Source organism: Ranitomeya imitator, chromosome 2 (genome assembly GCF_032444005.1).
Source record: "Ranitomeya imitator isolate aRanImi1 chromosome 2, aRanImi1.pri, whole genome shotgun sequence".
Classification (NCBI taxonomy): Eukaryota; Metazoa; Chordata; class Amphibia; order Anura; family Dendrobatidae; genus Ranitomeya; species Ranitomeya imitator.
In genome coordinates this window covers 717,232,120-717,376,298 of record NC_091283.1, presented here as the reverse complement: position 1 = coordinate 717,376,298, position 144,179 = coordinate 717,232,120, and the positions used below count along the sequence as shown (strand labels likewise).

At 45.7% G+C, this 144,179-nt stretch overlaps 2 protein-coding genes and 2 non-coding genes across 10 annotated transcripts in view; 1 reads left to right on the top strand and 3 right to left on the bottom strand.

Annotated features, from left to right (window-relative positions):
* The first annotated feature begins 34,760 nt into the window (after positions 1–34,760).
* On the top strand, positions 34,761–113,077 carry NCOA4 (nuclear receptor coactivator 4). 6 transcript variants are annotated; one of them, XM_069753156.1, is made up of 11 exons: positions 34,825–34,946; positions 62,068–62,138; positions 101,347–101,495; positions 102,946–103,086; positions 103,926–104,014; positions 105,505–105,613; positions 105,740–105,841; positions 106,817–106,966; positions 107,076–108,071; positions 109,687–109,779; positions 111,049–113,077. In XM_069753156.1, the coding sequence occupies exons 3-11, from the start codon at positions 101,349–101,351 to the stop codon at positions 111,052–111,054; spliced, it is 1,833 nt and encodes a 610-aa protein (XP_069609257.1). In that variant the 5' UTR covers positions 34,825–34,946; positions 62,068–62,138; positions 101,347–101,348; the 3' UTR covers positions 111,055–113,077. The 6 variants fall into 6 exon arrangements, with proteins under 6 accessions (XP_069609254.1, XP_069609257.1, XP_069609259.1 ...); XM_069753153.1 differs by lacking the exon at positions 62,068–62,138 and having other exon boundaries at positions 34,761–34,946; XM_069753158.1 differs by lacking the exons at positions 34,825–34,946; positions 62,068–62,138 and adding an exon at positions 98,460–98,479.
* A 21,683-nt stretch (positions 113,078–134,760) lies between these two features.
* Positions 134,761–144,179, bottom strand: part of LOC138665560 (mitochondrial import inner membrane translocase subunit Tim23) — a 24,707-nt gene continuing 15,288 nt past the window's right edge. Inside the window, exons 5-8 of one of the 2 annotated variants that reach the window (XM_069753152.1) lie at positions 140,307–140,365; positions 139,691–139,801; positions 138,834–138,887; positions 134,761–135,248 (exon numbers count right to left, since the gene is read on the bottom strand). In XM_069753152.1, coding sequence (XP_069609253.1) covers positions 138,865–138,887; positions 139,691–139,801; positions 140,307–140,365 — 193 coding nt within the window. In that variant the 3' untranslated portion in view covers positions 134,761–135,248; positions 138,834–138,864. The remainder of the gene's footprint in view (positions 135,249–138,833; positions 138,888–139,690; positions 139,802–140,306; positions 140,366–144,179) is intronic. The other variant, XM_069753151.1, reaches the window with a different exon arrangement.
* Positions 140,081–140,278, bottom strand: LOC138668312 (small nucleolar RNA SNORA74). The gene has a single exon (XR_011319138.1). It is a non-coding gene; the product is annotated as a small nucleolar RNA SNORA74 (small nucleolar RNA).
* On the bottom strand, positions 140,497–140,694 carry LOC138668313 (small nucleolar RNA SNORA74). Its single transcript, XR_011319139.1, has one exon. It is a non-coding gene; the product is annotated as a small nucleolar RNA SNORA74 (small nucleolar RNA).

Sequence of the window (144,179 nt, the reverse complement as noted above, 5' to 3'; positions counted from 1 at the left end):
TTCTGTTTTTCACTGAACATTGGGAGCATTAGGGAGAGGAGCTCGTCGGTACATGACTGAGTGTGCAAATCGCATATGTCCTGGGGGTGGGGGTGGGGGGGCGCCAAAATGAATTCTTGCCCCGGGTGCCAGAAAACCTAGATACACCTCTGGACGGCAGCCTTACAGTCGAGACCAGAAATTGGCTTTCCAGTGTTACATGAATGATGGACAGGATGTCATGACTGCCACACAACCAAGGACTACTGGAACGGTGGGGCATTTATTTTGTAAGTCAAGCTTTTTTTTCTTTTAAACAATGGAGCTAGACACGGAGCCTCTGCAACCAGAAGAGATCATTCTGGCCCTGAGCTGCTTGGCGGATAGGAAATATTCTCAGACACTATCACATATTGTTACAATGGGCACTACTCCTAACAGGATACTAACAGGACAATATGAAGAAGTATAAGGGTATGTGCACACATTGCAGATTTGCCTGTGGAATTTTCTGTGCAGATTCTTCCTCTCGTCAGAAAACACAGGTGCGAATTTGATGCGTTTTTGATGTGTTTTTTTTCATGCGGATTTGTATGCCTTTTTAAAAGCTAAATAAAGATATCTATTATTGAACAAAAAAAAGAATTGTGATGTCATTTCATGTCCAACCTCTTCATTTACATGCTCCACTGAAGAATAATATTTACACAGATAGATAGATAATCTATTTACACCTAAAAGATAATCTGGTGAGGAGCCATTATATAGCTAAAAGTAAGGCTAGTAATTTCCTAGATGCGGTTAGTCCAAGAATGGGATGTTACCCCTGTGGCTCATGTGTCGCGTGTCCGAATATCCTTAGATGTGGGACCTTCAAGACTTCAGATGGGAGCAGGGAATTTAAAATAAGAGATTTTATCTCATGCAATACATCTTTTGTCATTTATTATGCCACATGTCCCTGCTCCCTTATCTATGTCGGTCTCACGTCTAGGGAACTTAAAATTCGGACGCGCGAACATGTACGTGACATTCTGGCCGCAGGGGAGGCGGTAGATGTGTCAGGTCTAAAGACCCTACCAAGACATTTCCGGATGTGTCATGGATCTGACCCCAGAGGCCTGAAAATAAGAGGCATTGAGAGAATACGGGGTGGGATCAGGGGTGGCAACATGGCCAAAATACTTGCACAACGTGAGTGCAGGTGGATTGTCACCCTTGGTACCCTAGCTCCGAAAGGATTGAATGAGAAACTGAGTTTCACCCCGTTTCTCTGAATGCCTTGACCTTATGGACCCATGTGTAATGTTATAGTGGGGTACCACCCGTCACCTTGTTGTGCCTGTGCGGCTATGGATATTTTATACATGGGTGGATTCATCCAGTTTAGTCTCTCTCTGAGTCAATGCACCACTCTATTTTAATCCTTGTATTAATTTGTCTTGTGTTGTTTTTTTATCCTTAGTCTATTTTGTATATAGGACCGCAGCCTTAGATGATTTTTGGGCTGTATTGTACCCCTTCTCCCATGCACGTATATCATCACAGATTTTGGTGAAAATGAAGAGCTACATAAAATAAGAAAAGAAAAAAGAAAAAAAGAAAGGAAAAAAAGAAAAAGAAAAAAGTACAAAAGAAGAGTGGAGCCTTTGTTTATGTGTATTTTTTCATGTATATTTTTTTGGTTGTATATTTCCATGCACATTTGCCACCTGTTTCTTTGTAACACTGTTGGTATACTTTGTATTTAGGTATGCATTGGTATAAGTTTAAATTGGGTATGCGCTATTACCGCAGTGTTAGCGCTGCAATGTGCTATTCCCCTTGTGCACTTTAAGTATCGCACTATATTAGTGCTACTAACTCACTGGCACCGTCACTACTTGTAGGGGTTTGATGATGCAGCTCCATGATCTTCACTGTAATGTCTGCGGCCGCGGACTTCTTAAAAATGGCCGCCGGGTGTGCGCATGCCCGCTGCCGTCTGGGGTGCTCGTCTGTAGCTGCAGCCGTCTCTCTCTAGCAGGGCGCGCGTCACATGACGTCGATGGGCGGACTTCCGCCTCACGCCCGCCCTACTATGACGGCCTAGGCGATGACGTGCCTCAGGCGCCACCGCGCATGTGCCGCCAACCCGGTTCCACTTCCGCTTTTAAACATATTTAAATCGCATGACTGGCCACACAGAAACCCTGCTGAGAAAGCGATATACACGAAACGCGCGTCCAGGGGAGCCACACTAGGAGGAGACACCCTTGCTAGCAACCACTATGGGTAAGCCGGATACAATATTTTGATGCATTATAGGCACCACGCTGTTGTGCTATTCATACTAAGGAGAGACTGGTGGGACCCTATACCTAATAATAAGTGGTGTTAAAGTGCTAGTGTTAGGGATGATATGAAGATATATGTGATATATGACTTAACGTCTATCCCTCTTTGTGTTTTGGCTATCACCATGTTTCCTCTCTATCTCCGTCCTGTGTGTGCGGAGTGCTTACAGCACTCATTGCACTGCCAGCATTAGTTGGTATTTTCTGATGATAATGTTGGTATTATTTTGATGTATTTTTGATAGAACAATTTAATAAACGTTATACCTTTTTAATAATTATGGTGTTATGGATGTCTATGCTCCGTTTTTCCGTACTAATTTTCAAACTTTGTATTTTTATGCCCTTAAATCAGAGAGATATGTCACGAATAATAGTTAATAACATTTCCCACATGTCTACTTTACATCAGCACAATTTTGGAAACAAAATTTTTTTTTGTTAGGGAGTTATAAGGGTTAAAAGTTGACCAGCAATTTCTAATTTTTACAACACCATTTTTTTTTAGGGACCACATCACATTTGAAGTTATTTTGAGGGGTCTATATGATAGAAAATAACGAAGTGTGACACCTTTCTAAAAACTACACCCCTCAAGGTTCTCAAAACCACATTCAAGAAGTTTATTAACCCTTTACGTGCTTCACAGGAACTGAAACAATGTGGAAGGAAAAAATGAACATTTAACTTTTTTTTGCAAACATTTTAATTCAGAACCATTTTTGTTATTTTCACAAGTGTAAAAACAGAAATGTAACCATAAATTTTTTTATGCAATTTCTCCTGAATACGCCAATACCCCATATGTGGGGGTAAACCACTGTTTGGGTGCACCGCAGAACTTGGAAGTGAAGGAGCGCCGTTTGACTTTTTCAATACAGAATTGGCTGGAATTGAGATCGAACGCCACGTTTAGAGAGCCCCTGATGTGCCTAAACAGTGGAAACCCCCCACAATTGACACCATTTTGTAAACTAGACCCCTTAAGGAACTTATCTAGATGTGTGGTGAGCACTTTGAACCCCCAAGAGCTTCACAGAAGTTTATAACGTAGAGCCGTGAAAATAAAAAATCGCATTTGTTTACACAAAAATGATCTTTTCGCCCACAAATTCTTATTTTCACAAGGGTAACAGGAGAAATTAGACCACAAAAGTTGTTGTGTGATTTCTCCTGAATACGCTAATACCCCATATGTGGGGGTAAACCACTGTTTGGGTGCACGGCAGGGCTTGGAAGAGAAGGAGCGCCGTTTGACTTTTTCTATGTAGAATTGGCAGGAATTGAGATTGGACGCCATGTCGCGTTTGGAGAGCCCCTCATGTGCCTAAACAGTGGAAACCCCCCACAAGTGACACCATTTTGGAAACTAGACTCTTTAAGGAACTTATCTAGATGTGTGGTGAGCACTTTGAACCCCCATGTGCTTCACAGAAGTTTATAAACGTTGAGCCGTGAAAATAAAAAAAATCGCATTTTTTCTACAAAAATGATAATTTTACCCCCAAATTTTTATTTTCACAAGGGTAACAGGAGAAATTAGACCACAAAAGTTGTAGTGCAATTTCTCCTGAATACGTCGATACCCAATATGTGGGGGTAAACCACTGTTTGGGCGCACCGCAGAGCTTGGAAGAGGAGGAGAGCCGTTTTACTTTTTCAATGTAGAATTGTCTCGAATTGAGATCGGACGCCATGTCGCGTTTGGAGAGCCCCTGATGTGCCTAAACAGTGGAAACCCCCCACAAGTGACCCCATTTTGGAAACTAGACCCCCCATGGAACTTATCTAGATGTGTGGTGAGAACTTTGAATGCCAAAGTGCTTCACAGAAGTTTAGAATGCAGAGTCGTGAAAATAAAAAATATTTTTTTTCCACAAAAAAGATATTGTAGCCCCCAAGTTTTTATTTTCACAAGGGTAACAAGAGAAATCGGACCCCAAAAGTTGTTGTCCAATTTGTCCTGAGTATGCTGGTACCCTATATGTGGGGGTAAACCACTGTTTGGGCACACAGCAGAGCTCGGAAGGGAAGGAGCGCCGTTTTGGAATGCAGACTTTGATAGAATGGTCTGTGGGCATTATGTTGCGATTGCAGAGCCCCTGATGTACCTAAACAGTAGTAACCCCCCACAAGTGACCCCATTTTGGAAACTAGACCCCCCAAGGAACTTATCTAGATGTGTGGTGAGAACTTTGAATGCCCAAGTGCTTCACAGAAGTTTAGAATGCAGAGTCGTGAAAATAAAAAAAAAAAATTTTTCCACCAAAAAATTTTTGTAGCCCCCAAGTTTTTATTTTCACAAGGGTAACAGGAGAAATTGGACCCCAAAAGTTGTTGTCCAATTTATCCCGAGTACGTTGATGCCCCATATGTGGGGGTAACCCACTGTTTGGGTGCAAGGCAGAGCTCAGAAGGGAGGGAGCACCATTTGACTTTTTGAGCGCAAAATTGGCTGTCGTGTTTGGAGACCCCCTGATGTACCTAAACAGTGGAAACCCCCCAATTCTAGCTCCAACCCTAAGCCAAACACACCCCTAACCCTAATCCCAACCCGATCCATGATCCTAATCACTAACCCTAACGATAATCACAACCCTTACCCCAAAACAACCCTAATGTCAACCCTAACCATAACCCTAATCAAAACCCTAAATCCAACACACCCCTAATCCTAATCTCAACCCTAACCTCAAACCTAACCCTAATCCCAATACACCCCTAATCACAACCCTAACCTTAACCCTAATCCCAAACCTAACCTGTTATGAACAGGTGATTCAGAACCACAATGGACCTAGTGGTTAAGAGCACACAAAGTGACCTGATAGTTACTAACATAGGACGAGCTCTGAGACGTGGGAACTCTGCTGACCGCAATCCCTAATCCTATCATACCACACTAGAGGTAGCCGTGGATTGCGCCTAACGCTCCCTATGCAACTCGGCACAGCCTGAGAAACTAACTAGCCCTGAAGATAGAAAAATAAGCCTACCTTGCCTCAGAGAAATTCCCCAAAGGAAAAGGCAGCCCCCCACATATAATGACTGTGAGTTAAGATGAAAATACAAACACAGAGATGAAATAGATTTTAGCAAAGTGAGGCCCGACTTACTGAATAGACTGAGGATAGGAAAGATAGCTTTGCGGTCAGCACAAAAACCTACAAACAACCACGCAGAGGGGCAAAAAGACCCTCCGCACCGACTAACGGTACGGAGGTGCTCCCTCTGCGTCTCAGAGCTTCCAGCAAGCAAGAAAAATCAATATAGCAAGCTGGACAGAAAATATAGCAAACAAAAGTAACACAAGCAAAACTTAGCTTATGCAGGGCAGACAGGCCACAAGAACGATCCAGGAGAGAGCCAGACCAACACTGGAACATTGACTGGAGGCCAGGAACAAAGAACTAGGTGGAGTTAAATAGAGCAGCACCTAACGACTTAACCTCGTCACCTGAGGAAGGAAACTCAGAAGCCGCAGCCCCACTCACATCCACCAGCGGAAGCTCATAGACAGAACCAGCCGAAGTACCACTCATGACCACAGGAGGGAGCTTGACCACAGAATTCACAACAGTACCCCCCCCTTGAGGAGGGGTCACCAAACCCTCACCAGAGCCCCCAGGCCGACCAGGATGGGCTAAATGAAAGGCACGAACCAGATCGGCAGCATGAACATCAGAGGCAAAGACCCAGGAATTATCTTCCTGACCATAACCCTTCCACTTAACCAGGTACTGAAGTTTCCGTCTCGAAATACGAGAATCCAAAATCTTCTCCACTATATACTCCAACTCCCCCTCAACCAAAACCGGGGCAGGAGGATCAACGGATGGAACCACAGGTGCCACGTATCTCCGCAACAATGACCTATGGAATACGTTATGGATGGAAAAAGAAGCTGGAAGGGTCAAACGAAAAGACACAGGATTAAGAACCTCAGAAATCCTATACGGACCAATGAAACAAGGCTTAAACTTAGGAGAAGAAACTTTCATAGGAATATAACGAGATGACAACCAAACCAAATCCCCAACACGAAGTCGGGGACCCACACAGCGCCTGCGGTTAGCGAAACGTTGAGCCTTCTCCTGACTGAGACAATGTCAAATTGTCCACCACGAGTCCAAATCTGCTGCAACCTATCCACCACAGTATCCACACCAGGACAGTCAGAAGACTCAACCTGCCCTGAAGAGAAACGAGGATGGAAACCAGAATTGCAGAAAAACGGCGAAACCAAAGTAGCCGAGCTGGCCCGATTATTAAGGGCGAACTCAGCCAAAGGCAAAAAAGACACCCAATCATCCTGATCGGCAGAAACAAAACATCTCAGATATGTTTCCAAGGTCTGATTGGTTCGTTCAGTCTGGCCATTTGTCTGAGGATGGAAAGCCGAGGAAAAAGACAAATCAATGCCCATCCTAGCACAAAGGGCTCGCCAAAACCTCGAAACAAACTGGGAACCTCTGTCAGAAACGATGTTCTCCGGAATGCCATGTAAACGAACCACATGCTGGAAGAACAATGGTACCAAATCAGAGGAGGAAGGCAATTTAGACAAGGGTACCAAATGGACCATCTTCGAGAAGCGATCACAAACAACCCAAATGACCGACATTTTTTGAGAGACGGGGAGATCCGAAATAAAATCCATAGAGATATGTGTCCAGGGCCTCTTCGGGACTGGCAAGGGCAAAAGCAACCCACTGGCACGAGAACAGCAGGGCTTAGCCCGAGCACAAATCCCACAGGACTGCACAAATGAACGCACATCCCGCGACAGAGACGGCCACCAAAAGGATCTAGCCACCAAATCTCTGGTACCAAAGATTCCAGGATGACCAGTCAACACCGAACCATGAACCTCAGAGATAACTCTACTCGTCCATTTATCAGGGACAAACAGTTTCTCCGCTGGGCAACGGTCAGGTCTATTAGCCTGAAATTTTTGCAGCACCCGCCGCAAATCAGGGGAGATGGCAGACAAAATTACCCCCTCCTTGAGAACAGTGTAGGACTGGGGTGCCTAGGGCCCACCAGTGGAACCGACTCCAGGGGCCCACTCTAAATTTCAGCACCCAGTTTTTGTGTTGTAGTAGCACCTTTGTGTTGTAGTATTTTTCAGGAGGCTCAGCAGTAAGTTTCATCATATTCACTAGAACAGGTACAACATGCTGCACATTTGTTTCTGCTAAAAAGATGGACACTCTAAGGCCGGTTTCACACGTCAGTGGCTCCGGTACGTGAGGTGACAGTTTCCTCACGTACCGGAGACACTGACTCACGTAGACACATTAAAATCAATGTGTCTCTGCACATGTCAGCGTGTTTCACGGACCGTGTGTCCGTTTGGAAAACACGGAGACATGTCAGTGTTCGTGGGAGCTCACGGATCACACAGACCCGTTAAAGTCAATGGGTCCGTGTGAAACACGTACCGCACACGGATGCTGTCCGTGTGTAGTGCAGGAGACAGCGCTACTGTAAGCGCCGTCCCCCCCGCGTGTGGTGCTAAAGCCGGTATTTATCCCTTCTTCCCAGCAGCGTTCGCTGGAAAGAAGGAATGAATAATAATTTTTTTATTTTCCCCTTAAAAATAAAGTTTGTGCGCCCCCAACCTCCCCCTTCCCCCCCCCCCGGCTTGCCAGGAAATACTCACCCAGCTCCAGCGATGTCTCCTCTCAGCGGCTGCAGCCTGTGCTGTGTGAGCGGTCACGTGGTCCCGCTCATTACAGCGAGGAATATGCGCATATTCCTCACTGTAATGAGCGGGACCACGTGACCGCTCACACAGGGCATGCTGCAGCCGCTGAGAGGAGACATCGCTGGAGCTGGGTGTCGGTGAGTATTTACTGGCAACCGGGAGAGGGGGAGTGGGGGGGGGGCACACAGGGGATGGGAGGCGGGAGGGGACGCACAAACTTTATTTTTAAGGGGAAAGAAAAAAAAAAGATTATTCATTCCTTCTTTCCAGCGAACGCTGCTGGGAAGAAAGGATGAATACCAACTTCAGCACCGTACGCAGGGGACAGCGCTTAACTGTAGCGCTGTTTCCTGCACGGTCCGCGTGGTCCTCAGTCGGCACACGGCTGCCGCACGTGTCTCACACTGATGTGCTCCGTAAGCACACGGACACAGATAATTCCGGTACCAATTTTTCCGGTACAGGAATTATCTGGACGTGTGGGACAGGCCTAAGGGTGTGTTTCCACGGTCAGGAAATGCTGCATGTTTGACGCTGCGTAGAGCCGCAGCGTCAAACACGCAGCGTTCAGATGTAACAACATAGTGGAGGGGATTTCCTGAAATCCAGTCTCCACTATGCGGTAAAACACGCAGGCGGCAGACCTGCGTAAACGGACATTTTTCAGAGCGCAGCATGTCTGTTTACAACGCTCCAAGAAAGAAAAAGAAGACTGACAGCACTCACTTATTGGGGCGCCCGGTCCACATCCAGGGAACCTTCCTGGATCATCCACATAGTCCAAAAAGAAACAAAAGACCAGCGCTCCATCCGGGTGTAGTATTCCAAAATTCAAACTTTATTGGGCCATGTAGCAGCAACGTTTCGACCCGGAGGTCTTTGTCAAGCATACCTAAACATGCCGCTACCCTGCATGTTTAGGTATGCTTGACAAAGACCTCCGGGTCGAAACGTTGCTGCTACATGGCCCAATAAAGTTTGAATTTTGGAATACTACACCCGGATGGAGCGCTGGTCTTTTGTTTCTTTTTGGACTATGTTTACAACGCTCCGTCGCCGCACCGTAAATTTACCATAGACTATCATTAGATGCAGTAAAACCGCATCTAATGATTAGTCACATGCGTAGTAACTGCGTAAACGCAGCTTACTACCCATGTCTACTAATTTAAGTAAGGTCTTACCTGTCCCGCCACCGAAAGTCCCTCGTCCACTGCAGTTCTCGCGATAACTTAGCTTACCGCGAGAACTACCGTGCAAGTGACCAGGGGTTATCTCCGGTCACTAGTCTGGTTCTCACGGTCAGTTGATTGTGAGAACGATGCAGTGTAGGTTACCGCTGGAGAGTTATCTCCGGTGATCATCTACAAGCTCTGTCCATTGTGGGCGTGCGCTAGCGATGCGTCCGACATTGCAGTCTATGGCGGCGTTAACGGACTACGTTACACCGCGTTATGCCGCGGTGTAACGTAGTCCGTTAAACGTAGAGCCATAACGCAGTGTGAACCCACCCTAACCCTACTGGGGAAAAAAAATAAATATTTTCTTTATTTTATTTTTGTCCCTACCTATAGGGGTGATAAAGGGGGGGTTTATTATTTTTTTTATTTTGATCACTGTGATAGAACCTATCACAGCGATCAAAATGTACTTGTAACGAATCTGCCGGACGATTTTGCAAGATGGCGGCGCCCATGGAGCAGACGGACGGACGGACACCGGGAGGGACACGGGAGGTCGGGGGAGAGATCGGACTGCGGGGGGAGCGGACCGGAGGACGGAGGGGAGCGGAGGACAGCTAATGACCGGACGGAGGGGAGGAGATAGGTGGCTGTGGGGGGGCAGATCGCAATCCCCAGCCATGTCTGATGCTATTGCAGCATCGACCATGGCTGGATTGTAATATTTCACCAATTTTCATTGGAGAAATATTACTATCAGTCTGATTGAAAGTGAAACGTCACTTTCAATAGCCAATCCTAGAAAGCTCCCTTGCTCGAGATCATAAGAGGGCGCCCTCTGCTGGCTGTCCTCATATGAACTCGAGCCAGGGAGCTTTCTAGTAAAGTTCCCACGATCTAGGAACAGCCAGCAAAGGGCGCCTCACCGCAAATGAAGCTAAATATAGATCATTGACCTATATTTAGCTTCATTCGCCGGGGTTTTGCAGAAATGAGCATCCTGCATTAGCGGAGCTCGTGTCTGCAAAATATTTTAACCCCTTCAGATGGATCTACATCGTTGGACATGCCAGATCCTTGGAAGGTATGTATATTGTTGGTTTATTATTTTTTTTATTTACAGATCGAGGGTCTTCAGTGAGTGGATTGAGAGTAGAATAAATTAATACAACAACCTTTGTGTTTATTTCATTAAATTAATTTTTAATAATGTGTTTGTGTATTTTTTTTAACCCTTTACTAGTATTGGATTAATAATGGATAGGTGTCATAATTGACGCCTCTCCATTATTAATTAGGCTTAATGTCACCTTACAATAGCAAGGTGGCATTAACCCTTCATTACCCCATATCCCACCGCTACACGGGAATGGGAAGAGAGTGGCCAAGTGCCAGAATAGGCGCATCTTCCAGATGTGCCTTTTCTGGGGTGGCTGGGGGCAGGTGTTTTTAGCTAGGGGGGGGGGGGGGGGGCAATAACCATGGACCCTCTCCAGGCTATTAATATCTGCCCTCAGTCACTGGCTTTACTACTCTGGCGGAGAAAATTGTGCGGGAGCCCACGCCAATTTTTTCCGCCATTTAACCCCTTAATTTACTAGCTAGAACGGCCAAATTTTGCATATACACACTACTGACATTAGTAGTGTGGAATATGCAAAAAAAATGGTGATATGAGATGGTTTACTGTATGTAAACCAGGTCTCATATCATGTCGGGTTTTAGGAAGGAGAAAGCAGAAGCCGGTAATTGAATTACTGGCTTTCTGCTATATCGCGCTGGATGAAATATTAATATATATACATATATGTGTCTACTGACATATATATATATATATAGACAGTATATATGTTTTTTTTTTTTGTCACATGGATTCCTTGGATTGCCGTATGTCGGTTTTGCAAGCCTGCGATAAAAACACGCAGTACGGATGCCATACGGATGCCACATGGATCATTTGATGCGAGAAAATCGCATCCTCGCACTGCACACGGATCAATGTTTTGGTAACATTTGTGAGATTCTCGTCCATCAAAAACGGTCCGTTTTTTTATACGTTGTGTGTGTCCCCGGCCTAAACCAGTGTTTCCCTAACTCCAGTCCTCACGGATCCCACAGGTCATGTTCTCAGGATTTCCTTAGTATTGCACAGGTGGTGGAAGTTTCATCAAGCCCTCAGGAATTCTCTCACCTGTGCAACACTATGGAAATCCTGAAAACATGATCTATGGGGTCCGTGAGGACTGGAGTTTGGGAAACACTGGTTTAAACCTTTAGCAACTGCCGATACTCATTAAGCTAAGTGTACTTATTTCCTCATTGCCGTTATAAAATGGCAATCAGGAATAGGGCTGTAGTGCCTCCGCCCCCTAGAGTTGGAAAATCTCGGGGGCCTCGGCTACCAGGGGTGGCCGAGATCCCGGAGAGCATGATCAGGGCCGGATTTTCCACTCTCTGATCATGTGATTGCCATTATCGCCCGCCAAGATCTGCCAGCCGATACCCGGCAACAATAGGAACCTTTTTCCTATTGTTTCCTTTTGATCACGGTTATAGAGCACCCGATGCAAACTGGAGAGATGGCATTTTTTTTAATATTATCTTTTTCCTATAAATAACATTATCAATATATTAATTGTTCATTCTGCATAAAAAAAATGCCAGGTATCTTTTTAAAAGGATAGGTAGGATTTCGGGCAGCAAGTGCCATGAAGAAGATGGGGGCCCACTGTCAGCATCACAGAACAGCAGTGGGGGAAGGTAAAGTGATATGAACAACTAGAAGGCAGAAAGGGTAGAGGGGGCAGAAAGGGTAGAGAGGGCAGGGAGAGCACAGCTGTGTGGGGCAAATAAGAAAGCAGCTTTTCTTGGGATGGAGGACAGGAGAGAGTCAGGACAGAGACATAAACAGGAAGCTCCAGTACTCTTTTCAGGCCACTGTGTTCCTCTGGAGCCTCCCCTCCCCCTCCTGACAGTGCCGACCACAGAGCTAAGCGCTTGGCTTGGAGCAGTGCAGGAGCCAGAGGACACCACTTCCAGTAGCAATTTCTTCACTGCCAGCAGTAGCTTGAGCAGTGACTGCACAGCTCTCCTGGCCACATGCTGCAGCAGCTAGACCCGTCTGTGCTGGTGGGCGGGGCTTACTGCGGTCAGGCTCCAGGAGCAGCGTCAGTGAAATGTCTGTGCTCAGCCTCCCTCCTCCTCAGCCACCAGAGACTCTGGGGAGGGAAGCGATCCAGCCCGCACCCTGCTCTCATGCTGCAGTCTGAGCCAATGATCCCCACCATTATACCAGGCAATGCAGGAGCTCAGATTTTCTCTCTTCTTCTGATGGGTGGGGAGAGGCGGAGCTTAAATCGGGCATGCAGGATGCTCAGAAGAGAGAGACTTTCTGAGTCAGGGGCCCATCGGGGGATCCTCCGGTACCCCGGTGGGCCAGTCCGAGCCTGCTTGAGAACACCCGCCGGCTCAGACAAATTCGGAGAGTCGGGCACAAAACTCCTAGACAGGGCATCCGCCTTCACATTTTTAGAGCCCGGAAGCCAGCCAACACCGAACAATGAACCTCAGAGATAACTTTATTCATCCACCTATCAGGGACAAACAGTTTCTCCGCTGGGCAACGATCAGGTTTATTAGCCTGAAATTTTTGCAGCACCCGCCGCAAATCAGGAGAGATGGCAGACACAATTACTCCCTCTTTGAGAATACCCGCCGGCTCAGATAAACCCGGAGAGTCGGGCACAAAACTCCTAGACAGGGCATCCGCCTTCACATTTTTAGAGCCCGGAAGGTACGAAACCACAAAGTCAAAACGGGCAAAAAACAGCGACCAACGAGCCTGTCTAGGATTAAACCGCTTGGCAGACTCGAGATAAGTCAAGTTCTTATGATCAGTCAAGACCACCACGCGATGCTTAGCTCCTTCAAGCCAATGACGCCACTCCTTGAATGCCCACTTCATGGCCAGCAACTCTCGATTGCCAACATCATAATTACGCTCAGCAGGCGAAAACTTCCTGGAAAAGAAGGCGCATGGTTTCATCACCGAGCCATCAGAACTTCTTTGCGACAAAACAGCCCCTGCTCCAATCTCAGAAGCATCAACCTCGACCTGGAACGGGAGCGAAACATCTGGTTGACACAACACAGGGGCAGAAGAAAAACGACGCTTCAACTCTTGAAAAGCTTCCACAGCAGCAGAAGACCAATTGACCACATCAGCACCCTTCTTGGTTAAATCATTCAACGGTTTAGCAATACTAGAAAAATTATTGATGAAGCGACGATAAAAATTAGCAAAGCCCAGGAACTTTTGCAGACTCTTCAGAGATGTCGGCTGTGTCCAATCATAAATGGCCTGAACTTTAACAGGGTCCATCTCGATAGCAGAAGGGGAAAAAATGAAACCCAAAAATGAAACCTTCTGAACACCAAAGAGACACTTTGACCCCTTCACAAACAAAGAATTCGCACGCAGGACCTGGAACACCATTCTGACCTGCTTCACGTGAGACTCCCAATCATCCGAGAAGACCAAAATATCATCCAAGTATACAATCAGGAATTTATCCAGGTACTCTCGGAAGATGTCATGCATAAAGGACTGAAACACTGATGGAGCATTAGAAAGCCCGAATGGCATAACCAGGTACTCAAAATGGCCCTCGGGCGTATTAAATACTGTTTTCCATTCATCGCCCTGTTTAATGCGCACAAGATTATACGCACCACGAAGATCTATCTTGGTGAACCAACTAGCCCCCTTAATCCGAGCAAACAAATCAGACAGCAGCAGCAAGGGGTACTGAAATTTGACCGTGATTTTATTTAGAAGGCGGTAATCAATACAAGGTCTCAGCGAACCATCCTTCTTGGCCACAAAAAAGAACCCTGCTCCCAATGGCGACGACGACGGGCGAATATGACCCTTCTCCAAGGATTCCTTTACGTAACTCCGCATAGCGGCGTGCTCAGGCACAGACAAATTAAACAGTCGACCTTTAGGAAACTTACTACCAGGAATCAAATCGATAGCGCAATCATAATCCCTATGCGGAGGTAGGGCACTGGACTTGGGCTCATCAAATACATCCCGGTAATCCGACAAGAACTCTGGAACCTCAGAAGGGGTGGATGACGAAATAGACAGAAATGGAACATCACCATGTACCCCCTGACAACCCCAGCTGGACACAGACATTGATTTCCAATCCAATACTGGGTTATGGACTTGTAGCCATGGCAACCCCAACACGACCACATCATGCAGATTATGCAACACCAAAAAGCGAATATCCTCCTGATGCGCAGGAGCCATGCACATGGTCAGCTGGGTCCAGTACTGAGGCTTATTCTTGGCCAAAGGCGTAGCATCAATTCCTCTCAATGGAATAGGATACTGCAAGGGCTCCAAGAAAAACCCACAGCGCCTAGCATACTCCAAGTCCATCAAATTCAGGGCAGCGCCTGAATCCACAAATGCCATGACAGAATAGGATGACAAAGAGCAGATCAAAGTAACGGACAAAAGAAATTTCAACTGTACCGTACCAATGGTGGCAGAGCTAGCGAACCGCTTAGTGCGCTTAGGACAATCGGAGATAGCATGAGTGGAATCACCACAGTAAAAACACAGCCCATTCCGTCGTCTGTGTTCTTGCCGTTCAGCTCTGGTCAAAGTCCTATTGCATTGCATAGGCTCAGGTTTATGCTCAGATAATACCGCCAAATGGTGCACAGTTTTACGCTCACGTAAGCGTCGATCGATCTGAATGGCCAAAGACATAGACTCATTCAGACCAGCAGGCATAGGAAATCCCACCATGACATCCTTAAGGGCTTCAGAGAGACCCTTTCTGAAAATTGCTGCCAGAGCACATTCATTCCATTGAGTGAGCACAGACCACTTCCTAAATTTCTGACAATATATCTCTACCTCATCCTGACCCTGACACAGAGCCAGCAAGATTTTCTCTGCCTGATCCCCTGAATTAGGTTCATCATAAAGCAACCCGAGCGCCAGAAAAAACGCATCAATATCACATAATGCAGGATCTCCTGGCGCAAGGGAAAATGCCCAGTCTTGAGGGTCGCCACGTAATAAAGAAATAATGATCTTTACTTGTTGAACTGGGTCACCAGAGGAGCGGGGTTTCAAAGCCAGAAATAGTTTACAATTATTTTTGAAATTCAGAAACTTAGCTCTATCTCCAGAAAATAACTCAGGAATAGGAATTTTAGGTTCTAACATAGGATTCTGAACCACTAAATCTTGAATGTTCTGAACACTTATAGCGAGATTATCCATCAAAGAGGACAGACCTTGAATGTCCATGTCTACACCTGTGTTCTGAACCACCCTGATGTAAAGGGGAAAAGAAAGACAAAACACAGTGCAAAGAAAAAAAAATGGTCTCAGAACTTCTCTTTTCCCTCTATTGAGAAGCATTAGTACTTTGTGCCTCCAGTACTGTTATGAACAGGTGATTCAGAACCACAATGGACCTAGTGGTTAAGAGCACACAAAGTGACCTGATAGTTACTAACATAGGACGAGCTTTGAGACGTGGGAACTCCATACAGGCCACAAGAACGATCCAGGAGAGAGCCAGACCAATACTGGAACATTGACTGGAGGCCAGGAACAAAGAACTAGGTGGAGTTAAATAGAGCAGCACCTAACGACTTAACCTCGTCACCTGAGGAAGGAAACTCAGAAGCCGCAGCCCCACTCACATCCACCAGCGGAAGCTCATAGACAGAACCAGCCGAAGTACCACTCATGACCACAGGAGGGAGCTTGACCACAGAATTCACAACACTAACCCTAATCCCAAGCGTAACCCTAATGCCAACCCTAACCCTAATACCAACTCTAATCCAAACTCTAACCCTAATCCCAACTCTAACCCTAACTTTAGCCCCAACCCTAGCCCTAACTTTAGCCCCAACCCTAACCCTAGCTCTAAGGCTACTTTCACACTTGCGTCTTTTGGCATCCGTCGCAATCCGTCGTTTTGGACAAAAAACGGATCCTGCAAATGTGCCCGCAGGATGCGTTTTTTGCCCATTGACTTGTATTGATGACGGATCGTGACGGATGGCCACACGTCGCGTCTGTCGTGCACTGGATCAGTTGTGTTTTGGCGGACCGTCGGCACAAAAAACATTCAATGTAATGTTTTTTTGTTTGTCGCGTCTGCCATTTCTGACCGCGCATGCGTGGCCGTAACTCCGCCCCCTCCTCCCCAGGACATAGATTGGGCAGCGGATGCGTTGAAAAACTACATCCGCTGCCCACGTTGTGCACAATTTTCACAACGTGCGTCGGTATGTCGGGCCGACGCATTGCGACGGCCCCGTACCGACGTAAGTGTGAAAGAAGCCTAACCCTAAATTTAGCCCCAACCCTAACTCTAAATTTAGCTCCAACACTTACCCTAAATTTAGCCCCAACCCTAACCCTAAATTTAGCCCCAACCCTAACCCTAAATTTAGCCCCAACCCTAACCCTAGCCATAACCCCAACCCTAGCCCTAAACCTAATTTTAGCCCCAACTGCTCTTCTCCTGCCGGCCGGCAGATGGCGACAGATGGCGGGCGCACTGCGCATGCGCCTGCCATTTTCTTTTGCCAAGAAGATGCCGGCAGCCAGGAGTAGCAGCAGGAGGACCCAGGGACACTGGTGAGTATAATAGGGTCCCTGAATCCCCCTATTTCTCTGTCCTCTGATGTGCGATCACATCAGAGGACAGAGAATTACACTTTGCTTTTTTTTTTTTGCGGTCGCCGGTAAACAGTTAATTACTGGCGATCGCAAAACAGGGGTCGGTAAAACCGACCCCGATCATGTTCTTTGGGGTCTCGGCTACCCCCGGCAGCCGAGACCCCAAAGATTCTCCTGGTGCCGGCCGGCGAGCGCACTGCGCATGCGCCCGCCATTTTGAAGATGGCGGCGCCCAACGGGAGCCACAAGGAGCACCAGGGGAGACAGGTAAGTATTGGGGGGCTACCTGGGACCCCATTTCATTTCTCTGTCCTCTGATGTGCGATCACATCGGAGGACAGAGAAATTAAAAAGAAATCACGTTTTTTTTTTGCGATCGCCGGTAAACGGTTAATTACCGGCGATCGTAAATGCGGGGTCAGTAAAAAAAACCCCGAATAATGTTCTCTGGGGTCTCGGCTACCCCCGGCAGCCGAGACCCCAGAGAAAATCCGACTCTGGGGGGCGCTATTTACTTTTTCCACAGCGCCGTTAATTAACGGCGCTGTGGTTTTAGTACCCTTAGCGGCCGCCGTTAAAAGGCGTATCGGCGGTCGTTAAGGGGTTAAATTGAGTAGGGCACTTGTAGTGATCATATTAAGTGATAAACTGGTCACCCAAAGCACACATACCAATGGCTACGCCACATGCACCCTAGAGGATAGAGGCAGAGTACCAGCACACAGACAGCAACCACAGAGGGGATTAACCCCCTCCGTCATCACTATGCACTATGGGCCAATGCACATGCCAACAAACATTCACCATATAAACCAGGTGTCAGATGCCACTCACAAAATACAGGCCTTGGGATTAAATTTATCTCATAAACTTTATATGGTAAACAAAAGGACATACAACAATTATTGGGAAGCGTTTCTATCCAGGGATTTAACTTTTAAAAACAAAAAAACTGTATTTAGCAATAAAAAAAAAATAATGAACCAAAATTGGCTCAAATAAATACAAATAAACTCATATCCGAGTACAATACAAGAAGAGAGATCTATAAGGGTTTATAGAGAAATTTTTTTTTACAAGGATAACGTTTTCAAAAAATCCATCAATATCTATTAACACGTGTACTGCATATTAAGACAAAATGAATCTTAAAATCAACATTAAGGCCATCATTAAGGTTTTTAATCGGTATATCCATTGCATCTACCCTATTACGACCTCGTCTCAGGGGGGTACATGATCTATGATATGAAACTTTAGATCTTTATCCTGATGGCCCTTTTCAACAAAATGCTTGGACACTGGTAAATCCATTCTTTTCTCACGTATGGAGTATTTGTGTTGGCTAAACTGTGTTTTTAAGTGGCATGTTGTTTCGCCAACGTACCACATATGACACGGACACTCTAAAAGGTGTACAATAAAGTCAGCCTCAGAGGTCAAAAATGAATTTATTTTGTAACTAATCTGAGTATGTCTATCAATAAAAAATGACCCTTTAAGCATAGCAGAACAATTGATGCAGTTCAGACATGGGAAACCTCCAACTCTGTACCCCTGAAAGAGAGGTCTGCTTTTGTTTTGATGAGTGAGCCCATATTTGAACGCACCAATTGGTCTTTTTGTGTAAATCATTTTATTAATCAGTTGTATAGAAGTATTCATTCAGTACATAGTAAATCATCAATAGACAGAAAAACGGTAATATATTGTTTTCAAGGTAAAAATTTGAATAATAAAGTATATTAGGTTATAAAATAAACCTCGGTAGCAACATTCTTCAGTATCGTCTACATGAGAGAGGGGTATCCCTCCTCTATCCAATCGGAGAGCAGTTTAAGATTGATACTTGTATTCTATGATTCGATCTCGAAAATATATTACTCGTTAATTAAGAGGGCAGTCAATCAGTATTGCGCCGGAGGTTTGTAGAATGAAAAAAAATAAAAAAGAAAGATAGAGAAAAAGAGGAAAGAAAGTGGAGAGGGGGGGGGGGGATATTCGGATCCTGGTTTCCCATCTACCTTCTTCTATTTCTGGTATGCTCACCGTTGAGACTCAGCAACCCGTCGGCAAAATTATGAATACACACATCCATAGGTCGAAAATAAAATCAGTTATCCAACCAAGTCGGCAGATCCGTAGTTTCTCTAAACATAATCCAAGGGGACCATGTGTTTAGGACTTTGTCCAAGGTTCCAGTATCCTGTCCTATTAGCTGCTCCATCCTGAAAATATGGTTCAACTCCGAAACAAGTTCAGAACGTGAGGGAGATTTTGATTGTTTCCAGTAACGGGGGATAAGGTTACGTGCGGCTGTAAGAAAGTGTCTAAGGCCGGGTTCACACTAGACCGTAATACGGACGAGTGCAATGCGCTAAAAAAATCGCATTGCGCTCGTCCCAATGTTAATCTATGGTGCAACTCCCATCATCCGATTTTTTTTCTCGGCCGTATTCCGGATCCGAGTGAAATCGCAGCATGCTGCGATTGTCAGCGTATCTCGGCCGAGAATCGCCAATGCAAGTCTATGGGTGCGATAAAAAATCGGATTACATACGGACCATGCGTGTGCATTGCGAGAAATACGGAAGACTTCTCCAGGTGACAGGAAATTGAATCATCCATTATCAGGAAGCTTTGGCATGCTAATTTCTGGCCCACGCTGGATTGAAAAGCAGGAAGCACGCCTCCACGGAGTGTACTGTGTAGCAGCATGTCCAGGCATATAAATGTGGAGATGCTGATTGCTCTGGTCCATGATAGACCAGAATTATGGGACCAACGCGACGCACATTATGCAGACCGTGCACGTAAAGATGCAGCATGGAGGTCAATCTGTCGCCACATGTTCCCCGATTTTGATGAGCGACCTCAAGAGGTTCAGCAAGAAATTTGTAAGTACCATCCTTTAACAAAAAATGGGGTTTTATATTGGGTTCCTGATAAAAATAAGCATGAACACATCATATGTGGTGTGTTTAAGAGTGAAGTAAATGATCGAAGCTCTTGGTTGAGGATGCAAAAACATTACCAAGACACACAAATATGGATGAAATGTAGTAGCTATAGTCCTTTAATATAGGCCCAAAGGAATTTTAGGTCCCCCTAGGCTCCAGGGCCCGTGTGTGATTGCAAACCCTGTAACGGTTTGAGTTATGTGCTTGATATTTAATAAAAAAAAATTGTGATCTTTGCAGTCAATGATGTCACTAGACGCTGGCGGAGTTGCCGGGACCAATACCGGCGTTAACGTCAAGTTTCTGGGCGGAGTGGTGATGCAGCAACCAAAAAAAGAAAATATCTTTATTTTGATCGGCTTAATTTTCTTGCATCGGTGATGGAGCTCAGACCGTAAGTGCATGCATGTCTCAAAATATTGAACACATCTTATTACGTGAATATGTATCTAATTTTTTTTTTTAAAATTCATTTGTGAAATACAGAACAGAGTCCAATCTGACAGAAAGGGAGACTGCATCTGACTCTGAGTTGGTGATTGACCCCGTTGGTGAAGGTGCCGAAATGGCTGGGCCATCTGGCCAAGCAACAGACAGCAACCAACCACCACAACCAGCAGCAGCGTCTTCTGCCACACAGGAGGCAAATCCAGAGATGGAGGAAGGAGCCCAGAGCAGCAGTCCAACCTTGGCTCTGGATACATCACCACAGCTCACTAAAAGACCAAACCGTGGTCGACGCAGAAGGGTGGCTTCTAACATTGGCACCAGGAGGCAAGTGGATACAGGGGTGTTGGACTATTTGTCCAGGGCTGCCCATGACGATGGGGAGGAAGCGTACTTCCGCAGTCTTGCCCACTATTTACGGCCCATTCCACGCTCGCTCAGGCTGCGGACCAGAGGTTGTATCCAACTTGTTCTAGATGCGGCCATACCCCCAAACAACCCGACTCATGTTTTTAATTACCTCGAACGGTGGCAAATGTCAGCTACCAACCTTCTGGTGGTGCAAGACCTTCCACAGGACCAAACCCAAACAGTCGCAGCACCACCCCCGCCACGTATAGCTCCACAACAACAGCCTGCCCAAAGCACCCAACAACCCCAAAACAGGCCAATTTATGATTATCCTGCAACTGCCCAATATGACCACTTGAACAGACACATGTTTGGAGGCTGGTCCCAACATGTGTCTGCTCGACATGGCCATATTGGGGGGTCTGACTAAATGGGACAATCCAGTACCCAGGACTTGATGCCCTTCTACCCTCAACATCAAGTGTTACCTCATACACAGGATAGAAACTTGCCACAACACCCTCCATATATATCTGCAATACCACAGGTTGACAGTCTGGTTGGTCAACCACCTAGGCAAAGTTCCGCACATGCTGGACACCCGCCATCACCATCACCACCCCCAACCTACCAGAACCTTTGTTTGGACATTTTTTTGGCCTGTCATTTAGGCTTTTGTATGGGCTAAGTTATTTGTGACCTTGGCATGTTCATCTGTCTGGTTTCCTCTGGTTTATATGGCTCAAATTACATATGCTGAGAATATGTTTTTTGAAAATATATATATGCTTTGAGCAGTAAAAATTGGTTAACAAATCTGAGTGTTATGTATTGGTCCAACTACATACATGATGTGACAACTTTACACACTTAGCTAATTTCAGAAGGAGAAACATACTACACAATTCAAACAGGAAAATTATGGTAAAAAAGAAGAGCTATCTGCGCTGGAGTCCAGATTTAACCCCTTGTGAGGACCAAAACTAATGGCTGCTCAAAAAAAAAAAAATAGTAAAAGTTCAGATAACAAATGGGAGTTGCAGTTAACTGGAGATAGTACAACCACCGTGAGAAATTTTAAAATTATATATTAAAAAGGCATTAGTGAATGAAATATACCTGGTGAGGCTACCGCTGTGAAGTGCAAACTTCCGTAGTTAAGTCCACTTGCATTGCCAAAGAGGGGTGAAATCCAGTGAATGCCGCGTGTTGCCTTCAGGATTGCGGGCTGCAGGCACTGTCCCCGGCCGGCGGCAGAAGATCCTGCGCTCGTTTCTTCTGTGGAGTGTGTCAGCGCTACTGGGCTGAGCCGCTAGGTACTCTGCTGTTGCAGGACCTTACGTGACGTCACGGTCATGTGATTGCTCACATGACAGGCTAAGGAAAGCGTAATGGACCAAATCCTATGCGTTTCGGAGACAAACGTGTTCCTTCATCAGGGATGATGATCAGTTCCCTGTTTTAGGGCCATTAAATAATGTTCTTGTTGATGAGTTAAATTTTTTCAGGTGAAAAAACCGTTATATGTCCATTTTGCAAGCCTGTGAGAAAATCTCGCCATACGGATGCCATGCGGATGTCACACGGATGTCAAACGGATCATTTGATGCGAGAAAATCGCATCCTCGCACTGCACACGGATCACTGTTTTGGTAACATTTGTGCGATTCTCGTCCGTCAAAAACGGACCTTTTTTTATACGTTGTGTGTGTCCCCGGCCTCAGGAGGCTTCTCTTAAACCCGGCAATGGAGAGATCACAGATAGACAGTAAGGCTAATTCCATTGTAGGCTGAATCTTATTAAATGCTAGCTTATTGTGGAGGTCAAAGACTGCTCTCCAGAAGTCACGGATGCGTGGGCAAGACCACCAAATATGTGAATATGTCCCTTTTTCCGCCCAGCACCTCCAGCATAAATCCGGGGTGGTGGGGAACATGTTGTGTATACTGTCTGGGCACCTATACCACCGAGTCAGCAGTCTGTAACCCCTCTCCTGGTAGTCTGCAGATAGTGAGGATCTAAATGTGTAGAGGAGACTCTTACTTCTATCTTCTGGTGTTAGCGGTTTACTCAAATAATTTTCCCATCTCAAGAAAAATATGGGAGAATCAGATTTAGCAACTTGGGTGTCCTGAAACATTTTGTATAGGAATGATATTGTATGTGATGGGGGACTCCCACCCAAGCAAGCTAATTAGAAGGGAGTGAGTGGTCTAAATACATCAGTCTGCTTAGATATCTTGATAATATAGCTTTTAATTTGTTTATATAAAAACCAAGTAGTGGAGGTGGGATCTGAGTCAATAAAGAAGGACCCTAAAGGCTTTATTGAGGATTGAGTGATATAATCGTAAATTACAGGATAACTATCCTTGTGTTTATGTAGGAAGGTAATTTTGTCTAGGCCTGCGGGGAAATCTGGGTTATCAATAATCGGAGTTAAGGGGCCAGGTATAGTGGAGATATAAGTTTTTGGTTGCCATTCCTAAGAAAAAGATTTAAATTTCTCGTGAGAAAGGGAAGGTCATCTCTCTCTCTCTGTAAGCCCTTCTTCTGCCAAATGTTAGCTATGGGATTGGTCAGGGAAAGTTTTGATTCTAAGCTTACCCATTTTTTGCTATGTTTGTGGTGAAATAGGTCTAGTATACATGTCCCCAGTGATGTGTAGTTATAAAGTTGGCAATTTGGGAGGTTCAGTCCTCCCGTCCGCTTAGACCTGCTTAGCAGTTGATATGAAAGACGTGGACGTCTGCCAGACCATACAAATTTTGTAATTGTAGCCTTGAGTCTGGAGAAGAAGGAAGGCGGGAGAGCCATTGGAATAGTTTGGAAGAAATAGAGGAGACGAGGCAGTAAGTCCATTTTAATGGCATTAATCCTGCCAAGCCAGGACAAATGTAATTTATTCCACTTCTCCAAATCCATCTCGACTCAACGGAGGGCTATTTTGTAATTGGCCTCGTATAATTGTGATGTTTTTGAGGTCAATGTAATACCCAGATATCTGAGAGAGTCCGTCGGCCATCTAAACGGAAAGGAGGAGCGCAACTGTGGGATCAGAGAGGGCGGAAGGGAAACGTTCAGCATTTCTGATTTATGGGAGTTTATTTTGAAATTGCTCAGGGATCCAAATTTCTGCAGCTCTGATAAAATGTTGGGAATACTGGTGATAGGGGAGGTAACGTATATGAGTACATCATCTGCGAATAGGGCTAACTTATGTTCTTCTGATTGAATCTTAATCCCCTTTATGGATGGATTAGAATTAGTTTTAGGGGTCTTTTAGGTAGAAAAACTGAGGAGCTCGTGTCAGATGCGACTGCTCCGTTCAGGATCCAGGCCATGGCCCATTGCACCAATTGGTCTTTAATGTTTTTATTACGCCTATATGACATTAGAGGGGGTTCTTTAAATTCAGCAACCTCAGGCAAGCAATTAGAGTTTTCCAATGTTTTTTAATGATATGTGATAAAGCACCGCTCTCTTCGCTAAAATTAGAGACAAAGGGAATTCTATTCAAACTCTGCCTTTCCTATACCTCAAATAAGGAATCACGCTTAACTTCCTGTAGCCTAGATCTTTGATCCTTCAAAAGTCTTTTGGGGTATCCCCTCTGACTGAACTTCTCTGTCATTTTATTCAACGTTTCCTCCAAGTGTACTTCATCACTTTCACCGTTTAGCTCTTAAAAATTGGCCATATGGGATGGCCTTAATCATATTTATAGGGTGGCGACTTGAATATAACAGAGTATTGTTCCTGTCTGTTGGTTTCACAAACATTTTTTTAACAAGCTCACAACCCCTCTTTTCTACCAAAACATCCAGAAACTGTATACTCGTTTTTTGGGTAATACATATATAATTGGCCCAGGTAGCAAAAGAAAAAAAAAAAAAAAAAGAAAAGAAAAAAGCAGGATGCACTCACCAATCTTCAAAGTAGCAAATTTTATTGAGTCTTCACAATTAAAACTTCATGGCCGGGAGAGAAGAAAAGGAGCTCGTGCGAGCAGGGGAGACGACGGCCGTTTCGCGCGGTCCTTGCGCTTCAACGGGTCTGCAGACCCTCCATGCAGACCCGTTGAAGCGCAAGGACCGCGCGAAACGGCCGTCGTCTCCCCTGCTCGCACGAGCTCCTTTTCTTCCCCCCCGGCCATGAAGTTTTAATTGTGAAGACTCAATAAAATTTGCTACTTTGAAGATTGGTGAGTGCATCCTGCTTTTTTCTTTTGCTACCTGGGACACATATGTTATTTCATGGTTTTGCACCCGATATCTTTTTTGCCATGGCTGTTGCTGACATGATATAGCTTTCTAGTACCGGCTTTCCTGAAGATTATGGATTTAGTTGGGGCAGTGCCGTCCATATGCTATTTTCTCTCTTTTATACATATATAATTGGTGTAGTTGGTAAATTCACTATTAAATAATCAAAAAGATCTTGATCTATTATCCGATTATTCAAAGCAGAACCCAATAGGTCTTTCAATATCCTACTTATATCAAATTTGGGATCAACAAAAAGATTTTTATAGTCTTGTGAATCAAGAACCTTCCGCTTCAATTCGTTCAAATGCATAATCTTGTCCATGATGACACAGCGCCACCCTTATCAGCACCTTTATAACAATGTCGTCATCATCAAGTTCTTTAAGAGCCTTAAATTCAGCGCTAGTCAAATTTGGGTTGGCAAATTGTTTTTCAATAGTTCCTTTGAGTTTTTCTACGTCCCTATTTACACCCTCTATAAAGGCCGTAATAGCAGCCGGACAATCTGTAGGTGTAAACTCACTTATGTTTGGTGAAGACAAATTCACTATTAATCAGCCTAGGACGAGTTTTATTTCTACTGAGCCACTCCTTCAGTTTTATTCTTCTGAAGAAGCGGTTTAAGTCAACCAGGAGCTGAAACCAGTCCGTATGAGTACTCGGACTGAAATTCAACCTTTTATTCAATAATTGCAATTGGGCTTGTGTGAGTACCTTGTTGGAGATGTTGACTATTAATTCTAATCTTTGCTCCAAGTGCCCATCGGTTTCTGCAGAGCAAGTGCTTTTAATTTGTTCTTTTTGTTCCGCAGAGACCGATGGGCACTCGGAGCAAAGATTAGAATTAATAGTCAACATCTCCAACTTAAACCGCCTTAAAGCATGAACTCAAATGAATTCTTCAGCCTGGGAAAATGCCAGCTGATTTTCCCACGCTGAAGAGTTCATTTGATTTCGTGCTGCCAGAGGGTACAGCTTTGGTGATGGGACAGCTAGTCACCAAAGCTAAACTCCCTGCATTTCATTCATTCCCCAGTTTACAGCCAGGAGCGGCCACATTAGCAGTGCTCCCGGTTGTAAAATGTAAATGCCCCCAGATATGGAATACTGCGTGGGACTTGACTGTACAGCGGACAGGTATGGGATATTGTTGCTTTTTTATTTTGGAATTTTTTACAGGAGAATGAGGGCTTTGCTTGGATTGAGCATGCAATAAAGATGTTAAAACCTGTGTGTTGCATTAATTCATTAAAATACTTTATTCTTAATGTGTGTGTATTTTTAACCCTTTCATACTATTGGATTAATAATGGATAGGTGTCTTATTGACACTTCCCCATTATTAACCAGGCTTAATGTCACCTTACAATAGCAAGGTGACATTAACTCCTTATTACCACATATGCCACCACTACAGGACAGTGGGAAGACAGAGGCTAAGTGCCGGAATAGGCACATCTTAGGCTACGTTCAGATTTGCGTTTTGATGCATGCGCCATGCTCCCCTATATTTAACATGGGGGCGCATGGACATGCGTTTGCATGCGTTTTGCGATGCATGCGTCTTTTTTGCCGCAAGCGTTAGGGCGCAGAGGACGCAGCAAGATGCATTTTTTTGAGTCCAAAATCCGGCAAAAAAAGGACACATGCGTCGCAAAACTATGCGTTTTGCATGCGTTCTTGTTTGCGTTGTGTCGCCGACGCAGCAGCGTCCGAGCCTGCTTGAAACCATATTTTTTTCATGGTTTTTTTTGTGTTTCTTTTTTTTTAGATCCACAACAGAACTGCAATTACAGCACAAACTGAAACAAAACATGGTTACGCGTAACAAATATAAACCAAAAAAACTTTGTGTTACAGATTCCTGTAAGTTGGTGGAGGTGATGGCAGCAGACCAGGGTCCTGCTCAGGTGTCCTTTGTTGGTCCAATTGTCCTTCACCCTGTGTGGATGCTGAGTGTGGCGGATCAAAATACAGGCCTTGCTCATATTGGCCAGTTTGCTATTGGCCATAAGGGAATTGTCTCTGGCCCTCATGCTGCGGAACATATTGGCTGGATTCATAGCCACCCCCAATATGGCCATGTCGTCCCAACCCAGGTTGGGACCAGCCTCCAGCACTGGGTCTGGAAAAGTGGCCATATTGGGAAGGTTGGTTGTAGGCTGCCATATGGTATGGTGCTGGCCTCGGTTGATTTTGTGTGGGGAGGGTTGAGGTGTAGGCACACGTGGAGGAGGTGCTTCAAATCCTGATTGACCATGCACCTGTTGAGGTCGTGGAAGGCGCAAGAGTTTATGTGGTGAAAGCTGCCTTCTTTCAATAAATTCCAAAACATCATAGGGGTCATTTGGGGAGGTGCATAAATCAATCAGGATTTGAATACACCCTCTCATACGTAGCCTCACCTCACGGGGAAGGGGACGAAGGTACCGGGCAAGGCTACGAGCAAAGGCCTCCTCTCCATCATCTGTGGCTGCCCATGCCGAATAATTGAGGACACCAGCGTCCACATCCCTCCTACTGGCTTGCAGCTCTCTCCTTCTGCGGCCTCTGCGTAAAGGCCCAGCTGCCTGTGGGGAGGACACCAGTGGGACAGTAGGGCTGCTGCTGTGACCATGCTCTTCCTGGCTTCCAGGATCAGGTGCTGATGAGGGTGGTGGTGCTGCATCTTCCACACTTGCTGCTGTCTCTTGTGATGCAGAAGCCGATGGTCCAGGAAGGATGGAGGTAGAAGAGGCCAAAGATGGGCCTGCCACCTCTTCTTTAACACCAACGGGATCGATCACAGCCTCCAAGTCCGACCCGGTCTCCCTCTCAGTGAGGTTGGACTGTGTTCTGGTATTAAAAAAAGTTCTAAATAAAAAAATTTTTTTTGAGTAATTTGCTAACATAAGTTTATTTTACATCTGTGACCTCGTCTCCCGGTAATTACCTACACGCAACCTCCGATACTCACAAGATCTCCTTCTCTACTCCCCTCTTATCTCCTCTTCCCACAATCGTATACAAGATTTATCTTGTGTATGACCCCTACTCTGGAACCCTACCACAACACATCAGACTCTCGCCTACCATTGAAACTTTCTAAAAGAGGCTGAAGACCCACCTCTTCCGACAACCATATAACCTGCAGAAACCACCTATCAACCAAACCACTGCATGACCAGCTATACACTCGCCTACTGTATTCTCACCCACCCCTTGTAGATTGTGAGGCTTCGCAGGCAGGGTCCTCTCCTCCTGTACCAGTTCTGACTTGTATTGTTTAAGATTTTTTTACTTGTTTTTATTATGTTTATTCCTCCTTACATGTAAAGCTCCATCGAATAAATGGCACTCTAACATTCAAAAATAACAATAACAATAATAATATTAATAATAATTGTGTTGTGATGTTTTTACTTACGGTCTAATATCCATACTGGTATCCAAAAAGGAAAGTCTATCGTAATACAGTGGGGCAAAAAAGTATTTAGTCAGTCAGCAATAGTGCAAGTTCCACCACTTAAAAAGATGAGAAGCGTCTGTAATTTACATCATAGGTAGACCTCAACTATGGGAGACAAACTGAGAAAAAAAAATCCAGAAAATCACATCGTCTGTTTTTTTAACAATTTATTTGCATATTATGGTGGAAAATAAGTATTTGGTCAGAAACAAAATTTCATCTCAATACTTTGTAATATATCCTTTGTTGGCAATGACAGAGGTCAAACGTTTTCTGTAAGTCTTCACAAGGTTGCCACACACTGTTGTTGGTATGTTGGCCCATTCCTCCATGCAAATCTCCTCTAGAGCAGTGATGTTTTTGGCTTTTCGCTTGGCAACACGGACTTTCAACTCCCTCCAAAGGTTTTCTATAGGGTTGAGATCTGGAGACTGGCTAGGCCACTCCAGGACCTTGAAATGCTTCTTACGAAGCCACTCCTTCGTTGCCCTGGCGGTGTGGTTTGGATCATTGTCATGTTGAAAGACCCAGCCACGTTTCATCTTCAATGCCTTTGCTGATGGAAGGAGGTTTGCACTCAAAATCTCACGATACATGGCCCCATTCATTCCTTCATGTACCCGGATCAGTCGTCCTGGCCCCTTTGCAGAGAAACAGCCCCAAAGCATGATGTTTCCACCACCATGCTTTACAGTAGGTATGGTGTTTGATGGATGCAACTCAGTATTCTTTTTCCTCCAAACACGACAAGTTGTGTTTCTACCAAACAGTTCCAGTTTGGTTTCATCAGACCATAGGACATTCTCCCAAAACTCCTCTGGATCATCCAAATGCTCTCTAGCAAACTTCAGACGGGCCCGGACATGTACTGGCTTAAGCAGTGGGACACGTCTGGCACTGCAGGATCTGAGTCCATGGTGGCATAGTGTGTTACTTATGGTAGGCCTTGTTACATTGGTCCCAGCTCTCTGCAGTTCATTCACTAGGTCCCCCCGCGTGGTTCTGGGATTTTTGCTCACCGTTCTTGTGATCATTCTGACCCCACGGGGTGGGATTTTGCGTGGAGCCCCAGATCGAGGGAGATTATCAGTGGTCTTGTATGTCTTCCATTTTCTAATTATTGCTCCCACTGTTGATTTCTTCACTCCAAGCTGGTTGGCTATTGCAGATTCAGTCTTCCCAGCCTGGTGCAGGGCTACAATTTTGTTTCTGGTGTCCTTTGACAGCTCTTTGGTCTTCACCATAGTGGAGTTTGGAGTCAGACTGTTTGAGGGTGTGCACAGGTGTCTTTTTATACTGATAACAAGTTTAAACAGGTGCCATTACTACAGGTAATGAGTGGAGGAAAGAGGAGACTCTTAAAGAAGAAGTTACAGGTCTGTGAGAGCCAGAAATCTTGATTGTTTGTTTCTGACCAAATACTTATTTTCCACCATAATATGCAAATAAATTGTTAAAAAAACAGACAATGTGATTTTCTGGATTTTTTTTTCTCAGTTTGTCTCCCATAGTTGAGGTCTACCTATGATGTAAATTACAGACGCCTCTCATCTTTTTAAGTGGTGGAACTTGCACTATTGCTGACTGACTAAATACTTTTTTGCCCCACTGTATATGTATTTGCGCTTTTTTGGTGGAGCTGCTGACCCACTTCTTGCCCGCTGCTGCCTCTCCCAGCGGTATTGGTCCCTGATGCTGCGCCATCGTGTCATAATATCTTCCACTGCAATGACATGGTAAAAAATATTCTATAAGCTCATTCTGCACATTGCTTAAAACAGTTGGCATTGATTGATCATATTTTAACGATGCAAAAAAAATGCCTTTATAAAGGAATTTCCTAAAGTTTAAATTGCTTAAACCAAAAAAAACATTATACACAATAAAATAAACAACACAAGGACAGGGTCCACTCCCCTCTGTACCAGTCTGGCGTTTACAAAAATAGGACCCAACGCAACATCTAGATTATGTATGTACGTAAACCCTTTCTCATGTTCAGCATCTTTGTTTTTGGACAAAAATCAAAGAAAAACATACCTGAATAAGCCAAAAAAAAAAAGGAAATCATGTAGGTAAAGCATTTTTCAATGTTAATTAATGTCGCTACATGAGTGTACTTACAAAGTTGTGTCTGCTCCGCACGTGGCCGTTAGGGATAATCTGGGAATAGGATCCCACAGATGGTCCTCCAAGCTGCATCTTTCCTGGCCCGGTTGGAATAATTTGGATACCGCTGGTCCCATATTTCTGGCCTTTCTTGGACCAGGATGAGGAGCATATCCACGTTATTGATGCTTGCCATGCTGCTTGCAACTCTGTTGAGGCGAGCACCAGACTTCCGGGATGTCTGTCTGGCTTTTTGAGCTAATTAGCATGTCTGACCTTCCTGATTGAGGGCTTGGCACATTTTCTGGCACCTGGAGATGTCTGGCATATTTCTCGCAAGTCACACTGCTGGTCCGTGTGTAATCCGTATTTTTCTCGCCCCCCATTGACTTTCATTGGCGGATTTTTTTGCGCAATACGGTGACAAACGCAGCATGCTGCGATTTTCTACGGCCGTACAAGACCGTATAATACGGATCAGTAAAATACGGCTGATAGGAGCTGGGCCATAGAGAATCATTGTACCGTATGCAATCAGTATTTTCAGCGCCTCTCATACGTCCGTAAAACTCACTAGTGTAACGTCGGCCTCATTCGCATGCCTTTTTCCTGGACACGCCTAGCTACTTATTCACAAGAATTAAATGCACTCCTCCCGACACCTGGAACGCACTGGATTAGCCCTTGATACACACAGCCATGTTCTCCTGCCTTAGAGCACTTCCGGTCCGCACTGATAGGCTCACGGCCACAGGAACTTCCGCCCCCCGCTCTTATCTAGCACTTCCTGGTAGCACTTACTTGTGGTGGATACCGTGTCCTCCACTGACCAGGACATGCAGGCTCTATTCCACAGAAGGTTAGTACCAGGGAGCTATTCCCCACTATCAACGGCTGCCCTCAGTTATTTATAACTGTCGTTATACGGACTTTACCTATAGGCATCACCGCTGGATTTGGCCATCCCCCTGAGACTGGCTGTGTCTATATATATATATATATATATATATATATATATATATGGTACGCTCCAGCACATTCAGCTCTATTTGTCCTTTCACATGTACAGCGCTGCTTTACGGCTATATCACTCGATCTCCGTTTACCTCTAGACCTTAATGAAAACCCACAATTCTTCGGGTCCGCTAACTTCCGTTCACGATCAAATATTGGTATGTTACTTGCCTCTCTTTTTCCCGATGTGTGTCCTCCTGCCATATACTCTGTCCTCAATATTTGTGACTATCAGTTATTCATATTTATCACTAACTTCTAATCTGTTGACCTTGATGCTTTGTATATACTTTATTTTTGTTATTTTTGCTTTATATGCGGTGAGAAAATCCACCATTATGTTCATTATGATTTATTGTTAATTATGGATTATTTATTTTAACACTGTACTGACTGATGAAGGTCCGGCTATAGGACCGAAATGTTTCTACTGTTACTTGCCGTGGACCCCATTAAATCACTGTATCTCATTAAGTTAAGTCTGAGTGCCGAGTTTTTTGCTATTATTCATGGTATTGGAACCTACTCTGGCACCTCTCCAATGGCTGTGCACCCGTCTGTTCTGATATAACAACAAATAATAAGCATCACAATAATAACCTACAATGCAGCGAGGAGCCCTGATGTGAATACACTTAACAGCTACAAAAATTATAAAACTTTCACCGAAGGGCATTAATGAAAGGGTTAAAGTATTATTATTTATATAGCAGCATTAATTCCATGGTGCTGTACATGAGAAAGGGGTTACATACAGGGTTATAGATATCATTTACAGTAAACAAATTTACAATGACAGACTGGTACAGAGGGGAGAGGACCCTGTCCTTGTGGGCTTACATTCTATGGCATAATAGGGAAGAGACAGAAGGTCGTGGGTGCGGCAGCTCGGGTGGTTGGTGAGGCGGCAGCTCTGGTCGTGGGTGCGGCAGCTCGGGTGGTTGGTGAGGCGGCAGCTCTGGTCGTGGGTGCGGCAGCTCGGGTGGTTGATGAGGCGGCAGAATGGTTATTGCAGGCTGTAGGCTTTCCTGAAGAGATGGGTTTTCGGGTTCCGTCTAAAGGATCTGAGCGTGGTGGATAATCGGACGTGTTGAGGCATGGAATTCCAGAGGATGGGGATATTCGGGAGAAATCTTGGAGGCGGTTGTGTGAGGAACGAATAAGTGTGGAGGAGAGTAGGAGGTCTTGGGAGGATCGAAGATTACGTGAGTGAAGAGGGGGGTGTTAAATGACTTTGGGCCACTGCTATCACACTGCAGACATATAGAACAGGGAGCCGCACATCAAATTTAGGACCCTCCAGCCTGGCCCAAATGGGTTCTGGGCATCAGAACTGGCATCAAAGTGGGCAAACAGACAATTTTTACAGATTTGAATAAGTAACTGATGTTTTTAATGTGTTAATTGACTTTGGACCACTGATCTCACACTAACAAACAAAACACAGATAGTGATGCCCTGCATCAAACCCAGGTCTGTGAAAATGGGGTGTTTGCCCACTTTGATGCCCAGAACCCATTTGGGCCGGGTTGTAGTGACCTGGTTTTGATGCAGGGCTCCCTGGTCTATATCTACTTTATAATTGTCTAAGGGGTACTTCCGTCTGTCCTTCTGTCTGTCTGTCACGGATATTCATTGGTCGTGGCCTCTGTCTATCATGGAAATCCAAGTCGCTGATTGGTCGCTAAAAAACAGCCACGACAAATCAGCGACTGGCACAGTCCGGAAGAAAATGGCAGCTCCTTACTCCCCGCAGTCAGTGGCCGCCGCCCGCTCCATACTCCCCGCAGTGTCCCCAGTACCCGCTCCATACTCCCCGCAGTGTCCCCGGCGCTCCGCTATATACTTCCCGCAGTGTCCCTGGCGCTCCACTCCATACTCCCCGCAGTCAGTGTCCCCGGCGCTCCGCTCCAGGCTCCCCACAGTCACTGTCCCTGGCGCCCACTCCATACTCCCCTCCAGTCACCGCTAACACAGGGTTAATGCCGGCGGTAACGGACCATGTTATGCCGCGGTAACGCACTCCGTTAACGCCGCTATTAACCCTGTGTGTCCCCAATCTTTTACTATTGATGCTGCCTATGCGGCATCAATAGTAAAAAAAAATGTTAAAAAAACAAAAAACCTGCTATACTCGCCTCCGTTGTCCGCTGAGGCGCTCGCGCCTGCCGCCATCTTCCTTTCCCAGCGATGCTTTGCGAAATTACCCAGAAGACCTAACGGTCTCGCGAGTCATCTGGGTAATTTCGCAAAGCATCCTGGGAACGGAAGATGGCGGCAGCTGCACGCCCATCGGCACAGCGCCCTTGGATCCCAGGAGGCAGAGAGACAGGACGCTGAGGAGCAGCGACCAGAATGGTGAGTATGTTAAACTACAAGGGGCCCTTGGATCGTTAAGTGAGTATGTTTATTTTTTAACCTGTGACATACGTGGCTGGGAAATATACTACGTCACTGGGCAATATACTACGTGGCTCTGTGCTGTATACTACGTCACTGGGCAATATACTACGTGGCTCTGTGCTGTATACTACGTCACTGGGCAATATACTAGGTGGCTGTGCAATATACTACGTGGCTGTGCAATATACTACGTGGCTGGGCAATATACTACGTGGCTGTGCAATATACTACGTGGCTGGGCAATATACTACGTGACTGGGCAATATACTACGTGGCTGTGCAATATACTACGTGGCTGGGCAATATACTACGTGGCTGGGCAATATACTACGTGACTGGGCAATATACTACGTGCCTGGGCAATATACTACGTCACTGGGCAATATACTACGTGGACATGCATATTCTAGAATACCCGATGCGTTACAATCGGGCCACCATCTAGTGTTCTATATGTCTGCAGTGTGAGATCAGTGGCCAAGTCATGTAACCCTTTCATTAACACCCTTCGGTGCCCATTTTTGTGCCAGTTTGATCATTTTTGTAGCTGTTAAGTGTATTCACATCAGGGCATCCCGCTGCATTGTAGGTTCTTATTGAGATGCCGGTCTCCTAACCGCCCTCGGCTCCGTGAACCCATCCTCCCCGGCTGTACGGTCCACAGACACGCCGGTCCCTCTCATCTCCCGCCGTCAGCTCCGTGTGCTGTGCACCCACCCACCACACCTACAAGTGAAAAAGCACAGTGCACATCCCACCTCACTAGCTGTGCTCACACTACAGGAACCAACACCCTGCAATACTGTTTTCAACCACGAGGTGGCAGTACAGAGTGTACCGGCCATCTCTAAGCAAGCTAAGGATTTGGAATATTCTCGCGAGATTTCCGCCCTCTTTCTTTTCTCCACCGGAGTGAACAAGCAGCACATACGGGTAACGGGACTCCCGGTCTCTGCCCCGGGCGGATTGTTATCAGTATTGGGAGACCGGTGTGTTGCTGAAACCAAGCGGTGAGTGAGAACCTAACCCTGCTAGCTCCAAGTATGACCCTAATACCGCCCCGGTGTCGCCGATCTGGGACACTGTCCGCCTTCCGCGCATGGGTGCTGGGTGCGGGGGTCCCTGAGGGGGTTAGTGAGCGGCGGTGGACGCGGCTCCGCATTACATGGCATGTATGGGAAGTGTGAGCAGCCGGGGGTTTCTGGTCCACGGCGGCGCCGTCCCCTCGCCTCCTCTAGGCCTGAGGTCACACAACACTTCCTCAGTTTAGAGCCGCATGGAGCATTTTCTTTGTCTTTTTGTGCAGGCGAATTATATGCCATAGTCACCCAGGTGGGCGCACGACTAATGAAAGGTGCAGATGGCGCACATTTGTCTTCGCCGTGGAAAAAAAAAGATGCTTGTGCTGCGGTGAAGTGCTAATATAGAGAGGGAGAGCGGCGAGGCGCTAATATATAGAGGGAGAGTGCTAATATAGAGAGGGAGAGCGGCGAGGCGCTAATATATAGAGGGAGAGTGCTAATATAGAGAGGCGAGGCGCTAATATAGAGAGGGAGAGCGGCGAGGCGCTAATATATAGAGGGAGAGTGCTAATATAGAGAGGGAGAGCGGCGAGGCGCTAATATATAGAGGGAGAGTGCTAATATAGAGCGGCGAGGCGCTAATATATAGAGAGGCGAGGCGCTAATATAGAGAGGCGAGGCGCTAATATAGAGAGGCGAGGCGCTAATATAGAGAGGGAGAGCGGCGAGGCGCTAATATATAGAGGGAGAGTGCTAATATAGAGCGGCGAGGCGCTAATATATAGAGAGGCGAGGCGCTAATATAGAGAGGCGAGGCGCTAATATAGAGAGGCGAGGCGCTAATATAGAGAGGGAGAGCGGCGAGGCGCTAATATATAGAGAGGGAGAGTGCTAATATAGAGAGGCGAGGCGCTAATATAGAGAGGGAGAGCGGCGAGGCGCTAATATATAGAGAGGGAGAGTGCTAATATAGAGAGGCGAGGCGCTAATATAGAGAGGGAGAGCGGCGAGGCGCTAATATAGAGAGGGAGAGCGCTAATATAGAGCGGCGAGGCGCTAATATAGAGAGGGAGAGCGGCGAGGCGCTAATATAGAGAGGGAGAGCGGCGAGGCGCTAATATAGAGAGGGAGAGCGCTAATATAGAGAGGGAGAGCGGCGAGGCGCTAATATATAGAGGGAGAGTGCTAATATAGAGAGGCGAGGCGCTAATATAGAGAGGGAGAGCGGCGAGGCGCTAATATAGAGAGGGAGAGTGCTAATATAGAGCGGCGAGGCGCTAATATATAGAGGGAGAGTGCTAATATAGAGAGGCGAGGCGCTAATATAGAGAGGCGAGGCGCTAATATAGAGAGGCGAGGCGCTAATATAGAGAGGGAGAGCGGCGAGGCGCTAATATATAGAGAGGGAGAGTGCTAATATAGAGAGGCGAGGCGCTAATATAGAGAGGGAGAGCGGCGAGGCGCTAATATATAGAGAGGGAGAGTGCTAATATAGAGAGGCGAGGCGCTAATATAGAGAGGGAGAGCGGCGAGGCGCTAATATAGAGAGGGAGAGCGCTAATATAGAGCGGCGAGGCGCTAATATAGAGAGGGAGAGCGGCGAGGCGCTAATATAGAGAGGGAGAGCGGCGAGGCGCTAATATAGAGAGGGAGAGCGCTAATATAGAGAGGGAGAGCGGCGAGGCGCTAATATATAGAGGGAGAGTGCTAATATAGAGAGGCGAGGCGCTAATATAGAGAGGGAGAGCGGCGAGGCGCTAATATATAGAGAGGGAGAGTGCTAATATAGAGAGGCGAGGCGCTAATATAGAGAGGGAGAGCGGCGAGGCGCTAATATAGAGAGGGAGAGCGGCGAGGCGCTAATATATAGAGGGAGAGTGCTAATATAGAGAGGGAGAGCGGCGAGGCGCTAATATATAGAGGGAGAGTGCTAATATAGAGCGGCGAGGCGCTAATATATAGAGGGAGAGTGCTAATATAGAGAGGCGAGGCGCTAATATAGAGAGGGAGAGCGGCGAGGTGCTAATATAGAGAGGCGAGGCGCTAATATAGAGAGGGAGAGCGGCGAGGCGCTAATATATAGAGAGGGAGAGTGCTAATATAGAGAGGCGAGGCGCTAATATAGAGAGGGAGAGCGGCGAGGCGCTAATATAGAGAGGGAGAGCGCTAATATAGAGCGGCGAGGCGCTAATATAGAGAGGGAGAGCGGCGAGGCGCTAATATAGAGAGGGAGAGCGGCGAGGCGCTAATATATAGAGAGGGAGAGCGCTAATATAGAGAGGCGAGGCGCTAATATAGAGAGGGAGAGCGGCGAGGCGCTAATATAGAGAGGGAGAGCGCTAATATAGAGAGGGAGAGCGGCGAGGCGCTAATATATAGAGGGAGAGTGCTAATATAGAGAGGCGAGGCGCTAATATAGAGAGGGAGAGCGGCGAGGCGCTAATATATAGAGAGGGAGAGTGCTAATATAGAGAGGCGAGGCGCTAATATAGAGAGGGAGAGCGGCGAGGCGCTAATATAGAGAGGGAGAGCGGCGAGGCGCTAATATAGAGAGGGAGAGAGGGAGAGCGCTAATATAGAGGGAGAGCGCTAATATAGAGAGGCGAGGCGCTAATATAGAGAGGGAGAGCGCTAATATAGAGAGGGAGAGCGGCGAGGCGCTAATATATAGAGAGGGAGAGCGCTAATATAGAGAGGCGAGGCGCTAATATAGAGAGGGAGAGCGGTGAGGCGCTAATATAGAGAGGGAGAGCGCTAATATAGAGAGGGAGAGCGCTAATATAGAGAGGGAGAGCGCTAATATAGAGAGGGAGAGCGCTAATATAGAGAGGGAGAGCGCTAATATATAGAGGGAGAGCGCTAATATATAGAGAGGGAGAGCGCTAATATATAGAGAGGGAGAGCGCTAATATATAGAGAGGGAGAGCGCTAATATATAGAGAGGGAGAGCGCTAATATATAGAGAGGCGAGGCGCTAATATAGAGAGGGAGAGCGCTAATATAGAGAGGGAGAGCGGTGAGGCGCTAATATAGAGAGGGAGAGCGCTAATATAGAGAGGGAGAGCGCTAATATAGAGAGGGAGAGCGGCGAGGCGCTAATATATATAGAGAGAGAGTGCTAATATAGAGAGGTGAGGCGCTAATATAGAGAGGGAGAGCGGTGAGGCGCTAATATAGAGAGGGAGAGCGCTAATATAGAGAGGGAGAGCGCTAATATAGAGAGGGAGAGCGCTAATATAGAGAGGGAGAGCGCTAATATAGAGAGGGAGAGCGCTAATATAGAGAGGGAGAGCGCTAATATATAGAGGGAGAGCGCTAATATATAGAGAGGGAGAGCGCTAATATATAGAGAGGGAGAGCGCTAATATATAGAGAGGGAGAGCGCTAATATATAGAGAGGGAGAGCGCTAATATATAGAGAGGCGAGGCGCTAATATAGAGAGGGAGAGCGCTAATATAGAGAGGGAGAGCGGTGAGGCGCTAATATAGAGAGGGAGAGCGCTAATATAGAGAGGGAGAGCGCTAATATAGAGAGGGAGAGCGGCGAGGCGCTAATATATAGAGAGAGAGAGTGCTAATATAGAGAGGTGAGGCGCTAATATAGAGAGGGAGAGCGGTGAGGCGCTAATATAGAGAGGGAGAGCGCTAATATAGAGAGGGAGAGCGGCGAGGCGCTAATATATAGAGAGGGAGAGTGCTAATAGGTGCATACTAAAACCCTATGTGGCAAATTTACCTATGCCTATGGTAGATATTTTAGTCGTATTCATCTCTGCCTATTTTAGATTTTTTTTTACCGTTTCATTTTCTTAATTTAGTTTTCCTTTCCACTTCACTCCATTTGAAGCAGAGTAACCAATTTATTTACATATGTATTTATTTGACATAAAGTTGCAATACATGAATGTAGGGGTCAAATTTTTTGGAAACGGAATAACGGTTTTGAGCTCCGTTTTTTTTATTGGAATATGTTCATATTAGTACAACAACGTTATCTTCCAAGTTTCATTAGGTTCTTTTTAGGGATTCAGTCGTTATGCGCCATTTTCTGCCATACCTATGCCTAGTGTGTTATCATAGTTGGAAACGGAATAACGGTTTTGAGCTCCGTTTTTTTTATTGGAATTAGTTCATATTAGTACAACAACGTTATCTTCCAAGTTTCATTAGGATCTTTTTAGGGATTCAGTCGTTATGCGCCATTTTCTGCCATACCTATGCCTACAGTGTTATCATGGTTGGAGACGGAAAAACGGTTTTGAGCTCCGTTTTTTTTATTGGAATTAGTTCATATTAGTACAACAACGTTATCTTCCAAGTTTCATTACGATCTTTTTAGGGATTCAGTCTTTATGCGCCATTTTCTGCCATACCTATGCCTATGGTAGTTTTTTTTCTAAAGTTGAATTTTTTTAATCTTTTTTTCCTTTCCACTTCACTCTATTTAAAAATAAATTAGCGGAGGTTAAACTTTAATTGCGTTTTCAACAAGGCAAACCCATACATTTCTATATAGTAACTTAAAATTTGAAATAAACACTGAATCCCTAAGAAGATCTTGATGAAACTTTGAAAATAAGTTTGTCATTAATATGAACTTTTTCCAGCAAGAAAAACAGAGCTTAAAAATGTAATTCTGTTTTCAACAATGTTAATTCATACATTCCTATATAATAACTTTGAATTTCAAATAAACAGTGAATCCCTAAGTATATCTTTATCGAAAATGTTTGCCTTAAGGTACCTTCACACATAACGATATCGTTGCAACGTCACGCTTTTTGTGACGTAACAACGATCCCGCTAACGATCTCGTTATGTGTGACAGCGACCAACGATCAGGCCTCTGCTGGGAGATCGTTGGTCGTTGGGGAATGATCAGGACCTTTTTTGGTCGCTGATCACCCGCTGTCATCGCTGGATCGGCGTGAGTGACGCCGATCTAGCGATGTGTTCACCTGTAACCAGGGTAAATATCGGGTTACTAAGCGCAGGGCTGCTATGGGGGCCAGAAAAATACGGATTACACACGGACCAGCAGTGTGACTTGCGAGAAATACTCAGCGGTGTTCTATAGAAAAGCCGGCAATTCAGTGCGGTGTACAGTAAAATCACAGTGACAGGTTAGAATAGAATAGCTATGATAAATGTCTACACATAGTATGTGTGTGTATATGTATATATATATATATATATATATATATATATATATATATATATATATATTAATAGATATAGATATATACACACACACACACACACACACACACACACACACACACTAGATGGTGGCCCGATTCTAACGCATCGGGTATTCTAGAATATGCATGTCCACGTAGTATATTGCCCAGCCACGTAGTATATTGCCCAGCCACGTAGTATATTGCCCAGCCACGTAGTATATTGCCCAGCCAGGTTTGTCACATTTTAAAAAATAAAAATATACTCACCTTTCTGAGGGCCCCTTGTAGTCCACGGCAGCTTCCGGTCCCAGGGTTGGTATGAGCGCAGGACCTGTGATGACGTTGCGGTCACAGGCAATATACTACGTGGGCTGGGCAATATAGTACGTGGCTGGGCAATATAGTACGTGGGCTGGGCAATATAGTACGTGGGCTGGGCAATATAGTACGTGGGCTGGGCAATATACTACGTGGCTGGGCAATATACTACGTGGCTGGGCAATATACTACGTGGCTGGGCAATATACTACGTGGCTGGGCAATATACTACGTGGCTGGGCAATATACTACGTGGCTGGGCAATATACTACGTGGCTGGGCAATATACTACGTGGCTGGGCAATATACTACGTGGGCTGGGCAATATACTACGCGGCTGGGCAGTATACTACGTGGGCTGGGCAATATACTACGTGGACATGCATATTCTAGAATACCTGATGCGTTAGAATCGGGCCACCATCTAGTATATCTACATCTATATATATCTATTCTATGTGTACACATTTATTCTACCTATTCTACTGTAAGCTGTCAGTGTGATTTTACTGTACACCGCACTGAATTTCCGGCTTTTCTCTCTAACACCGCTGCGTATTTCTCGCAAGTCACACTGTTGGTCCGTGTGTAATCCGTATTTTTCTGGCCCCCATAGACTTTCATTGGCGTATTTTTTGCGCAATACGGTGACAAACGCAGCATGCTGCGATTTTCTATGGCCGTAGAAGACCGTATAATACGGATCAGTAAAATACGGCTGATAGGAGCTTGGCCATAGAGAAGCATTGTACCGTATGCAATCCGTATTTTATGAACCGCTCATACGTCCGTAAAACTCGCTAGTGTGAGGTCGGCCTAAGGCAAAAATTTTCGATAAAGATATACTTAGGGATTCAGTGTTTATTTCAAATGTAAAGTTACTATATAGAAATGTATGGGTTTGCCTTGTTGAAAACGCAATTAAAGTTTAACCTCCGCTAATTTATTTTTAAATAGAGTGAAGTGGAAAGGAAAAATAGATTAAAAACATTCAACTTTAGAAAAAAAACTACCATAGACATAGGTATGGCAGAATATGGCGCATAAAGACTGAATCCCTAAAAAGCTCCTAATGAAACTTGGAAGATAACGTTGTTGTACTAATATGAACTAATTCCAATAAAAAAAACGGAGCTCAAAACCGTTTTTCCGTTTTCAACCATGATAACACTGTACGCATAGGTATGGCAGAAAATGGCGCATAACTACTGAATCCCTAAAAAGATCATAATGGAACTTGGAAGATAACGTTGTTGTACTAATATGAACTAATTCCAATAAAAAAAAACGGAGCTTAAAACCGTTTTTCCGTTTCCAACCATGATAACACTGTAGGCATAGGTATGGTAGAAAATGGCGCATAAAGACTGAATCCCTAAAAAGATCTTAATGAAACTTGGAAGATAACGTCGTTGTACTAATATGAACATATTCCAATAAAAAAAACGGAGCTCAAAACCGTTTTTCCGTTTCCAACCATGATAACACACTAGGCATAGGTATGGCAGAAAATGGCGCATAACGACTGAATCCCTAAAAAGATCCTAATGAAACTTGGAAGATAACGTTGTTGTACTAATATGAACATATTCCAATAAAAAAAACGGAGCTCAAAACCGTTTTTCCGTTTCCAACCATGATAACACTGTAGGCATAGGTATGGCAGAAAATGGCGCATAACGACTGAATCCCTAAAAAGATCCTAATGAAACTTGGAAGATAACGTTGTTGTACTAATATGAACATATTCCAATAAAAAAAACGGAGCTTAAAACCGATTTTCCGTTTCCAACCATGATAACACTGTAGGCATAGGTATGGCAGAATATGGCGCTTACAGACTGAATCCCTAAAAAGATCTTAATGAAACTTGGAAGATAACGTTGTTGTACTAATATGAACTAATTCCAATAAAAAAAACGGAGCTCAAAACCGTTTTTCCGTTTCCAACCATGATAACACACTAGGCATAGGTATGGCAGAATATGGCGCATAACGACTGAATCCCTAAAAAGATCCTAATGAAACTTGGAAGATAACGTCGTTGTACTAATATGAACATATTCCAATAAAAAAAATGGAGCTCAAAACCGTTATTCCGTTTCCAACCGTGATAACCCATTAGGCATAGGTATGGAAGAATATGGCGCATAAAGACTGAATCCCTAAAAAGATCCTAATGGAACTTGGAAGATAACGTTGTTGTACTAATATGAACATATTCCAATAAAAAAAAACTGAGCTCAAAACCGTTTTTCCGTTTCCAACCGTGATAAAACACTAGGCATAGGTATGGAAGAATATGGCGCATAAAGACTGAATCCCTAAAAAGATCCTAATGAAACTTGGAAGATAACATTGTTGTACTAATATGAACTTATTCCAATAAAAAAAACGGAGCTTAAAACCGTTATTCGTAATTCTTACCAAAGTGATGATGGGAGAGCCTGGTGTTGCAGCTTGACTTCAGTAAGGTACAGTCACACATAGCGACGCTGCAGCGATATAGACAACGAGCCGATCACTGGAGCGTCGCTGTTTATGTCGCTGTAGAGACGTCAAACAGAACGATGCAGGAGCGATCCAGTGACGTAACGGCGACTCGCTTATTGTTCTCGCTCCATGTAAAACATTGCTGGCGTAGTTGTTTTTGATGTCAAACATGACGATACACGCCGATCTAGCGACCAAATAAAGTTCTGGACTTCTAGCTCCGACCAGCGATGGCACAGCGGGATCCAGATCGCTGCTGCGTGTCAAACACAACGAGATCGCTAACCAGGACGCTGCAACGTCACAGATTGTTGTCGTTCTCGTTGCAAAGTTGCTGAGTGTGACGGTACCTTAAGATATGCCCCAGCTAGCATGTCCACTTACTCTGCATTCTGTGGTTGCTAGGGTACTGGATGTGAGAGGAGGGTTTATAAACTATCTCAAGGTAGACAATATTAGGCGGATAGGTTCTCATTGCGTTACAGCAATCCGTTTAGCGCTAAGCGCTAGCGGATTGCGCTAACGCAATGTCTTTTTAGGGGTCGCGTTAAATGTCCCCGCTAGCGCTAGCTGCAAGCAGCGTCCGAGGCGCGCAACAAAAGAACGGCACATCGCTAGCACGTGCCGAAAATGGCACGCACTAGCAATGCGCTTTAACATTGCTGGCAAAGGGAGCGCTAACGGACACGTTGCACGGCATTAATTTCGCCGTGCAACGCTGTCTGTTAGCGCTCACCCGAAAACGAAATGAGAACCTAGCCTTAATATTATCTCACTCAAAACATCCCCCTCCCTCTCTCAATTCAGGTACACAGAGAAGGGAGTTGTAAGGCTATGTGCACACGGTTTTTTTCTATAAAAATGCGATAAAAACGTGACAAAAACGCTTACATATGGTTCCCAATCATTTCAATGTAATCCGCAAAACTTGTGCAAATGTTGCGATTTTTTTCCGCGAAAAAAAACAAATCGCGGAAAAAAAAAGCAACATGTTCATTAATTCTGCGGAATCGCTGATTTCCCGCACACTGTAAAAAATCTACCATAGGTAGAGACAAATATGACTAAAAAAATCTACTATAGGCAAAATCTACCATAGGCATAGGTATAGACAAATATGACACATAGGGTTTTAGTATTTTCCGTGCTAATATAGAGAGGCGAGGCGCTAATATAGAGAGGGAGAGCGGCGAGGCGCTAATATAGAGAGGGAGAGCGCTAATATAGAGAGGGAGAGCGGCGAGGCGCTAATATAGAGAGAGGCAAGGCGCTAATATAGAGAGGGAGAGCGGTGAGGCGCTAATATATAGAGAGGCAAGGCGCAAATAGAGGGAGAGCGGCGAGGCGCTAATATAGAGATAAATAGAAGCTCAAGGCAAGGGATGCGTAAATACCTAATATTTTAATGTAGTAGTCAAAATAAATAAAATATTCAATTGAAATATATGGTTTATACGTAATCCCATAATGGACGAAAATAAAGGACAAATCGGGAGAAAATATACAAAAGAAAAGAGAACACAAAAAAACGAACAAATGTCCAGATAATGATATTAACAATAAATTTATTATGTAAGTAAATACACCAAATGGTAGGGGGGGAAAGAAAGTAAAAAAAAAAAAAGGCACAATACCAAGAGGACGGAGCAAATGAACAGTCCTGCTATAATGTGATAATGGAGTGATACAAAATTAAAAAAATATATATAACCCCACAGGACTGAAAATTATAAATGCACATAAAAAAGAAATAAATTGCACAAAAGAAATAAAGTGCAATGTATCATAAATGGCAGTGCACCATTAAGAAATGGCCTGAAATACTGAAAGAGCTAAAATGCATAAAAAAGTTACAACTGCCATATAAGTGTCATAAAAATATGTGTAATTTAAAATACATCGGCATAAGGTGCAACCAGTGCTGAAAGAGTGCGGCCAGGATACAAATGTATATAGATATAAGGTGCAAATGTGCGGCCACCAACAATTACGCTGGTAACAAGAAAGTAAATGCAGGTACCTGCTGAGTGAATACAGGCCACAATTGGTAACACATGAAATTAACAATAAATAAGAGAAAGTAATGGGCCTGGAGCAGGTATTACCTCTAGTTCTGCCGTCTCTTGGATGTGCCACTCCTCGACACGCGTTTCGGCGTCAGCATTCGTCAGGGGGCTAATATAGAGAGGGAGAGTGCTAATATAGAGAGGGAGTGCGGCGAGGCGCTAATATAGAGAGGGAGAGCGGTGAGGCGCTAATATAGAGAGGGAGAGCGGCGAGGTGCTAATATATAGAGAGGCAAGGCGCAAATAGAGGGAGAGCGGCGAGGCGCTAATATAAAGAGGGAGAGCGCTAATATAAAGAGGGAGAGCGGCGAGGCGCTAATAGAGAGGGAGAGCGCTAATATAGAGATGGAGAGCGCTAATATAGAGAGGGAGAGCGGTGAGGCGCTAATATAGAGAGGGAGAGCGGTGAGGCGCCAATATCGAGGGAGGAAGCTAATATAGAGAGGGAGAGCGGTGAGGCGCTAATATATAGAGAGGCGAGGCGCTAATATAGAGAGGGAGAGCGGCGAGGCGCTAATATAGTGAGGGAGAGCGGCGAGGTGCTAATATATAGAGATGCAAAGCGCAAATAGAGGGAGAGTGGCGAGGCGCTAATATAGAGAGAGGCGAGGCGCTAATATAGAGATGGAGAGCGCTAATAGAGAGGGAGAGTGCTAATATAGAGAGGGAGAGCGGTGAGGCGCTAATATAGAGGGAGAGTGCTAATAGAGAGGGAGAGCGGTGAGGTGCTAATATAGAGAGGAAGAGCGGTGAGGTGCTAATATAGAGAGGAAGAGCGGTGAGGCGCTAATATAGAGAGGGAGAGCGGCGAGGTGCTAATATATAGAGGCAAAGCGCAAATAGAGGGAGAGTGGCGAGGCGCTAATAGAGATGGAGAGTGCTAATGTAGAGAGGGAGAGCGGTGAGGCGCTAATATAGAGAGGGAGAGCGGTGAGGTGCTAATATAGAGAGTGAGAGCGGTGAGGCGCTAATATAGAGAGGGAGAGCGGTGAGGCGCTAATATAGAGAGGGAGAGCGGTGAGGCGCTAATATAGAGAGGGAGAGCGGTGAGGCGCTAATATAGAGAGGGAGAGCGGTGAGGCGCTAATATAGAGAGGGAGAGCGGTGAGGCGCTAATATAGAGAGGGAGAGCGGTGAGGTGCTAATATCGAGAGGGAGAGCGGTGAGGCGCTAATATAGAGCGGTGAGGCGCTAATATAGAGAGGTGAGAGCAGCGAGGTGCTAATATATAGAGGCAAAGCGCAAATAGAGGGAGAGTGGCGAGGCTCTAATATAGAGAGGGAGAGTGGCGAGGCGCTAATATAGAGGGAGAGCGGTGAGGTGCTAATATAGAGAGTGAGAGCGGTGAGGTGCTAATATAGAGAGGGAGAGCGGTGAGGTGCTAATATAGAGGGAGAGCGGTGAGGCGCTAATATAGAGAGGGAAAGCGGTGAGGCGCTAATATAGAGAGGGAGAGCGGTGAGGCGCTAATATAGAGAGGGAGAGCGCTAATATAGAGAGGGAGAGCGGTGAGGCGCTAATATAGAGAGGGAGAGCGGTGAGGCGCTAATATAGAGAGGGAGAGCGGTGAGGCGGTAATATAGAGAGGGAGAGCGCTAATATAGAGTGGGAGAGTGCTAATATAGAGGGAGAGCGGTGAGGCGCTAATATAGAGAGGGAGAGCGGTGAGGCGGTAATATAGAGAGGGAGAGCGCTAATATAGAGAGGGAGAGCGGTGAGGCGCTAATAGAGGGAGAGCGGTGAGGCGGTAATATAGAGAGGGAGAGTGGTGAGGCGGTAATATAGAGAGGGAGAGCGCTAATATAGAGAGGGAGAGCGCTAATATAGAGAGGGAGAGCGGTGAGGCGCTAATATAGAGAGGGAGAGCGGTGAGGCGCTAATATAGAGTGGGAGAGCGCTAATATAGAGAGGGAGAGCGGTGAGGCGCTAATATAGAGAGGGAGAGCGGTGAGGCGCTAATATAGAGGGAGAGTGGTGAGGCGGTAATATAGAGAGGGAGAGCGCTAATATAGAGAGGGAGAGCGCTAATATAGAAAGGGAGAGCGGTGAGGCGCTAATATAGAGAGGTGAGGCGCTAATGGATCGCCCCCAGACACAGGGCCGCGCGTTTCGGTACCGGGCCCCTCTGGTTCGGTTCTGAGGCTGTCACGGTGGCTAGACCCAGTCCGCGACCTTGCTAAGGGGCGTCCAATAAAAGTAGTGGAACAGTCTGTCAGGGATTCGTGACGCCACCTGTGGTATTCGGTCAGGGTGACCGACGCTGCTATGGGGTCCACTGGGGTGATGGAATGGCAGCTGGATGGTATACCTTCCCACAGGTGAAGTATGTCCCCAGGGCTTCCCAGTGGAGTAGGTGACGATGGTGTGAGGTGCAGTCAATAATGAGGACACAAGGTTGCAGTCTCTTTACCTCTTTACTGAAGGCTTCAGGATCCTCTATCCAGAGTACGTTTAACAGGGTTCTCAGAGACCGGCCGGTCCGATGGGCACATCCAGAGTTTCCTTCACAGATGGAAATCGTTGCCTACCAATAGCGCCTGTGTGTTGTAGTCCTATCCTGCTGAGCATTCGGAATAGTCCTCACAACTGCTGTTCTCGTTCATTCGTTCTCTACAGCTCTCTCTCTCGTTCTTTGGTTCCAGATGTTACTAGTTTCTAACGTCCCCCAGGTATGTTATGGCTAGGACGCCACCCGTATGACGGGAAGGCTTGGAGGTCTCCCTGGACCCTAGAGATGCCCCTCTCCCAATGTTGCCCCCTATGTCTTCGTAGGTGTAGTAAGGTAGACAGCCAACCTATAGCTAACTGTCCAGCGGAGTTTGAAGTAAGGCCTGAAGTCAGTTACTCCTACGGTGTTCCGGCCACCGACTACGCGCCTCAGTAAGACGTTGCCTCTCTCTCTCTCGGCACGACTCTTACTGGCTCTCCTTTGTGCTTGATCTCGTTTACACGGTTCCACAATATCCTTCCCTTCGTGTCTCTTTCTTAGGATACCGCCGCAGGGTGTGCAGGCGCGGTTCCGTTACGTTCTGTTCTGTTCGCTAGGCACCTGCCAGGTTCCCACGCCCGACAGGGGCCCCCCTGTGCCTTCTCCCTGCAACACCCCCTGCCACGGGATGTTGCCTGGTTCCAACCCAGTCAGCTTCTGACTAACTTCCTCCCCAGCCCCTAGTTTTACCAGTGTGAGGAGTGGCCCAATAAATAAAGCCTTTTCCTCCCCCTAGTGGCCGGAGTGTGAAGTGTAATGTGTTCTGGTGATACCTGGTCAGGAGAACTCCTTAGTGCCATCAGACGTACCGCTACTCCCCTTAGCGGCAGAGTGCCATACTGCAACGACCAGGTCTCCGGGGCGCTGCACTAATATAGAGGGAGAGCGGTGAGGCGCTACAGAGGGAGAGAGCGGCTAGGCGCTACAGAGCAGCGAGGCATTCTGGGAGAAAGCGGCTAGGCACTATAGAGGGAGAATGGCAGGGTGCTACAGACAGAGCAGCACTAAATAGAGGGAGCAGTAAGGCCTCATTCGGGTACACAATAAGTGGTCTGTTGCCAGCGGTGGTTTTCACGTGTGAATATGTGGACAGCACGGATTGTTCGGAGGTCTCCCGGGATGGCGGTAAGACATGAACGGCCACATTGATTCCATCTGTAAGGCTACTTTCACACATCAGGTTTTTTGTTTCAGGCTAAATCCAGCGAATAAAAAAAAAAAAAAAAACACAAAATTGAGCTTAACTTAAGTTGGTATACATGCAGAGGTAAAACGCATGTTAAAAATGGCCACAAAACATAAAACCTACAAGAGAAAAAAGTAAATGAAAACCCTGATATAACTAAGTAAAAAAAGCAAAAATGCATTTAAATAACACAGTTTTTAGTAATACTGTTTTTTGATCAAAAAATAGCACAAAAGCCATCCCACCTCGTCACGGTAACTCTGATCGGGACAGTCCTAAACTATCTAATATTAAAACCTTACCATGTGTCAATGTTGACCTCAGTGTGAATAAGGGCAGATGAAAGGATTGCGCCCAAACAGTGAAACACTAGACTAGGGAAGCCTTATATAGTTTCTAGCTCAGAAACAGGGAGGCCACACCCCGGATTGCACAGAATGCAACAATACACAGAAAAAAAAAAAAAAAAAAAAACACAAAATTGAGCTTAACTTAAGTTGGTATACATGCAGAGGTAAAACGCATGTTAAAAATGGCCACAAAACATAAAACCTACAAGAGAAAAAAGTAAATGAAAACCCTGATATAACTAAGTAAAAAAAGCAAAAATGCATTTAAATAACACAGAGTTTTTAGTAATACTGTTTTTTGATCAAAAAATAGCACAAAAGCCATCCCACCTCGTCACGGTAACTCTGATCGGGACAGTCCTAAACTATCTAATATTAAAACCTTACCATGTGTCAATGTTGACCTCAGTGTGAATAAGGGCAGATGAAAGGATTGCGCCCAAACAGTGAAACACTAGACTAGGGAAGCCTTATATAGTTTCTAGCTCAGAAACAGGGAGGCCACACCCCGGATTGCACAGAATGCAACAATACACAGAAAAAAAAAAAAACAAAACACAAAATTGAGCTTAACTTAAGTTGGTATACATGCAGAGGTAAAACGCATGTTAAAAATGGCCACAAAACATAAAACCTACAAGAGAAAAAAGTAAATGAAAACCCTGATATAACTAAGTAAAAAAAGCAAAAATGCATTTAAATAACACAGAGTTTTTAGTAATACTGTTTTTTGATCAAAAAATAGCACAAAAGCCATCCCACCTCGTCACGGTAACTCTGATCGGGACAGTCCTAAACTATCTAATATTAAAACCTTACCATGTGTCAATGTTGACCTCAGTGTGAATAAGGGCAGATGAAAGGATTGCGCCCAAACAGTGAAACACTAGACTAGGGAAGCCTTATATAGTTTCTAGCTCAGAAACAGGGAGGCCACACCCCGGATTGCACAGAATGCAACAATACACAGAAAAAAAAAAAAACAAAACACAAAATTGAGCTTAACTTAAGTTGGTATACATGCAGAGGTAAAACGCATGTTAAAAATGGCCACAAAACATAAAACCTACAAGAGAAAAAAGTAAATGAAAACCCTGATATAACTAAGTAAAAAAAGCAAAAATGCAAATTTTTTACTTAGTTATATCAGGGTTTTCATTTACTTTTTTCTCTTGTAGGTTTTATGTTTTGTGGCCATTTTTAACATGCGTTTTACCTCTGCATGTATACCAACTTAAGTTAAGCTCAATTTTGTGTTTTTTTTTTTTTTTTTCTGTGTATTGTTGCATTCTGTGCAATCCGGGGTGTGGCCTCCCTGTTTCTGAGCTAGAAACTATATAAGGCTTCCCTAGTCTAGTGTTTCACTGTTTGGGCGCAATCCTTTCATCTGCCCTTATTCACACTGAGGTCAACATTGACACATGGTAAGGTTTTAATATTAGATAGTTTAGGACTGTCCCGATCAGAGTTACCGTGACGAGGTGGGATGGCTTTTGTGCTATTTTTTGATCAAAAAACAGTATTACTAAAAACTCTGTGTTATTTAAATGCATTTTTGCTTTTTTTACTTAGTTATATCAGGGTTTTCATTTACTTTTTTCTCTTGTAGGTTTTAAATCCAGCGAATGTTGGAAAAACTGGATCCGGCGCAGATTGTGAAAAACTGATGCGACGGATCCGTTTTTTTGACGGATCCGGCTAGCCTATCTAGATTATTGGATAAAAAAGAAACTGGAGTATGCTCAGCTAAAAAAAAAAAACAAAAAAAAAAACGGATCAGGCCGCATCCGGCACCTTCTGGCTCCCATAGGCTTCCATTCTAGCAAACAGCCGGAAGCGCCGGATCCGGCGCTTCAGGCTTTTTCGCCGGAGACAAAAAACATTAGTAGTGTTTTCCAGAAGCCGGAATCGAGTGTACGCCGGATCCAGCATCAAACCGGAAGGAACGCTGGGCCATCCGGCGCTAATACAAGTCAATGGGGAAGAAATGGATCCGGTTTTTATTTTTTCCGGTTTTTCTCCCGAGAGCCGGATTTAGCCTGAAACAAAATCCTGATGTGTGAAAGCAGCCTTAGAATACAACATGTATGTGAAGAATAGCCCTGGTCTGACTGAGGCCGACACAAAAAAATTTAAAAAAAAAAAAGCACACACCTTTAAGTCGCAAATGAATTGGGTGAGAATATTTGGAGATGGCTGACCACTGTGACCACCGTAAAAGACAGTGCTGAAAAAAGACGCAAACTCCACGATGAATTAACCCCGAGGTGTATATGACTTTCCTGTTCCTGTCTCTGGCCAGTAACTGAGGGCGGATGAGTGAGCGCTGACGTTATCCGCCAAGAATTGGAGAGAGTGAGGCCCAAACATTTGGGTGCCAGCAGCGCGTGTAGGTGCCAGCAGTGCGTGTAGGTGCTGTGATGGACTCTTGAGATGTGTGGCCACATTACTGCTGGCTGTAAGTTCCCCTCGGAGCTTTTGATGCTGCGCAGGTTTCTTACTCTATAGAACGCATTGTTTCAGAAAAGATAATTTTATTTTTACGTAGCATAATGTGACCTGCGATGCGTGAAAGCTGCGACATGTCCATTCCTCTTGCTGGAGTTCTATATGTGGATTTTCCCCATAGAATTGCATTTTGAAAATCCACTGATTAACCCCCCCCCCAAAAAAAAAAACCCATATGATCCACAAATGACTGTATTTGTTAAAAGGAACCCGTCACCCCCAAAATCGATGGTGAGGTAAACTCAACGTCAGCAGGGGCTTATCTACAGCATTCTGTAATGCTGTAGATAAGCTGCCGATGTTAAGGTACCTTCACACATAACGATATCGTTAACGATATCGTTGCTTTTTGTGACGTAGCAACGATATCGTTAAGGAAATCGTTCTGTGTGACAGCGACCAACGATCAGGCCCCTGCTGGGAGATCGTTGGTCGCTGAACAAAGTCCAGAACTTTATTTCGTCGCTGGATCTCCCGTGGACATCGCTGGATCGGCGTGTGTGACACCGATCCAGCGATGTCTTCACTGGTAACCAGGGTAAACATCGGGTAACTAAGCGCAGGGCCGCGCTTAGTAACCCGATGTTTACCCTGGTTACCAGCGTAAAAGTAAAAAAAAAAAAACACTACATACTTACCTACCGCTGTCTGTCCCCGGCGCTGTGCTCTGCACTCCTCCTGTACTGGCTGTGAGCGTCGGTCAGCCGGAAAGCAGAGCGGTGACGTCACCGCTCTGCTTTCCGGCCGCTGTGCTCACAGCCAGTACAGGAGGAGTGCAGAGAAGCAGAGCGCCGGGGACAGACAGCGGTAGGTAAGTATGTAGTGGTTTTTTTTTTTTTTACTTTTACGCTGGTAACCAGGGTAAACATCGGGTTACTAAGCGCGGCCCTGCGCTTAGTAACCCGATGTTTACCCTGGTTACCCGGGGACTTCGGGATCGTTGGTCGGTGGAGAGCTGTCTGTGTGACAGCTCTCCAGCGACCAAACAGCGACGCTGCAGCGCAGCGTCGCTTAATGTGAAGGGGCCTTTACCTGAAAGAGGAGAAAGAGGTTAGATTATACTCACCCAGGGGCGGTCCGGTCCGGTCAAATGAGTGTCTCAGGTCCACTCCGGCGCCTCCTATCTTCATTCCATGACGTCCTCTTCTAATCTTCACGCCGCGGCTCCGGCGCAGGCGTACTTTGTCTGCCCTGTTGAGGGCAGACCAAAGTACTGCAGTGCGCAGGCGCCAGAAAGGTCAGAGGCCCGGCGTCTGCGCACTGCAGTATTTTGCTCTGCCCTCAACAGGGCAGACTAAGTACGCCTGTGCCAAAGCCGCAGCGTGAAGACCAGAAGAGGACATTATGGAATGAAGATAGGAGGCGCCGGAGCGGACCTGAGACACCCATTTGATCGGACCGGACCGCCCCTGGGTGAGTATAATCTAACCTCTTTTTCTCTTTCAGGTTACATTGGGGGCTTATCTACAGCATTATAGAATGCTGTCAATAAACCCCTGATGACGGTGAGCTTACCTCACCATCGATTTTGGGGGTGACAGGTTCCCTTTAATGTAAATTTTCACCTGTGTTTCACAGTACCAGCAAAGTCTGACATTTCAGATATCTCCTGCTCAGTTTTTTTTCTCTCCAGACTATTTTGTCTACAGAGGCGCGTTGTTCCAACATGCAGCGTGTCACGTCAGCAGTTTTCACCCATTGAAGGCAATGGATGGTGCAAAAAACACAGGCATCAGGTTTTGCTGATTATCTTTATCAGCATGCACAAGAGACATATGTACCCTGACAAACACTGCAGAAAAAAACTGCAAAGATGATATAGTGAGCGTAGTTTTTAAGTTGCCAATACACATTAACCCTGCTGTTCTGTTCGGTCTGGGGAGACCTATTTTGAACTTTGGTATTTTTTGGGGTGTTCAAGATGCGGTTCTGAAACTTGTGGTTGATTGACTTAAATGAGGATGGGTCGGTCAGCCACGGGTTTCAGAGCCGCATCTTGAATATTTTAAAGAATATTGAAGTTCAAAGTCGGTCATTTTTGACCAACAGAACAGCAGGGTTAAGCTGGTGTTGGCTCTTCTCTAACCAAGCATTTGGCCTTCAGTGGGTGGGGTGCTGTGGTGGCGCCATACTTACTAACACAAGATTTCGGTGTTGTTCTGTCCTCACTGTATACTGCCGAGTTCACATGTACATTCGTACACCATTTGTGTCCAAGACAAATCAGTTACATACTTGCTGGAAATGGAATCCGGTGGGCTCTACTCATCATTATGGGGTCTGTCTGGGTTCCGATTTTTGTCTGTTTTAGAACAGAATAAAATATACGTCATACAGCACTTTTTTTTATGGCCAGAACACAAGAGAAACCGGATTCCCAAGAAGCACAGGTGTGACCTGAGCCTTATTGCGCCTTAGTCCTTGAACTGTTTAAAACCCCTCCGTGACATCATAGGTCTCCTCGCCCTCTGTGATGCAGGCTCTGGGGCTGAGCCCGCATCTTTCCCGCCACATGACTGTTGATTTGATCAGCTGTAATGTGCTCCTAACAGCCGCTGGTGGATCGCGATCCTCTTGCTGCTGTTAACATGTTAAATGCTGCTGTCAATCAGTGACAGCGGCATTTAGCACAAGTGCAACAGAAGTGCGTCACTTCCACCTCCCATCGGCGCCCCCATCACATGATCGTGGGGCGCTGATGGGTTGGCATGACAACCGGGGCACTGCAGAAGAGCCCCTGCTTGCCATTGCAGACCTACTATGAACATCAGCCCCTGGCCGGCGTTCATAGATGATGATTTTTGCTACACATGGCAGGGCGGCAGCACAAGAGATCAGACCATCCTGAGGAGACTATTGAAGCAGTAAAAAGGTAGAAAAAATGTTTTAAAAAAATATAATAAAATAAAAGTTCAAATCACCCCCTTTTGTCCCAATCAAAATTAAGAGAAAAAATTTTGTACTGCTGCGTTAAGAAAAGCCCGATATGTCAAAATATGAAGTAAATTAATCTGATTGGTAAACAGCATAACGAGAAAAGAAAATCAAAACTCCAGAACTACCTTTTTTGGGGGTTGCCGTAACAGTGCAATAAAATGCAGTAACAGGTGATCGTATCCACTCCAAAATGGTATCAATAAAAATGTCAGCTCTGCACACACAAAATAATCCATCACCCAGCGCCAGATTCTGAAAAATGGAGACATTACGGGTCTCGGGAAACGGCATCATATATTTTTCTTACAAACTTTTGGAATATATATATTTGTCTAAGGGATACTTCTGTCTTTCTGTTGGCAACTTCCGTAACGGAAATCCCACGTCGCTGATTGGTCTTGCCAGCTGCCTGTCATGGCTGCTGCAACCAATCAGCGACAGGCACAGTCTGATTAGTCCCTCCCCTGCAGTCAGTGCCCGACACCCGCTCCGTAATCCCCTCCAGTCACCGCTCACACAGGGTTAATGCCAGCGGTAACGGGCCGCGGGTACCGCACTCTGTTACCGCTGCTATTAACCCTGTGTCCCCAACTTTTTTACTATTGATGCTGCCTATGCAGCATCAATGGTAAAAAGGTGTAATGTTAAAAGTAATAAAAAAAACCCAAAAAACTGCTATTCTCACCTTCCGTCACCCGACGATGCGCTCGCGCCGGCCGCCATCTTCCGTTCCCAGAGATGCATTGCGAAATTACCCAGAAGACTTACCGGTAAGTCATCTGGGTAATTTCGCAATGCATCCTGGGAACGGAAGATGGCGGCAGCCGCGCGCACATCGCCAAAGTTTCGCTGGATCCCAGAGGGTGAGTATGTAACTATTTTTTATTTTAATTATTTATTTTTTTTAACAGGGATATGGTGCCCACACTGCTAAATACTGCGTGGGCAATGTTATATACTACGTGGGCTGCTATATACTACATGGGCAGTGTTATATACTCCGTGGGCTGTGCTATATACTGTGTGCCCTGTGTTATCTATATACATAATTGTCTAAGGAGTACTTCCGTCTGTCTGTCTGTCTGTCCTCCTGTCACGGTTAAGGTACCGTCACACTAAGCGACGCTGCAGCGATACCGACAACAATCCGGATCGCTGCAGCGTCGCTGTTTGGTCGCTGGAGAGCTGTCACACAGACAGCTCTCCAGCGACCAACGATCCCGAGGTCCCCGGTAACCAGGGTAAACATCGGGTTACTAAGCGCAGGGCCGCGCTTAGTAACCCGATGTTTACCCTGGTTACCATCCTAAAAAGTAAAAAAAAACAAACGCTACATACTTACCTACCGCTGTCTGTCCTCGGCGCTCTGCTTCTCTGGTCTGGCTGTGATAACAGCGGCCGGAAAGCAGAGCGGTGACGTCACCGCTCTGCTTTCCGGCTGCCCGGCGCTCACAGCCAGACCAGAGAAGCAGAGCGCCGAGGACAGACAGCGGTAGGTAAGTATGTAGCGTTTGTTTTTTTTTACTTTTTAGGATGGTAACCAGGGTAAACATCGGGTTACTAAGCGCCGCCCTGCGCTTAGTTACCCGATGTTTACCCTGGTTACCAGTGAAGACATCGCTGAATCGGTGTCACACACGCCGATTCAGCGATGTCTACGGGGAGTCCAGCGACCAAATAAAGTTCTGGACTTTCTTCCCCGACCAGCGACAGCACAGCAGGGGCCTGATCGCTGCTGCCTGTCACACTGGACGATATCGCTAGCGAGGACGCTGCAACGTCACGGATCGCTAGCGATATCGTCTAGTGTGACGGTACCTTTATTCGTTCGCTGATTGGTCTCGGCAGCTGCCTGGTCGCGACAGCCATGACAATCAGCGACGGCCACAGTACGATTAGTCCCTCCCCTACTCCCCTGCACTCACTGCCCGGCGCCCGCTCCGTAATCCCCTCCACTCACTGCTCACACAGGGTTAATGGCAGCGGTAACGGCCCGCGGTGTAACGCACTCCGTTACCGCTGCTATTAACCCTGTGTGTCCCCAACTATTTACTATTGATTCTGCCTATGCAGCATCAATAGTAAAAATATGTCATGTTAAAAATAATAAAAAAAACAAAAAAACCTGCTATACTCACCCTCCGCCGCCTTTCTCGCTCCTCGCCACGCTCCCGGGACCGCTCCATTGCAAGCGGCAGCTTCCGGTGAGGTCCCGTCCCAGGGCTGGTGTGCGACAAGGACCTGCCGTGACGTCACGGTCATGTGACCGCGACGTCATCATAGGTCCTGCTCACACCAGCCCTGGCACCGAAAGCTGCCGCTTGCAATGGAGCGGTCCGGGGAGCGTGGCGAGGAGCGAGAAAGGCGGCCGATGGTAAGTATAGCAGGACTTCATTGGGCTATAGGTGAGTATATATTTTTTTAAGTCTCTATACTACGTGGCTCTGTGCTGGGCAATATACTATGTGGCTCTGCTATATACTACGTGGCTGGGCAATATACTACGTGGCTGGGCAATATACCGTACTACGTGGGCTGGGCAATATACTACGTGGCTGGGCAATATACTACGTCGCTGGGCAATATACTACGTGGACATGCATATTCTAGAATACCCGATGCGTTAGAATCGGGCCACCATCTAGTATGTTACGTGGGCTGTGTTATATACTGCATGGCTGCTATATACTGTGTGGGCTGTTATATAGCATGTGGGCTGTGTTATATACTGTGTGGCCTGTATTAACGCATCGGGTATTCTACAATATATATGTACAGGTCCTTCTCAAAAAATTAGCATATAGTGTTAAATTTCATTATTTACCATAATGTAATGATTACAATTAAACTTTCATATATTATAGATTCATTATCCACCAACTGAAATTTGTCAGGTCTTTTATTGTTTTAATACTGATGATTTTGGCATACAACTCCTGATAACCCAAAAAACCTGTCTCAATAAATTAGCATATTTCACCCATCCAATCAAATAAAAGTGTTTTTTAATAACAAACAAAAAAACCATCAAATAATAATGTTCAGTTATGCACTCAATACTTGGTCGGGAATCCTTTGGCAGAAATGACTGCTTCAATGCGGCGTGGCATGGAGGCAATCAGCCTGTGACACTGCTGAGATGTTATGGAGGCCCAGGATGCTTCAATAGCGGCCTTAAGCTCATCCAGAGTGTTGGGTCTTGCGTCTCTCAACTTTCTCTTCACAATATCCCACAGATTCTCTATGGGGTTCAGGTCAGGAGAGTTGGCAGGCCAATTGAGCACAGTAATACCATGGTCAGTAAACCATTTGCCAGTGGTTTTGGCACTGTGAGCAGGTGCCAGGTCGTGCTGAAAAATGAAATCTTCATCTCCATAAAGCATTTCAGCCGATGGAAGCATGAAGTGCTCCAAAATCTCCTGATAGCTAGCTGCATTGACCCTGCCCTTGATGAAACACAGTGGACCAACACCAGCAGCTGACATGGCACCCCACACCATCACTGACTGTGGGTACTTGACACTGGACTTCAGGCATTTTGGCATTTCCTTCTCCCCAGTCTTCCTCCAGACTCTGGCACCTTGATTTCCGAATGACATGCAAAATTTGCTTTCATCAGAAAAAAGTACTTGGGACCACTTAGCAACAGTCCAGTGCTGCTTCTCTGTAGCCCAGGTCAGGCGCCTCTGCCGCTGTTTATGGTTCAAAAGTGGCTTTACCTGGGGAATGCGGCACCTGTAGCCCATTTCCTGCACACGCCTGTGCACGGTGGCTCTGGATGTTTCCACACCAGACTCAGTCCACAATCTTCCTCAGGGTCCGGTCTCCTCTTCTCGTTGTACAGCGTTTTCTGCCACATTGTTTCCTTCCAACAGACTTACCATTGAGGTGCCTTGATACAGCACTCTGGGAACAGCCTATTTGTTGAGAAATTTCTTTCTGGGTCTTACCCTCTTGCTTGAGGGTGTCAATGATGGCCTTCTTGACATCTGTCAGGTCGCTAGTCTTACCCATGATGGGGGTTTTGAGTAATGAACCAGGCAGGGAGTTTATAAAAGCCTCAGGTATCTTTTACATGTGTTTAGAGTTAATTAGTTGATTCAGAAGATTAGGGTAATAGGTCGTTTAGAGAACCTTTTCTTGATATGCTAATTTATTGAGACAGGTTTTTTGGGTTATCAGGAGTTGTATGCCAAAATCATCAGTATTAAAACAATAAAAGACCTGACAAATTTCAGTTGGTGGATAATGAATCTATAATATATGAAAGTTTAATTGTAATCATTACATTATGGTAAATAATGAAATTTAACACTATATGCTAATTTTTTGAGAAGGACCTGTATATAGCACAGGCCACGTAGTATTTGCTATATACTATGTGGCTGCTATATATAATATATAAATTTTTCTAGAATACCCGATGCGTTAGAATCAGGCCACCATCTAGTCATTTAAATAAAAACCTAGACATGTTTCATATCTGCGAACTCGTAGTGACCTGGAGAATCATAATGACAAGTCCGTTTTAGCATTTAGTAAACATGGTAAAAAAAAAGAACAAAAAAAAACTATTGTGGAATTTCCTTTTTTTTTTTTTTTTTTTTTTTTTGTGCAATTTCACTGTACTTGGAGTATTTTCCCCATACTATAAGGAATAATCAATGGTGTTCAAATGAACAACTCATCCACTCAAAAAACAAGCCCTCACATGGCCATATGGACAGAAAAATAAGTTATGTCTCTGGGAAGAAGGGGAGCAAAAACCAGAAAAATCCCAAGGTCATAAAGGGGTTAAAATTTCACTCATTTTTTTTTTGCAGGAAGGTAAGTAAATGTATTGATCTTTGGGTTATGTTTTTAGGAGTATGCTGGATTCATGTTGTGCACCGTGCTCATTAGATTTTGTTGGCCTTTTCCCTGTGTTTGTAGCCGGCTGCTGTGGCAAGTAATGAGTGGCCGTCAGCCTTCCAGCATTGTGGTGCAGAGGTTTCCTCTGTGGTTATGAGGCTGCACATTATTGCCTCCTCATTGTTTTGCTCGCTGCTGTTTCAGCTCATAATATGTTCAGTAACTTGAGGCTTTTGTTTTTCTCAATTTGCTGACTGTGTGTTTTTCATCTATAGGCTGGGCTTTCTCTGCTGACCTTCCTTGTAATTACAGCTTATTACCATGGAGGACTTCTTAGAAAGAGAATGTCTATGCAGACTGTAGCCTAGTAAATATTTTGCCTGGGAACAATTGTTCTTGAGTTCTTGAAGTTGGTTCCTTTTATCTCCCAATATGTTTGTGGTCTTTGATTCTCTCCTAATGTTTGTGGTCTTTGATTCTGACCAACTGGATATCTAGGATTCAAGGACCTCATCTGTGTGAGCAGTCAGGTAGTTTGGACAATGCATATTTATTTTTCTAAATGGTTTTGAGGATTGAGCTGGGCTGCTTTCTTCTTTAAGTGTAAAAAAAAAAGTTTTTTTTTTTTTTTTTTAAAGAACATGTTCAGGCTATAACTCGCCACAGAAATCTGAGGGCAATATTGGCGTTCCATAAACATGCTCAATAAAGGAATGACATATCACTGGGATATGCTGTCACTTATGGTCTCCACCAATCCTTCATTGTTGGAATCAGACCCCCACTGAATGACAAACAGCTGATAGTTGCGAAGTCTAGCCATACACCAGGAGTTTGGTTCGGTGGATGAGCGACAACTTTTTAGTTGGCCTCTAGCCAAGTAATCCTGATTACAACGAAGGTGGCGCACCCTAGTTGTGGATGTAGGAGAACCTCAGCAGATCACTGCACTGTTCCGAAAACAAATTTGTATACAAAGGCCAACTTGGATATTATCGCTATATGGTGACTATATAGGGTAGATACCAAGTGCTGCACCATTTTCGGGAATATATGCCTACTGGAGGCGGACACCCAGACCTAGTAGATTACTAGGACACTTTTGGCTTCTCACATTTCCAGCACCATCCCCATCTGTCCCCAACCTGCACAAACTCCTCATCGTGCTGATACCCCAATGCTGAGCCTGTGCTACAGTGACCCTATTACTGAACCTACGGTGTGCCCTGTAGATGGCAAAAACCTCTAGACTATAGAAATGTGTGCAAGTGCTGTAGAAAACAGTACCCACATTTTCCCCACTAGAAATTAATAATGCCTCTGACAGTCACAGTAACCTGAGTTCCTCTATAATAAGTGCCCACTTTACATTTAATAATGTCCTAAGTCTCCCCCTGTACAGCTCCCCTATACACAGTATGATGCACTCTTATGCACAGTATAATACCCCTTCACTATAGTAGCCCCCACACAGCATACTGACCCCTTAGTAGCCCCCAAACTGTGATGGCCCCACACTGTACAAAGGACCCACATTAGTTCCCTCACTGTATGATGCACATGCTGATACAGTTAAAAGTAGCATAGATCCGGACGGGTCCCTTAGAGCGCGGGGCCCGGAGCAACAGCACTCTCTGCCCCTTCCCCATTCCCTCATTAGCTAAGCTACTGCCATACACATTAGATGGCTGAACGATGCCTCGACCAATCATTCAGCCGACTCTCCAATACACAGGAGGACGCATTTGGCCAAATGATCCGGTGTCCGCTATGAGAAAGCCGCCGACTGACACGTCGGGTGGATCCTTATCTCAGGGACAACAATGCAATCGGCAGTCTGATTTTGGACTTGCAGGATCAACATTTCTCCTGTCCACCAACCGGCCAGTGACTCCATACACATTAGACCATTGGACAAACCCATCGATATCTGTGCATTTGGCCGACCTTAATCTAATGTGTATGAGGCATTAAAAAGCACCTGATCAATCTAAAAATGATCCTTAAAGAGAACTTGTAATCACTAGTTAACTTGTTAAAATTTATGGTATGTCCACAATGGTGGTGTAATACTGATGTAATGGATGCCTGTAGTGAAAAAATCTGTAGCCTGGTTCTTGTCTAATTCTCCTTAGACATTTTGGTGAAATAGCCTTTTTGTGCATCAGGGTGAAACTGAGGATAGGGTCTGCGGCTCCGCCGTGGTCCCTCCACATTTGTACGATCCTCCTATTTTAAATTTCTCGCTTGCGCCACCGTTGCCGTGGGCAGCTCTTGTGTACATTGATGTTGGTGTTCTCTAGCAAAATGGCGCAGGTCGGCACATGCTCAGATTATCCTCTGACAGTCTCCAGCAAAATGGCACTGGTGGCTGCACAGATTGGGATTTTGGCATAGCGAAGAGCAGAGACCTTGATGTGCGCATGCGCAGCCAGTGTTGCCATGTTGCTGGAGATCGTAAGGTTAATCTCAGCATGCGCCACCTCCAGTGCCATTTCAATGGTTAATGGTGGGACAGTAAGGGCGGCGCTAGCATGAAGCTATACAAATGTGGAGGGGCTACTACCCACAGTCCTGCCCGATGCACGGAGAGGCTATTGCACCAAAACTTCTAAGGTGAATTAAACAAGAACCAGGCTATGGATTTTTTTCACTTCAGGTATCCACTGAAGGGAACCTGTGACCAGAATAATCTCTATTAACCTGCTGATATGGGGTTGATATTGCAGGTTAATATTGTAACCAACCTGCCTGGAGCCTGCACGTAGCCGAATGCTGCGGGGAGAAAATCAACTTTAGGGTAAGTTCACACAAGGCATTTTTGCTGCGTTTTTTTATGCTAATTTTCAGCTGCTTTTTACGATACCTGCAAAGCCTATGAGATTTCAGAAATCTCATGCACACACATTGGTTTTTTTGTTTGATCAGTATTTTGTGCTTTGCTGCTTTTTTTGGACATGGAGCATGTCACTTCTTTCAGCGTTTTGCTGCTTTTTTTCACCCATTGACTTGAATGGGTGTGGAAAAAAAAACACAGCAAACACAAAAATGCAGGTAACATTATTTGCTGCGCTTTTGCTGCTGAAAATCCAAGGACATTAGCATGGCTAAAGAGAAAAAAACCGCACCAAATACACAACAAAAAACGCACCTAAACCTGCATTTTTGACGCAGCTTCTTTCCTGCCAAGAAGATCAGGTTTTGCTGCAGCAAAAACGCCCTGTGTGAACTTACCCTTATTCTCAGCATTTGGTTTCAGTCATGGGACCCGCACTGGTTCAGTCACCGCTCTGACTAAACGGGGGGGTTGTCTGTAACCGCGTCCCCGGCCCTGACTGCCTTCCGACTGCATAGCAGAGGGAGCGCTGGTTACAGCCGCTGCTCTGTACTCGGAGCGGTGACTGACCCAGCGCCGGTGCCACCCCGTTACTGAAACTGAATGCTGCCGGGGAGAATAAAGTTTTGGTTTTTTTTTCTTCCCTTATCTCCCCCCCCCCCCCCCCCCCCCCCCGCAGTGTTAGGCTAGGTGTGGGCACTGGGCAGGATAGTAACAGCATCAACCTGCAGATAGTCCCCATATCAGCAGGTTAATAGATTTTTTTTCTGCTGACAGGTCAAATCATGTTGACAGGTTCCCTTAAAGGGTAAACCCCCAAAATCGATGGTGAGATAAGCTCACCGTCATCAGGGGCTTATCTACAGCATTCTGTAATGCTGTAGATAAGTCCCCGATGTAACCTGAAAGAGGTTAGATTATACTCACCCAGGGGCGATCCCGCTGCGGTCCGGCCAAATGGGTGTCTCAGGTCCCCTCCAGCGCCTCCTATCTTCATTCCATGACGTCCTCTTCTTGTCTTCACGCTCCGGCGCAGGCATACTTTGTCTGTCCTGTTAAGGGCAAAGCAAAGTACTGCAGTGCACAGGCGCCGGGCCTCTGACCTTTCCGGCGCCTGCGCACTGCAGTACTTTGCTCTGCCCTCAACAGGGCAGACAAAGTATGCCTACGCCAGAGCCGCGGCGTGAAGACCAGAAGAGGACGTCATGGAATGAAGATGGGAGGCGCTGGAGCGGACCTGAGACACCCATTTGACCAGACCGCAGCGGGACCGCCCCTAGGTGAGTATAATCTAACGTCTTTTTCTCTGTCCCCCATGACTGCACCACGGAGAGGGGATCCGCCCACCAAGGACAGGAAACCTACAGATAAAAAGGCGGTACCTCTCTCCCGCATCAGTTTTTGTGTGTTTTCAGGTCCCTCGAAAAGGCAAAAAGGCCTCCAATGGTACACTGGCAAGATGGATCAGAGATGCCATCAACCTCTCGTATACCTCAAGCGGGATGTCAGTTCCAGGGGAGGTTAAAGTTCAACAAGAGCAATGGTGGGCTCCTGGGCAGAAAGAGTCGGCGCTTCAATTGACCAGATATGTAGAGCGGCTACTTGGTCTTCACCCTCAACCTTCTTTAAGCACTATCGGTTGGACTTAACTTCTTCTTCAGACCTTACCTTTGGTAAAAGGGTTCTGGAAGCGGTAGTCCCTCCCTAATGTACAGTCTCTGCAATTCTCTCCATGGTGCCGTCATGGGGGACAGAGAAAAGTGTAGTTACTCACCGATAACAGTGTTTCTCTGAGCCCATGACGGCACCCGTACATTCCCTCCCTCACGTGTGGGTGTGCACACTATTATAATGTTTAGTTAAGTAACTAAGCGATAAGCACGTGGTATCTCTATTAAGGCTTAGTAATGTTGAAACATTTTAATTATTAACCTGATATTCTCTTCATGCTCTGTAAACAAACTGATGCGGGAGAGAGGTACCGCCTTTTTTATCTGTAGGTTTCCTGTCCTTGGTGGGCGGATCCCCTCTCTCCGTGCTGCCGTCATGGGCTCAGAGAAACACCGTTATCGGTGAGTAACTACACTTTTCTCCTCTTTCAGGTAACATCGGCGGCTTATCTACAACATTACAGAATGCTGTAGATAAGCCCCTGATGATGGTGAGCTTAGCTCATCATCGATTTTGGGGGTGACGGGTTCCCTTTAAATTAAAAACCTCATTACAAATATTTGTAGAGATCATAGGAGGTCTGCCAAAAAGATACAAGTCATAGGGGAATATCAATATCCCAGTACATGAGTATAGCCAAAAAAGATGGATGACATGAGAGGACATGCTGTGCATATTAATCCCTACAAAAAGGTAGTAGGGATATGGCAAATCTAGACTAATAATAATTCCTGCCACTTCCCATGTGGTCCCATAAGTAAGGTGCAAAGATTAGCATAAGGAATTACTGGGTCTCACATTCCCCATCACACGTGTCATTGGCAGATGTAATATACCACTGATTAGCACCAGGTAATTGATGCCTGCAAGCCCCGTCCTGTGCCATTAGCGCCCTCCACTGATCATAGTGTATAATTACTGTCACTCACAGGGAATGACCCATTGGGCTGTATCGACATGAGATATGTGTGGCCCAGTCCTATCTTTGTGCAGCATAGGTAGTATCCTTCTGTATTATTTCTAAACACTCCTTTTCGGTGATTACTTTATCTCCGTTCATACTGCACCAACATACACAAATGATACACCATTTAAAAGGTAAACTTGCCCCCTTCAGCAAGAAAATAGCCAAACAAACCACACATCCTCAATCTGATCACAAAATACAGTTTAAACATTCATTTTCATAAACCTGCAGTAAGGAAAAATGACCTGCAGGTGGCACCACACTACCGCAAAGCACAATACCACAAAGCTGCTTTCAGACATCACAAACAAATTGCACACTTCACTGCAGGTGAGTCACATATGCAAACACATTTGGAAACATGCACTGCTTATTCTATTGGAAACATGCACTGCCTATTGTACATTTCAAGCTGCATTTGGAGTGCAGACCTTACATTGTTTGGGTTTGGAATTACTTTACTTTAAAGGATGACTAGGAAGACAGGCAATGAAGTTAACACACAGTGTTCGGAGTATGGATAAAGTATGTCCACATTGTTCAGCAAAGCTCTATTTGGGTGAAGTAGGTCGTGACCAATCTGCTTCCATCTGTTGCCACAAGGGAAAGGTTCAGTAACATGCCATTACTGTTTGTAAAGAACTTCAGACACTTATTGAAAAGAATGATCACACAGCTCAAAACTACTTGCTAAATATACAGCAGTTTAATAATGCTTTGGCTTTTGCATCAGTTCAAGTGAACTGTCAATATTCCTGGCAGGGTGCCATATTGTTTCAAAATACATGGCCAGGTTTATCACATGGTGGGAAGTTTACAACCACCTGAAGGGGTTAACCCAACTTATGCAGGCCTTTTCATTCTCGATTCTGACGCTGCGTTGCAGCATCGTATTGACAATCCAGCCAATAGAAAATGTCGACAAGATTTAATGGATAACTTGCAAACCATGATAACTAGTGATGAGCGAATATACTCGTTACTCGAGATTTCTCGAGCATGCTCGGGGGTCCTCGTAGTGTATATATATATATATATATATATATATATATATATATATATATATATTTTTTTTTAGTGCTCGGAGATTTCGTTTTTTTTAGCGCCGCAGCTGAATGATTTACATCTGTTAGCCAGCATAAGTACATGTGGGGGTTCTCTAGCAACCAGGCAACCCCCACATGTACTTATGCTGACTATCAGATGTAAATCATTCAGCTGCGGCGCTAAAAATGAAATCTAAGCACTGAAAAATACTGAGGATCCCCGAGCGTGCTTGAGAAATCTCTAGTAACGAGTATATTCGCTCATCACTAGTGCTAACAAACCATAACCCTTATGTACAGATGTTCAAGTATATCAAAGATGTCTCACACGATGCTTCTCATTTGCAATGACCATTTACTACTACTGCATTCCATCCAGACAGATCTAATGACCCACAGTAAGTGATGTGGCAGCTGTGTTTCTTAGTCATGACTGTGCACCACCAGGACAATTTAATTTTTCCATCTACCGTATATACTCGAGTATAAGCCGAGATTTTCAGCCCAAATTTTTGGGCTGAAAGTGCCCCTCTCGGCTTATACTCGAGTCAAGGTGGGTGGCAGGGTCTGCGGGTGAGGGTGTGAGGGCGCTGAGGCATACTTGCCTGCTTCCAGCGATCCTGACGCTCCCCGCCTGTCCCACGGTCTTCGGTGCTGCAGTTCTTCCACTGTTCAGCGGTCACGTGGGACCGCTGATTAGAGAAATGAATATGCGGCTCCACCTCCCATAGGGGTGGAGCCACATAGTCATTTCTCTAATCAGCGGTAGCGGTGACCGCTGATAGAGGAAGAAGCTGCGGCACCGAAGACCAGCTGTCCGGGAGAAGGAGCCGGACGCTGGGAGCAGGTAAGTATCGCATATTTACCTGTCCCCGTTCCGGGCGCCGCTCCATCTTCCCGGCGTCTATCCGCTCTGACTGTGCAGGTCAGAGGGCGCGATGACGCATATAGTGTGCGTGGCGCCCTCTGCCTGATCAGTCAGTGCGGAGAGACGCCGGTACGGGACGCTGGGAGCTGCAAGCAAGAGAGGTGAGTATGGCTTTTTTTTTTTTTTTTTACTGCAGCAGCGGCACAGATTTATGTGGAGCATCTAGGGGGAAATATGAACGGTGCAGGGCACTATATGGCACAGCTATGGGGCAATAATGAACGGTGCAGAGCACTATATGGCAGAGCTATGGGGAAATATGAACTGTGCAGAGCACTATATGGGGCACAGCTATGGGGAAATATGAATGGTGCAGAGCACTATATGGGGCACAGCTATGGGGAAATATGAACGGTGCAGAGCACTATATGGCACAGCTATGGGGCAATAATGAACGGTGCAGAGCACTATATGGCACAGCTACTATGGGGAAATATAAACGGTGCAGAGCACTATATGGCACAGCTATGGGGAAATATGAACGGTGCAGAGCACTATATGGGGCACAGCTATGGGGAAATAATGAACGGTGCAGAGCACTATATGGCAGAGCTATGGGGAAATATGAACTGTGCAGAGCACTATATGGGGCACAGCTATGGGGAAATATGAATGGTGCAGAGCACTATATGGGGCACAGCTATGGGGAAATATGAACGGTGCAGAGCACTATATGGCACAGCTATGGGGCAATAATGAACGGTGCAGAGCACTATATGGCACAGCTACTATGGGGAAATATAAACGGTGCAGAGCACTATATGGCACAGCTATGGGACAATAATGAACGGTGCAGAGCACTATATGGCACAGCTATGGGGAAATATGAACGGTGCAGAGCACTATATGGGGCACAGCTATGAGGAAATATGAACGGTGCAGAGCACTATATGGCACAGCTATGGGGCAATAATGAACGGTGCAGAGCACTATATGGCACAGCTATGGGGAAATATGAACGGTGCAGAGCACTATATGGGGCACAGCTATGGGGAAATAATGAACGGTGCAGAGCACTATATGGCACAGCTATGGGGAAATAATGAACGGTGCAGAGCACTATATGGCACAGCTATGGGGAATTAATGATCTATTTTTATTTTTGAAATTCACCGGTAAATGCTGCATTTCCACCCTAGGCTTATACTCGAGTCAATAAGTTTTCCCTGTTTTTTGTGGCAAAATTAGGGGGGTCGGCTTATACTCTGGTCGGCTTATACTCAAGTATATACGGCATTCAAAATGAAATGGGCAACTTCCTAAAATCTCGTACTTGAATCCACATTCTGATCCAATGTGCTGCCCGTTGCTTTCCCAATGTGGTGAAGCAGGTTGGAGTGAAGGAAGGCAACATGTCAGTGTTCATGCTTCAGCTGTGCGGACTGTCACTACTCAGCTGCAGGACTATTGCTATCGGTTAGCAGTTACAGATGGTTTCAGTGTACTTCATGCTTCAGGTAAATTAGTTCACCAGTACATTGTAGACAGTAATGTAAAAATAGAAGGCTCCAGGTTCGCGCATATTTGCACACATCAAAAACAACTTAGAGCTGATAGTTACAAAGGTTTAATGGACTTTCTTCTGACCAGCTTGCTTTTTTGGACATTGCCTGCACCCCCGACGATCAATGGGCGAAAATTTTGCACGGGCAAACTAGTAACTAAGAAAAGACCAAAATATTTTCACAATCATTGATATTTAAAAAGCTCATCCCCTACATTTTTATTAGCTTAAAAATGGGCCCATAATGTTTTTTTTTTTTTTTTTTTTTTTTTTATATGAAAGCTCTATGTATGTGTGAGAAGCCCTCTGACCCAGCACAGTGCCACCGCCGCTGAGCATTCAGGTTTCAGTTCCTTTCTTTGAGGAGCACTGAAACCAGAATAGCAGGGATACTTCCGGTTTTATTTTTACGTGGTCAGTACTCACATGGGGCTACCCTGATCATTTGTCTGTGAAGGTGCTTTCACATGGCGTTTTTTTTTATTTTTACACTCTGTGGCCCCGTGGGGACTTACATGAAAACCCATCCCCCACAGAACACAATACGGGCGTATACACTGATGGAGCCATAGACTATAATGGTTCCGACGGTGAATGTGCTCTGTGGGCGGACGCCCAGACGCAGTCTACTATGTGTGGGTGACCTCCAGTAGGCCCATGTGCCAAATCCTGTTTTGCTGGGGTGAGGTTCAAACAGCTGACCTGACAGGGCCACCGACCGTGTAACGAAATTCAATGTGTAATCGCCCTTCTCCAGCCAGAAAGTGATGGCATGAAGCCTGGCTGCACAAGGTGTAGTGATGGGGCTCTGAGACGAAGGCTCTACATGGTTGCACCAGTGCCCCCAGTTTTGTTGCTGGACATACATACCTGGTACCTGTTGGTTAGCATCCTTATTCCCCTGGCTTCAGTGTATGGTAGGAAGATGCGCCATATTTTAACTAATGGAAAATGAATCTGGTGCATTTTACTCCAGTGAAACCTGGATAAAGATGGAGTATAAATTGTCAGTGTTAATGAATGTGTTACCCCCTCTTGTGCAAGTGTGGTCTGCTCCTGGTACCCAAATTACATCCCATGTTTTCTTCTATTTTGACTACTAGAGGTACAGATCTGTGATTGCCATATGTTGTGTGTGTGTATATAGCGCATCATATTAACCCCTTCCCGACCTTTGACGCATACGCTGCGTCATGAAAGTCGGTGCCATTCCGACCCATGACGCAGCATATGCGTCATGGAAAGATCGCATCCCTGCAGATCGGGTGAAAAGGTTAACTCCCATTTCACCCAATCTGCAGGGACAGGGGGAGTGGTAGTTTAGCCCAGGGGGGGTGGCTTCACCCCCCGTGGCTACGATCGCTCTGATTGGCTGTTGAAAGTGAAACTGCCAATCAGAGCGATTTGTAATATTTCACCTAAAAAACTGGTGAAATATTACAATCCAGCCATGGCCGATGCTGCAATATCATCGGCCATGGCTGGAAGCACTTATATGCCCCCACCCCACCGATCGCCCCCCCCAGCCCTCCGATCTGTGGTCCGCTCCCCTCCGTCCTGTGCTCCGCTCCCCCGTCCTCCTGTCCGCTCCCCCCGTGCTCCAATCCCACCCCTCGTGCTCCAATCCAACCCCCCTGCACTCCGATGCGCCCCCGCACAGCGACTTCCCCCCCCCCCCCGTGCTCCGATCCACCCCCCGCACAGCGATCCCCCACCCCGTGCTCCAATCCACCCCCCCGTGTTCCGATCCACCTCCCAATGCTCCGATCCACCCCCCCGTGCTCCGACGCCCCCCCCCCGCCGTGCCCTGATCTCTAACCCCCCCCCCTTTATACTTACCTAGCCTCCCAGGGTCCGTCCGTCTTCTTTCCTGGGCGCCGCCATCTTCCAAAATGGCGGGCGCATGTGCAGTGCGCTCGCCGAATCTGCCGGCCGGCAGATTCGTTCCAAAGTGAGTTTTGATCACTGAGATCTGCGGTTTTACAACTGCGATTTTCTATTGGAGCAGTTGTAAAACCGCTGCGCAATCCGCAGAAAGAAGTGACATGCTGCGGAATGTAAACCGCTGCGTTTCCGTGCAGTTTTTCTGCAGCATGTGTACAGCGATTTTTGTTTACCATAGATTTACATTGATCTGTAAACTCATGGGAAACTGCTGCGGATCCGCAGCGTTTTCCGCAGCGTGTGCACATACCTTTAGAATTGGGCTATGTGCACACGGTGCGGATTTGGCTGCGGATCCGCAGCAGAGTTCCATCAGGTTTACAGTACCATGTAAACATATGGAAAACCAAATCCGCTGTGCCCATGGTGCGGAAAATACCACGCGGAAACGCTGCGTTGTATTTTCTGCAGCATGTCAATTCTTTGTGCGGATTCCGCAGCGTTTTACACCTGTTCCTCAATAGGAATCCACAGGTGAAATCCGCACAAAAAACACTGGCAATCCGCGGTAAATCCGCAGGTAAAACGCAGTGCCTTTTACCCGCGGATTTTTCAAAAATGGTGCGGAAAAATCTCATACGAATCCGCAACGTTGGCACATAGCCTTAGGGTTGGGTTGGAATTAGGGTTGTGGTTAGGGGTGTGTTGGGGTTAGGGTTGTGATTAGGGTTACGGCTACAGTTGGGATTAGGGTTAGGGGTGTGTTGGGGTTAGTGTTGGAGGTAGAATTGAGGGGTTTCCACTGTTTAGGCACATCAGGGGGTCTCCAAACGCAACATGGCGCCACCATTGATTCCAGCCAATCTTGTATTCAAATAGTCAAATGGTGCTCCCTCACTTCCGAGCCCTGACGTGTGCCCAAACAGTGGTTTACCCCCACATATGGGGTACCAGCATACTCAGGACAAACTGCGCAACAATTACTGGGGTCCAATCTCTCCTGTTACCCTTGAGAAAAAAAAAATTGCCTGCTAAAACATCATTTTTGAGGAAAGAAAAATTATTTTTTATTTTCACGGCTCTGCGTTGTAAACGTCTGTGAAGCACTTGGGGGTTCAAAGTGCTCATCACATATCTAGATAAGTTCCTTGGGGGGTCTAGTTTCCAAAATGGGGTCACTTGTGGGGGGTTTCTACTGTTTAGGCACACCAGGGGCTCTGCAAACGCAACGTGACGCCCGCAGACCATTCCATCAAAGTCTGCATTTCAAAAGTCACTACTTCCCTTCTGAGCCCCGACGTGTGCGCAAACAGTGGTTTACCCCCACACATGGGGTATCAGTGTACTCAGGAGAAACTGGACAACAACTTTTGGGGTACAATTTCTCCTGTAACCCTTGGGAAAATAAAAAATTCTGGGCTAAATAATTATTTTTGAGGAAAGTAAACGTATTTATTATTTTCACGGCTCTGCGTTATAAACTTCTGTGAAGCACTTAAAGGTTCAAAGTGCTCACCACACATCTAGATTAGTTCCTTTGGGGGTCTAGTTTCCAAAATGGGGTCATTTGTGGGGGATCTCCAATGTTTAGGCACACAGGGGCTCTCCAAACGCGACATGGTGTCCGCTAATGATTGGAGCTAATTTTCCATTTAGAAAGCCAAATGGCGTGCCTTCCCTTCTGAGCCCTGCCGTGCGCCCAAACAGTGGTTTACCCCCACATATGAGGTATCTGCGTACTCAGGACAAACTGGACAACAACATTTGTGGTCCAATTTCTCCTATTACCATTGGCAAAATAGGAAATTCCAGGCTAAAAAATCATTTTTGAGAAAAGAAAAATTATTTTTTATTTTCATGGCTCTGCATTATAAACTTCTGTGAAGCACCTGGGGGTTTAAAGTGCTCAGTATGCATCTAGATAAGTTCCTTGGGGGGTCTAGTTTCCAAAATGGGGTCACGTGTGGGGGAGCTCCAATGCATAGGCACACAGGGGCTCTCCAAACGCGACATGGTGTCCGCTAACAATTGGAGCTAATTTTCCATTTAAAAAGCCAAATGGCGCGCCTTCCCTTCCGAGCCCTGCCGTGTGCCCAAACAGTGGTTTACCCCCACATATGAGGTATCGGCGTACTCAAGAGAAATTGCTCAACAAATTTTAGGATCCATTTTATCCTATTGCCCATGTGAAAATGAAAAAATTGAGGCGAAAGAAATTTTTTGTGAAAAAAAAGTACTTTTTCATTTTTACGGATCAATTTGTGAAGCACCTGGGGGTTTAAAGGGCTCACTATGCATCTAGATAAGTTCCTTGGGGCATCTAGTTTCCAAAATGGGGTCACTTGTGGGGGAGCTCCAATTTTTAGGCACACGGGGGCTCTCCAAACGTGACATGGTGTCCGCTAAAGAGTGCAGCCAATTTTTCATTCAAAAAGTCAAATGGCGCTCCTTCCCTTCCAAGCCCTGCCGTGCGCCCAAACAGTGGTTTACTCCCACATATGAGGTATCAGCGTACTCAGGACAAATTGGACAACAACTTTCGTGGTTCAGTTTCTCCTTTTACCATTGGGAAAATTAAAAAATTGTTGCTGAAAAATCATTTTTGTGACTAAAAAGTTAAATGTTCATTTTTTCCTTCCATGTTGCTTCTGCTGCTGTGAAGCACCTGAAGGGTTAATAAACTTCTTGAATGTGGTTTTGTGCACCTTGAGTGGTGCAGTTTTTAGAATGGTGTCACTTTTGGGTATTTTCAGCCATATAGACCCCTCAAACTGACTTCAAATGTGAGGTGGTCCCTAAAAAAAAATGGTGTTGTAAAAATGAGAAATCGCTGGTCAAATTTTAACCCTTATAACTTCCTAGCAAAAAAAAATTTTGTTTCCAAAATTGTGCTGATGTAAAGTAGACGTGTGGGAAATGTTATTTATTAACTATTTGGTGTCACATAACTCTCTGGTTTAACAGAATAAAAATTCAAAATGTGAAAATTGCAAAATTTTCAAAATTTTCGCCAAATTTCCGTTTTTATCACAAATAAACACAGAATTTATTGACCTAAATTTACCACTAACATGAAGCCCAATATGTCATGAAAAAACAATCTCAGAACCGCTAGGATCCGTTGAAGCGTTCCTGAGTTATTACCTCATAAAGGGACACTGGTCAGAATTGCAAAAAACGGCAAGGTCTTTAAAGTCAAAATAGGCTGGGTCATGAAGGGGTTAAAAGGCTCCATGCAGGACTGATATTGATGAGTTACCCCTAATATCACTTCTGTGGGGTCCGACACCAATCAGTATCAGCACCACTGGTGGGCCATTGTAGAGTGTGCGGAGCCAGATGTGTGACTGCGGAGCCAGATGTGTGACTGTGTGGAGCCAGGTGTGTGACTGTGTGGAGCCAGATGTGTGACTGTGCGGAGCCAGGTGTGTGACTGTGTGGAGCCAGATGTGTGACTGTGCGGAGCCAGGTGTGTGACTTTGTGGAGCCAGGTGTGTGACTGTGCGGAGCCAGATGTGTGACTGCGGTGTATGGGCCGTTCATGGTACTGCAGCCCACATCTTATTCACTTCAGGCATTGATATCTCAGTCCTGGAAACCATTTAACCCGACACAAGCTGTAGCATTACCTGCAGGCAGCACAGTAAGTGGCCACGCTGACGTCTCCCACCGTATACCCGAGGACGAGCCACGCTTGGGTCAGTAACGGGTATTCCTGTGTGCTGGTTCCTCAGGGGTGTGTGTATACGTTGCCTTTGTTCTGCGCAGTTTTGTCACAAAACCTGAAGGATTTGCTAGTAGCAGCAAAGTGAGTGATATTCCTAAAGCCTCAATCACACATTGCTTCATTTTTCCTTGCAGATGTCTCCGCTGTAGATTTCATCCATACTAATGAGGGCACAGTCCACTACAATAACACATGGAGCTGTGCAGTAGAATCTCCTGATGCCGACTCTGACCGTGTGCACATGGCCTTGGGCAGGACCTCGTCTTACTTCTCCTATTTCACTTTGTATCCAAAATAGGAAACAACTCGCTCTTAAAAGCAATAATTTGGCCACATTTGTCTTACATTGTTGGACTTGCATTCTTTAGTGGCAGATGGAGAGTTATATTAATGTTAGATGGTGTATAGTACTGGGAAAAATCCGGCAAAGTCAGAGTGCTTTCAGAAGTAGAAGAGTGAATTAGAGATGGATGAATGGATTTGCAGGACTCGGGTCCTTCGGCCAGGCCAGTGTGACCACTAGACGGGAGGTTCGGGAACCTCCTTACCTCCCGACATCCGTCGCCTCGTTTAATTAACCGGGGTGACACGACTTGTTGTGTGATTCATGCCCCAACTAATCAAAAGAGGAGATGGGGATGTAAAACCGTGGATTTAAGCAAACATTTTGCGATTTGAGGCATTTTCATAACATCGGGGGTGTGGAGTAGCCGTTCTGGCCCAGCACATGGAGGCGCACGCTATTTACTGAAGGTGGGAATCTGTCAGTAGAATCAACCCTCCTAAGGCTACTTTCACACTAGCGTCGGCCCGACGCATCCTGTGACAACGCAGCACAACGGGGGCAGTGGATGCATTATTACAACGCATCCGCTGCCCCATTGTGAGTTGCAGGGAGGAGGGGGCAGAGTTCCGGCCGCGCATGCGCGGTCGGAAATGGCGGACACGACGCAAAAAAAAAGTTGCAAGCAACTTTTTTTGTTCCGACGGTCCGCCACAACACGACGCAACTGTCGCACGATGGTTGCGACGTGTGGCAATGCGTCGCCAATGTTAGTCTATGGGGAAAAAATGCATCCTGCAGCCAACTTTGCAGGATGCGTTTTTTCACCAAAACGACACCTTGCGACGTGCGTCGTACGACGCTAGTGTGAAAGTAGCCTAAGCCGTCTGTATGGGCTGTCCAATCTCTGGAAGCAGAGTCTCTGGGAGATCTATATCCAGTCCATAGTTCTTAACAGCTCATTTACATATTAAGAAAAACGTGGATTTCTCTGGAATAAGACATCAGATCACAGATTTCAAGGTATCATTTTATTCAACTTCATATGACCTACATGATCATATAGACGGCTTAGGAGGGTTTATTTTACTGACAGATTACCTTTAAAGGGTCTATCCAGGACTTTGTTAAATGAAAAAAACAAAAAACAAATCCACTACCTACCTGCCTGTTTATGTGCTAAGGCACGTTTGTGTTTTTTTTTTTTTTTTTAACAGTCCTGGATATTCCCTTTAGGTGGCATGCACCTCTCGATGAATTTGGTGCGGTGTACTCTATGGCGCTAAGCCATTCTGTGGACCCATACAATTAAAAAAGGCAGCCGACCAACACCAGGTCACAACCACTCACACACCTACCATGCATGGAGGGGGCTCTGCCCAGTAGTGTAAATGCACACAGGTGATGTGAATGGTTATTAATCAGTATTCTGCATCGGTGCTTCACCCATCTTTATTATGGGGCTGCAGCATCCTTAGTGCATGGGCGCCCCCCTTTTTGAAGAAGCTCAGGGGAAGCGGTGGGGTAGGAGTGCGTGACGCAAAGGGGAAATGCACGGGTTACTGTAAGTACTTCCCCGGGGTTGGGGAAAGCCTCTCCCTCTCCTGTATGTACCTGCTCTGCCTATATCTACATCTGTTCCATCAGCGGTCATGGCACCGAGATATGTAACCATTGTGTCCACAGTCTGTCACTTAGGCAACATAAGCTTATACTTATCTACTTGCACTTTGACTATCCTAATTGGTCTCTCTAGGACTCATCTTCACTTTTCATCCATGTAAAGGATATACGTACTTGATTATTAACCCCTTCAAGTTAACAAATATACCTCTTGGCACAGCTATTCCCCAATGTGTACCCAGTGTTTGCACACTTCCTTTTGTTTTTCCAAGCTTGAATTATGTGTTTTAATAATTTATCATCAAAGATTTAAAGTAAAAGAAAAATTACTTGCCATTTAACCTTCTCAATTTATTGGATGGGGTTGTGTGTGGGAAAAATACTGAACATGTGAATGTGGCCTTACGTTTCATATTTTAACTCCTCAGTCCAGGGCTCCTGTTGGCTTTTTTTTTTTTTTTTGCTCCCCAGTTTCTATGTTTCCGTACATAGTAGTCACTTAACCTTTTTGCCATCTCTGATGAGTAGGTGGGTGCAGCTGAGCCCCCTGGTTGCTGCCAGTTCTGAGCTGCTGGCACTGCTGGACATCTTCAGATTTGTAAGGGAAGAAAGCATGATGTGTCTTAATCTGCTGCACGAAGTTTCCTTGGCCAGTCCTCCTTGTTGCCCATGTCTTGGTGCTTCTTCAGAAGGGCTTAATATCCCAGTAAGTCTTTGCCTTGGCGAGGCCTTTCTGATGCAGCATATCTACCCTGTGTGTTACTATGGTGCCTATGACCTGTGACATGAGACGACCTTGGTAGCAGAGTTTGGCTGTTCCTTAAGGTACCTTTTCACTAAACGACTTACCAACGATCACGACCAGCGATACGACCTGGCCGTGATCATTGGTAAGTCGTGTGGTCGCTGGGGAGCTGTCACACAGACAGCTCTCTCCAGCGACCAACGATCCGGGGAAGACTTCGGTATCGTTGAAACTGTCTTCAAGGATGCCGAAGTCCCCGGCTAACAAGGGTAAACATAGGGTTACTAAGTGCAGGGCCGCGCTTAGTAACCCGATATTTACCCTGGTTACCATTCTAAAAGTGAAAAAAAAAACAACCAGTACATACTCACATTCTGATGTCTGTCACGTCCCCCGCTGGCGTCCACAGGGTTAAAACTGCTTTTGGCAAGAGCGCTGCTAATGCACGCGCTGCTGCCGAGTTTCCCTGCACTGACTGTGTCAATCCGGCCATAAAGCAGAACACAGCGGTGACGTCACCGCTGTGTTCTGCTTTACGGCCGGCGCTGACACAGTGGACACCGGGGGATGTGACAGACATCAGAATGTGAGTATGTACTGTTTTTTTTTTTTTTTTTTTTTTTCTCCTTTTACAATGGTAACCAGGGTAAATATCGGGTTACTAAGAGCGGCCCTGCGCTTAGTAACCCGATATTTACCCTGGTTACAAGTGAACACATCGCTGGATCGGCGTCACACACGCCGATCCAGCGATGACAGCTGGTGATCAGCGACCAAAAAAAGGTCCTGATCATTCCCCAACGACCAATGATCTCCCAGCAGGGGCCTGATCGTTGGTCGTTGTCACGCATAACGAGATCGTTAGCGGGATCGTTGCTACGTCACAAAAAGCGTGACGTTGCAACGATATCATTAACGATATCGTTATGTGTGACGGTACCTTTAGGCAAGATTCACATATCCGGGTGTCACCATTCCAGAGAAATGGGCTGATTTTTTTTTTTTTTTTTTTTCTCACGTGTCATGCTAGTTGCATGAGTTTTTATCTTGTCCCTCTTTTCACTGGAGCAGATAGACTGAACTTTTTCATCCATTGCAAAGTATCAGTTAAAATTAGGATGAAACTAGGCTAGAACTCTGAAAGGCAAAGTCTGTGTTCAGTGTGTGACCCATGTCTCCCAGATCCCCATAGACTTTAATGGCTGCTCGGAGTATCATGGGCCGGAGACGCGGACCTATTCTTAAAACTGATGTGTGCGTGGCTCAATTGATCGCTATGGGTCAGTGTGCTGTCTGGAAAAAAAAGTGTTACCCGGATAACAGAATGTAGTCTTAATCAGTTTTAAAGGGACTCTGTGAACACAGGAAGACTGTTCAAACCCAGCACAGGCAGTGCATCATGGCGGGGCCAAACCTTTATATACACTTTCCCACCTGGATTTCCATCTATCTCCCCCCTTCTCTGGCTCTAAGAAGATGGGGTGGAGATGGAGGGAAAACAAGATGGCAAGGTGTATATAAAGGTTCGGCCCCACACGCCTGTAATAGGCTTGTACATTCATTCTGTGCTGACTCCCTTTAATCACTGCGTTTTCTACTTACATATGACAGTGATTTTTATAATTGGTTGACTGTGTGAAAGTGTACCTAGAAGAATGGATGAATGCAAAGGGCGCTCACCAAATGTTGATTGGATTTAGAGTTCTCTTCATTCACTTTTCATTTTAATTGATATTTTAACCCTTCAATTTTTTAATACATTCTTATTGTAAAGCATTTTCCGCATACATGTATATTTATGTAGAATACACATACACACCTCAACATTGAAATTGCAACACAAAGAAGGAAATGTTAAGGAAATTGCAGGATGATATTATTATTATAATAATACATTTTTATAGGGCCATTTATTCCATGGCGCTTTACATGTGAATGTGACAAATATAGACAAGTACTGTAAACATGAGTAAAACAAGGCACACACAAGTACAGGAGGAGGGAGGACCCTGCCCGCGAGGGCTCAGTCTACAGGATAGACAAGTAGTGATAAAAAAAACCTGAGACCTTTAACCCCTTCCCGACCCATGACGCCACGTAGGCGTCATGAAAGTCGGTGCCAATCCGACCCATGACGCCTATGTGGCGTCATGGAAAGATCGCGTCCCTTCAGATCGGGTGAAAGGGTTAACTCCCATTTCACCTGATCTGCAGGGACAGGGGGAGTGGTAGTACAGCCCAAGGGGGGTGGCTTCACCCCCCCCCCCCCCCGTGGCTACGATCGCTCTGATTGGCAGTTTCACTTTCAACAGCCAATCAGAGCGATTTGTAATATTTCACCTATTATAACTGGTGAAATATTACAATCCAGCCATGGCCGATGCTGCAATATCATCGGCCATGGCTGGAAACACTAATGTGCCCCCACCCCACCGATCGCCCCCCCAGCCCTCCGATCTGTCCGGTACACTGCTCCGGCTCCCCTCCGTCCTGTGCTCCGCTCCCCTCCGTCCTGTGCTCCGCTCCCCCCCGTGCTCTTGTCCGCTCCCCCCGTGCTCCAATCACCCCGCCCCCCGTGCTCCAAACACCCCCCCTGCACTCAGATCCACCCCCCCTGTAGTCCGATCCACCCCCCCTGCAGTCCGATCCACCCCCGATGCTCCAATGCACCCCCCCCCCGTGCTCCGTTCCACCCCTCCCGCGCTCCGTTCCACCCCTCCCGCGCTCCGATCCCCCCCCCGTGCTCCCCCCCCACCCCATCATAGTTACCGATCCTGCCGGGGTCCGTCCGTCTTCTCCCTGGGCGCCGCCATCTTCCAAAATGGCGGGCGCATGCGCAGTGCGCCCGCCGAATCTGCCAACCGGCAGATTCGTTCCAAAGTGCATTTTGATCACTGAGATAGATTATATCTCAGTGATCAAAATAAAAAAAATAATAAATGACCCCCCCCCCTTTGTCACCCCCATAGGTAGGGACAATAAAAAAATAAAGAATTTTTTTTTTTCCCACTAATGTTAGAATAGGGGTAGGGTTAGGGTTAGGGTTTCGGTATGTGCACATGTATTCTGGTCCTCTGCGGATTTGCTTTCCGGCTGACCGACGCTCACAGCCAGTACAGGAGGAGTGCAGAGCACAGCGCTGGAGGACAGACAGCGGTAGGTAAGTATGTACTGTTTGTTTGTTTTTTTACTTTTAGGATGGTAACCAGGGTAAACATTGGGTAACTAAGCGCGGCCCTGCGCTTAGTTACCCGATGTTTACCCTGTTTACCAGTGAAGACATCGCTGGATCGGTGTCACACACGCCGATCCAGCGATGTCAGCAGGAGTCCAGTGACGAAATAAAGTTCTGGACTTTCTTCAGCGACCAACGATCTCCCAGCAGGGGCCTGATCGTTGGTCGCTGTCACACATAACGATTTTATTAACGATATCGTTGCTACGTCACAAAAAGCAACGATATCGTTAACAATATCGTTATGTGTGAAGGTACCTTTAGGCTATGTGCACACGGTGCGGATTTGGCTGCGGATCCGCAGCGGATTGGCCGCTGCGGATTCGCAGCAGTGTTCCATCAGGTTTACAGTACCATGTAAACCTATGGAAAACCAAATCCGCTGTGCCCATGGTGCGGAAAATACCGCGCGGAAACGCTGCGTTGTATTTTCCGCAGCATGTCAATTCTTTGTGCGGATTCCGCAACGTTTTACACCTGTTCCTCAATAGGAATCCGCAGGTGAAATCCGCACAAAAAACACTGGAAATCCGCGGAAAATCCGCAGGTAAAACACAGTGCCTTTTACCCGAGGATTTTTCAAAAATGATGCTGAAAAATCTCACACGAATCCGCAACGTGGGCACATAGCCTTAGGGTTAGGGTTGGAATTAGGGTTGTGGTTACGGGTGTGATTAGGGTTATGGCTACAGTTGGGATTAGGGTTAGGGGTGTGGGGGGGTTAGTGTTGGAGGTAGAATTGAGGGGTTACCACTGTTTAGGCACATCAGGGGTCTCCAAACGCAACATGGCGCCACCATTGATTCCAGCCAATCTCGTATTCAAAAAGTCAAATGGTGCTCCCTCAATTCCGAGCCCCGACGTGTGCCCAAACAGTGGTTTACCCCCACATATGGGGTACCAGCATACTCAGGATAAACTGCGCAACAATTACTGGGGTCCAATTTCTCCTGTTACCCTTGTGAAAATAAAAAAATGCTTGCTAAAACATCATTTTTGAGGAAAGAAAAATGATTTTTTATTTTCACGGCTCTGCGTTGTAAACGTCTGTGAAGCACTTGGGGGTTCAAAGTGCTCACCACATATCTAGATAAGTTCCTTGGGGGGTCTAGTTTCCAAAATGGGGTCACTTGTGGGGGGTTTCTACTGTTTAGGCACACCAGGGGCTCTGCAAACGCAACGTGACGCCCGCAGACCATTCCATCAAAGTCTGCATTTCAAAAGTCACTACTTCCCTTCTGAGCCCCGACGTGTGCCCAAACAGTGGTTTACCTCCACACATGGGGTATCAGCGTACTCAGGAGAAACTGGACAACAACTTTTGGGGTCCAATTTCTCCTGTAACCCTTGGGAAAATAAAAAATTCTGGGCTAAATAATTATTTTTGAGGAAAGAAAACGTATTTATTATTTTCACGGTTCTGCATTATAAACTTCTATGAAGCACTTGGGGGTTCAAAGTGCTCACCACACATCTAGATAAGTTCCTTTCGGGGTCTAGTTTCCAAAATGGGGTCACGTGTGGGGTGTTTCTACTGTTTAGGCACACCAGGGGCTCTGCAAACGCAACGTGACGCCCGCAGACCATTTCATCAAAGCCTGCATTTCAAAACGTCACTACTTCACTTCCGAGCCCCGGCATGTGCCCAAACAGTGGTTTACCCCCACATATGGGGTATCAGCGTACTCAGGAGAAACTGGACAACAACTTTTGGGGTCAAATTTCTCCTGTTACCCTTGGGAAAATAAAAAATTGCAGGCTAAAAGATCATTTTTGAGAAAATAATTTTTTTTTTTTTTTTTCATGGCTCTGCGTTATAAACTTCTGTGAAGCACTTGGGGGTTCAAAGTGCTCACCACATATCTAGATAAGTTCCTTTGGGGGTCTAGTTTCCAAAATGGGGTCACTTGTGGGGGAGCGCCAATGTTTAGGCACACAGGGTCTCTCCAAACGCGACATGGTGTTCGCTAACGATGGAGATAATTTTTCATTCAAAAAGTCAAATGGCGCTCCTTCCCTTCCGAGCCTTACCTTGTGCCCAAACAGTGGTTTACCCCCACATGTGAGGTATTGGTGTACTCAGGAGAAATTGCCCAACAAATTTTAGGATCCATTTTATCCTGTTGCCCATGTGAAAATGAAAAAATTGAGGCTAAAAGAATTTTTTTGTGAAAAAAAAAGTACTTGTTCATTTTTACGGCTCAATTTGTGAAGCACCTGGGGGTTCAAAGTGCTCACTATGCATCTAGATAAGTTCCTTGGGGCGTCTAGTTTCCAAAATGGGGTCACTTGTGGGGGAGCTCCAATTTTTAGGCACACGGGGGCTCTCCAAACGTGACATGGTGTCCGCTAAAGAGTGGAGCCAATTTTTAATTCAAAAAGTCAAATGGCGCTCCTTCCCTTCCATGCCCTGCCGTGCGCCCAAACAGTGGTTTACCCCCACATATGAGGTATCAGCGTACTCAGGGAAAATTGGACAACAACTTTCGTGGTTCAGTTTCTCCTTTTACCATTGGGAAAATAAAAAAATTGTTGCTAAAAGATAATTTTTGTGACTAAAAAGTCAAATGTTCATTTTTTCCTAACATGTTGCTTCTGCTGCTGTGAAGCACCTGAAGGGTTAATAAACTTCTTGAATGTGGTTTTGTGCACCTTGAGGGGTGCAGTTTTTAGAATGGTGTCACTTTTGGGTATTTTCAGCCATATAGACCCCTCAAACTGACTTCAAATGTGAGGTGGTCCCTAAAAAAATGGTTTTGTAAATTTCGTTGTAAAAATGAGAAATCGCTGGTCAAATTTTAACCCTTATAACTTCCTAGCAAAAAAAAATTTTGTTTCCAAAATTGTGCTGATGTAAAGTAGACGTGTGGGAAATGTTATTTATTAACTATTTTGTGTCACATAACTCTCTGGTTTAACAGAATAAAAATTCAAAATGTGAAAATTGCAAAATTTTCAAAATTTTCGCCAAATTTCCGTTTTTATCACAAATAAATGCAGAATTTATTGACCTAAATTTACCACTAACATGAAGCCCAATATGTCACGAAAAAACAATCTCAGAACCGCTAGGATCCGTTGAAGCGTTCCTGAGTTATTACCTCATAAAGGGACACTGGTCAGAATTGCAAAAAACGGCAAGGTCTTTAAGGTCAAAATAGGCTGGGTCATGAAGGGGTTAAAAAAAACAAAACAAAAAAAATCCTCTTTATTCAGCCTGAAGTATGAGCACCACATGCCTAAATCCTTGCACTTATAGCCTTGTCTGCCATCACTGAGATTATTAATGGTGGTCTGAGGCATCCTCTGCTGGGCTGAATACACTTGGAAACTCCAAACCTTAAGATCCACTGCTGCCGGGGGACTGCCTTGTGTGGCCTAAACCTGCTCCCATGGCTGCAGCGTCTCTGGAGGTCATTGGTCGCCAATTACACAAAAGCTGCACGCGCAGCAAAGCAAGAATGTCACGGTAACAATAAAGATCCAACCTTTGGCCGTCTAGCTACTTGTCTGTACTGTCTCCGAGCACAGCATAGTCCTCTACAGAATATGGATAATTGGACCAGAGGCTCTCACTCAGCTTAAAGGGAACCTGTCAGCAGGATTGTGCCCAGTGACATACAGGCAGTGTCAGGTCGGCGCCGTTATATTGATTACATTTTGATTTATTTTCAGTTTTGTGGTAATGAGCTTCTCGTGCTTCAGGGCGGGCCTGTGGGGGGTCTGCATGTGGTGCATGTTCGTCCTTATGGCTTCTGACATGTTAATGATCCCTCACTGACCTGCCCCCTAGTTTACATAATATCTGAACATGCTGCAAAACACCCCTCTAGCAGGCCTGCGTCAGCCGTGGCGCCTGCACTGCAGCATCATCGCATGTTTACTGTGTTACTAGTAATTGTGCTTGAGCTTTTCCTTAGGGTATAAAAAAAAATAAATCCATTTTAAAATGGCGCCCGCCGCCCCTGCGCAGTAGCAGCTATCTGTGTATATAGAGGTGATCCGATAGCTGCCACTGCGCCGGCGGTGCCATTTTGCTAGAGAAGGAAAAAAAATGTCCTCAAAGATCACCTGCGCAGTAGCAGCTATCGGCGATCGCCACGGCTGTCACCTGACTGCAGAAGTTGTTTTTTTTTCTTTCAGTGTGTGTGTGTGTGTATGTGTGTATATATATATATATATATATATATATATATATATATATATATATATATATATATATATATATATATATATATATATATATATATATATATATATATATATATATATATATATATTCTCATTATGTAAACTGGGGGCATGTCTGTTATGAAAGGCAATTCAGTATCACAATGGACATAGAGGTCAGAGCACATACAGTGATCTGACAATAACCCAAAATAATAGAACGAGCTCTGAGACGTGGGAACTCTGCAGACCGCAATCCCTAATCCTCTCCAAACAACACTAGAGGCAGCCGTGGATTGCGCCTAACTCTGCCTATGCAACTCGGCACAGCCTGAGAAACTAGCTAGCCTGAAGATAGAAAATAAGCCTACCTTGCCTCAGAGAAATACCCCAAAGGAAAAGGCAGCCCCCCACATATAATGACTGTGAGTAAAGATGAAAAGACAAACGTAGAGATGAAATAGATTCAGCAAAGTGAGGCCCGACTTTCTTAACAGAGCGAGGATAGGAAAGATAACTTTGCGGTCTACACAAAACCCTAAAGAAAACCACGCAAAGGGGGCAAAAAGACCCTCCGTACCGAACTACCGGCACGGAGGTACACCCTTTGCGTCCCAGAGCTTCCAGCAAAACAATTAGACAAGCTGGACAGAAAAAATAGCAAACAAATAAAAAAGAAGAACTTAGCTATGCAGAGCAGCAGGCCACAGGAATGATCCAGGGAAAAACAAGTCCAACACTGGAACATTGTCAGGAAGCCAGGATCAAAGCATTAGGTGGAGTTAAGTAGAGAATCACCTAACAACCTCACCAGATCACCTGAGGGAGGAAACTCAGAAGCCGCAGTACCACTTTCCTCCACAAACGGAAGCTCCCAGAGAGAATCAGCCGAAGTACCACTTGTGACCACAGGAGGGAGCTCTGCCACAGAATTCACAACAATGTCAGTGAGGGATCAGTGATCTGTCAGCAGTCTGCATTATGAATACCTAATCAGAGCACCACATGAAGGACCGGCCGCCCCAAAGTACGAGCATATCATTAACTCAAAACTGAAAATAAAAGTTTAAACAACTCTGATTTCATCACCGAGGTATCATTGTAATCAGTATAACGGCACCAACCTGACCCTCTGTAGGTCACTGTGCACAATCCTGCTGATAGTTTCCCTTTAACCCCTTAATGACAGCCAATACGTCTTTTAACTGACCTGAGATATAAGACTAGCCTCCCCATACAAGTGACAATCCAGCACCTATCGGCTGTACACTATAGCTGACAACTTGCTGTATCAGCCACAATCAGTGTTTGCACCGTCCAAATCTGTTTAACGCCTTAGGTGCTGCTATCAATAGTGACAACATCTTTATAAATGGTTAACAGAGTGTGTGGATTTCCTCTTTATCCAAACTGGTGCCCTCAGATCGTGATTTTGTGCTCCTGATGTTTGCGATGGCAATTCATGACCAAATAGCGGCCTTAGGGTACCGTCACACAGTGCAATTTTGATCGCTACGACGGCATGATTTGTGACGTTCCAGCGATATATCTGTGACGTTCCAGCGATCTCGCTGTGTCTGACACTCTCCTGCGATCAGGGACCCCGCTGAGAATCGTACATCGTAGCAGATCGTTTGAAACTTTCTTTCGTCGTCTAGTGTCCCGCTGTGGCGGCATGATCGCATGGTGTAACAAAGGTGTGCACGATATTGTATACGATGTGCGCATAGTAACCAACGTCTTCTACATCGCACATACGTCGTGAAATTATCGCTCCAGCGTCGTACATTGCAAAGTGTGACAGCAGTCTACGACGCTGGAGCGATATTGTTACGATGCTGGAGCGTCACGGATCGTGCCGTCGTAGCGATCAAAATGCCACTGTGTGACGGTACCCTTACAGTCTGTCGGCTGTAGTAATCTGTTCAGTAGTTAGAGGCATTTAGGTGGTAAAAATACACATTTTCATTTCTGTCATACCACTTTGCATTAATTCCTGTAAAGCACCTGAAGGGTTAATAAACTACCTGACAGCAGTTTTCAATATGTCTAGGGGTTCTGTTTTTAAAATGGTATCACGTTTGAGGGTTTCCCAATACATGGGACCCCTAAAGTCACTTCAAGCATGGATAAGTCCCTAAAAAAATAAATTTTGTAAATTTCCTTGAAAAAATTAAAAATTGCTGCTACATTTTTAAACCTCCTAAAATGCTAACAAAATAAAATAACATTTTACAAATGATGCTGATGTAAAGCCGACATGTGGGAAATGTTATTTATTAATGGTTTGCTGTGGTATGACCATCTGGATTAAAGGGATAATCATTCAAATTTAGAAAATTGCTAATTTTGTAACATTTTTCTCAAATTTTTGATATTTTTTATAAATAAACACAAAACATATTGACATAAATTTACCATTATCATAAAGTATAATGTGTCACGAAAAAACAATCTCAAAATCACTGGGATTTGTTGAAGCCTTGCAGAGTTATTACCACATAAAGTGACACTGGTCAGATTTCAAAAATTTGGCTCCGTCACTAAGGGGCTAAAGGTACCTTCACACTGAGCGACTTAACAACGATATCGCTAGCGATCCGTGACGTTGCTGCGTTCTGGATAGCGATATCGTTGTGTTTGACATGCAGCAGCGATCAGGATCCTGCTGTGACATCATTGGTTGGAGCAGAAAGGCCAGAACTTTATTTCGTCGCTGAATCGGCGTGTGTGACGCCGATTCAGCGATGTCTTCACTGGTAACCAGGGTAAACATCGGGTTACTAAGCGCAGGGCCGCAGGTTACCTGTTTTTTTTTTTTTGAGAACATGGATCCATTGTATGTCCGTATGTCGGTTTTGCAAGCCTGCGAGAAAATCTCGCAGTACGGATGCCATACGGATTACATACGGAGGATGCCATGCGCAAAATACACTGACAGACCACTATTTTGGGGACTTTTCTGCATATTACGGCCGTAAATTACGGACCGTATTTTTATACGCTGAGTGTGACGCCGGCCTTAGGCTGCCGTCACACTATCAGTATTTGGTCAGTATTTTACATCAGTATTTGTAAGCCAAAACCAGGAGTGGAACAATTAGAGGAAAAGTATAATAGAAACATATGCACCACTTCTGTATTTATCACCCACTCCTGGTTTTGGCTACAAATACTGATGGAAAATACTGACCACATACTGCTAGTGTGACGGCAGCCTTATACGCGCCTTCACTGCTAGTGCCATTCCAGCGGTGTCAGTGCTTCTGTGATTTCGGGAACACGAGTGCAGACACTCTGGAAAGGCGCTGGCACGAGAGGGGAGTATGTGTTATTTTAACGGGGGGCAGAACCTCAGATTGAGAAGGGATTAGTCGGATGTTCCCATTGTTACTGATGTGCAGTTTTTATACTTTTTTGGTTGAAGTTCCTGCAGAGTGTTCGCTGAGTTTCTCATGGTGCATGTTCTGACTGCACAAAGAACGCAGCATCTGACCATTCCCACAGAGTAGATGGGATTGATAGAAATCTGACGAACACGGTGCTTTATTTTATGCGATGTCTGTTAGCGGAAACGTACTAAGAAAGGCAGGTAATCTGCACATGACTGCATTAAAAACAAAGCAGCTTTATTTATTCCATGACATCCCAAAAAGAGACGCAAACTGGGGAAAAAACGCAATTTACCTAATAGGTGCATAAATGCTGCAACATCAAAAACTCATTGTGGGAACGTGGCCTTGTTGACAAATACATCCCGCTTTTCCACTGACTTGTGCCCCTGGCTCTGGCTGCAGTATGTCAGGTTTGGGCCAAATCCTTACTGATGACCGTCTGTTCTTGTCTAATCAGTGCTGGGAGTTTATCACAATTTCCGTGTTCTTTCCCTTTTTTTGAGAATTGACCACGTGTTCTCAGTGGGATAGAGATCTGGGACGTTTCCTGGATATAGATTCAAAATGTTTTGCTCACTGAGCCACCCAGTTATGACTTTTTCCTTGTGACATGGTCTCCATGCTGGAAAAAGCAGTGTTCGTTAAATTGCTCCTGGATTGTTGGGAGAAATTGTTTTGGAGAATGTTTAGATCCCATTCTTTATTCATGGTCTTTTGCAAAATTGCGAGTCCCTACACATGAATGGAAAATAACTGTACCCCAGTCCCCTGCAGTCCAATCCCTGTACTTCATGCAAGGTTATTTTCTCTGATGAAGCCCCTTTAGACTGCTGGGGAAATCTGGCAGAATGATGGTGTGGACAAAAGGTGAGCACTGCCATGTGTCCTGCGTCATGTCAGCTTTAGAGCATCCTCAGACCATTCAGGTGTGGGGGTTTTCATCCATGTAGGGGGCTCACTACAAATTTTGCCGAAGAACTGCCATGAATAAAGAATGGGATCTAAACATCCTCCGGGAGCAATTCCTAGCAATGCAGGAGCAGATTGGCGCTAAACAATGCTTTTTCCAGCATGATGGTGATCATGTCACAAGGCAAACTAAATGGCTCGGTGAATAAAACCTTGATCTTGGATTCATGGCCAGGAAACTCCCCAGATCTCAATCCCATTGACAACTTGTGGTTAGTCCTCAAAAGGGAGGGACACAGAAATTGAGAGATACCCCCAGCACTGATTAGACAAGAATGTGTTGCCGTTAGCGTTTTGCCCAGGAGCCGACATCCAGTTGCCATGGTGAAGGGCAGAAGTCTTGGAAGATAAGGATGAACACTTTAAAGGTGCCTTCACACTGAGCAACTTTAGAACGATAACGATGGCGATCTGTGACGTTGCAGCGTCCTGGATAGCGATATCGTTGTGTTTGACACGCAGCAGCGATCTGGATCCCGCTGTGATATCGCTGGTCGGAGCTAGAAGGCCAGAATTTTATTTTGTCGCTGGATCACCCGCTGACATCGCTGAATCGGCGTGTGTGACGCCGATCCAGCGATGTCTTCACTGGTAACCAGGGTAAACATCGATCCTGATCGCTGCTGCGTGTCAAACACAACGATATCGCTATCCAGGACGCTGCAACGTCACGGATCGCTATCGTTCTAAAGTTGCTCAGTGTGAAGGTACCTTTACTCTGGCCACTCACTGAGTATCACCCGCACTGGGCAGCCTAATGACTGCTCCTCAGTGTTCTCAGTGCACAAGCTGCAGCTGTCAGGCTGGGTGGGCTGGAGCTCTACAGATGTGGGCCCTTAACTTGTAATTCTATGGTCTAAACTAAAGCTTGGATTTGCTCCCATGATCCTCTGGGGCGTGCCCATAGGCTGCCCCCTTGGAAAGACTACAGACATTAGCACACGAGGCTGAAGTTGGTTTCTTATTCGTTCAGTTTCTTATTCGGAGGTGAAGTTGGTTTCTTATTCGTCGGTTTCTTATTCGGCAATTTTTTCTTTTCTGTTTTTTATAGGTTTAACAACAAAAAATGATCATCACAATAATAAAAGACAATGCAGAGAGGAGCCCTGATGTGAATACACTTAAAAAAGGCTACAAAAGCCATAAAACTGGCACAAAAATGGGCCTCAAAGTTGGCACCAAAGAGCGCTGAAGAAAGGGTTAAATGCCTTTGGGCCACTGATCTCACACTGCAGACATATAGAACAGGGAGCCCCACATCAAAACCAGTTTTTTCCAGCCTGGCCCAAATGGGTTCAGGGCATCAGAACTGGCATCAAAGTGGGCAGACAGTCAATTTTGGCCATTTGAATAAGTAGCTGATGTTTTTAAGGGGTTAAATGCCTTTGGGCCACTGATACGACACGTAAAATACACAGATAGTGATTCCCTGCATCAAACCCAGGTCCCTTCAGCCTGGCCCAAATGGGTTCTGGGCTCCAGAACTGGCATCAAAGTGGGCAAACAGCCCATTTTCACAGATTTGAAGAAGTAACTGATGTTTTTAAAGGGTTAAATGCCTTTGGGCTGCAGATCTGACACTTAAAATACACAGATAGTGATGCCCTGCATCAAACCCAGCTCCCTCCAGCCTGGCCCAAATGGGTTCTCGGCATCAGAAGTGGCATCAAAGTGGGCAAACGGCCCATTTTCGCAGATTTGAATAAGTAACTGATGTTTTTAAGGGGGTTAAATGTCTTTGGGCCACTGATACCACAGTGCATATGTCAGGAAATAGGAAAAAGTCCTGATTACTTCAATTACACATACAGCACTCTGAGCTGCAATTTCCTCTGCCTGCCCACACAAAGCTGGAATTCTAAGCCACTCTTTCTCCCTCCCCCCTCTATACAGCCGTAATGTAAGACGAGTCTGCCAGGTTCATTGAAGAATTTATATGGCCCTGTGCTGCTTTCACGATAATGCCAAAAATTGTCATATTGTGAGTGTAGTTTAAGGAGGACATGGCTAACCACACACTCACAATGCAGCTGCGACCCCTTGCTCTTCCCCCCACTCAGCTTCACTCCTACCCGAAACAAAGCCTATGATAGAGACTGGGCAACCTGATACTAATGGTGGGCAGGGTGTGGCTTTAAACTGCAGGTGACCAATCCGGCAAAGCCACCCGTTGTCCCTCCCCTCTCACTCAGGAATGCCTTTGTCTGAGACCTATGGAATAAGGTAAAGAACTTTCCGATCAGTGCATATCATTAACAAGCCCTTTAGTGATGTCACAAGCTCAGAAGTATAAATCACTATACTTAGACCAGCCTTCAGTCTTGGCCGGGAAGCGATCTAACACAGCTTGGCAAAGCTGTTCCATGCATCTGGATGTATTTATCCTCCTAAGCCACAGGCCAGCCAAGATAATAAAGTTGTCTGCAGGATGCATTTTTTCCCCATAGACTAACATTACAGACGCATTGCCACACGTCGCAACCGTCGTGCGACGGTTGTGCCGTGTTGTGGCGGACCGCCGGCACAAAAAAAGTTCAATGTAACTTTTTTTGTGCATTATGTCCGCCATTTTCGGCCGCGCATTCGCGGCCGAAGCTCCGCCCCCTCCTCCCCGCAACTCACAATGGGGCAGCGGATGCGTGGAAAAAATGCATCCGCTGCCCCCGTTGTGCGGCGCTTCCACAGCATGCGTCGGTACCTGGGCCCGACGATCTGCGACAGGCCGAGCCCGACGCTAATGTGAAAGTAGCCTAAGCCACAGTGCCAGCCAAGATGATACCATGACATAACCTGTAAGTTCTCTTTTCAACGTTAATCCTTTTTTATTTTGTAATCTGTAATGTACCGTATTTTCCGGCGTATAAGACGACTTTTTAACCCCTGCAAAGCATCTCAAAAGTCAGGGGTCGTCTTCTATGCCGGGTACGGCATGTGCAGGGAGCGGTCCTGTATGGTTCCCAGGATCTAAAGGAGAGGAGACTCTCCTTCAGGCCCTGGGATCCATATTCATGTAAAAAAAAGAATAAAAAAAAAAAATATGGGATACACTTACCCTTCGACGGGCTGCGGCTCTCATCGGTGCAAGGGCCGGCCTCCAATCCTAAGGATGCATTGATCGAAGGACCTTCGGTGACGTCACGGTCACCCGACCGGTCACACGACCGCGACGTCATCAAAGGTCCTTCGTTCAATACATCCTTAGGAACGGAGGCCGCCTCTTGCGCCACTGAGAGCCGCGGACCGTCGGAGGGTAAGTATATCCCATATTTTTTATTTTTATTCTTTTTTTTACATAAATATAGATCCCAGGGCCTGAAGGAGAGTCTCCTCTCCTCCAGACCCTGGGAACCATCTGCACCGCACATGCCGTATAAGATGACTGGGCGTATAAGATGTCCCCCATCGTATACGGCGAATATATCTCAAACTCCATATTTTATACGGAAAAGTTGGGGGTTGTCTTATATGTCGTCTTAAACACAAGAAAATACGATATATATGAATTGTCTCCTTTCTAATATCTTTTTATACTTTGTAAACACTGCCTATTTTTTCATGGAGTAAAATATTTAATTGCTATCTTGTCTCTTCTGCTCTATAACGAACTGTGTCCTCTGAATTGAATTGCGCTACTGATTTGGGTTGGCTCCAGACCCGTTAATCGGAGTTGGTGGCAGCATACTTTGTTCTGTACGATTGGGAATCTTTGCAGCGATGGCAGCGTTGATAATTATTGTTCCCGCCTGTGTGGGAGTAGTTATATCGCCCTCGCTGCAGTGTGCCCAATAGCCAGTACATAGCAGGCAGCCTTCCTGGCGACTAATTGCCCTAGGTGCAGTACCCTGTTTGACCTGAGGGTAAGGGGGGCGCCAGAGAACTGCAAGTTCCAAACTGGAACTGGGAAGTGGGATATAGATAAAACTCCTTCAGAATGAACTGGGCAACGAAACAACCCCAGTTCATGACAAATTGGTGTGAGTGGTGGGGATGATAAAGGTATCCTCCGGGTGATCCATGACAGAAGTATAAATAGATATTATAAAGAAGACAAATATCGTATGTACAGTACAATTGCAAATAAAATGGGATTAAAGTTGAAAAACACTTACATTTCGTTATGTCATTTCATCTCATGGCTGACCGTGTGCTGTGTAATGGCGAACATAATTCCAGATGCATCACACCCCTGTCTCTCAGACCCAGGACAAAAAAAAAAGTGAAGACTGCTGCTTCACTCACTTATTTACCAGCCTAAAACCAAGGCACTCCCCCTGTGCTGACCTCGCTTAGAGGCTGAATCCTCCCCTTTTCTTAGAGTTCTGGCAACCATTTTTATTCATAGCTCGCTGTAAGAACCTCCTATATGAAATACACAATGATCAAAATGTGCACCCCATCGGGGGGATTCCTTTAAGTGTAAACATGGCATCGTTACATAACCCGCTTACAGAGGAACCCGCTCCTTGCACTCATTGTGTTTAGCTCCTAGCGATTTCCGTGAGCTATAGATCTCTCGATGGACATCCAGAATATATAATCCTTATATCTACAGCTGTGATCGGTGCCGATATATATAACCTTTAAAAGAACAATAGAATACCATGCTTGCTATACTGGTTTTAGCTAGTGACAGGCGGAAGGGGGGAATGAGGAGTGTAGGGAGACTTGTCTGTCACAGCACAGAGGCATAAACATTCCTGGTCTCACATTACAACTATATAGCAGGGCGGAGGGAGTTGCCTGCAGGCTTAGAATTCCAGCCTTCCGCTGGCAGGCACAGGAAACTGCAGCTGAGAACTCTATATGTGTAATTGCCGTAATCAGAACTTCTTCCTATTTCCTGACATTTCCCCCTTTTTGACTGCGTTACGGAGGCAGAACCTCGCGGTACTCCTCCATGCGCACCTCAGCACGTTTGCCCCGGCGGGACAACCCGTCTGCATTGTCATGCTCCCTTCCCGTTTTGTGTTTGACTGGAAAGTCGTACTGATGGAGGGCAAGGCCCCAGAGTAGCAACCTTCCGTTGGTTCCACACATGGCTTTTAGCCAGTGCAGAGGGTTGTGGTCGTTCACCACAGTAAAGGTGCGACCATACAGATAGGCCTGCAAACGTTGCAGGGCCCAGACTGTGGCCCAGCACTCCTTCTCGATGGTGGAATAGGCCACTTCCCTCGACAGAACCTTCCGGCTCAGGTACAACATGGGGTGCTCTTGGTTCCCTGAGTCGACCTGGCTGAGCACAGCACCGAGGCCAAACTCGCTGGCGACGGTCTGCACCAAGAACGGTCGACTGCTGTCGACTGCTTTTTACACGGGAGAGTTGCACAGGGCTGTTTTCAATGCCTGGAAGGCTCCCTCACAGCCACAGGGATCCCAGGGAGGATATCTTTATCGTTCCCACTACTCACACCAATTGGTCATGAACCGGGGTTGTTTGTGTTGTGAATTCTGCTCTTGGGCTCCCTCCGGTGGTTGTAAGTGGCACTTTTGTGAGTTCTGCTCTTGGGCTCCCTCTTGTGGTTTCTAGTGGTATGGCTGCTCCTTGGAGTTAGCTGTCATCAGCTGCCTCCACTTATCGTCTCTTCTGCTCGGCTATTTAAGTCTAACTCTATCTTCAGCCAGTGCCACTTGTAAATGGTTCCTGGTTGGATTCACATCTCTTTGGAGTTCCCTGTTGTCCTGACCAGTTCAGCAAAGCTAATTTTTTGCTTGCTCTTTTCTGTCCATAGATTGTGGACTTATCCATTCTGTGCTTTCTATGTTTGTCCAGCTTATCAGTGTGAATTAATTCTGTCTTGCTGGAAGCTCTGGGAGGCAGATTTGCCCTCCACACCTTTAGTCAGGTGTGGAGATTTTTTGTAAACTCTGCGTGGATTTTTGTAGTGTTTTATACTGACCGCACAGTATTCCATCCTGTCCTATCTATTTAGTTAGACTGGCCTCCTGTGCTCATCCTGGTTTCATTCTGTGTATGTCTTTTCCCTCTCCACTCACAGTCATTATTTGTGGGGGGCTAATCTATCCTTTGGGGATTTTCTCTGAGGCAAGATAGCTTTCCTGCTTCTATCTTTAGGGGTAGTTAGCTCTTAGGCTGTGACGAGATGCCTAGGGAGAGTTAGGAGCATTCCACGGCTACTTGTAGTGTTGTGTTGAGCTTAGGGACTGCGGTCAGTACAGTTACCACTTCCTTCAGAGCTCGTTCCATGTTGCTCCTAGACCACCGTATCATAACATGTTTGGTTGCCCCTGGTTCCTTCTGAAGGAGAATAACCTATATTCCTCTTCACAGTTCCGGTTTGGAACTTGCAGCTCTCTGGCACCCCCTTACCCTCAGGTCAGACTAGAGACTGCACCTAGGGTAATTAGTCGCCAGAAAGGCTGCCTGCTATGTACTGGCTATTGGGCACACTGCAGCGAGGGCGATATAACTACTCCCACACAGGCGGGAACAATAATTATCAACGCTGCCATCGCTGCAAAGATTCCTAATCGCACAGAACAAAGTATGCTGCCACCAACTCCGATTAACGGGTCCGGAGCCAACCCAAATCAGTAGCGCAATTCACTTCAGAGGACACAGTTCATTATAGAGCAGAAGAGACAAGCTAGCAATTAAATATTTTACTCCATGAAAAAATAGGCAGTGTTTACAAAGTATAAAAAGATATTAGAAAGGAGACAATTCATATATACCGTATTTTCTGGCATATAAGACAACCCCCAACTTTTCCATATAAAATATGGAGTTTGGGATATATTCGCTGTATAAGACGAGGGTCATCTTATACGCCCAGTCATCTTATACAGCATGTGCGGTGCGGATGGTTCCCAGGGTCTGGAGGAGAGGAGACTCTCCTTCAGGCCCTGGGATCCATATTCATGTAAAAAAAGAATAAAAATAAAAAATAAGGGATATACTTACCCTCTGACGGCCCGCGGCTCTCAGTGGCGCAAGCGGCGACCTCCGTTCCTAAGGATGCATTTAACGAAGGACCTTTAATGACATCGCGGTCGCGTGACTGGTCGGGTGACCGTGACGTCACCGAAGGTCCTTCGCTCAATGCATCCTTAGGATCGGAGGCCGGCCCTTGCACCGATGAGAGCCGCGGGCTGTCGAAGGGTAAGTATATCCCATATTTTTTATTTTTATTCTTTTGTTTTACATGAATATGGATCCCAGGGCCTGAAGGAGAGTCTCCTCTCCTTTAGATCCTGGGAACCATACAGGACCGCTCCCTGCACATGCCGTACCCGGCATAGAAGACGACCCCCGACTTTTGAGATGCTTTGCAGGGGTTAAAAAGTCGTCTTATACGCCGGAAAATACGGTACATTACAGATTACAAAATAAAAAAGGATTAACGTTGAAAAGAGAACTTACAGGTTATGTCATGGTATCATCTTGGCTGGCACTGTGGCTTAGGCTACTTTCACATTAGCGTCGGGCTCGGCCCGTCGCAGAGCGTCGGGCCCAGGTACCGAAGCATGCTGTGGAAGCGCCGCACAACGGGGGCAGCAGGTGCATTTTTTCCACGCATCCGCTGCCCCATTGTGAGTTGCGAGGAGGAGGGGGCGGAGTTTCAGGCACGAATGCGCGGCCGAAAATGGCGGACACAGCGCACAAAAAAGTTACATTGAACTTTTTTTGTGCCGGCGGTCCGCCACAACACGGCACAACCGTCGCACGACTGTTGCGACGTGTGGCAATACGTCGGTAATGTTAGTCTATGGGGAAAAACGCATCCTGCAGACAACTTTGCAGAATGCGTTTTTTCTCCAAAACGATGCTAGTGTGAAAGGAGCCTTAGGAGGATAAATACATCCAGATGCATGGAACAGCTTTGCCAAGCTGTGTTAGATCGCTTCCCGGCCAAGACTGAAGGCTGGTCTAAGTATAGTGATTTATACTTCTGAGCTTGTGACATCACTAAAGGGCTGGTTAATGATATGCACTGATCGGCCAGTTCTTTACCTTATTCCAAGGTCTCAGACAAAGGCATTCCTGAGTGAGAGGGGAGGGACAACGGGTGGCTTTGCCGGATTGGTCACCTGCAGTTTAAAGCCACACCCTGCCCACCATTAGTATCAGGTTGCCCAGTCTCTATCATAGGCTTTGTTTCGGGAAGGAGTGAAGCTGAGGGGTGGGGGGAAGAGAAAGGGGTCGCAGCTGCATTGTGAGTCTGTGTAGTTAGCCATGTCCTTCTGAAACTACACTCACAATAAGACATTTTTTGGCATTATCGTGACAGCAGCACAGGGCCATATAAATTCTTCAATGACGCTGGCAGGCTCGTCGTACATTACGGCCGTATAGAGAGGGGAGGGAGAAAGAGTGGCTTAGAATTCCAGCCTTGTGCGGGCAGGCAGAGGAAATTGCAGCTCAGAGTGCTGTATGTGTAATTGAAGTAATCAGGACTTCTTCCTATTTCCTGACATATGCACTGTGGTATCAGTGGCTCAAAGGCATTCAACCCCTTAAAAACATCATTTACTTATTAATATCTGTAAAAAAGGGACGTTTGCCCACTTTGATGCCAGATGTGGTGCCCAGAACCCATTTGAGCCAGGCTGGAGGGACCTGGGTTTGATGCAGGGCATCACTTTCTGTGTATTGTAAGTGTGATATCAGTGGCCCAAAGGCATTTAACCCCTTAAAAACATCAGCTACTTATTCAAATGGCCAAAATTGACTGCCCACTTTGATGCCAGTTCTGATGCCCAGAACCCATTTGGGCCAGGCTGAAGGGACCTGGGTTTCATGCAGGGCATCACTATCTGTGTATTTTACGTGTCGTATCAGTGGCCCAAAGGCATTTAACCCCTTAAAAACATCAGTTACTTATTCAAATCTGTGAAAATGGGCTGTTTGCCCACTTTGATGCCAGTTCTGGTGCCCAGAACCCATTTGGGCCAGGCTGAAGGGACCTGGGTTTGATGCAGGGCATCACTATCTGTGTATTTTACGTGTCGTATCAGTGGCCCAAAGGCATTTAACCCTTTAAAAACATCAGTTACTTATTCAAATCTGTGAAAATGGGCTGCTTGCCCACTTTGATGCCAGTTCTGGTGCCCAGAACCCATTTGGGCCAGGCTGAAGGGACCTGGGTTTGATGCAGGGCATCACTGTGTATTTTACGTGTCGTATCAGTGGCCCAAAGGCATTTAACCCCTTAAAAACATCAGCTACTTATTCAAATGGCCAAAATTGACTGTCTGCCCACTTTGATGCCAGTTCTGATGCCCTGAACCCATTTGGGCCAGGCTGGAAAAAACTGGTTTTGATGTGGGGCTCCCTGTTCTATATGTCTGCAGTGTGAGATCAGTGGCCCAAAGGCATTTAACCCTTTCTTCAGCGCTCTTTGGTGCCAACTTTGATGCCCATTTTTGTGCCAGTTTTATGGTTTTTGTAGCCTTTTTTAAGTGTATTCACATCAGGGCTCCTCGCTGCATTGTCTTTTATTATTGTGATGATCATTTTTTGTTGTTAAACCTATAAAAAACAGAAAAGAAAAAATTGCCGAATAAGAAACTGACGAATAAGAAACCAACTTCAGCTTCGTCATTAGCACTAGGTAGAAAAAAAAATCCCCGAACATTTGGGAGCAGCGAGAATAAGGAGCGCAGGCCCACCCCCGCCCTGGGGCCTCTGCCACCATGACAGTGTCCTCTGTAGAAGGGGGGACGGAGGAGAGAGTGGCCATAACAGGCCGCACTCTATCGTGTATAAAGCGGGTCAATGTGAACTCTCTAGGAAAACTGAGCGCATTCTCTGTGCAGCCTGTACAGTGTCCATGGAGGTGGCTGCCCCTAGTCACACTGCTGCAGGACCTGTTACTAGAGCACCTAGTGTTCCCCTGTTTGCGGCCTCCTGCGGGGCTTGCGCTGTGACTACGTCCTCTGTGGCCGCTCAGCAGTGGGGAGCAGGAGCCCTGTCGGCCCTCACTGTCCCCCTTAGCAGCTGCGCACAGGAGACCTGAGGACGTGACTAAGTCCTTACTGCTAGTGGCGGCCTCCAGACTCCCACGCCACGCCCACTTGTGACGTCATCGGGCTCAGTTAGTGTTGGCCTTCAGTCCCACTGGCGGTGACGTCAGCGGACGCTACATTACTGAAGGCCTCCAGTCTGCCACGCTCCGCCCACTAGGAGAGACGTCACCGGTAGGTTTTAAACAGCTGATAGGCCGGTGTGCAATTGTTCTTATCTGCCGGTGACCGGGAGCTGAGGAGAGAGCCAGGTACCGCCGGGACTGTGTGACTGTGGCCGCTTCCATTATCTGCATAGAATAGGACATTGCCCCGTGGAAGGACAACACTGTACCGCTACAGGCCTCTGTGTGTCCACTATACTGTGTGAGGTAGTGGGGGCGCTGCTGGGAGTTGTAGTGTCTGCACAGCTGGACAGGCCATGTCTATTACTGATCCCCTGCACTGTCTGGGGCTGCTGGGAGTTGTAGTGTCTGCACAGCTGGACCGGTCACATCTATTACTGATCCCCTGCACTGTCTGGGGCTGCTGGGAGTTGTAGTGTCTGCACAGCTGGACAGGCCATGTCTATTACTGATCCCCTGCACTGTCTGGGGCTGCTGGGAGTTGTAGTGTCTGCACAGCTGGACCGGTCACATCTATTACTGATCCCCTGCACTGTCTGGGGCTGCTGGGAGTTGTAGTGTCTGCACAGCTGGACCGGTCACATCTATTACTGATCCCCTGCACTGTCTGGCGCTGCTGGGAGTTGTAGTGTCTGCACAGCTGGACCGGTCACATCTATTACTGATCCCCTGCACTGTCTGGGGCTGCTGGGAGTTGTAGTGTCTGCACAGCTGGACAGGCCATGTCTATTACTGATCCCCTGCACTGTCTGGGGCTGCTGGGAGTTGTAGTGTCTGCACAGCTGGACCGGTCACATCTATTACTGATCCCCTGCACTGTCTGGGGCTGCTGGGAGTTGTAGTGTCTGCACAGCTGGACCGGTCACATCTATTACTGATCCCCTGCACTGTCTGGCGCTGCTGGGAGTTGTAGTGTCTGCACAGCTGGGAAGGTGATATTTATTACTGATCCCCGGCACTGTCTGGGGCTGCTGGGAGTTGTAGTGTCAGCACAGCTGGACAGGTCATGTCTATTACTGATCCCCTGCACTGTCTGGCGCTGCTGGGAGTTGTAGTGTCTGCACAGCTGGGAAGGTGATATTTATTACTGATCCCCTGCACTGTCTGGGGCTGCTGGGAGTTGTAGTGTCAGCACAGCTGGACAGGCCATGTCTATTACTGATCCCCTGCACTGTCTGGGGCTGCTGGGAGTTGTAGTGTCTGCACAGCTGGGAAGGTGATATTTATTACTGATCCCCTGCACTGTCTGGGGCTGCTGGGAGTTGTAGTGTCAGCACAGCTGGACAGGCCATGTCTATTACTGATCCCCTGCACTGTCTGGGGCTGCTGGGAGTTGTAGTGTCTGCACAGCTGGACAGGTCATGTCTATTACTGATCCCCTGCACTGTGTGTGGCTGCTGGGAGTTGTAGTGTCTGTACAGCTGGACAGGTCATGTCTATTACTGATCCCCTGCACTGTCTGGGGCTGCTGGGAGTTGTAGTGTCTGCACAGCTGGACAGGCCATGTCTATTACTGATCCCCTGCACTGTCTGGGGCTGCTGGGAGTTGTAGTGTCACCACAGCTGGACAGGTCATGTCTATTACTGATCCCCTGCACTGTCTGGGGCTGCTGGGAGTTGTAGTGTCTGCACAGCTGGGAAGGTGATATTTATTACTGATCCACTGCACTGTCCGGGGCTGCTGGGAGTTGTAGTCGGTTGGAGACCACTGATGGGTAGCCTTTATTTATACACCAATGCTGATGATGTATTTTTGGTAGGGGATTCACATCCTAAAAACTAAATTCAAGGACTTTTTTTTTTTTGCTTGTGTGAAATAAGGTAAAGGTTCACTTTGTGATTGTCCCAGACCCTGTCCTTTTAGTGAGTGTTGTCTGGCAGCCATCCTCAGCTATAGTGGCCACTGGCTCCTGCCCCCTATAGTCTCCTGTGCTAGTGTTACCGCTGTGCCCAGGGTTCCACCACAGAGCTGCTGGTCTGATAACACAATGAATGTGTACTTCCTGCTAATTTTTGGCTTTCTTAGCAGCAGTCTGGAGTGTCTCATTTTTGTTCTCTGACCCAGAACTTCCTAGTAATACCAGTTCTTTGAGTCTGGCCCTGACGTGCTGCGCCCTCCCGAGCCTTGCGCCCTCCCGAGCCTTGCGCCCTCCCGAGCCTTGCGCCCTCCGGAGCCTTGCGCCCTCCCGAGTCTTGCGCCCTCCGGAGCCTTGCGCCCTCCGGAGCCTTGCGCCCTCCGGAGCCTTGCGCCCTCCGGAGCCTTGCGCCCTCCGGAGCCTTGCGCCCTCCCGAGCCTTGCGCCCTCCGGAGCCTTGCGCCCTCCCGAGCCTTGCGCCCTCCCGCCATGTCGCTCTGTGAAGCCCTGCGTCTTCTGTAGCATTGCATAATTATGGAGATTTAATTCCAAGACCCCCAGGAAACAATAGCGGCGATTGTGTGGATGGATTGGCTGCCACCCAACCTTCTAATAAACTAATAAAGCCTGTAGAATAAATGTCCCCATGTAGCTTGTTGCCTAGGAGACCGGCCACCTCTGCTAGTCAGCAGAGCTCGCACAGGGAATACAAGCTCTTCTCTGTTAAGCTTGTGAGCACACTGTTACCTCCTAACCGCTGTAGTGCAGTGCTTACAAGGTAGGCAGGAGCGGTGGTCGGTCTCCCAGGCAATGAGCTGTAAAGAAAAGTCTTAAAATCTCAGGAATGGAGGCAAAGTTTCACAAGCAAGACATGACTTCTGAAGTGGCTTTTTTTACAATCTCTATCTAATGATATCCATCTATAAAGATGGGAGTAACCCTTATTATTGTCTGTTGTTTCTTGATATTGAATATTATATTTAATGTGGATATCGCTGAGTCTGCTTTCTGGACAGAGCCGCCTGCAACAACTTATCACTGTTTGCCCTCTGTACTTCTAGAAATGCCAAAAGAAATGGATGTGGACCAAGATCTCCATTCCTGTGCCCGAGATCCACTATCAAAATGCCTCCAAGCCCGGAAAGAATTGGAAACTGCTATTCAGGCACTCTTAAAGGCAGAGCAGCAAGTTAAAGACAATGGCAGAGAGGTACGGCCTGTATTGTGGGCTGATGGGCATTGCTCACCTGCCCTGCCCATGTGCATCTGTCTCGTTGAATACACTCATAGTGATGTGATATTCACGGCATATAATGACATCTGTATAATATATATGGTGGAGGAATCCAGAAGTACTGTAGATGTTTGCTAGTAGAGGCTCACGGCGTTCTCCACTTTGTGTTATGGAGAATGACCAGTAGTGAATGGTCTCCGGGGCAGCAGCTTCTTACTCTGCAGGGGTTACCTATATGCCACATATTATGGAACACCCTCGTAGTGTCATAGCACATATTGTACTGGCAACAAGTATTCAGACTGTCCTAGGATCACTCCGTCCACTTTACACTTTCTACAGTAAAATATAGAAAGAAACTGTCTGAATATGAGGATGTATATGTGTGTGTATATATAATCTATGCACACTTCCTCTCCCTGTGGTTTTTTTTTTTTTTTTTTAAATAATAGATATCAGTATTGTCTTTTTTCCGCTGGCACTTTGGTTTCTGTGGATATACTAAATATTTGAGAAGTTTGGATTTGGCTGTAGGCGCTGGGTAGTGCTGTAGGCGCTGGGAATGACGGCCTCTTGAGTCACAGTTTATTAATTTTCTGAGATCATTGTATTTCCCATATGCCATTATACAGCCGCCATAGTATTGCTCTTCATCACTATATTGTCTGACCTCGTCTGCTTACTTGTAAATGGGTTGTCCACTACTAGGACAACCCCTTCTTAAAGGAAATGTCCAGCCCTACTAAAATAATACCACCTATGCTCTCCTTCCGTGCTGATGCTGTGGCCCTGGGGCTGCGATGCAGTGGACTGACATGTGATGCCCAGCGCCCAATCAGAGCTGGCGTCCCTTCTCCGCCTTCAGACAAACTGAACATGAAGAGGAAGTCCGGGATCAGCTGCAGCTCTGACTTCCTCTTCATGTTTCATTTGTCCGAAGGCGGAGACAGTGACGCCAGTGCTGATTGGGCGCCGGGCATCATGTGTCGTTTTACCGCACCGCATCTCCGGAGAGCGAGTGCCGTCTGCGGGAACAGCGACCTCACGGGAGGGGAGTATTGGCTTTATTATTTTCTTGGGACCGAACATTTAGTTTTAGAAGGGGCTGTCCTAGATGTTGATAACCCCTTTAATCATAATGGACCCTTCCAGATTCTAGGAGCACCGCCTGATGGCTTCATTCTGTTCTCGTGATTCCACACTGTAGCCTCGGGGCCTGCGGAGCGCCATGTGCGGACGGGTCTATCTGCCGTCTGCTCATCTGTCGCAGTGATGGGCTGGGTGATGGCGAGGTTCTGTATTCCCTAGGGTAGCCCTGGAAGCTGTCACGTGTATGTCCCCAGCCGCCTTTTCTGCATTCTGGATTTTCGTTTCCTATGGTGGATCCATTAGTAAACCCCACTTGATTTCCGTTTGATGTCTTCAGGTGAAGGCTGAGATCCAGTCTTGTATCAGTCGCCACCTTGAATGTCTGCGCAGCCGTGAGATCTGGCTTCTGGAGCAGGCTGATCTAATACAGCAACTGAAAGAAGAGGCGCTGCAGCAGCAAAGTCAGCAGCTCTACTGGGTAAGGTTGCCTGTGGAATTCTGCTGAATTTTGGACTAGCGGGGTCCCGGCATATGGTAAAGCGCAGCTGCCTTCTGGTCATTCAGTGGTGCAGTTACAGAATGTGGAATGATCTGTAATTTATCTTAAAGGGGTCGGTGACCTTATTTATTGTGATTTTGTGCTACTTACTAATATATATATACGTCTTCCAGCTTCTCCTCCTACACTTGGTGCCGCACAGCGCTCCTGTGTACGGGCACGTGACCAGACCTGCCTCCAACTAAAAACATTTCATGTGAAAAAAGTGGGCTTTAATTAAAATAATGCGTGCAGCCCCTTCACCTTTCACATTGTAGCGTCCAAGCACACGGCGTTCTGCCTTGTAAGATTGTCTGCACTCTATGCTGCCAGCTCTTGGGATGCTGATGTGTTACTCTGTTATGTCTGTTTGTACACGTCCCCTCTGTAAAGTGCTGTGGGATATGTTGGCGCTATAGAAAGAAATGATTTCCTGCGATCCCGCGCCAGACTAGATTCTCATCCTCGTCTCTGCATAGAACACTGAGCAGCGGATGAGAACCTAGTCAGCACATGACCAGAAAAGTATACAGGTGACGCAGCGATCGCTTCAAGTCATGTGCAGCCGAGTCCTGACAGTGGTAATGTTACACGCTACTAGATTCGGCAAGCTTCACTACTTGCTAAAATCCCTCCAAGACTGGATGACCCCTTTAATTCTGCTGATACAAGGGATCGAACAAATTGGCTTTGTCATGTTTTATTTTTTAATTCTGCTGATTAATTTGCTTTTCTTTTCCATTGTTGATTGCACGTTTTATATCTGTATTGCTTTCCAGCTTTTGGGACAGTTCAATTGTCTGATTCACCAGCTAGAAACCCCCCACAGCAATGATCTTGCCAATCAAATCACTGTTTGCCTGGAGAGGTAGGTGACCTGAGTAATACCCAATTCTCCTGTCACTCTTACATTATTGGCTTTTTAGGTTTTCTGCTTAAACCATAAATTATCAGGTTATAATGAATGAAAAATCCACCATTGGCATAATTAGAGGTCCTAACCGTTGTCCATATGTGAAGCTGTGCCATTTATGCATCGTGTATAGCAGCACTACGTGCAGACCGTATATATGGGGGGTTTATTCCTCGTGTATAGCAGCATTACGTGCAGACTGTATATATATATGGGAGGTTTATTCCTCGTGTATAGCAGCACTACGTGCAGACCGTATATATGGGAGGTTTATTCCTCGTCGTGTATAGCAGCATTACGTGCAGACTGTATATATGGGAGGTTTATTCCTCGTGTATAGCAGTACTACGTGCAAACTATATATGGGAGGTTTATTCCTGGGGTATAGCAGCACTACGTGCAGACTGTATATATGGGAGGTTTATTCCTCGTGTATAGCAGTACTATGTGCAAACTATATATGGGAGGTTTATTCCTTGTGTATAGCAGCATTACGTGCAGACTGTATATATGGGAGGTTTATTCCTCGTGTATAGCAGTACTATGTGCAAACTATATATGGGAGGTTTATTCCTGGGGTATAGCAGCACTACGTGCAGACTGTATATATGGGAGGTTTATTCCTCGTGTATAGCAGCACTACGTGCAGACTGTATATATGGGAGGTTTATTCCTTGTGTATAGCAGCATTACGTGCAGACCGTATATATGGGAGGTTTATTCCTCATGTATAGCGGCATTACGTGCAAACTGTGTATATATGAGAGGTTTATTCCTCGTGTATAGCAGTACTACGTGCAAACTATATATGGGAGGTTTATTCCTGGGGTATAGCAGCACTACGTGCAGACTGTATATATGGGAGGTTTATTCCTCGTGTATAGCAGCACTACGTGCAGACTGTATATATGGGAGGTTTATTCCTTGTGTATAGCAGCATTACGTGCAGACCGTATATATGGGAGGTTTATTCCTCATGTATAGCGGCATTACGTGCAAACTGTGTATATATGAGAGGTTTATTCCTCGTGTATAGCAGTACTACGTGCAAACTATATATGGGAGGTTTATTCCTGGGGTATAGCAGCACTACGTGCAGACTGTATATATGGGAGGTTTATTCCTCGTGTATAGCAGCACTACGTGCAGACTGTATATATGGGAGGTTTATTCCTTGTGTATAGCAGCATTACGTGCAGACTGTATATATGGGAGGTTTATTCCTCGTGTATAGCAGTACTATGTGCAAACTATATATGGGAGGTTTATTCCTGGGGTATAGCAGCACTACGTGCAGACTGTATATATGGGAGGTTTATTCCTTGTGTATAGCAGCATTACGTGCAGACCGTATATATGGGAGGTTTATTCCTCATGTATAGCGGCATTACGTGCAAACTGTGTATATATGAGAGGTTTACTTTCTCAGCACAATCTTTCTCCAGGCTGGGCAGTCTCGCCTTGAGACCTGAGGAATCTTCCGCCATGCAGTTTGAGGCAGATGTATCCTCGCTAAGAAAGGCGATCATGTCATTTGGATCGATCATTACTGCGGTAAGTGGATGTTGTATCCTCCGTATATAATTAACCATGATTATTCTGGAGCTTCTGTAGTCCTGATCACTAAGGAAACGACGGCCAGTATTGAAAATGAGCATAATTTTACATTTTATTTTGTAGCACTGTGAAGAAATGGCAGAACATGTCAGCACCGCGCCGTGCAGCTTTGTCTCCCAGAATCCCTGGCTTCTCAACCACTGCTATGTCGCTGACATCGATCAGGTACTTTCAGTTGAGACTTCTCTTCTGTAAGGAAGGTGTGAGATGACATGCCCTAGAGCAGTGTTCCCCAAGTCCGGTCCTCAAGAGCCACCAACAGGTCATGTTTTCAGGATTTCCTGAGTATTGCACAGGTGATAATTGCATCACCTGCACAGGCAAGAATTCCATCACCTGTGCAATACTCAGGAAATCCTGAAAACATGACCTGTTGGTGGCTCTTGAGGACCGGACTTGGGGAACACTGCCCTAGAATCTGCAGGATCTGCTACTGGACAGCCCCGAATAATGGGCCCTGTACTCTGCTCTGAGGGATCCGTATCGGGTGGGTAGTCACATGATGGCTGCAGCCAGTCAGTGGCTGCTGATTGGCGGCAGCAATCAACTTTAGTTGGTACACACAACTGTGGACAGTGAACAAACCCCTTTAAAGAACATACCTAATTCTCTTGCAGGTAAGCCATTTAAAGGGAAAATATCCCCAGGTTTTTCCTGGTGCAGAGACCCCATTTCCAGCAATGTGCAAAAATAACTTTAATAAAATCACGGTTTTCTTTGCTGCTGCTATATTAGTTGTCTGAATGCTGAGCTGTGCATAACCCCGCCCCCACCAGTGATTGTCAGCTTTCTGCCTATGCACAGTGTACACAGAACACTGCTAACCAATGGTAGTCCTCGAGTGATCTGCTCCTAATTTACCAAAAACTGCAGCAAGTAACACATCAGTGGAAGAATAACTACATTATTCTGCTTTCAGTTTAGGTGGCAAAAACCTGATGACAGATTCCAGTTATCAAGAATAGAAAGCTCTAAAAATGGCCATTTTTTATTTAAAATCCAGATGTAAGAATAAGATTTTGGGAACTCCCACTGCGTACATTACATCCCAGCATTTCTGGACCGGCTGTGCTTTGTCAGTGAATAACCAGGTGTAGGTGAGCTGCGGCAGTGAACCTTCTACCCATTTTATTTTGGCAGAAGCCTCCCTCTGTGTTTGTGAACACTCCTCTGTCAGACTGGCTCCTGGAAGGCCAAGCGAGTACTGTCCGCCAGTGTCCTGCCCTGCAAATCCTCCGCTATTCTCAGCAAGACTGGCTGTTAAAGAGCCCTCTCTCTGAGCCCACCTCGGTATGTAGTTGTGACCCTCAGATTAGTAATGTGACAACTTGCATGATGCAGCCAGACCATGTAGTCGCCTTTCCCTAACAATTGCTCTACCTACGTATTTGTTTTTTAGACCTCGGATGGCCCTAATCTTCCCACATTTAATATGGAGCAAATCTGGGGGAAGTTGGGGGAATTGCATAACTGGCTGCTACAATCGCAGAGCAAGGACGATGCTCCCGAGAAGACTGAAGTCCGCTCCCGAGACAGCTCTATTTCAAGTTCCTCGTTCTCTTTTGAAAAGGTAGAGGACCTTGATTTTGAGCTTCCCAATGATGAAGAGATGGATCTGTCAGATTGGCTCATTTCCCCTGCACACACTGAGCAGTCCGACGTTGTGGACAAGTGGAGATTTGTATTCCAGCCATTTGTGCAGGACTACAGCATCACTGACTGGCTCCATAGAGTGGAGTCCTGCGGTAATCGCTGCGGTGGGAAAGTTGCCGCTCTGGAAATAGAAAATCTAGGGAACCTCAAGTGCCTCAATGAACAGCATGGCGGAAAGAAGACCTCCGATTCTGGAAATGAGACATGGCTCCTGCAGCAGGGTCAGCCCCACTTTAGGATGGAAGGCATCTGTAAAGCTAATGAGCCCTGCGCTGCCTTCTCAGAATGTGTCTGTGATGAAAGCTGTGAAAAAGAGGCTCTTCGGAAGTGGCTCCTGAAGAAAGAGGGAAAGGATAAGAACGGCATCCCTTTAAATCGTGAGCACAAGTCTAATATCCGAGAATGTGAAAAGCCAAAGCCTTCTAATGACATGTGGCTACATCCCTCCAGAGAAGACCCTGAAGATCAAAGCTGCACCAAGGAGGCAGAAGAATGTGAACCCTTCCTTAGGCATTTTAAATCTTTGCTTGAAACTCCCTTAGACACCTGGGTTGTCAAGTTCATCCCGACAGAGAGGAAGATTGAGCAGGAAACAGCTGGCAGTAAATGTCCGACTTTATCTCCATTCCATATGCCTGCAGAGGCCGTCAGCTGGGTGTTGTCCTCCAAGAGCGCTGATAACAAGGAGGAGGCAGCAGATCCTGCACTGGAGGATAAGTGGCTTCTGCGCAAAAAAGCACATGTAAGTAATATGATAAGACTCCATAATCTCTGCAGATTAGTCTATTCAGCAAATGTCCCACACAAGGTCTGTGTACTGTAGTCAGATTCTACATAGTAATGGCTACCTTTCTTTATAGCACATGGCTGCTTTCAGGAACACTTAGTGGATTCTTCATAGACATCGAACAGCTATGAGGTTTTCTAGTTTGAAAAAAAGCCTCTCCTTGGTGCAGTTTGTCCTAAAACACAGTATTCTTTGCTCACCCTCCTAGGGTCTAGCACTGAGTATTCACCACTGCGGCCACGGTAATGTGCAGCGCTGGCGACACATGAAAAGCGCTGCAACCAGTCAGCCTCGCGCCTCTGTGCTTACTTGGCAAACTGGCTGAGCTCCATTATTGTCTGTACTGCTGTCAACAGTGGATGCCATGGTGGAGACTCCCTACTGGACCCAGGGAGGGTTAGTAAAGCACAGTTTGTATATTTTAAAGAAACCTGCACCAGTTGGGGATTGTCTGAAAATTTTCCAAATTACCTGAAGGAATGAACTCTATATACAGGTGTAAGCAAAATTGTTACTCCGCAGGTCTTCTCTGTTCTTGTTGTTTTTTTTTACCTGCAATTTGTTTCAATTGAAAAACTCTTATGCCCCTTTAGAAAGGAAGCTGTTACCTTGGATAATGCTATATATTTGCAGATTTAAGGTTAATCTGGAGGTAGGTAGCCTAAGAATGCTGCCCGTCCTCCTTACTGAAAACACTGCTACCGGGAGAATTAAAAAAAAATAAAAAATATTTCCTCTTGGGAGCCACCAGCTTTTGGTCATGGCGGCACAGAACAGCTACAGTTCCTGCCAGGGCGTGATATGAGTGGTGACTGCAGCCCTTCGGTGCTCACCCTAATAACTGAAAGCCAGCAGCATCCAGGAGGAGAGAAGTATATATTCTCCCAGTAGCTGCATTGGTGTGGTGGCTGGGCAGCATTGCAATACTACATACCTGCAGATGAACACCTCTTCTGCAAGAAAATTACAGGTTACAGGCTCCCTTTAAAAAAAAAAAAAAGAAAAAAAAAAAGAAACTTTAAACTAAAAGCGAGTCTACTTCTGCCATTGAGACATCGGGGTTGTAAATTCAGTTACCGATGAGACTGATTGTTATACTGCAGACAGACACCAGAACAATAAAAGCAATGCATGAACTGGGTCAAAAGTAGATGTAAAAGGCTGGGACTGCTGCTCACCCTTTGCTCTATCACATTGCTTCTGTTTGTAATCGTTAACCCTCCATAAAACAATCAGTGTTACCTAGAATGTACCCGTGACTTTGTGTGGTCCCAGCCTAGATATTACACAAAGCACGGTGTGACATTTACCGGTCATCTGAGTTGTACTGACATGAATCGGAGCCAGGGGCGTGACGGCCGCAGGTTTATAGTCTTTTTGGTTCTTCTCCCTCTCCAATGTTTCTGAGTAAGTTCTGCCTGGCTGCAGTAGTGCGCCCAGGCCCTGATTCATGCTGCCCAGACCGGTGCCGGGTTCCACAATGTAAATCCGCACTACACCGGCCGTTGCTTTCAGTACTGATGTGTAAATTTTGTGTGGTCGGTGACACTGTCTCCTTCTTCTCATGCAGGAGTATTATGGCCTTCCCAGTGTTTGTGACATTTTTGCCTGTATGAAACTTGCAGCAGATAAAGACCAGTGGCTGCACCGCACTCCTCTACAGGTAACCTCGTCTGGCCATGTCCCCAGTCACACACAGGGTGGGGCAGTGAGTACATTCTGGCCTGTGTTTACCATGCCTGTAGTTTTACAACATGAACATGGCTAAGGGTACCGTCTCACAATTTCGATCGCTACGACGGTACGATTCGTGACGTTCCAGCGATATCCCTACGATCTCGCTGTGTCTGACACGCAGCAGCGACCAGGGACCCCGCTGAGAATCGTACGTCGTAGCAGATCGTTTGAAACTTTATTTCGTCGCTGGATCTCCCGCTGACATAGCTAAATCGGCGTGTGTGACACCGATTCAGCGATGTCTTCACTGGTAACCAGGGTAAACATCGGGTTACTAAGCGCAGGGCCGCGCTTAGTAACCCGATGTTTACCCTGGTTACCATCGTTAAAGTAAAAAAAACAACCACTACATACTTACCTACCGCTGTCTGTCCCCGGCGCTCTGCTTCTCTGCTCTGGCTGTGAGCACAGCGGCCGGAAAGCAGAGTGGTGACGTCACCACTGTGCTTTCCGGCTGCCCGGCGCTCACAGCCAGAGCAGAGAAGCAGAGCGCCGGGGACAGACAGCGGTAGGTAAGTATGTAGTGGTTGTTTTTTTTACTTTAACGATGGTAACCAGGGTAAACATCGGGTTACTAAGCGCGGCCCCAAAAACTAGACTTATAAGGTTTTTCGTATGTTCACTTATAGTTAAAATTGCAAAGTTCTTGTAAAAAATCTCCACTCTCAATATGAGAAGAGCCTTTAGGTATTTTTTGTTACTCAGAGCTGAGAAAGCTCACCCCGCCCGCGCCACAAGTAACCCCGCCCGTGCCACAAGTAACCCCGCCCGTGCCACAAGTAACCCCGCCCGTGCCACAAGTAACCCCGCCCGTGCCACAAGTAACCCCGCCCGTGCCACAAGTAACCCCGCCCGTGCCACAAGTAACCCCGCCCGCGCCACAAGTAACCCCGCCCGCGCCACAAGTAACCCTGCCCGCACCAGGCTCTGTATATACAACAGTGGTAAGCAGTGAGGTGCTCATCACAGGGGACATTGCAGGATTAATGACCATGCTAATCTGTTAGTGATAATTCTTTCACAGTTAGTACGCACTTTGATAAGTGACCCCTCCATGACTTCTGTATTTCAGCCTCTGTCTCCTGCTGTCTTCAGATTACATAGTAAAAACCTGCTGACTGATTCACTGTAGCATAGCTACGTAATTATGTGAATTTCCTTGACTGTTGCCTGATTTTTATTTATTTTTTTGCAGATGTGAAGCACCTAGTGACTGTTGAACCACTGTAGAAACTTCACACCAGTGATGTCCGCAGAAATCGTCACAATTGTTCTTCCTATTTTTTTCCTCTTGTCATCACAAATGTTCCATTACCGATCATTAGCGAGTACGGAAACGTGACTATATGATCATAATCACGAGGAGAGTGTAGCGAAACCTTATGTGATCACCGATCATTACCTGACCAATCAGTGGTGCTCCAATATCTCTATATGGAGAGCGGTGCTCAAGTAGGGGATCCGGCCCAATCCTGATATAATCAAAAACACTTGGCACTCAGACGTAGTGATGAAAGAGAGAGTTCCATGTTATTTTGCATACATAAGCTGCGCATTTTCGGTCTATACCCAGACCTTCATCAGAAATAAGCAAAGATGGTACTGGTGTAGCCTTTCATACAAGACTCCACTATGTTCTCTGCTACACTTGAGAAAACAACAGATTCTTGGGTTGCATCTATATTTGCTACATGATCAAAGGTAACCTTTTTGACTCTGGTTTAGAGTGTAGATGGATTGTTTTCGGGGTCAAAACAGACAGACATAGTCCTTGATCTCCATCACCTCCAACCAGACTTCCTTCTATAGGAGGACGAATTCTCACAAAAACTTTTATGGCATAATCTTCAGGGCATGAATGATAAACGTGGTAAGATCAGAAGGGTCACCTTCCTCAAGCAAATATGGATGCAACTCAGGAATCTGTTTTCTCAAGTGTAGCAAAGAACATGGCCTGGGTATAGACCGAAAAATTACTTATGCAAAATAAAATGGAACTTTTTCTTTCATCACTAGCTCTTTGATTGCCAAGTTTTTTGGATAATATCTCTGGACGGATGGCCTCTGGATCGATTGCTTGTAATCTTATCCATTACCGCCATGGAGAGTAGACCTTGTCCTCCATTGGCAGCATTACCATTAGTTACCACCTGGCATAGTCCTACTTGCCGTGTGCTCGTCCGGGACACTAAAAACCATGCAGTACGCAGAAATGGGTTAAAGTTTGAGCCTAAAGGGAAATATCTTGGTGCTCTGCACTCATTTGGATGAAGTCATTGAAGCTAGGTGCCTAATTTGTAATGTTTTTTTTATTTTACTACTTTTTTTTAAAGGGAATCAATTGCCAGGGTTTTGCTGAGAGCAGCTTGATGTAGGGACAGAGAACATGATTCCAGCATTGTATCACTTGCTAGGCTGCTTGCGGCAGTTTTGAGAAAAATCCGTTTGATCTGCTGCAGATATACCAGTGCTGCCATTTCCTGAATAACCCCGCCCACACCACTGATTGGTAGCTTTCTGCCTACTCACAGTATATACAGAAAGCTTCCAGTGGTGGAGGTGTGGTTAGACTACCTGGCTGCAGGCTAACTAGTCCTCATCTCTCTATGATAAAACAAAGATTTTCTGTAAACTACAGAATGAAGCCCTGCAAGTGACATATTGCTGGAATCGGGGTCTCTGGTTAGGTGGCAAAAACCTGGTGACAGATTCCATTGAAATTGGGTTACTTTTCGCCACACTTCTTTTACATGCTAAGAGGGGAGCAGGAAAGATGCTGTCCTCAATCTCATATTGACGTTCATTTTGCACAGAATGATGGGACAGAGGCAATTTCTCTTAGATATTATATATATATGAAAGGTTGTGTTGACATTGCTTTCAAAAATGGCCATTTACAGAGGAATCTATGTATCTTTTGAATATGCTAAACCAGTTGTGGAAGCTTTTTTTTTTTACATTTTTTCAGTTTAACCCTTTTACCTTGAGTTGGAGCCTGCAGCATTGATGATTCCATCAGTAAGAAAATAATAAAGCACGTAATCGCCAACTGGCAGCTTGGCCTTTCCCTGCCATCGGCATAACTTTTATTATAAGGAATGTTAAGGTGCCATGATCTTACTGAAAGCTAACATTTCACTATAAATGACTAACTCTATACAAAAGTGTCCAACATGAAATTTTACTTTTACCATTTAATGTACCATTAAATAGTTACAGCAATATAGACTGCGTTTAGTGATTTATTTGCTGTGTGTCTTAAAAAGAGATGGGTGGCGGGTGCTAAAAACGTCCGTAAGGCTGTGTTCGCACTTTGCAGTCACACAGCAGCCCTCCATGATTAAGTGATTCTGCAAGGAAACGGAAGAAAGCGCAAATCTACTTTAAAGATCCAGCCAGAGATGAGAGGACTATGTATACAGGTGAGGCTGTCGGGCTATTCAGCGTCCTTCATTTAACAATATTTGTGGATCAGGGGACTTTACCCAACAAAAGGTTTCACAAATCAGTAGATTTGAGTAGTTTCATACCCTTTACCAGCTAACCGCTTCCAAAATGTCTGCCAAATATCCCCAAGGGTCAATTTACCCACATACGAAGAAGTTGCAGGAAAGTTGCTGATTTCAGATTTGGGCTTCCTCAATGTAAAGAACAGATCATCAGTAAAGGGTACGAGGCCAATGAATTAGAAGCCTCTTTAGAGAAGATACAAGATATCTCAAAGACAAATCTAATCCATGGTAGCCTAGTATCAGGATCTCCAAGCTTACCAGAACAGATCAAGAAAGTTCCTATCATTACACAGTATCAATAATAATGGGACATTCAAGAAAATTTATCAATAAGCATTGGCACGTCCTAAACGAGACAAAATTATTGGGGAATAAATTTGTCTACAGACAAACACTGACGTTGGGTTATAAGATCACACCTACTAGTAAGGGCAACAATATGCCTGAAAACATACTCAGAAATCAGCTTCATAATCAAGGGTTTTTATTTATCATGGGGCCCCTGCTATAGTCACTGATGGATTTTTTTTCACTAAACAGCTTGGCACCAAAGGCCCTAAATCATGATATACAGCTATACGCTTTTTAAAATCCAGTCCGAAAGAATCAGACACCTATAAAATCCTCAGACGGCCTACAGAAGAAGAAATCCTGAAAAGATGCGAATGTATGTAGCTCCTCGCCCTCCCGCAATACATCCAACGTGAGTCAAGTCACAGAACAATCATATAGATACTTCATCCAACAACAAAGCCTACATCTCGTGTCCTGTTATTTTATTTCATTGTATTCCACATTAACCCCTTTACCCCCAAGGGTGGTTTGCACGTTAATGACTGGGCCAATTTTTACAATTCTGACTGCTGTCCCTTTATGAGGTTATAATTCTGGAACGCTTCAACGGATCCTGATGATTCTGACATTTTCTTGTGATATATTGTACTTCATGATAGTGGTAACATTTCTTTGATATTACCTGCGTTTACTTGTGAAACAAACGGAAATTTGGCGAAAATTTCGCAATTTTCCAACTTTGAATTTTTATGCCCTTAAATTACAGAGATATCACACAAAATACTTAATAAGTAACATTTCCCACATGTCTACTTTACATGAGCACAATTTTGGAACCAAATTTTTTTTGTTAGGGAGTTATAAGGGTTAAAAGTTGACAAGCAATTTCTTGTTTTTACAACACCATTTTTTTTTGTATTTTTTTTTTTTTAGGGACCACATCATATTTGGGGTCTATATGATAGAAAATACCCAAGTGTGACACCATTCTAAAAACTGCACCCCTCAAAGTGCACAAACCACATTCAAGAAGTTTATTAACCCTTCAGGTGTTTCACAGGAATTTTTGGAATGTTTAAAAAAAAAAAAAAATGAACATTTAACTTTTTTTCACAAAAAATTTACTTCAAGGGAACCTGTCACCCCGTTTTTTGAGATTGAGCTATAAATACTGTTAAATAGGGCCTGCGCTGTGTGTTCCTATAGTGTATGTAGTGTACCCCGATTCCCCATGTATGCTGAGAAATAACTTACCAAAGTCGCCGTTTTCGCCTGTCAATCAGGCTGGTCAGGTCGGGAGGGCGTGGTGACATCGCTGGTTCTTCCTCAGCTTTACGTTGGTGGCGTAGTGGTGAACAAGCAGCGCGCGATCTGCGCTGTCATCCCTTTCGTCGGTGGGGGCGGCCATCTTCCTGGGGCTGCGCGTGCGCAGATCGAGTGCTCTGCTGCACGGGGCTTCAGGAAAATGGCCGCGGGATGCCGCGCGTGCGCATTAGAGATCGCGGCGGCCATTTTCCCAAAGCCGAGTTTGCATCTCGGCTTTGGGAAAATGGCCGCCGCGATCTCTAATGCGCACGCGCGGCATCCCGCGGCCATTTTCCTGAAGCCCCGTGCAGCAGAGCACTCGATCTGCGCACGCGCGGCCCCAGGAAGATGGCCGCCCCCACCGACGAAAGGGATGACAGCGCAGATCGCGCGCTGCTTGTTCACCACTACGCCACCAACGTAAAGCTGAGGAAGAACCAGCGATGTCACCACGCCCTCCCGACCTGACCAGCCTGATTGACAGGCGAAAACGGCGACTTTGGTAAGTTATTTCTCAGCATACATGGGGAATCGGGGTACACTACATACACTATAGGAACACACAGCGCAGGCCCTATTTAACAGTATTTATAGCTCAATCTCAAAAAACGGGGTGACCGGTTCCCTTTCAGCTCCAATTTGTTTTATTTTACCAAGGGTAACAGGAGAAATTGGACCCCAACGTTTGTTGTCCAATTTGTCCTGAGTATGCTGGTACCCCATATGTGGGGGTAAACCACTGTTTGGGCGCATGGCAGAGCTCGGAAGGGAAGGAGAGCTGTTTGACTTTTCAATGCAAAATTGACTGGAATTGATATGGGACGCCATTTCACGTTTGGAGAGCCCCTGATGTGCCTAAACACTGAAACCCCCCACAAGTGGCACCATTTTGGAAAGAAGACCCCCTAAGGAACTTATCTGGATGTGTGGTGAGCACTTTGACGCACCAAATGTTTCAAAGAAGTTTATAATCTAGAGCCGTAAAAATAAAAAATCATATTTTTTCACAAAAACTATCTTTTCGCCCCCGTTTTTTTATTTTCCCAAGGGTTACAGAAGAAACTGGACCCCAAAAGTTGTGCAATTTGTCCTGAGTACACTGATACCCCATATATGGGGGTAAATGACTGGGCGCATGGCAGAGCTCGGAAGGGAAGGAGCGCCATTTGACTATTCAATGCAAAATTGACTGGAATTGAGATGGGACGCCATTTCACGTTTGGAGAGCCCCTGATGTGCCTAAACACTGAAACCCCCAACAAGTGATGCCATTTTGGAAAGAAGACCCCCCCCCCCCCCCCCCCAAGAAACTTATCTAGATGTGTTGTGAGAACTTTAAACCCCCAAGTGTTTCACTACAGTTTATAACAGAGCCGTGAAAATAAAAAATCCTTTTTTTTCCCACAAATTATTTTTTAGCCCCCGGTTTTTTATTTTCCCACGGGTAACAGGAGAAATTGGACCCCAAAAGTTGTCCAATTTGTCCTGAATACACTGATACCCCATATGTTTGGGTAAACCCCTGTTGGGGCGCATGGGAGAGCTCGGAAGGGAAGGAGCACTGTTTTACTTTTTCAACGCAGAATTGGCTGGAATTAAGATCGGATGCCATGATGTGTTTGGAGAGCCCCTGATGTGCCTAAACAGTGGAAACCCCCCAATTCTTACTGAAACCCTAGCCCAAACACACCCCTAATCCCAACCGTAAATGTAATCCAAACCCTAACTTTAGCCCCAACCCTAAATTTTAGCTCCAACATTAACCATAATGGGAAAATGGAAATACCGTATATACTCGAGTATAAGCCGACCTGAGTATAAGCCGACCCCCCTAATTTTGCCACAAAAAACTGGGAACACTTATGGACTCGAGTATAAGCCTAGGGTGGAAAATGGAGCAGCTACCGGTTAATGTCAAAAATTAAAAATAGATACCAATAAGAGTAAAATTAATTGAGACATCAGTAGGTTAAGTGTTTTTGAATATCCATATTGAATCAGGAGCCCCATATAATGCTCCATACAGTTCATTGTTGCCCCATAGATGCTCCATATAAAGCTGTGCCCCATATACAATGCTCTGCACCGTTCATTATTGCCCCATAGCTGTGCCATATAGTGCTCTGCACCGTTCATTATTGCCCCATAGCTGTGCTGACATATAGTGCTCTGCACCGTTCATTTTTGTCCCATAGCTGTGCCATATAGTGCTCTGCACTGTTCATTTTTGTCCCATAGCTGTGCCATATAGTGCTCTGCACCGTTCATTTTTGCCCCATAGCTGTGCTGACATATAGTGCTCTGCACTGTTCATTTTTGTCCCATAGCTGTGCCATATAGTGCTTGGCACCGTTCATTATTGCCCCATAGCTGTGCCATATAGTGCTCTGCACCGTTCATTATTGCCCCATAGCTGTGCTGACATAGTGCTCTGCACCGTTCATTTTTGCCCCATAGCTGTGCTGACATATAGTGCTCTGCACCGTTCATTATTGCCCCATAGCTGTGCCATATAGTGCTCTGCACCGTTCATTTTTGTCCCATAGCTGTGCCATATAGTGCTCTGCCCTGTTCATTATTGCCCCATAGCTGTGCCATATAGTGCTCTGCACCGTTCATTATTGCCCCATAGCTGTGCTGACATATAGTGCTCTGCACCGTTCATTTTTGCCCCATAGCTGTGCTGACATATAGTGCTCTGCACCGTTCATTATTGCCCCATAGCTGTGCCATATAGTGCTCTGCACCGTTCATTATTGCCCCATAGCTGTGCCATATAGTGCTCTGCACCGTTCATTATTGTCCCATAGCTGTGCCATATAGTGCTCTGCACCGTTCATTTTTGCCCCATAGCTGTGCTGACATATAGTGCTCTGCACCGTTCATTTTTGCCCCATAGCTGTGCTGACATATAGTGCTCTGCACCGTTCATTATTGCCCCATAGCTGTGCCATATAGTGCTCTGCACCGTTCATTATTGCCCCATATAGTGCTCTGCACCGTTCATTATTGCCCCATTAATGTACCATATAAAGCTCTGCCATTGCTGCTGCTGCAATAAAAAAAAAAAAGCCGTACTCACCTCTTGCTTGCAGCTCCCGGCGTCTCTCCGCAATGACTGATCAGGCAGAGGGCGGCGCGCACACTATATGCGTCATTGCGCCCTCTGACCTGCATAGTCAGAGCGGAGACACGTCGGGAAGATGGAGCGACGCCCGGCGTGTGGAACGGGGATAGGTGACTATGCGATACTTACCTAGTCCCGGCGATTCTGGCGCTCCCCCTGCCGTCCTACGGTCTTCGGTGCCGCAGCTTCTTCCTCTATCAGCGGTCACCGTTACCGCTGATTAGAGAAATGAATATGCGGCTCCACCTCTATGGGAGTGGAGTCAATATTCATTTTTTCTAATGAGCGGTCCCACGTGACCGCTGAAGAGGGGAAGAGCTGCAGCACCCGAAGACCGTGGGACGGCAGGGGGAGCTCCAGGATCGCCGGGACTAGGTGAGTATGCCTCAGCACCCTCTCCCCCTCACCCGCCGACCCTGCCACCCACCGTGACTCGAGTAAAAGCCGAGAGGGGCACTTTCAGCCCATAAATTTGGCTGAAAATCTCGGCTTATACTCGAGTATATACGGTAAATACATTTTTTTTTAAATTATTATTTTCCCCTAACTAAGGGGGTGATAAAGGAGGGTTTGATTTACTTTTGTAGCGTTTTTTGGCAGATTTTTATGATTGGCAGTCGTCACACACTAAAAGACGCTTTTTATTGCAAAAAATAGTTTTTGCATCTCCACATTTTGAGAGCTATAATTTTTCCATATTTTGGTTCACAGAGTCATCTGAGGTCTTGTTTTTTGCGGGACGAGTTGACCGGTTTCTCTAGTCACCTTCCACGACGGCATACGGAGCTTGCCTCTTTGCCCTGATGGGGAACAGGAAATATGGAGAGGTTAAAAGGCCCTCCCTCCTCCCACTCGTCAGTGTCTTTCCTGTTCCCCATGGGACAGAGAGAGGTTCGTGTGCTGTGGTGGCTGGTGACTACAGTACCCTGCTAGGCTTTTGCCTTCTCTATAGCCGGGCAGCATAGGGATGTGTCTCAACTCCCCCGTCTTGCTGCTCCCGTCGTGCCGCTTGCGGTGTCCTCGGGACCTCCTGGCCTTCCCGCACCCCCTCTAGGGTAAAGCAGGCCAGTGATCCCGACCGGAGTCCTCCCCGAGCTCTCCAGTCTCCTCTCCCTCCGCGTGCTGGCCGGTGTCCAGGAAGTGATCGGGCGCATCACTTCCGGTTCATCCTGCTCCACAGATGCATCGCTTCCGCTGGCGGCACCTTGTGCAGGACGCCGTTCCTACACTACAGGACGAAGGAGGGAAGAAGGGAATCCGTTAATCGATGGGGTGCAGGGGCCTGCTGATTAGTATAAAACCTACCTGAAAACGTTGCAGATAAGACTCTTGCGGTAATGGAAGGCAATATCTGTCCTGCATCTGCAGCGCTGCCCCTGCCACAGTAAGTGCTGCAGAGGGAGGTCCTTACATAGATAACCTAGGGGGCAATCTTGCGTAGGCGTGTACTATGGAGGACAGAGAATGAACTTCAATCCAATATTGCAGCCAGCGGGTAAGGAAAGGGTGAATCAAACACCCGAAAACCCCGCCTCTATGGCTGAAAATTGTTCCCTCCAAATTCAGGTGACAGAGTCCCTTTATGGAATCTTCACTAAGGTGTCAGCTGGACTCAAGTCCCACTGACTACAATCACAATAGACGCCAGCAAAAGGGGCTGGGGAGTGATGGTCAATATCCCCTTTCAAGGGCTTTGGGACCAGGCAACGAGCAGGAAATCGTCCAACTACAGAGAACTAAAAGCTGTAGAGGAGGACCTTCTAGCAGCAGGACAACTTATCACGGGACAACATGTTCGAATTTATTCGGACAATATGACTGCAGTTGCTCATGTCAGGCATCAGGGCAGTACAAAGTTCAACAACTTAAAAAATGTCTCCACCCGAATAAGCTCCTGGGCAGAGCAATACCTACTGTCTCTGACGGCAGTTCATTTGAAAGTCTGCCTGGGTGTTGGAAGAGCCTATCTGAGTCGCCAGGATATACAGCCAGGAGAATGGATCCTGAACAGTCGAAGCTTCAGGATACTTGTAGACAGGTGGGGTCTGCCCGAAATCGACCTCTTCACATCTTGTCAAAACACACAGGTCGAAGCCTTCTCCCTAAATCCCAGGGACGGCTGCAGAGGAGTAGATGCTCTAGCTCAGAAGTGGAATTTTCATCTGGCCTATGCGTTTCCACCAATTCCGATTTTGGCGAAGGTCTTATGGAAAATCTGAGAACAGGCTCCGACTATATTAGTAGCCCCGTTATGGCCAAAAAGGAGTTGGTACAACCTGATCATTGATCTACAGGTAGACGGGCTGATCCAATTACCAGCAGAGAACGACCTGCTCTTGCAAGGACCCATTTATCACCTGGATCCCCAGAAATGGAATCTAGCAGCATGGTTACTGAAGCCCAGGTGCTAAAAGCTGTGGGGCTATCGGACTCCGTCGTTGCTACACTTCAGAGATCAAGGAAACCAGTAACCAAAGCTATATACAATAAGGTCTGGAAGAAGTTTTCGTCTTTCTGCTTCCCTAATCTACCAGATCCCCTCTGTCCAAATTTGTCGCAAATTCTAGATTTTCTACAGAAAGGCTTAGAAATAGTCCTCAAGCCTAGTACATTAAAGGTCCAGGTCTCCACCCTCAGTTCTGTCTTTGACCTGGATCTGGCAAATCATCGCTGGATTAAGAGGTTCATGACATCAGCCTGTAGAATTAACCCTAAATCACAATTGGTGGTTCCCTTATGGGACCTCAACCTAGTACTACATGGCCTTACAGGTCCTCCATTTGAGCCCTTATCCTCTTGTTCTCTGCAGAATCTTGTCTACAGAATAATCTTTCTGGTGGCCATAACCACTGCAAGAAGAGTAGGAGAGCTTCAAGCCCTATCAATAAGAGAGCCCTACTTGTCTATTAGGGATGACTCCATAGTACTTCGTCTCGACCCTTCCTTTCTTCCAAAGGTAGTCTCCGAATTCCACCGCTCTCAGGAAATTGTTTTACCTTCCTTCTGCCAAAATCCAGCGAATACAGAAAGAAGAAAGATTCCATACTCTTAACGTCAGACGTATTGTAGTATATTATTTAGAGCAAACCAGCTCTTGCAGAGTTGACCAAATTTTATTTGTCCATATCTCCGGACAGAAAAAAGGGAAGAAAGTAGAGAAAAGCACTATTTCTAACTGGATTAAGAGAGATATAGTAGAAGCATATCTCGCTCAAGACAAAATTCCCCCAGTAGGGATCAAGGCCCACTCAACTAGATCCACTTCAGTCTCCTGGGCAGAAAGAGCAGGTGCATCCACAGAACAGATCTGCAGGGCAGCCACATGGTCTTCATTACATACTTTCTCCAAGCATTATAGATTGGACATATTGCCCAACAAAGATTTAGTCTTCGGCCGGAAAGTTCTCCAGGCCGTTGTCCCTCCCTAGAGCCAAAACTAGTTGGTATTCCTCCGGATACCATCGTGGAAGGTGACTAGAGAAAAAGGAATTAAACTTACCGGTAATTCGGTTTCTAGGACCTTCCACGACGGCGCTAGTTCCCTCCCTATACTCCTGGGTATAAAATCTGGGATCCAAGGTAAACTGGGTTTTTGGGTTTTCAGTTATAAGTCACTGACGAGTGAGAGGAAGGAGGGCCTTTTTAACCTCTCCATATTTCCTGTTCCCCATCAGGGCAAAGAGGCAACCTCCGTATGCCATCGTGGAAGGTTCCTAGAAACCGAATTACCGGTAAGTCTATTTCTATTTTTATTGGTACCATTTTCGGGCACGTGATATTTTTTTATAGCTTTTTATTCTGATTTTTGTGAGGTAGAATGAACAAAAAACAGCTATTCATGAATTTCTTTTGGGGGATGGGGGCGCTTATACCGTTCCACGTTTGGTAAAATTGATAAAGCAGTTTTATTCTTCGGGCCAGTATGATTACAGCGATACCTCATTTATATTTTTTTTAATGTTTTGGCGCTTTTATACGATAAAAACTTTTACATATAAAATTACTTTTGCATCTCTTTATTCTGAGGACTATAACTTTTTTATTTTTTCGTTTGATGACGCTGTATGGCGGCTCGTTTTTTGCGGGACAAGATGACGTTTTTAGCGGTACCATGGTTATTTATATTCGTCTTTTTGATCGCGTGTTATTCCACTTTTTGTTTGGCGGAATGATAAAGCGTCGTTTTTTGCCTTTTTTTTTTTTTTACGGTGATCACTGAAGGGGTTAACTAGTGGGACAGTTTTATGGGTCGTTACGGACGCGGCGATACTAAATATGTGTACTTTTATTGTTTCGTTTTTATTTAGATAAAGAAATGTATTTATTGGAACAATTTTTTTTTACACATGTAAATATATATATATATTTTTTTTTACTTTGTCCCGGGGAAGGGGAGCATGACTATATACAGTGGGGCAAAAAAGTATTTAGTCAGTCAGCAATAGTGCAAGTTCCACCACTTAAAAAGATGAGAGGCGTCTGTAATTTACATCATAGGTAGACCTCAACTATGGGAGACAAACTGAGAAAAAAAATCCAGAAAATCACATTGTCTGTTTTTTTAACATTTTATTTGCATATTATGGTGGAAAATAAGTATTTGGTCAGAAACAAAATTTCATCTCAATACTTTGTAATATATCCTTTGTTGGCAATGACAGAGGTCAAACGTTTTCTGTAAGTCTTCACAAGGTTGCCACACACTGTTGTTGGTATGTTGGCCCATTCCACCATGCAGATCTCCTCTAGAGCAGTGATGTTTTTGGCTTTTCGCTTGGCAACACGGACTTTCAACTCCCTCCAAAGGTTTTCTATAGGGTTGAGATCTGGAGACTGGCTAGGCCACTCCAGGACCTTGAAATGCTTCTTACGAAGCCACTCCTTCGTTGCCCTGGCGGTGTGCTTTGGATCATTGTCATGTTGAAAGACCCAGCCACGTTTAATCTTCAATGCCCTTGCTGATGGAAGGAGGTTTGCACTCAAAATCTCACGATACATGGCCCCATTCATTCTTTCATGTACCCGGATCAGTCGTCCTGGCCCCTTTGCAGAGAAACAGCCCCAAAGCATGATGTTTCCACCACCATGCTTTACAGTAGGTATGGTGTTTGATGGATGCAACTCAGTATTCTTTTTCCTCCAAACACGACAAGTTGTGTTTCTACCAAACAGTTCCAGTTTGGTTTCATCAGACCATAGGACATTCTCCCAAAACTCCTCTGGATCATCCAAATGCTCTCTAGCAAACTTCAGACGGGCCCGGACATGTACTGGCTTAAGCAGTGGGACACGTCTGGCACTGCAGGATCTGAGTCCATGGTGGCATAGTGTGTTACTTATGGTAGGCCTTGTTACATTGGTCCCAGCTCTCTGCAGTTCATTCACTAGGTCCCTCCGCGTGGTTTTGGGATTTTTGCTCACCGTTCTTGTGATCATTCTGACCCCACGGGGTGGGATTTTGCGTGGAGCCCCAGATCGAGGGAGATTATCAGTGGTCTTGTATGTCTTCCATTTTCTAATTATTGCTCCCACAGTAGATTTCTTCACTCCAAGCTGGTTGGCTATTGCAGATTCAGTCTTCCCAGCCTGGTGCAGGGCTACAATTTTGTTTCTGGTGTCCTTTGACAGCTCTTTGGTCTTCACCATAGTGGAGTTTGGAGTCAGACTGTTTGAGGGTGTGCACAGGTGTCTTTTTATACTGATAACAAGTTTAAACAGGTGCCATTACTACAGGTAATGAGTGGAGGAAAGAGGAGACTCTTAAAGAAGAAGTTACAGGTCTGTGAGAGCCAGAAATCTTGATTGTTTGTTTCTGACCAAATACTTATTTTCCACCATAAAATGCAAAAAAAATGATAAAAAAACAGACAATGTGATTTTCTGTATTTTTTTTTCTCAGTTTGTCTCCCATAGTTGAGGTCTGCCTATGATGTAAATTACAGACGCCTCTCATCTTTTTAAGTGGTGGAACTTGCACTATTGCTGACTGACTAAATACTTTTTTGCCCCACTGTATTATCAGATCGCTGATCTGACTCTTTGCTGTGCACTGTGTCAGATCACTGATCACACAGGCACAGTAGGGAGGCTTCCCGATTCCTGCTCTGAGCAGGGAGGAGGTAAGACACCTTGGAGGAACGCAATCACATCGCGTAGCTCCAAGGGTCTTTCCAGAAGCACGCATGGTGCCCCCACCGTGCGCGATTCTTCACTATGCCACCGGAACGCTGCAATCATGTTTGGCAGTGTGTCTGGGATTAATGTGCCAGTAGCTGTCCGTAACCGCTCCTGGCACATAGTGCCGGATGCCAGCTGCGATAGCTGACACCCGGCCCCGATCGGCCGCGCTCCCCTCACCCCGATCGACTGCGCTCCCCCCGTGAGCGCAGCTGATCGGTGATGATGTACTATTCCGTCGGTGGCCCATACCACCTCGACGGGATAGTACGTCCAATGTCAGAAAGGGGTTAATACTGAGCATCCAATACAAATAAGACAATGATGTGATTTTACCCATGAAGCATTGGTTGTGGCCATGGCCAAGTTGGACTTCAGTTTTTTTAGGAGGTCCCATGTAATTAAAAAGATTTTTAAAAGATTCAAAATAACTTTTGACATTTTTGCATGTCTAGAGCTATTTTAACAATGAAATAATTATATATATAAAAAAAACTATTGAATTGTTTTTCCTCTTTCTTTCTCCTCCCCTTATTTTGCCATCATTTTTATGTAAAGCATGAGAAGTCCATGTAATTAAATTTACTCTGCAGTGATCAATGTGAGTTGCATCTGCCATCTTCCTGCCCTTTCCACTTGAGGATTCTCACTGGAGGAAGAAGGGACGAAGCTATAGTCTATGAAACAATCACCTGTGTGTTTTCCAAAAACCTGCTGGTTTACTGTTCTTCACAGGATGCCGTACCTAGCCTCCACAGCCTACCGGCCTGTGCGCCCCTGGCTCTACACCGCTCTTGATCGCGCAGCCTGCCGGGGGCCGAAGACACAAACAGAACACAAGGAGCACATGCAACAGAAGTCACACTACATCCAGACTGGGAACCTGCAATTAAACAGGAACCAATTCTATGAAACACTGTATCTGTGTATGAACGATGTTTGCTAGGAATCTAATCTTTGTAACCAACATCCTCCTAAAAGGTGTTCAGCTCAGTTTTAATTACTCCTATGAGGCTATCAGAGGTCTGAAAGTGTTTCCTTTAACTCTAGGTCTTTTTATGGGCTGTAAGAATTGGGTTTGACATTGCATAGTGTAATGTGTTGAGAATAATAAAACATAAAAAGGTTCATTGTAAATCAAAATTTATATCCCATGGAGGTCTGGATTTGGAATGATACTCAAAATCAAAGTGGAAAATCAAATTACAGGCTGACCCAACTGCAGTAGAAATGCCTCAAGACAAGGAAATGATGCTCAGTAGTGTGTGTGGTCTCCATGTGCCTGTATGACCTCCCTACAACACCTGGGCATGCTCCTTCAGAGACAGCAGATGTCTCCTGCGGGATCTCCTTCAAGACCTGGTGTAAAACATCAGTGAACTCTTGGCCAGTCTGAGGTGCAATGTGGCATTGGTGGATGGAATGAAATATGGTCTCCCAAATGGGCTCGATTGGATTCAGATTTGGGGAACAGGTGGGCCAGTCCATAGCATCAATGCCTTCATCATACAGGAACTGCTGACACATTCCAGCCACATGAGGTCTGGCATTATCCTGCATTAGGAGGAACCCAGGGCCAACCGCAACAGCATATGGTCTCACAATGGGTCTGAGGATCTCATCTCGGTACCTAATGGCAGTCAGGATACCTCTGGCGAGCACACGGATGGCTGTGCGGCCCTCCAAATAAATGCCACCCCACACCATTAATGACCCACTGCTAAACCGCTCATGCTGAAGGATGTTGCAGGCAGCAGATCGCTCTCCATGGCGTCTCCAGACTCTGTCACATGCTCCGTGTGAACCTGCTTTCATCTGTGACGAGCACAGGGTGCCAGTGGTGAATTTGCCAATCCTGGTATTCTGTGGCAAATGCCAAGCGTCCTGCACGGTTTTGGGCTATGAGCACAACCCCCATCTGTGGACGTGGGGCATGCAGACCATCCTCATGGAGTCGGTTGCTAACCTTTTGTGCAGACACATGCACGTTTGTGGCCTGCTTGAGGTCATTTTGCAGGACTCAGTGCTCCTCCTGTTCCTCCTTGCACAAAGGCCGAGGTAGTGGTCCTGCTGCTGGGTTGTTGCCCTCCTACGGCCCCCTCCACGTCTCCTGGTGTACTGGCCTGTCTCCTGGTAGCGCCTCCAGCCTCTGGACACTACGCACAGTAAACCTTCTTCCCACAGCTTGCAATGATGTGCCATCCTGGATAAGCTGCACTACCTGAGTCACTTGTGTGGGTTGTAGAGTCCGTCTCATGCTACCATGAGTGTGAAAGCACAACCAACATTCAAAAGTGACCAAAACATCAGCCAGAAAGCATTGGTACTGAGATGTGGTCTGTGGTCCCCACCTGCAGAACCACTCCTTTATTTAGTGTGTCTTGATAATTGCCAATAATTTCCATCCAACAGTGTTGCTTCCTAAGTTTGATTTCACAGAAGTTTGATTTACTAGGAGTTATATTCTGTTGTTTGTGTTCCCTTTATTTTTTTGAACAGTGTATATGCTGTTTCTTTCCATAATATATTGAAATCTCTTCTCAATATATCTATCAGCACCCCAGAGATTGCAGTTACATCTGACTGCTGCACTTTCTTCCTCTATTGTGAAACCCTCTTCTAATCCTCTTTCCTTCACATTTATTGTTGCGACACTTGTATGCAGAGCAGCTAGTGATGAGTTAGCGTGCTCGTGTCCTTATCGGTTGGCAATCGCTGCATGTGTTGCAGCTGCCGAACAGACGTGAAACATGCAGCCGTGGCAACTTGAGCATATTTTTCGAAGATACTCAATTAGCACACAAGCTCGCTCATCACTAATGGCAACCTCTTACCAGCTATCACACAGGATCGGGTTCTGGCTGCAGCTCTTAGACTATCTTCCTCACCATTTCTCCCATAGATGAGAGTAGTCCAGCTTTTCCCAGTGGTGGTGCAGGCTATTGACACGGCTTTGTGTAAACAGAGACCTGTCGATTTTTTTATTTTTTATTTATGCTTTTTTAGCCTCGCTGGGAAGAGCCAGCCGGTGATGGAGGGGTTGCGGCGCTGGACTAGCCTGGTGTTTAGCTATGGTCCCCGGCTGGATCTTCAAAGTATATTTTCTCTAAAACGTCAGTGTGTTTCAGTGAAAAATATATTGGACCCCATAGATGAGATGACAGCAGAGGTGTTCGCTTATTGGGTAATCAGCAGTATGTTTACATTCCAAGATAGTCGAGAAATTAGTTTTCTTAGGAATCGTTTACTATAAAATACACCCCTTCAGAGAATCAGGATCCATTTACTCTGCAAGATTGAGAACGAGCTTTCCTGGTAATGATCATTCAGGACAATCTTGCAGCCAATGAACAAGCAAAAACTGTCGCTCATCGGGTGAAATGATCTCGCAGTGCCCAAAAGATCATCATTCTAAGCAGCACATTGTACTGTAAAAACAGGACTCGGTGACAGGAGCAATGGCGGCCCGTGTGTACTGACTCGTGATTGCTACATGAGCCTGTATGAGCAGACCGCTAATCAACCACTGGTTATTTCACAAGCAGTGCCTTTCCTCAGCATCACGGCAACGCTGGCTCCCTAAGGCCGGAGTCACACATGCGAGAAACACGTCCGTGTCTCGCATGTGAACAGCAAGCTCTGGCGCCGGCACTGTGGAGCGGAGCGTGCGGCCGCATAGGAACACATGGAGCCGCACGCTCTGCTCCGAATTGCCGGCGCCAGAACTTGCTGTTCACATGCAAGACACGGACGTGTTTCTCGCATGTGTGACTCCGGCCTAACCCAGCAAACAGCATATAACCTTGGCGACTAAGGGTATGTTTCCACGTTCAGGAAACGCTGCGTGTTTAACGCTGCATAGAGACGCAGCGTCAAACACGCAGCGTCCAGATGTTACAGCATAGTGGAGGGGATTTAATGAAATCCCGTCTCCACTATGCGCGGTAACATGCATCCGGCGGCCCTGTGATTCCGGACATGCGGCGCTTCTTTTTAGATCGCAGCATGTCCGTTTACCTTGCGTCGACGCTGCACCTCCGCAAGATATAACACAGGACCCTATGTGTGGGGTGCGATGATTCCCGGATGTGTGCAATGAACACATCCGGCATCATCGCGTCTCCAGAAGGGAGCAAAGCGAGTTTGCCGCTCCGTCAAAACCGCCGGCCATCCTGAACGTGGACACGTACCCTTACAGTCACACAACGTGGGCGTATATACCCTATTGACTTTGGACCATTACCATCCAGGCACCATTATACTTCCTCTAAAATAATGTAATTGAGGATAATCTACACCACTGAACCAGAAGTTTGTTCTGATTAAGGCCCAGTGGTGAGCAGAAAAAGTTTAACTATTCATTGCCTGGATGCACAATAAATGAACACAATCATTATTTCCAAGTTTTGAGCGCCAAGTTTTTTCTGATCATTTAATTTCACAAAGTCAGGTAGGGTAACTCCGCAAGATTATTTTTAAACTACATAATTTGAATAAAGTATTAAATGCGTTATCATGATTGATCATGGGTGATAAACGTGTCATCATGGGCCATAGATCTCTAGAATAGGAGACCACCCATTTCTCACTGCTGACCACCACAGAGAGGAGTCTGTGGAGCAATGGTCATACATGCACATTGCCGCTCCGTTCAGCATGCCAAGGATGGTGGGTCCAACTCCTATATGAGGTTCCAACCAGCTGAGTCACAATGACAGGAGGAGGATTGTATTTAGTGGGAGGCAGTTATTATTAATTTCTAGTTAGCAGAAATGTTACATAAGAGTAAACGAGAACTTGAAGGATAATTGCTGGTTGCATAACAAACTTTGTTCCTCATTTTGGTTTGTTAACCACAATCACGAGAACTACAGATGGCCTTACCCACTTTGGTTTGGATGAATAAGTAATTTGATTCACTTTATTCCATTACAATCAAAATATCACAGTTGAGGAGTATGATCACACTGAAAGAAAAGAATGGCTGCTATCTTCCCCTTAGTTTTAATAGTAATATCTCATAAAATGATGATCACCATTTGAGGCTTCCTGATGTCTAAGGCCTCATTCAGATATCCATCATGTAGACTGAACACATTTTTCCTTGATAGAACATGAACCCATTCCAGCTCTTTATGTTCCCACAGACAATTTTCTTTTTGCAGACTGTGCCTGCAGAACAGAAAAGTGTCTGTTTTTGATCACAATCACTTGTGCAAGTCACATTCCCAGTTTTTCACATCTAGGAGCATTCATGTCTATATTTACAATGGGTAAGCCATTTGCACTGGCTTTCATTGAAAGCGAAGCCGACACCTTTTCTGGTATTACCCCAAACCCTGCTCGGTTTAGGTTGCATATATCTTTGAGGCAACATTAGATTCAGCCAAAGGCCTACCTGCATTGTAGAGGTGAATGCATGGCCAGTCTGTGTCTAAATAATCAGAATCGAGCCAAACCCACCAAAATTTCTCAGGGGATTTCTCCCCTAATACAGCACTATAGATACAAAATACATGGACCCAATTATTAAATGATTCAGGAACACTACGCCTCTTTTCTTTCTCACCTTTATCATCATTCTTGACTACAATATTCTCCTTTTGTGAAGACAATAATGAGAATAAATCCACAAACTTCTTGCGCCAAATGCAATCTTTAACAGTGGAAAGCAGGTGGAAGCCCAAAGTTGACATCACATGCCATCGCCTCTTCAATGCAAGATTCGACTACCCCAGCACCCTTATCCTTAATAGGAATATTATTACTGACTTTAGACACATCGCTTGCCTGACATGGCAGGGCACTGAACACCAGCCTGTATTGCATTAGCAGTTGCTAACACTAGCAGAGTGCATAATATATATATATAGAAAAAGAAAACAAGCAGCACCAAAAGAAAACAAAGGGTGCCAAAAATCCTTCCAGGTATATACCAAAACTCATACTATAGTCCAAAAAATTAAGGCAGCACTCCAATAGGAAAAGTGAAAGTGTTTTATTGGCCCATGTGTGACGTTTCAGTCCAGATGTGGACCTTTCTTTTGAGAAAGGTCCACATCCTGGACTGAAACGTCGCCCATGGGCCAATAAACCACTTTCACTTTTTCTACTGGAGTGCTGCCTTCATTTTTTGGACTATATATTTATATATATAGATGAAAAAGAACACAGCAGTACATGAATCTAGGCCATGTGAAAACACAGACAAATATTCAATATGAATTATACTTCTCAAAAATATTTTTCACAAATTTTTTCAAAAATTTTTTTCATAAAAACTTACAGTAATGGATGAAATGAAGATTCTTAGCGCATAAATTGGCCAATTCATGTGTGCCCACCAACCACGGCCAATTTATGCGCTAAGAATCTTCATTTCATCCATTACTGTAAGTTTTTATGAAAAAAAAATTTTTGGGAACAAATTTGTGAAATATTTTGGAGAAGTATAATTCATAATTGAATATTTGTCTGTTTTCACATGGCCTAGATTCATGTACATGTGCTGCTGTGTTCTTTTCTATTTATATAATGATGCAGCTTGCACGTGTTCACATTAGGAGTGCTGGTTGGCTTTTTTTCTCTCTATATATATATAATGGGGAACCAGGGACAGTGTCTGGGAGTTTTTTTTTAATAAAAAAACAATACTTTATTTTTGAATACTGGGCTAGTAATGAGGGTGTTTAAAAAGACACTCCTCCATTAATAACGCCAGGGCTTGATGTCAGCTGTGATTTTTTGACAAATCGCAGCTGACATCAACCCTAATACCATTCCCCCTTCATCTTTTGTTACCCAGTATAAATATCTTATGCCCCCTATTCTGCTGTGGGGGTCCTGAGTGGAGAGTTGTATTTGAAACACCATGTGGGTCTGAATCTATGTTCTGTTTCTGTAGCTAGGGAACCACAGATTAAAACAAATTTGTACACTGGAACCGGACATGATGATTGCAACATGGTGCAGGTACTTCCGGCCATGGTGCGTTCCATTTGTGGAACGCGATCTTACTGTAAGGACTCCGGAGTGTATCGCCATGGGCCGGAAGTGACTCCTCCAAGATGGCACCGACATTTCCGGCGCACCTGTGTTCCATTATTGGAGCGCAGAATGATCACGCTCCACCTGCACAGAGGAGTACAAGGTGAATATACCGGTATTGGGGGGGGGGGGGGGGGGAGGAAGGGGGGGGTGTTGTTGGGGATTTGAATCCGGTCGGCTAGGCTATGGCACAACCCCTCAATTCCTGATTGGATGTGAGTATTGATAACGGGAGGGTTGGTGATTTTGGATGATGTCACACGCCGGGGGTGGACCATGCCTCCGTGAACTTATTTAAGGGAACTTATATTGTGGGATAGCCATCCCACACTAAGGCAGTGACACACAGTCACATGCATTAAAGATTATCCAGCCACTGCTGGGACATTTAAGACTTTAGCACCTTTTGAACTCCCCATTATTGGGGAGGTAACGTGTAGGGAGATCTATGACCTTATTCTTGTTTTGGTGGGTGTCCATAGCAGGGCTCACTTGGGGCCTTACAGGGGCACGACCGGGGTTTAGGGAAGCAACCCCGTACCCCCTCCTTTTATTTGGACCTCCGTTATTCCTGCCAAAATTGTGATAAGGAACCCATTGTGGATATCCGTCCCCTCTTGTTGGTGAGATCAAGCCGATTTTTAAGTCTGAGCACTGGTTGGCACGAGCACTTTGTTTATGTGGTATTTTGTGTGTTATGTATGTCCATTTTAGGATTTCTGATAAAAGGTTATATTTTAACTAGTGGGATACTCTCCAAGCTATATTGTACATTACCCCGATAGCCCTGGTGTGATGGCAATCGGGTAGAGCCGGGCAAAGTACCAGAATTTGCACATCTCTTGTGATGCGTATAGATACAGTCATAGCCAAAAAATGTTGGCACTCTTGAATTTGTTCTAGAAAATTAAGTATTTTCTCTTTCTATTCTCCATGCTTAGTATGGCACACACCATGCAAAGATTGAGTCAACTTCTCCCCTTAGCAGAGTTCAGGTGTGATTTTCATATTGCCCACACCTGTTACTTGCCACAGGCGAGTTTGAATGAGCATCACATGCTTGAAACAAAGTTGTTTACCCACAGTTTTTGGAAAGGTGCCAACAGTTTGTGTGAAAATACGGTATGTCTAACTTGTCTTTGTGTTGTTCCAATGGACACAAAGGAAATAAATGGTATATACCAGAACATGTAATTGCAGAAATATTAAATTTTATGAAACAATTTCAATTGTGCTAACACTTTCGGTCATGACTGTATATAATGAGCTGTACCACTCTATCCCTATGCCATAAAAGCCTAAAATGGCCCAGGAGTCTAGCTGTCTGCCCACGTGACCGATGCCATTTCTATTCCATACTTTGTCTCTAACAGCAGTGGCTGGTGCAGCGGTCTGATCACGTACCAACCATTTAAATGTAGCCACCAATGTTAGTGTGTGAATGGCAGTTATCTGCACTCGTGCACCCTGGCTTACATCAGCCCTCCCCACCAACATGCTCATTGGGCACCAATGGACTATCAGCCGGGCTCCCGATGTGCCATCACTATGCCCATAAAAGTCCAGTCTAATCAAAATATAAACATTAGATAACCCATATAGTAGACCCTGTTAGAGGGTAAAAATGCCAGAATTGCACTTTTTCAGTAACACCTCCATAAAAAGTGATCAAAATGTTATGTTCCCCAAGTTCACATCTGACTGCACACGCCCTCCTTATCAACAGAAAAAAAATAGAAACGTTACAACTTTGAAAAAAGGTTAAACATATTTTTCTTCAACCTTATACATTTTTTTTTAGTAAAGAAAACAAAAAAAAAAAAAAAAAAACAGCCATGGTAGGTTGGCATCGCTGTAATCATGCTGACCTGGAGAATCATAATGCCATACGCTGGGCACTAAAAATAAAACCCCAAAACCAATGGGAGAATTGCACTTTTATTTCTCACCATTTCTTCCACCTGGACATTTTTCCCATCATTCAGTACATCGTATAGTACAATGGACAGGGTCGTGCGGTCAGTGACTGCAAGGTTGGCGTTTTAGGGTATGTGCACACTTCAGGATTTCTAGCAGAAATTTCCTGACAAAAACCGGACATTTCTGCCAGAAATCCGCATGCCTTTTTTTTTTTTTTTTTTTACACTTTTTTTGCGGATTTTTTCCCTAGACACTCCCAAATGCCATAATATAATATGGCCAAATATAAATTTCACCGCACTCTCAAAGGGAATATAATGCCAAATTTTTAACAAATGTATTAAATGTGTTCAGGGAGCATAACAGAATATTTCAAAAAAGCGATGAGACGTTTCGGCTCCACCAGAGCCTTCATCATACTCGCTTGTTTGGAGAGTTTAGTGCGTATAGGGAGAATAGGGATAGGGATCCCAGTGATGCTATATTTACGTAATGCCCAGGCGTATCTGCGCAATGTAGGGACAACTTTGGATCTTAATGGAGGAAGGAGGTAGCGGCGCTCCCGTGCCTAGCTGCCTAACACTGCAGCTAGGCACGGGAGCGCCGCTACCTCCTTCCTCCATTAAGATCCAAAGTTGTCCCTACATTGCGCAGATACGCCTGGGCATTACGTAAATATAGCATCACTGGGATCCCTATCCCTATACGCACTAAACTCTCCAAACAAGCGAGTATGATGAAGGCTCTGGTGGAGCCGAAACGTCTCATCGCTTTTTTGAAATATTCTGTTATGCTCCCTGAACACATTTAATAAATTTGTTAAAAATTTGGCATTATATTCCCTTTGAGAGTGCGGTGAAATTTATATTTGGCTATTTACGGGACCATTCGGTCCGTTGCACCTGCACCCCAATTCTCTGACAGAGTGCACGCTATATCTATCACTATAATATAATATGGCAGCACTGTGGCGCAGTGGTTAGCACTGCAGCGCTGGGGTCCTGGGTTCTAATCCCACCCAGGACAAGATCTGCAAAGAGTTTGTATGTTCTCTCCGTGTTTGCGTGGGTTTCCTTCGGGTACTCTGGTTTCCTCCCACATTCCAAAGACATACTGATAGGGATTCTAGATTGTGAGCGCCATCGGGGACAGTGATGATAATGTGTGCAACCTGTAAAGCGCTGCGGAATATGTTAGCGCTATATAAAAATTATTATTATTATTATTATAATAATAATGGGAAATCCGCATAAAATCCGCAAAAATAATGAACATGATGCTTATTTTTCCGCAATGTGTTTTTTTGTGGAAAAAACGCATCATGTGCACAAAAAATGCGGAATGCATTCTAAATGATAGGATGCATATGTATGCATTTGAGCGTTTTTATCACAAAAAAAAAAAACACAAAAATTCCTGAACGTGTGCCCATACCCTAAAACCGGACAACGCCTATAAACAAGGTGCGCTTCAGAACGTCCATCAGACGTAGATGCTACATTTACAAAGAAAACTGAAAATGTGATTGTTTACAGCATCAGCGACCCATGACCAAGAGCTTTAATATGACCGTATACAATCACAGCTACAGCAATAAATACATCAGATTAGCAGAATATACATGGTTTTCACTTTACATTGGTTTTAACTTATAAGTGCAGGAATCTCGGCGTACAACACAGTGAGTCATTACATATAGTTGCGTATTCTTCTGTATAACATCTTCATGAGGACGACAATGTCTTCACAGTCGGGCACCTTCTCTGCCGTGGACAGAATCCTAACTCAGGTCCTGCCATGTGTCCAGGTCAGTGTCCCAACACAAAACTAGACATCCAGAAGGAGTCAAAGTATAGTTCATCCTGGTAGATGGGTAAAGTGCTGTCCAAAATGTCATTTATAAAGAAAGCCGCGTTGAAGACCCTTTAAGGTGTTCCCAGTTGTTATATAAAGCATAGACACTTGTAAGAGCGAGACCAGCAAGTCCACCGCGAGCAATGCCACGAAGGCCGGCTGTGGAGAGAAGAAGGGACAGATATTACAACCAATTCATCTAGAGGAGGCTCAGCTCCAGGATATGGCTTCTACCTAAACAAACTGTTACGTGGATGTGAATATACGTATAATGTCGCACCAGCTTCTGAATGTATAGAAAACAATATCATCCCCTACATCCTGCTAGTTAGTGGTTAGAGGAGCGGTCAAGGACTTGTCATGGCTCCGGCTTACACCAGGCCGATTAGCTGCAAACAGTAGATCAGTGGGGATGCCGGGTGTTGTCCACAGCCGATCCCAAGGAAAGGTCAATGTACTACAAGTCCTGGACAACCCCCTTTAAATCAAATACCGGCCTTTTGAAAGACATTTCACAACATTCCAGTGTGACACGACATACAATAGTGTCATGACAGAAATGCTTGGTTACTTAACGGCAATATGCTACAACAACAACAAAAAAAAAAAGTTTGCATTAACGGTTGATCCAGAATTGTGCTGAATGCCCGGCCCCAGAAACTGCAATGCATTGTGGGTAGCTACAGGTAGCATCATATGGTTCGATCACGCCACACAGCAGAATTATAATAAACCAGTGTCCGGTCTGCTAAAGTCCACAACAAGCAATAATAGAAGAGTAGAAGATGGCTTTTAGTTGCTGTATTTATTTTTTAGTTACAGTAATTGTGTATTTAACTCCCCTCTAACAAGGGGATTTTACGTGATGCCATTTCCAAATCTATCATTCTAACCCATGGTACTTCTGTATATACAGCACTATAAGGAGCAGACAGAGCCGGTGCTCAGGAATGGCGCCTGCCGGGTGGCTCCTGCAACCCATGGTACCTCCATATATGCAGCTCCATCAGGAGCGGACACTGCCGATGCTCAGATGGCGCCTGCCGGGCGGCTCCTGCAACCTATGGTACCTCTGTATATGCAGCACCATCAGGAGCGGACACAGCTGATGCTCAGGAATGGCTCCTGCAACCCATGGTACCTCTGTATATACAGCACAATCAGGAGCGGACACAGCTGATGCTCAGGAATGGCTCCTGCAACCTATGGTACCTCTGTATATACAGCACCATCAGGAGCGGACACAGCTGATGCTCAGGAATGGCTCCTGCAACCTATGGTACCTCTGTATATGCAGCACCATCAGGAGCGGACACAGCTGATGCTCAGGAATGGCTCCTGCAACCTATGGTACCTCTGTATATACAGCACCATCAGGAGCGGACAGAGCCGGTGCTCAGGAATGGCTCCTGCAACCCATGGTACCTCTGTATATACAGCACCATCAGGAGCGGACACAGCTGATGCTCAGGAATGGCTCCTGCAACCCATGGTACCTCTGTATATGCAGCGCCATCAGGAGCGGACACAGCTGATGCTCAGGAATGGCTCCTGCAACCTATGGTACCTCTGTATATACAGCACCATCAGGTGCAGATACAGCCGATGCTCAGGAATGGCTCCTGCAACCCATGGTACCTCTCTATATACAGCACCATCAGGTGCAGATACAGCCGATGCTCAGGAATGGCTCCTGCAACCCATGGTACCTCTGTATATGCAGCACCATCAGGAGCTGACACAGCTGATGCTCACGAATGGTTCCTGCAACCTATGGTACTCCTGTATATGCAGCACCATCAGGAGCGGATACAGCCGATGCTCAGGAATGGCGCCTGCCCTGCAACCTATGGTACTTCTGTATATGCAGCACCATCAGGAGCAGACACTGCCGATGCTCAGAGATGGCGCCTGCCGGGAGGCTCCTGCAACCTATGGTACCTCTGTATATACAGCACCATCAGGAGCGGACACAGCTGATGCTCAGGAATGGATCCTGCAACCTATGGTACTTCTGTATATGCAGCACCATGAGGAGCGGACACTGCCGATGCTCAGAGATGGCGCCTGCCGGTCGGCTCCTGCTTACAGTCTGGTTCCTTATCTCTAGTATGACAGCCATGCTCTACCCTGTGTGAGGCTAGTGTTCTCCTTACAGACTGCTGAGTGAGCATGTTCCAGAGGCTGGTACTGATATCTCCGCTGACTAACACTTGTCCTATACCTCACTTCTATTTTCTGCATAGATGTGGCTCTCATTATATCCCAGGTCCAGGATGAGCCATCCGTCAGTCTCTGGATTGTTCGCACTGCACTCTTATTACTTTCCCCATTTTCCTGCCTACCCAGCACCTTTCCTTTTGCTTAGGTTGCACCCTATTCTCCTTCCCTGACACTTAAGGCCGGAGTCACACTACAGTGAGATACGGCAGAGTCTCGCTGGTTAAAAACGAGCTCTGGCACCGGCACTCCAGAGCGGAGCGTGCGGCTCCATGTATTGCTATGCGGCCGCACGCTCTGCTCCGGAGTGCAGGTGCCAGAGCTTGTTTTTAACCAGCGAGACTCGGCCGTATCTCACTGTAGTGTGATCCCGGACTTAATCGTGGTCTGTGTCTTTAGTAAATAGATGTAAAAACCAAATATTGGTTGATATGAAATGTAATCTAATTCATGGCAATGGAAAAACCATCAGTCTGTCACAAAGTGTTGAGTTAGCATCTAATAAAATAATTAAGAGGACTGCCCTATCACACGCAAATACAGGGCATACAGGTCATTATTGATAGGAGGCAAACAGAATATATACAGAGTAAGTACTAACAAGAGGGGACAGTCTTAAATCTGGTTCTTTTTTTCCCACAGAAACAGCACCTCTCTCGTCCATCTGCAGCTCATCCTTATTAAACGAGAAGCCATCGGGAGGTTGATGCTGCCTGAGCCTCGTGCAGCATGTATCAGAAAAAACTTAGGGTCTAATTCAAAGCTTTTGCGCCAGTATTCTGAAGAGTCACAATTTTGGAGCAATTCAAAGCTGTGCTAAAATTCTGAGACAGAGTTGCCATTTTCAACTAGTTCTGACAATGTGGAAGGAGCTGGGGCAGGACGGGGTCGTGATGATCACCACTCGCCAAAAATCATGCCACGCAGCGGGATTCACTGCACCAGAAATCTTACTCCAGCAGGGACTGGAGTAGGATTTGTGCTGAGGTACATGCCACCGGTCCAGTGCTTCAGATTGATAAAGAGGCATATGCATCTTCATGAATCATGAGCGTCTGACTCCAGAACTTCTCCTCAGGACTGGTGTAAATAATACCAGACTTGATGAATCAGACCCATAATTTGAAGATGTGGCCAGAGACTATAGGATCAAACTAAACCTGCACAGCTCCCGGCAGGCTTCCCAGCTCCAGCTGATTAATAGATTGCTCACTATGCACACACATCGGAGAGACCCGTCAATCAAATGGAGCTGGCCTGGGCAGAAGCCAGGCAGGGCTCATGCAGGTTTTATAGGCTCTCACCCTATAGTACCCTGTCAAATATTCAAAATATCTTTTTTTCTCTGAAACACAAACATACCTGGCTGCAATTGTGCAGGCTCCAGTTCATGCTGCCCCAAATATGTAATGACAGATTCCCCTATAGAGTCACCATAACTACATCTTCGTCCTTGTGATATTATGTGATTCACGTTCATCAAGCCTCATTTCCCTCTTTATTATTTTTATTCCAAAAACTTACTACTTCTCAGCTCCTGAGAACAGCAAGACATTTATGAAGACTCGAACATGACATCTATAAAATAAGAAGCGGTTTACAAGTAAATGAGTGGGGAGGCTACTGCAGAAGCAGATCTCAGCATTTCACTCCTTCACATGACAGATCAATGCGTGGTGGCCCGGAGAAGCCATCAGCAATGTCAGGAAAGCACAGAGATCTGAAACCAGCAATGACCTCTGCACAACCCTCCACCAGCACTGTAACACTATTACTGGGGACTAAAGGCACAAACTCCACCATTACGGCCTAGGAGCTGGAGAGTCTAATACCTGCTCAGATGAGAGCGCCATCTTTGTTAGTAGCTGATCACAAGAGGTGAGCAGCTGGATCTGGGTATGATCGATGCCCATACAGCACAGCCACTGACGGAGTGAAGCTTTACACATGGTAATTAAAGGGTTATTCCAGTCTCATCAGAAGCGCAGACCCCACAGATAGCAGCGTGCAGTGAGGCTGAAGAAGGCTATATCCAGCGATACGAACAGTTTGAGAGCAGCGCTTACAAGCTGTAAAGCAAAGAGAATGCAAGCAGGGTGCGCCGCTTGCCCAAGAAATCTGATAAACTAGAGGTGGCTGGTAACATGGGCAACAAGCATTAAACTATAGAATTAAAATTCCCTCCATACATTATATTTTTCAATAAGATTTACAATTAAACAAAATGACGCAACTTTTTAGCCAGGTCTATAAAATGCATGAATATGGAGGGTCCTCCACAGCAGGAGGCCTTTCTTACAGATCTGGCTATAGATTAGAGCCACACAGGGTTAAACAGGTTGTTAACAGACAGCCCCATTAAGAAGACAACAGGACAGCACCTGTGGACTTGTACAGCATCCCAGTCATAGTACCAGCAGCTACAGTATTCAGGTCGTCTTCTGCTCCTCTGGACTTCTCTATGATCACACCAAAGGCACTGTAGAGTAATGCTGGACAACAGACGTAGGTTAATTAGAAAAATAACACTCCAGAGGTAGGTTAAGTAAAATATTGGGGATTTGCATTTTTTGAGATTTCCCAGGTTTTCTTAGCAAAAGTGACCCTGGACTCTTGGAAGGTTGCCAAGCCGAGCAGTGTGCATGTTGTAATGCCTCTCTACGCAAATCCAGCTGGCGGATATGACCTGAATATTTCTGGTGTAGGCCGAGAGGAGATCACAAGCAAACATGACAGGCTGTTATACTGATAACATGGGATGAGAGGGCATGTTTGTACGCTTCCAGACTAGCACTCCGCACACAAGTGGGAAGCGCACTCTCAAGGAAGCACTGCGCCGCCTTATGCCGCGACTATGTGGCACCAAAACGGCACCCACAGCCTGTAGCATGGAGAGGCAGCACCTTCTTCTGCCAGCAGTGTAACACGGTCACAGTTATCACACAACTGGACAGCTGACTACTGCTGGGTACAATACCAACCGATCCGTCCACTTACCTAAAGACCCCAGCGTGTTGGCCCACATTGCACCTTGCCTCGTGACCATGTTCAAGATCCTAGGCAAAAAGACAGGTTACTTTACACACAAGTCAAATGGGAAACCAGAACCAGCCAATGACAAATAGCTCCTCAGGAGAATGAGTTGCCGGTGAACAGGACATGTCTACCACCGGTGTAGGCAGAATATAATGTATGTTTCCATACTAGCACTGAACTATGGAGTACAGTTCAGCGCACTCTCGAGGAAACACAGCAGTGCCCAATACGAACGCACAGACCACCAAACAGTGACTGCGCACCCCATAAGACGGCAGCGCCTTCTTCTATCAGCAGTGTAACACTGTCATTGGCGTAAAGTGGCGCTAGACAGTTGACTACTGCTGAGAACCAACGAATGTTACCTATAACCTGAAAGAATGGGCTCCATCATGAACAGAAGACTACCCGTCTTGTTGAATCAAGCATAGTAATGGAAGTCCCCAACTAGTTCATGCCGACATTATAGAAAGTGATTATTGTACTTGTTTTTATTATGTATACCACTCCTCACATGTAAAGCGTCATGGAATAAATGGCGCTATAATAATAATAATAATAATAATAATAATAATAATAATAATAATAATGTATGAAACCGCCCCACAGATCCCTGTGAGAATGAAGATTGGCAGTGCATTGTTCATACATAAAGCTCTGAACTGCCAGGGAGAAGCCCAAGGGGCACTTACATTGCATGACTATGGGTACAAGGGCTCCTAGGAACATTTCCCAATAATCGTGCAGTGTAAACAGGCTGCCGATCATCTGAGCAGCAAGCAGAACAGGCGAGGTTAGCATTCACTTTGCTAAAAGAGATCATAGTTCCCAGCAGAACATTCCCTGTGTAAACACGACACATGGTGCTGAGAACAACGGCAGCCTGCGAGCACAGAACGGTCTGTAACTGATCGCTGCGTGCACACCGTAAGCGTGGCCTGCCCGTGTACAGACTATGTACAGCAAAAAGAGCTGATACATGGTCATTAGTGCTGAAAGTCAGGTGATGCTTTCCCACCACCGCCAGATCTTAGGTCACCTCACTGCAAAATCACTCATACAACTGGACAGTGCCCGAACTTCACAGATGACGAAAACGCAGCGCACACATTTATAAGTGTATATATACTAGTGTATAACATGCTTACACACAGTATTTTCTACATATCGTACATACACACAAGCCGTTCTATTAAAGGTCATAGTGTGTCTAGGAAACAAAGTTCATATACTGCCCTCTCCTGGCTGTCACAATATTTGCAGAAAACCACTGCTCATAAACCTGGGTAAAGATGCTCTACCATCAAAGTCTTTATCCTCTAAGCCCTTCATGATCTTGCTATTTTCTACATGTGTTTCCTCCCCTTATTCTAAGAGCTATGACCCCTATTTTAACTGCGAATGGTAAGGTTTCATACTGGGTCATAATGCTTTCATGTTTGGAGAGAAGTGGTTCATCCAAAACATGGGGACCGCAATGGGAACTCCGGTCGCTTGCCCTTTGCCACGGCGATTAGGGATCAGCTGACGCCGCACAGTGTGAAGAAGGCGGAGGGAGAGGCGAAGATATGCACAGCGCATGCCCATGAATACCAGTCCCGCAGTGTGAATAAATCAGAAGACTGCGAGGCGGGATCTCAGCGCAGCCGCACAGGCGCAGTCAGCCCCACATCATGTCAGAAGACGGGCAGCGCTAACTGTGCATGTCCAAGGGATAACATAACAGCGCCGGCTCTGGGACAGATTCAAACAAAGCTGAGGAGGCGGCGACCGGCACCAAGGGGGTATGAATGACGGCTGTGCTGCGTCTGATTAGGAAGGAAAGTCCCGCCTCCCTGGCGATTTCACGGTATGAGGGGACACATTTTATAAGTGTTTATTTCAGCGTGTGCAAGGAGTATAACTAAAAGCCACCTTGTCCAAATGCAGCATTAGTGCTGCACATGGTGGCTCTTTTATACTGTGTTCCAAATTATTATGCAAATGACATTTTTCTTGGATTTTCCTAGATGGTCGGTGCAAATGACGGTCAGTCTAATAAAAGTCATCACCCGTTAGAGCAATGGTCCCCAACTCCAGGCCTCGAGGGCCGCCAACAGTGCAGGTTTTCAGGATTTTTTTAGTATTGCACAGGGGTTGGAACCATCACCTGTGCAGATGATCACATTACCACCGATGCAATACTAAAGAAATCCTGAAAACCTGCACTGTTGGCGGCCCTCGAGGCCTGGAGTTGGGGACCCCTGCGTTAAGAGTATACATTGAATATTATTGAAGAAACCTCCCAATGATAACAGTATAATCTCCAAAATGAATAATAACTCAAAATGCACTGTTCCAAATTATTAGGCACAGTAGAATTTCTTTACATTTGATATGTTTTAAAGAACGGAAAATGCTCATTTGTGGAATTTGCAGCATTAGGAGGTCACATTCACTGAGCAAAAAAGCTATTTAACTCCAAACTTACAGGTCAAGTTACATGTTAACATAGGACCCCTTCTTTGATATCACCTTCGCAATTCTTGCATCCATTGAATTTGTGAGTTTTTGGAGTTTCTGCTTGTATTTCTTTGCAGAAGTCAGAATAGCCTCCCAGAGCCGCTGTTTTGATGTGAACTGTCTCCCACCCTCATAGATCTTTTGCTTGATGATACTCCAAAGGTTCTCTATAGGGTTGAGGTCAGGGGAACATGGTGGCCACACCATGAGTTTATCTCCTTTTATACCCATAGCAGCCAATGACTCAGAGGTATTCTTTGCAGCATGAGATGGTGCATTGTCATGCATGAAGATGATTTTGCTCCTGAAGGCACACGTCTGCTTTTTATACCATGGAAGAAAGTTGTCAGTCAGAAACGCCATTTACTTTGCAGAGGTCATTTTCACACCTTCAGGAACCTTAAAGGGCTCTACCAGCTGTTCCCCCATGATTCCGGCCCAAAACATGACTCCTACACCTCCATTCCGACGTTGCAGCCTTGTTGGGACATGGTGGTCATCCATCGACCATCCACTACTCCATCCATCTGGACCATCCAGGGTTGCTCGACACTCATCAGTAAACAAGACTGTCTGAAAATTAATCTTCAGGTATGTCTGGGCCCACTGCAACCGTTTCTGCTTGTGAACACTGTTTAGGGGTGGCCGAATAGTAGGTTTATGCATCACAGTAAGGCTTTGAAGGATCCTACACCTTGAGGTTCGAGGCACCAGCAGCTTCAAATCACTGTTTGCTGCTTTGTAATGGTAGTTTGGCAGCTGCTCTCAATTTAATGAATTTGTCTACCAGAAACCTTCCTCATTATGCCTTTATCTGCATGAACTCTGTCTGTGCTCTGTTTCAGTCACAAATCTCTTCACAGTATAATAATCACTCTTAAGTTTTCGCGAAATATCTAATGTTTTCATACCTTGTCCAAGGCATTGCACTATTTAACGCTTTTCAGCAGCAGAGAGATCATTTTTATTTCCCATATTGCTTGAAACCTGTGGCCTGCTTAATATTGTGGAACATCATTTTTAAGTAGTTTTCCTTTAATTAGAATCACCTGGAAAACTAATTATCACGTGTTTAAGATTGATTTCAGTGAGCCATTGAGCCATGAAACACAATACCATCCACGAGTTTATTTGAAAAACAAAACAATTAAGTCTTTATGACACTTAAATCCAATTTGCATAATAATTTGGAACACAGTGTAGTTACAAACACCTGGGAAGAGGGGAAAGGTTCCCTTTAATATATTGCAGTCATCATATTATATGGCACTGTGCACTTACAATTGCTCATCCCCCGCCCCCATTACTCTCTATGTAGAAAAAGGGAGGTCA

Bases quoted from the DNA above. Each gene is read 5' to 3' on its own strand.
- NCOA4 (XM_069753153.1), top strand. From the start codon at position 101,349: ATGCCAAAAGAAATGGATGTGGACCAAGATCTCCATTCCTGTGCCCGA. The intron at 101,496-102,945 runs GTACGGCCTGTA...TGATGTCTTCAG, and splicing joins TTAAAGACAATGGCAGAGAG to GTGAAGGCTGAGATCCAGTC. The intron at 106,967-107,075 runs GTATGTAGTTGT...TTTGTTTTTTAG, and splicing joins CTCTCTCTGAGCCCACCTCG to ACCTCGGATGGCCCTAATCT.